Below are 144,179 nucleotides of genomic sequence, written 5' to 3'. Positions count from 1 at the left end.
TCTTCCATTTCTTGTATTCTGTTGGTTATGCTTGTGTCTGTAGTTCCTGATAATTTGCCCAGTTGTTCTATTTCCAGCATTCCTTCAGTTTGTGTTTTCTTTATTGTCTCTATTTCAGTTTTCAAGTCTTGAACTGTTTCCTTCACTTGTTTAATTGTTTTTTCTTGGCTTTCCCGTACTTTAAGAGAGTTGTTCATTTCTTCCAATTTTTTGTTTGCTTCTTTTTCTCTTCCATTTCTTTAAGGGATTTTCTCACATCATCATTGAGGGCTTCTATCATTTTTATGAAGATATTTTTTTAAGTTGTTCTCTTCTGCTTCATCTGCTTTGGGGTTTTCAGGTCTAGTTGGTGTAGAGTCCCTAGATTCTGGTGGTGTTATGCTTGTCTTCTATTGTTAGGTGTTTTCTTGCATTTCAGTTTTCCCATTGCTTCTTCTGGTAGGTGCAGGTGGGGTCTCTCTCTCTCTCTCTCTCTCTCTCTCTCTCTCTCTCTCTCTCTCCTCTCACACACACACACACACACACACACACACACACACACACATTCCCAGTGGGCTTAGGTGGGTCAGAAGTTTGATGTCTGTAGCTCTGAGTTGTTCAAGCTCTCTATGAGGTCTCTCCTCAGGCAGGGACCAAGTGAAAGGGGGTCAAAGATCAGGCTTAGCAGAGGCCCTGTGAAGCCGGTCAAAGATCCAGCAGGCAGGGACTCAGGATGGTCCCTTGGGGATAGGGGGATCTGGCTGGGATGCCAGGGCAGGGCTCCAGCAGAGGACCAGCATTGGGGGTCAGGGATTAGGCAGGTGGGGATTCAGGGCGGTCCCACGTGGATAGGCAGGTCTAGTGTGCTCAGAGCAGCTCCAGGAAGTTCCCTGAAGGTGGCGGGATTGTTGGATCTGCCCTGTACCAGTGCTCAACCAGAGCTGCGGGACAGTAGGCAGGGTAGAGCACAGGGTAGGGGTAGGGCAGGCTCTTTGTGGCAGGGTGTGTATCAGAGTACCAGGAGTGCTCTTGCTGGGGACAGGACACAGGAGGGAGCAATATTTGGGCCAATCCAGGGAGTTCCCAAGGAAGGGTGTGGGGGGTATTCAACCCGAACTGGTCCCAGCGATGGAGGTCAAAGATCCGGCAGGCCTTGGTATTGTCTTTTTTAGACATCGTGACTTTGTTAATCACAAGTTAACCTGGGCCCTTGATAGAGCAAAGTACAATGCAAACCGTGGAACTTACCTAAGCAATGCAAATATGTGAATATCAATTTCAAAAGTGAATGTAAAGAAAATTAGACACTACCACGATGTCACTGAATATGATTGTTTCTACATGTTTTAGTTGATGTGTCAGATTTGCTCACACCTGTCATATCAAAGTTTATACCCCTGGACCGTGGTGCTCAGAGGAAATGTTTTCACTCTGAACTATGAAACTGTGCATTTCTTACTAGGAGAATAGCTGAATATGGGTGTTAGGAATTTCGGATTGGAGCTTGGCATTTGTGCTCCTTTATTTGATAAGGAATCTTGCAAACCTGAAGGAGAGTAAGACAATTGCTCCTGCGGAGAGCTTCCTGATACCCCTTTCAGTCTGTGGTATTCTCTTAAACCCTCTTACCTATAAATCTGTAAACTATAATCTCAGAGTCACACACAGAAGCATTTAAAAGATCGACAAGTTCAAAGAGACATGGTTGAGGCAGCTCTCAACCCTCTTTGTCTATAAGACAAACCTATCCTATCTCTGTGTGCTACTGAGCAGGAAATGAAGAGGAATTGAAAACATGGGATGATGATCTTGAAACATGCAAGGAAAATGTGGGGATAAATATATACACTGAAGCAGTGAGAATATCGACAATCCTGTTTCCGCTCTGTGGAATTTAGAAGATGTGTCATAGGTTTCGTTTCCTGCTACCCTTCCCTGTTGCTATTCTCTTCGATTCTCAGACTGGCAAGTGGAGCTTTTCAAGCATAGATCTCTTCCTTGCTTAGGCAATAAAGTTTGACTGAGGTTCCTTCTAAGCCTAGCTAGCTTTACAAACACTCCAGGATCTTTCAGTGTTTCCGGTATTTTTGAAAAGGATCCAGAAGGGGGCAGCATTTATTCACAATAGGGAAAACTAAGGCTCCCTTAGGAAGCCTTCAAGCTAGACAAAATTGACATTTAAACAATTCCTGTGTTTGTATCTGTCAACAGGAGAAGATGTAGAAATCCTGACACACACTTTGCTCTGTAGGCATTTCACATGGAGCAGATAACTGCATGAAAAGAAATGTAGTTCCTTCTATTGACTCAGGTCTGAATCCTTGCTTCTTGGCTTTTAGTACTTGTTGGCACTCAAAATGTTGACTATTGATAAATACTAAAGGCATACTACATTACCAGGATTCACCCAAGACATACATGGAAATAAGCAAACCTATCTTCAGAACTCTCTTTACCCACTAGTTTTTGTGGCTCTAACTCAATTCTAAATACATGCAGCTCCTACCCTTATGTTTATTTAACAAAGAAGGAACACCTGAAATACAGATTTTTTTTTTTTAAATCAGACAAAATCCACACCAGTTGACTGGATCCTAAAACAAGGGTCATATTGGAATTGAGCTGTACTTTCATATGGACCAAGAGATAGACCTCACGGCAAAAATGAGTCTAATACTAGACATCCCAGGTAGTAAAAAGGACAAGAAGACCTACCTTCCTGTTCAGCTATACTTGAATTCCACCACCTATGTCAACTTCATCCTAGTTAACCTTGCTTGCTCCCCCCAAAAAAACCAAACAAATAGGAGAGGCAATGTAGTTTTGGAAATAGTTTATTCTACCCATCTTATCATGTAGAGATAAGCAAGAGGGAGTTTATGGCTGCCTTTACAATGTGCACTTGTTCAGCTACCCTTGAATGCCACCACCTATGTCACCTTCCTCCTAGTTAACCTTGGTTGCTTTTTTTTTCCAAAACTAAAAACAATAGGAGTAGCGAAGTTGATTTTGAAATAGTTTACCCCACCCATCTTATCATGTAGAGATAAGAAAGATCGAGTTTGTGGCTGCTTTTGTAAAGCACACAGCTGACCATCTCAGATTAGTTCTGCCCAGTCTTCTCCCTAGGGTTTCCTTCTGCCCGCCTTTTGATATCAACCCCATCCAGTCTCTTTTCAGAAACAGTTTTCCTTAAGACTCATTCTCTAAAATTGTTAGAGGCTCATGGCAAAACTAATCTATTAGTTCACTAAGGAATCATATTTGGCATTACATCAACAATTCCATCATCACACCCTGTAGGATAAAACAGAACCCCTTCATCCTATAGATTAAAAGTTTTGCTCTTAGTTCTAAATCCATATTCTGCATAAAAGATATAAGGTCTCTACTTGATATTCTCTCTCTTGTCTCTCTCCAACTCTCCTTCTCTTCCCATCTCTCTCCCCTTTCCCTTTTTCCTTTACTCTCTTTGTGTTAAACTATCAAGAACTTGTTTCAACAACATTTGCCAAGATTAACTTTGCTTGATCTTGTTGACTTTGCCAAAAATTAGTCATGTATTTCCATTTATCTGTTTAAGATCCTTTTCTCCATTTCACCGATCTCTTTGCCTATATTTTCTTTTTTTTTTTTTTTCTTTCTTTTTTGTAAGCCATGAAGTTAGGAGATATCAATGGTTCAGCTATATATTTCTGCTTTTGACTTGTGCTGGTAATTCTTGATCTTTTGGCCTCACAGAAACCACAGAATCATTTATTTTTTCAGTATTCCATGTAATTATTTCTGGTGTTTTATTTGGAATTTCATTGACTCTATTGGTTGAGTTGAGAAGTCCTGCCAATTTCAAGCCTTCTATCTATGAGTATAGAATATCTTCTATTGTTTCCTCTCTATTTGTCTCATCAGAATTTTGTAGGTTTCCTTGAATAGATATACACATTTTGTTATATTTATACCTTTTTCATTTTGGTAGAGACAGTTATAAAGACTGTATTGTGTTTTTCCTTTTAGATTTCAGTTCTTCATTGCTAATATTTAGGAAAGGGATTTACTTTTCTGAACAGATCTTATATCCTGGCACTCTTCTAAATTGTTTATTAGTACCCATGGGCTTATTCTCCCATTTCTTTCAGATTTCCTAGATGGGTAATCATGTCATCTGTGATCAAGGGAAATTTTATTTCTTCTGTCTTGAGCATCTTAGCCCCCTTCCTCATCCTGTTGCATTTTCCTAGGATTTCCTGTGTGATGCTGAAAGGAGAGATGGACAAAGATTGCTTTGTTCCTGACTTAGCAAGAAATCTTCTAAATCACTGACTATAACGTTAGCTATAACGTTGTCTTTGTAGGTACTCTTTTCCAAATTTAGGAAGTGACCTCAGGTTTGCTGGGAGTTTTTAATCAAGACTGGATACTGGATTGCATCATTTATTCATTCTGCTTGTGTTATGATTACGTGATTTCTTCTTTACCTTGTTGTAATGTATCATGTAAACTCACTGAGTTTTCAAATGTTGAATTGGGCTTGGTAAGATGACCCAGTTGGTAAAAGCATTTGCCATAAGCCAGATAACCTATGTTTAACTCCCATGATTTACATAATGGAAAGAAAAAAACTGACTCCCCAAGTTGCCTTCTGACCTCCATACATAAACAATAGCATACACACTATACTACACCACACACACACACACACACACGTGCACACACACTAAAATACATTTTTTTATGTTTGCTTTTGTTTTAAATAAGATTGACTTTGAGGCTAGAGCAATAGCTCAGTTTTAAGAGCACTGACTGTTCTTCCAGAGGAACCATGTTCAATTCCCAGCACCCAGATGGCAGCTCACAACCATCTGTAACTCCAGTTCCATGGGATCCTACACTTTTATACAGACATGAATGCAGGCAAAACACCAATGAACATGAAATAAAAATCAAATAAATTATTAAGATGGAATAAATCTCATTTGGGAGGAAAGGAGACAGAGCAGACAAGGAAGAGAAGAGAAGAGAAGAGAAGAGAAGAGAAGAGAAGAGAAGAGAAGAGAATTGTGATTCCGAGAACAAAAGGCCAAAAAACAGAGGCTGGCTAGAGATTTATGGGAAGTAGAGCCCAGATCTTGCCCAGTTTGTCCGGGAATTTATTTCTGTTCGTGGGTGATTTGTTAACTGCTGTCTGGTCAGCCTTTCCAGAGAGCAATGTTGAACTAATCCTCACATTTAGAGACATAAAAGCCAAGCCAAGATTGTTTTCCAGGAATAGGGTTTTATAGGAAGAGTCTATTTTGTATGTTGTATAGAAATTGGTGAGTATTCTACTTCATATTTAAGACACAATCTCTGTGTGGGAAAAAAAAGTAATATTACAAAAACTTGGATGATACCAGAAGAGGGTATTATCCGATCCCCTGTAGATGGAGTTACAGACAATGTTCAGATGCTCATTGTGTATGCAGGGAACCAAACAGACTCTGGTCCTCTTTGAGAGCAGTACCTGCTCTTAACCGCTGAGCCATCTCTCCAATACAACAAAAGACTACATTTCGTTTAAAGCCCCTTGCTTTTCAGAATGGAAATGGGTCCATGTGGCAGAAGATATTGAAGTGGTCAACTCTGTAAGAGTTTTTATTCATGTTTTCAGATGGCAGTGAGTTGTCCAGTCAGATACATTTCCCATTCTATGGTGAGAGAAGTTGTCTAGGTTAGTCCATTATCAGGAACATCCATTGAAATTCTAGACTAAAGGATGCTTTTTAATAAGAAAATCTGGACCAAAAATCTGCAAATACAATGTGTGATGTAGGAAAACTAGGAAATAACTAATCTTCTATAAGATCAGTATGACCTGCACTTCTGCCTTCCCATCTTTCACGTTCTCTAAGAAATGAAATTTCCCAGTCCAGCCAAGCTTCATGTCTTCTCTAGTTTAGAAGCATCAAAGATCAGTGATGAAATGGCATAAAATTAGGAATGGAAGGAAAAAAACAACAGCATAGGTAGCAAAAGAAAATCTAAAACAGCCCAAGGAGGGGGTCTGTTGTACTAGCAGCAGCAATCTCCATGATCACTTAGCTACCATTGGTTTGTATATTTGCATTTTGTATGTGTAGTTGTGAAGAGAAAAAACAATTGACTACTCTTGCTAGCTTGTTTTTATGTTCATGAATTGTGCTAATTTCAATGATCAGTGTTACAATTTATAGATTATACTTAATTGCTGTCTGTGAAAACAGAATCAGCAATTTCAATGTCCTTGTGGGAAGGATTATCATACGCCCAGCTTTAGTAGGGACGCTTTTCAAATACTGTTTTTATCTGCCACACATTAGTACATCTTTCAGAAAAATGCTTTGAAAACAGTTATTATAACACAAAACTATGATTGTCATCATATTCACCATTTTATCCTGTCCCATGCTGTTTTAATTTGGTGTCATTATTTGAACACCTAATAGTCACTCCATTGATACTTGTAAAATAATCAGACACACTTGCTAATGAGTTTTAAATGATATAATAATTATGATCAAGCACTTCACAATTAAATAGATTGTATTACTTCACTACCTATTCCTTTGAGCAAGTTTTTAAAATTCCATTTGCATTAATCACAGTACTTAATTACCTCTTCCATTCAGTGCCACTAATATGCATTAAATAATTCACGTGTAGCTCTTAGCAAAAAACCATGCACATTGTTCTAAAAACTGTTAGCTATTATCACTTTGAGGCCTCATCATAGACAGATATTATATATGATTATTTAATTTGCTTCTTTGGCTATAGAAATAATATACAAAGTATTTTGTGATAATATTAAACATTTTTTTCAATTTCAAAATGGTACATGTTGGTATTTATCTCTACAACTCAGCAGCAAACATCTAAATTGAAATTACCCAAGAATTCGCTTGTCTTTTTCTTCAGGGTGGATAATGATGAATGCCCATTTAAGTATGGAACTTCATACAATCCCTGAAAAGGTGCAAACTGCTGAGCTACATCTTCCATTATAGCCACATAGAAGAGGAGGCATATAGTCCCTCTTAATTCTGGAAAAAGAAAAAAAGGGGGGAGGGGAAGAGAAGCTTCCCTGTATGCAAAATAGAGCAGGGCAAATTGGGGGTGCAAGGGCAGAGTGGAGGTACAGGGGCAGAGTGTGGGTACTGGAGCAGAGCGGGGGTACTGGGGCAAAATGGGGTTTTGGGGCAGAGATGAGATGCAGGAGCAGAATGGTAGAGTGAAGAGAGTATGGACATTGTAGTACAATAGATCTAAATGTGGTTTCTTTGCTCAGCAACTTACTGCCTGGGCTACTTAGCAATCTGTACCTCTGTGCTGCGTTTGCATTTCCATGATGGCAATAAACATTTTTTAATTATACTGTAGAGTTCTCGTGAGGCCATAGTAAAATAACAGTCTTGGAAACATTCTCAATCTATTTTCTGATCCACATAAGTTATTTACAAAATACCTTTTGCATATTATGTAGGCAAGGGAAGTATTAAAATGCTTGCCAAAACCTGGTCTCACACTTGCTTACTCATTAATTCTGTAAGCATCCTTGGAGACAGAAAAGGATTTGTCTCACGTCATTTTAGCTAAGTTGGAAACTTATTTTCCAGATGTATGTGTCCTTTAGCCAATCAGTTCAAACCCTAAACTGCTCCAGATAGCTTGTTCTGGAACAGAGATGGTAGACACAGCTCAGATCTTTGGTCCTCTGGTAGCCCATGCTGATTGGTGCTTTCTTACTTTTTAGCCTCCAACCCCTCTAGCTGCTGTTGAAACTCCTGCACCAAGTTCTCTGACTCTTGGATCAGGTAACAGTTAGTTCTGTGACAAAGGCTACACGGTCTTCTTGAAAATAAAAGCCATTATTATTAAAAATAGGAATTTGGAGGAGATGATGAAATCACATGGGTTCCAATTCATTTTGTAGGATCCAGCTCCATCCACAGGTTCCGGCTTATCCTTGAATCTTCTCCTCCAAACCATCTCATTTTTCTGTAGATATCAGATTCCATTAGCAACTCAAGAAACTCAAGGTCATATCATCTGTTTCTCATGTTTCCATATTGGATAGGTTCAACCCCTTATAATAAAACCCTACAAGCAAAATGTGTACTTATCTATATGCTTCTATACATTTGTGCTTACATCTGTATTTTTATATAGCATATGGCATTTCAAAGGAATCAAATCATAGAATATGTGAAATTTTGTGTCCTTTTGTCTTACTGGTCTTGTTTTTCAAGGTTCATTCTCTTGGCTTCATGAATCAACATTCATTCCCTACTGTAGTTAGATAACATACAATTTTATGGCTATATCACCTCTTGTTCACTTATTCATTAATGGAATTTGAACAGTTTCTCCTCCTTAGAACTAGACTGAGGTGAAATATACACAACATTGTGAATACACTAAATAAGGCTGATTGTAGACTTTAAGATGGGTGGCTTTGTATTGCATAAACTTCATCTTGATTAAAAAAAATAAGGTTATAACATTACAAAGTTGGTTTCCCTTTGAGGAAAAAAACCACTTCATGTATGTATCATTAATCAGAATGAAACTGAAACAGCATAGTTGAAGTTCATAAATAGCAAACTGGAGTAAAGAACGGCTGTGTGGTCATTAAACTGGACATTCTGTGTGATAAGATCAGGGCTTTCGTATTTGACTAGAATCTGCTCCATATATTATTCTTTGCTCTGCTATTTTGCTACGAGTCTGTCATTGATTGACTTCTTGACATGCTCATAAAATCAATTTACATCCAAGCTCTGAGAATAATTCTCTTAATAGGTTGCCGCTTTCACCATTTAGCCAACCGAGACACATTTCTTTCCACACCACTCCATACTTATTTAGGAAGGCATTTGGTAACACTTATCAGTCTGCACATGCCAGCAATTAGATGTCGATAGAATTTCTATGCTCAGTCTTTTCTATACAAGGACCATGTTAGCCAATTTTCTGAAATCATCTATTGTTTTAGTTCTTTTGTTTTCATTTTGTCTTACCATGTAGTGACTTTAAACACATCAGATAAAGGCCTACTACATCTTACCATCTCTCTATCACTCTTAAAAAGGGCAAGGTATCGAAGTAGAATATCCCCAGCCAGGTTCCTTTTCCAATATTTGTTTAGCTTTTCTCTTACATGTGGCTTTTCTTTCAACTGATAACTCGGCTTTCTTCTTTAGTGTTTTATTTCTTTCTTAGCTCAAAGATCTGCAGGGACTATCCTTATCCTATAGGGATCCCTTCCTCCATTAACAACCACAGTCCCTAGCACTGTAGCCCAGATATAATGGTTTATATTGAGTTTCTCGAATATATATAAATCATCTCTATCTTTGGCTGTTCCTTCCATTTCCCATATTCTTCTTCAACACATCCATGAGATTTCTTCCATTTCATCATTCAGGTCTCAAATGATTTGGTACCTCCTCAGAGCAGGCATCCTTCCCTATAGCATCTTACTCAAACGTCTTTACTATATCACTCAGTAGCCCATGAGATATCATCATACTTGACAAAGGGAATTTTACCTGACTACTTTGTACCTGTTTCTCACTATTTATGGAATAAATAGTGAGGCCTTCCATGGGGAATCATCAAAGTCTGTCACATCATTTGGGGGAGGGCCTAGGCCCTCCTCCATGTATCTGGGCTGAGAGAGTAACCCTCCATGGGGAATGGGCTCCCAAAGTCCATTTGTGCACTAGGGATAAATACTGGTTTCCACTGTCAGGGGCCCAACATTCTTGAACATGCTGCTTGAAAGAGTCTTGGCTACAATAAAATGTCTCTTGTAGCTATAGTATGTTTTAGCACAAACAGCTGTAGTTGTAGTTTCAGCTTCTTCAAAGCATTGGGAAAAGGTTCAAAGTCATCAGCTGCCATGACAGAAGTCTGCTTAGTTGCCCAAGAGAGGATGCTTGGATGCCAGTCCTCTGCTTAAAGCAGGTAGAAGGGCCTCACAATTGAAAATTAGGGATTCTAATCTCCCTGGCTCCAACACGTTAGCTTATTGAAAGGGAAAAAGAGCAGTGAAAGTGGTACTTATAATAAAGGTCTACCAACAGTAACAGTGGGTAGTGAATAATTCTTTAACTGTGTCTAACAGTGATCTACTCAGCCAAATACTCATGGAATGAATTAAGGAATTTTATCTGCCTTAAATCTTCAAATAGTTCTAAACAGGGATTACATAGGAAGGACAAATTATTTGTTCAAAAATAAGAAAAGAAGTAGAGGGAAGAAGAGGAACAGAAGAGGAGGAAGAAGGAAAGGAGAGGATAAATAGGAGAGGGAGAGGGTGCAGGGAAGAGGGGAAAGGGGAGAAGGAGAAGAAAGAGAAAAGGGAAGTGAGTGTGTGTCACATATATGATAGCGACTCCCATTATTACTTGGTATGCCTTATTATATCTGTAAAGAACTGAGTTTATGTCCTAACCTTGAGAGGTTCTCCTTGGAAAGTCTACTTTCTAACTAGCTAGTTCTATCTATTGGTTTCCTCGTTACTATGCTTCCTATAGGAGCCACTTTAATGTATTTAATTATTGCACAAGGGTAAACAGATATATTTACTGTTCAAAATTTTAAGTGAGTCTGAACCTTTCAAGATGTCCGTGCTTACTTCTGCTGTGCAGTTGTTGGATCAGATCAGATATAGTCAATGCAAAACAAGATATTCATGTCTGATTTCAACTCCTTAAGAATGTTGACTCTATTATGGCAAATTATTGTCATTTACTATTTTTCCTTATAATTATTGTGTCCCTATACGTTTATGTATACACTATGTGCAGGTAAGGCGCCCTCAGAAGCCACAAAAGGGCATCGGATCCCCTGAAACTTTCATTGCAAGCCTATGTGAGCCACCCAATGTGGCCCCTAACCTTGGTCCTCTGCAAGAGAACTAAGTGGTCTTAACCACTAAGCTACCAGTCCAGTCTGCCTGTGTTTTATCTGACCATGAGCTCTGGGCACTCCAACCATAGTTAAACACTTCAGAAACAGGAACTTTGTTACTCCCTACTTTAAATGTCCCTTCTATAGACTCTGGATGACAGTTTCCATAGAAGGCAGTTCACTAGAAACTTACCTTTTTCTTAGACTGAGCAACCAAAGAGAACTACCAGCCAGAGCAAATGTCCCAATACCAGTCAACACGGGGCTGTGCATTGAGTACAAAGACAAAAGTGACAAAAGTCTCTGCAGTCCCATATGCAACAATAGGTTTTGTGCTAAAAGACCTTGACTTCCTTCCACTTAGCAAGGAAACATGGTGCTGCACACCTTGTCTCTATGTCTGGTTCTCCTTCCTCCCATGAATTTTGTGACCTCTTGGTGTCTTTGCAAATGAATCTCTTTACACGGTGTGACCAAATAAGAACCTAGGAAGCTTGCTCTGTGGCTGAGCTGGCACTTCCTGGCAAAAATACTTATTACTCCTGGCAGATCTCAGAGAGGAAAATGAAGTTTGTCTTGCCAAAGCCCCAGTGGCCAATGACTATCTTGCCAAGAGTATGCCCCCGGGGGGGGGAACATGGGGGGTGAGAACATCATTGCAATTTAGATCACCATTCCACTTAATAATGGGAAATAGCATGACTTTGTGAGGAATTAAGGTTTCTAAATTATGAAAGCACTGTATAAAGTGTCAGCTGGACTATGTTTATTGGAATGCATCAACATGTTAGACAAATTGAGCCTTGTTGATTTGCCCCTGACAGCTAAACCGACAAATTTCAATTGAGCCTGTTATAAATCTGATGCTGACCTGCTCAAATGTCAGTTTTGAGTCAAGGCTGAACAGGAAGGATCACATATTAAAGTGTGTGTGTGTGTGTGTGTGTGTGTGTGTGGTTTTTGTGTGTGTGTGTGTGTGTGTGTGTGTGTGTGTGTGTTCTTGCCCTTGATGAGAAACAACTGTTTATCCTGTGAGGGCTGAACATCATACTGAGTCCCTTTTAAATGTTAAAGTTTGGAGCCTTAAGTCTGTTATCTGTGTGTGAGGGTAACAACAGTGTAATGCTGGAGGAGTGGAGAGGAAAGCGAGATAGGGAGAACCTCAATAGGAATGATAAGCCAGATTTTAATGACAAAGTCACTTTGCCAACTGTAACTCGGGTGCTAGGTAAGATGATCTGACTTCATTAGTTGATACCCAGCCTCCCGAAGCCATCATCAGCCTGGAAGAAAGCCATATGTGTTGGTCATACAAATGGACATTGATTTTTCAATAAACTGGAACTCAAATCCAACATTACTCCATGATATCTTTTCTCAGGAGAGAGGATTTCTCGCTCATGCCTGGCACTGCATCTCAGCTCTTATATTACAAGAATTACATGGGTGAAGCAAAGTAGAAAACATCAGCTCACTTAACTCATGTGATAAATGAGGCAATTAAGGCAATTAGATACACAGTTACTGAGTTATATCTGTTTTGCTTTGTAAAATATAATTTTAAGCAGGATCATCTGTCTTACCATACTTGACAGCATTAGAATTTTGTGGAGCAGAAGAATTATGGTTCATTATTATGAAAACAGTGCCCACTCTCCTAACAGGATAAAGCAGTCACTGTCTCCAAGTTGGAGGTTGTGGTTCCTTAACCCTTTCTCTGGAAGAAGATATAGCACATCTCACTTTCACCTATGTTGTTTCTAATATATCTGTTTTCTACAAGTACACAGCTGGCCACCCAGTGACTGGAAGATGAATAGTCAGAATTGCATTTTTTTCCCCAACACATGATTTACCAGGTGCATCCATTCAAGGGAAAAGAAAGTGATTCATTAGCAGTTTGGGCTTTCTGTGGAGAGCCATTGGAGTGACTGGAGTGAAGGGATAAACTGTAAGGAGCTTAGTGTTGCCCATCAACAATCACATTTCCTTTATTCTAGAATTTTTGTTGCTCTGGAAGGTGTGTGTACATTGGCAGAGGCAATAAGGAGTCTCTGGGAAATGAACCCAGGAGCCATGTTTGAGGAGAGTCAGCATCCTCAGAGTCTCCAGTGAATAGCAGGAGACCCAAGGTGTATGGCAAGTCAAAACACCAGAAACCATGAGGCAAAACAAATGATGAGTAACAAAATCACTTTGTTACACTGAACAGGTAGAGCCATCTCTCTCAACAAAAGATACATCTAGAAATTGCACATGAACCAGATTGTGTTTCTTTCTGCCCACAAGTTTTGTTTCTTTTGCTGTAAACACACAAGCTCATATCTAAAAGCGAGGGAATTTGGAAATATAAGTAAGAATTCATTTAGACAACACATGTACTCTGCAGTTTGCTGAAAAGCAACTCTAGGGTACACATTCACAGACATCCACACCCCTGATTATTCCTTTTCTGTCACCTTTGGGAGCACAGAAGAATCCTTGAACTATTGCCTGGATGGTTTGGGGGAAACTAAGTCAGTGCTGTCATGGAATGGTGCTAAGACTGAAATCTGATGAAACAGGGTCTTAGGGGTATGGTTGAGAAATGTAAACGGAACAAATGAGGGGAACCTAAGAGTTGCAGCCAAGAAAGCATTCTTGGCTGAGAAGTGGCATCCGAGAGATGGATCTCCTGTTAAGAGCTCTTGATGCTCAATCCCGAGGGCAGAAGTTTGGATCTCAAAAACCAGAAGCCACATCAGGTGTCTGCTTCACAAACTCTTGTACTCAAGCTCCAAAGGCTCTGAAACCCTCTTCTGTTCTCTGTGGTCCTATGTCACACAACTACACACACCCAGACACAGCCACACACTGACACACAAATAAAAGAAGATGTACAAACTATTAGAAAGGGAATAGAATTTAAATTGTGTGTGTATGTGTTTTAAGTTGACAATGTCTTTTGTCCTTTTGGGTTGTTTTTGAATAGTCTCTCTGGATTCTTCAAATCTTCATAACAAGAATTTAGAATCAGATGAGAATAAAATGTATAGCACAATATTGACATTGGCTGGGTATTGACTACCAATCTCTCAAAGCAGAGAACTTCCACTATGCAGAGCAAAAGGATACAGCTTGGTGAAGCCAGATAAGGTTCCTTTTTCCTTCCCATCAAATCTGTCTTCAATACTGACTACAAGGAAGGTAAGATCTCAAGGCAATTACTCAACCAATTCAGAAACCTGGAGTATTTATGCCCCCCCCCCAAACCAACCAACCAACCAAACAAAAAATGTCCTTCTAAAAAGGGTAGCATAGTTTCTAAAGGGAACTATGAAATAAATAAATGATATCCTTAATGGTTTATATTCTCATTATTCCTGTTACTTAATTTTAAATATATCTATGAATGCTTGCTTTTTCAGATGAATTTTAAAAGAAAGAGCTTTCATTAAAATATTTGGGGAATTACATATAATTGATTTGAATTTAATTAACATTGTTATGCTATTGAATTTCCTTAACCAAAACATATTCAAGCTTAATTATAGGCACTTCAGTGGAATTACATAATTTTCCCTATAAAAGTCTCACAAGTGTGTTACACTGATTCATGGATTTTAAAATAATTTTATTGCTATTGAGCTGGATTTTTGTCTCCAAGTTGTCTAATTAGCTCTATTGAGTTTTGTGTAATGGCCTTGTATTGATACTGTTGATTTCTCCTCATGCTACTCTACTTTGAGCAAATATTACGTTTGACTTACTTTTTCGGTGTTTCCAATTTGTTTTCCTTTCTTGTTTTGTTGGATTAATTTGGATTCTTATTCTAGTTGCTATGGCATAAGTAAAGCATTTTTATGTATGAGTTGAAATAAATCTTAATTTAAAAGTTTTATCAAGACTTTGGTGGAAATTCATCTCATGTTTCTCTATTAAATGTACTGTTTACTATATTTTCATATTTAAAGGACATATTCAATTCTAGTTTGAAGTTAATGATGGTATTAATTCAGAAGAAATACCTTTTGTAACAATGAATAACATTCTCTAACTCTTACTTTTTGGAAATTATGTTAATATACTGCCCAATGCAATATCATGTCCTTCTAGAATAAATGTCATTTGGTAATTTGTAATGTTCTGTGAAAAATTACTGATTTTAACTTGTGACTAATCTTTTGTGCTTGTGTTTATAAGTAAGATTTATCTATTTTGTCCCTATTTTGTTTATTTTTCTGGTTTTGTAACAAAATTTTGGAACTTAATTGAGTGAGTTTTGAAGGATCTTAATATTTTGTATTATTTGGAAAGTTTATTTAACATAAATTATGTGCTCCTTAAGAGTCAAATAGAACTCACTCATGTTCTTTTCCATTCCTTTTCTTTTTTAGTCAGGATGGATTATTAATATGGTTATTGATGTATTCAATTTTACCTCTTCTGGAGTCATTTAAATAATTTGAATTTCTCAAAAACAACCTGCAATTTCTTTGGTTTTATGGTGGCTTATATTTTTGTTTTCTTGTTATTATTTACAGTACTCTGAGATTTATGAATTCTATATCCCCGGCTATATCATCATTTCTCATTTTTAAAATATATTTCCTAAGGAAAATAAATTACTAACTTTCTATTTTTTCATACTCTGTCTAATGAGGGTCAATCAGTCTTCTCTTGCCCATAAATTAATATGTTATTTGCACTTTAGTGGAAGCTTTAAGAGCCACACTAGAGCTATCTGGGATTAAGTTAGATTTTGTTATGTTTTGCAAACTTTTAAGCAATCATGGTGATTATATAGGAGGGATGTGTGGGAAGCTTGTGTCTAAACCTTTAGTGACCATTTAGCCTAGATGTATCTATATTCTTGAATTCCATTCTCTTTTTTGTCTCTAAACAATTAGCATAGTGGCATAATCTACTATTTTAGTGGTTTCATCCATCTGTCTATTTTTACATGTTATATAAAATTATTATTAGCCATTTCTAACCTAAAGATATGCTTCATAGTCAATCAGAGAATTACAGGCAAAGCATTTCAACACATAACAAACTGAGTGTTATAACTCCTCTTTAGTTTAAAATGATCCTTCCTTCTTGTCTTTTGGAATTCTCACTATTATAAATCAAATGGGTTTTTCTGATTATAAAACAGAACAAGAGTCTTAGAAAAAAATCAAAAAGGGAAATAAAAGCTATTTATTATTTGTCCACTCATATATAAGAACAATAAATATTTTATAATATCTCTTTATATGTCTATCTACATAGGTATATTCAAAATCGTGTGTGTGTGTGTGTGTGTGTGTGTGTGTGTGTGTGTGTGTGTGTGTTAGAAATTTCTCTCTAAAATCAGAGTTGGTGAGGCTTGAAAGATGGCTCAGAAGTTAAGAGAACTGACTTGATCAGGAGGCCAAAGCTTGGTTCCCCACATTACATCACATGAGTCACAGCCTCGTAAAGTGGGTCACAACCACTGCTAACTCCAGTTCCAAGGGATCCAAAGCTTCTCTGGTTTGTGCTGGCTGCTGCATGCACCTGTGCGTTCTCTCTCTCTCTCTCTCTCTCTCTCTCTCTCTCTCTCTCTCTCTCTCTCTCGCTCTCTCACACACACACACACACACACACACACACACACACACACACAAATATTTTAAAAACAAGAGGTAGTATCCCTAAATGTATTTGAATTAGCAGTAGGAGAAGCTGGGAGAATTTAAGAATGGAGGACTTGTGGCAACACTGTGGGATGCTGTCTTATTTGAACTTCTCATTGTAGTCCTTGAAAATCCAGGCATTTTGTCTTCTGGAGCTTTGTTTCAGGAGGAAAACAGACATCTTTGTAGTGACACTCATCCTTGGAATGTGGACATTCAGTTAGCATATGTATTGGAGTTATTTACAGAGCCATTAAGTGAGCAGGAGTGGCCCAAAGGCAGCTGCTTCTTTGAAAATCCCAGCATAGCATGGCTGAGGACTCCCTGGAATTCACCACACAGTGTACATGCAGCTAACGTGGTGGAAAGTCTATTCTCCCTAGCAAGGACTACTGCTTATATAGCCCGAGGAAAGAGCCTTATGACTTTCTCAACTTTCTGAGCTTTGTGTGTTTCATTCTTCTTAGCTTCCTGAGTCTTATTGTCTTAGTTACTTTTCTATTGGTGTGAAGAGAAAGCATGACCAAGGCTACCTATAAAAAAAAAAATGTGATTAAATGGGGGCTTGCTTACAGTTTCAGAAGGTGAGACCTTGATCATCATGGTTAGGAGCATAGTAGCAGCTTCCAACTAGGCAGCTCCATACTAGAGAAGGAGCTGAGAGCTTTCATCTTATTTGCAGTTGGTGGAAGAGAGGGAGGGAAGGAAGGAGGAAGAGAGGGGGTGGACCAAGCATTCAAATATATTATCCCATGGGGGGACATTCTCATGAAAACCCCATCCTTTCTAACTTTCCTTCTCCCTCTAGGAGGGAATTTTTTAATCCATAGGAAATAGCTGAACAACTAAGTAGACTCTGCTTATGGAGAGAAAGACAGCATTAAAATATAGCTTCATAATTACAATTTGCATGTGACCATGATCAAAATCTGCAGGTTTCTCAAAACTATAGTAAAATTGGGTCAGGGATACAGAGCAGGGTGCTCTAAAAACAGTAAAATGCTAAGCCCTGGCTTCCAGTGGTTCATCAGAACTCATGTTTGTGACTATTCCTGAAGGTGAAAGTCTTATTGCAAATGACCCAGGCTGATCCAACCTCATGGCTCCAAAGCTAATTAGCCAGACAGTCACTTGGCCCAAGTGAAAATAAAATGCTGGTCAGTACAGAAAGATGAATATTGTGGCAAAATCACTAAGTTAAAGTAGCTGTCATTACTTGTCAATACCCCTCTTGCCACGACGTAATGGTGGAAAAATGGCTACAGTTTGATATATTTCTGGAAAAAAGACATCCACTCATTCAGATTGCTCATGATTCATTTGTTTTGGAAAAGGTCAGAATACCAAGACTGTTTAAAAATTCAGTTCAGCCCAAACTCAATTTTTCACATTAAATTTAAGATCTTATATTTTCAAATATTTTAAACTATTTAATTCTAATTTAATTCTAATTCACTGTTATACATAATGCATTTTACATGTTAATTCACTATGTGGAAACAAAGCCTTTTAAAAGACTATTAATGTTTTTACGGTCACGGTTATTATTTACATACTGTTTCATTTCTGCAAACATAGATTTGAATGTTTGGAATTACTGATAGAAAAAGGCTAGATTCTGTTCCCTTGTTACACTAGGACATATATGACCATGCCAGAAATCATCTTCCAGAAACTGGGTTTGAACCACAAATTTTGTTTAAATACAACTTTTAACTTTAGTGTGGGAAAATGAGATATAGAGTTTATGATGACTTATTTCACAGCTGAGGAATGAACTATAAGTGCCAATGACTGGAAACAATTAGTCACCCTTTGAATAATGCTTTGATTTACTTTTGGGGGTTTGTGTCCATAGTAAATACTATGCTGAAATTTCCCCTCAATGTGTATAACTTTCCTTGTCAAACACATTAATATTTTCTGGTTCTTTTGTTTAGATATTTAGTAACTGCTTTGGGCCAGGAAATGGCAACAGTGAGAATAATATTTTCATTCAGTCATTTCATAAATAATACTGAGGTACCCAGTATGTGTCTATAATATTGGCAAATATCAGTTAAAAATTCATGACATTCTAGCCTTGAAAGTGTTTACATTACATTTAGCAGAACAAGGGAGAATTAAACAGAAGATAAATATTATACATTCTTTTAAAAAAGAGAAATGTGTTACTTGAAAAAAAGGGGGGAGGTAGGATTTCTGTGTATGATGGCAGATTAAGAGCTACCTTCACATAACCTAGTGAAGGACAAGAATCAGAAAGTAAGAACAACCTTTATCCCAAACAGAGAAAATGAGCAACAGTTTCAGAAACTCACAAAGGAAGTTATAGGAACCCAAAAATTGGAAAGACAGTTGCAGGACAGACAATTCACATAGAAAAGAATCCGTACTCACCACAGCTACTTATGTAGCTCCCTAGTCAGGGAGAAGCAAAAGACTCCTACAAAAGGTAAACCAGATGGCCCTGGTATAAAGAGATGTTGTCCTACCTACAGATTTCATAGCCCTCAAAAACAACTGTGTGTTTTGGTGAGATAGTGATTTTCCCAACTAGAAGAGAAGCAGAATAATTCCTGTCACTCTACGATTCTGTTGCTTTGGCCAGGTGCTATCTTAGAGTGAACTTATTGTTTGTGGGGGAAAGAAAACCACCATTCTGGGAGGCCAAGAAAGGGGAACAGTCACAAGAAAAAGAGCCTGAATTTACTCTGTCCTCTATCCATGCTGAGAGAGAGCCCTGAAAAGCAATTATTGTGGGGGAGGGTGATGCTGATAAGATTGAAAATGTAGTAGGTAGGACGCTTCTCTTAGACAGTAAAGTTCATAAAAGCAGGTATCTATGTCCTACATCTCTTAGAGCAGATCTCACCAACTGAGGGTAACCCTAAATTTGATTGCCCTAAGCCCAACTTGGAGAGTACATCAACTTCAGGAGCTTTACATTTGCTGCCCACTGGTACAGAACACCAAAACTCAGAAGTTGTAGTTGTATAGTTGCTACACACAGGTGCATTCCTCTAGCAGGTCAATAACTAGTTCTTAAAATTACAGATACATGTGGGCTCAGACAAAACCCAATGATGTAAAAATGCTACTATAGGGGTGACAAAAAGAAAGTTGGTAGAAACACAGTGTCAGTTTTTTTTCTGTGTCCCCACTTTTTTATCCTTATACCCATTTATACATTCATCTAATTTTATTAATATATTTTACTTGTTATTGAGCAATATTTCCCCCTTAAGTCCTTTCTTTATTCTACATTTCTTTTATTCTTATGTGGTTGTGGTCCCCTCCCTCTTTTATCTCTCTAGTATATTCTTAATGACATTTATTGCTTCTATTATTTAAAAAGAAACCCATGAGTTTAATTTTGTCCCCTATTTTGTAACTATATGATTTTGCTTGGAGCCTTCCCATTATTGGAAAATATTTTTTTTCTAAACTATAACTTCTTTTTCTTTCCTCCATAACATTTTCTATTCTTTTTGTTTTGTTTCCATCCTTTATTTCCCCATTCCCATTCTTCCATTACCTCATTTATTTACAATTTCTTTATTCTAAAAAACTTTAATTTCAGAGAGTATTCTGCGTTAATTTTCACATTATCTGGTTAATGACCAGTGATGATGAGTTAGTAGGCTTTAAATTACTTTAAGCATAGTTGTGTTTTGTACATTTTGATAGTTTACATAAAAGTTTGTTTTCTAAGCAGTGTGAAGTCGAACACTGAATCCTCTGTAATAGGCTGATCGATAAGAATGTCCCCAATAATGCTGAGTTATCTAACCCATTAGATAGGCAAATTCCAACACAGAAAAACATAAGAAATATGAAAAAAGCAAGTCAAAATCACTTCTCTGAACAATGATGACTCTTCAACTACTAAAATCAAAGATACATAAAATAGGTAAAATGGGGAATGATAATTTCAGAAGTTTACTACTAAAATTGATCTATGAATTTTCAAAGGCGCAAATAATCAAAAAAGAGATTATCAGTGATGAAAGACAAGTCCGACAAAATTCTGCCTTTAGACATCACCAAAGGATATAGTGAGTATCCTGGAACAGTGAAATCAAGAGACTACACCTGAGAAATCACAAGACATACAAAATGAAAGATAAAGAGGATCTACTCAATTCAATAAATATATGAGAAAATATTCCACATCTAAAGAAAAAAGTAGACATTCAAATGCTATAGGCATTTAGAACCTCAAGCAAACATAACCAGAGAAGTACTTATCTTTGATATATTGTAGTCAACATGTAAGAATTACAAAGCAAAGAAACAATATCAAAAGCTCAAAGGGAAAATGTTAAACACAAAATGATAATATTAGCATTCACATCAGTAACTGTGACAACCAAGAAGACACAAAATGATATGTTTCAAGCAGTGAAAATCATAACTCACAACCAGATATAACCAACAAAATTATCTTTGAAAACTATTACATAAATAAAGCCATTTCAAAATAAACACAAACTAACATAGTTCATAACAACTTAGTCAGCAATGCAGTATATATGTAAGGAATGCTGTGTACAGAGGAGAAAAAGTCTCATTCATAGAACAATGAAAAAATAAATTTTATTAGAGAAACAGATGAAAAAAGATACTCAGTCAGAATCTGTTATGTCTAACACAGTAAACCAGCAAACCCCAACACCAAAAGGAATATATATATATATATATATATATATATATATATATATACACATACATACATACATATATATATGTATATATATGTGTGTGTATATATATATATATATATATATATATATATATATATATAAAAGCCAATCAGAAAATAAGCCAATATAATCAAAGGTATTAGTGAACAACTTGCAACAATAACCTTAAATATAAATGCCTTAACTCACCAATAAAGAAATGGAGACAGGTGGACTGGTTGAAAAAAAAGGCGGGGGGGGATCCTGGAGCTGACTCAATAGCTATGGCCCATGATGCTTAGAGTCTTGAATCTGATTCCAATAAAAAATAAAACAAATCAAAAGACAGGAAAAAAAAACCTAACTAATGACAACAAAAGCCCACAAAACTAGATACAACTAACTACCTTTTGTCTCCATGAAAGACAAACTCTCTGGTAAAGATACTCACAGATTCAGAGTCAAGGCTGGAACTCCACCTGTCATTCAAACAAAAGCTTAAAATAAAGCCAGGCAGTGGTGATCCCAGCACTTAAGAGGCAGAGGCAGGCAGACTCTGTGAGTTCAAGGCCAGCCTGATCTACACAGCAAGTTCCAGGACAGGCTCCAAAACAATAAATAAATAAATAGATAAATAAATAAATAAATAAATAAGATGTGATCGCTCTCTGCTTTCTGCCGAAGTAGATGTCAAAACAAAACTAGTCAGAAGAGATAAAGAATGTCACAGTATATTAATAAAGAAAAAAATTAATTTTAGAGTTCCTAATTTCAAAATACAAATAGGCATAAAAATCATCATCCAACCCAGCCACAAAACATTTGACCTACAATTTGTTCTGCCTATAGAATGTGCTGGGGAAACGGTGGACAGAATTTGTGGGAATGGCCAACCAATGACTAGTCCAACTAGAGTCCCATGCCATGAGATGAAGCTCATCTATGACACTGACTGAATGGCCAGGAACCAGAGTGTGGATAGCCAAGAAACCTAGGCTAGACCCAAAAGAAGTCAATGAAATGATTACTAATGATACTCTGCTATATTTGTAGACTGGAGCCTTTCATAAGCATCACCAGAGAGGCTTCATTCAGCAACTGATGGGAGCAGATGTGGAGACCCACACCAAACATTAGGTAGAGCTCAAGAATACTGCAGAAGAGAGTGAGGAAAGGTTGTAGGAGCCAGAGAGGTCAAGGAAACACAAGAAAATGGCCTACATAATCAAGTAACAAGGGTTCATAGACACAGAGACCGAAGTGGCAATCAGGGAGCCTGTATGGGTCTGACCTACATCTTCTGCACATATGTCATTGTTGGGTAGCTTGGTGTTCTTGTGGGTCTCCTAACAGTGGGAGTGGGGCTGTTTCTGATTCTTTTACATGCTTTTGGGACCCCTTCCCTCCTACAGAGTTCCCTCATCCATCTTTAATATGTTTACTTTTATTATAACTTGAAATGCCATGTTTAGTAGATTTCCCTGTGAGCCAGCCCTTTCTTAAGGCAAATTAGAAGAAATGGATCTGGGAAAGAAGGGAGCTGGAACATGGAGGCTGAGAGAAGAGAAGGGAGTGGAAACCCCAGTAGGGATGCAATATATGAGAGAATAGTTTTTTAATTAGAAGAAAAAAAACAATAGCAGTGGGTGCATTTAATATGCAACTCCTGTCTTTAGATAATTCACCTAACTGGAAAATAAACAGAGAAACCCCAGACTTAAAATACATTATCAATTAAATCTAACTAATGGATACCCACAGATTCCATCTAACAGAAATGGGGTATACATTCATCTCAGCAGCCCATGGAACCATCTATAAAATAGACCATTTCCTGAATTAAAACAAATCCTAGAAAACAGTACAATCAAACTATTTTTTGTATGTTAGCAGATCATACTAAATAAACCTAAAACTAAAAGTTAGTCCAACTCTGGAAGTTGCCCCAGGACTGAAAACAACACACTCTGGATCAATGAATCACTGAAGAACTCAGGAGCAAAATTTTATATTCTTTCTTTCTTTCTTTCTTTCTTTCTCTCTTTCTTTCTTTCTTTCTTTCTTTCTTTCTTTCTTTCTTTCTTATTTTGTTTTCAAGACAGGGTTTCTCTGTACGGTTTTGGAGCCTACCCTGCAAATCACTATAGAACAGGCTGGCCTCAAGCTCACAAAGATCCACCTACCTCTACCTCCCCAGTGCTGGGATATTAAATGCATTCATCACCACTGCCTAGCTCAAAACTTAAAATTCAATGAAATTGAAAATACAACTTACCAGACTTTTAGGGTATAGATAAAGCACTTCTAATCAAGATGTCTATACATATGAGTGCTTACTTTAAAACAACATAGAACTCCCCTAAAAGAATTACACTGATTAAGTTTTTAAGATTTATTTTATTTTTAAATTATGTGCCTGATTCTGTATCTGTGGATACAAATGCACATGAATGCATGTTCCAACAAAAGCTATTTGATGGCATTGCATCCCCAGGAGTTGTAGTTACAGGTAATTGTGAGCCCCCTGATGTGGGTTACAGCCCTTCATCAGGAACAGTATGCACTGTTAACTTCTGAGCCTTGCCTCCAGTAGCTTTAGTGATTAATTAACTGTTAACTTTTCTAAATCTATAATCACAAGGGAAGAAATTTTTGGTGTGGAATTATCTAGAACAGTTTGATCTGTGCCATGTTTGTGGGGGGTTGCCTTGATGGTAAACTCATGTGGAAAGACTCAGCCCACTGTGGGTGACATTATTCCCTAGGTAGTGGTTCCTGAACTGTGAGGTTGGAATAAGTTTGTTGAGAACAAGCAGACTTGTAGTGTGGATGCACTTTTTTCTCTCTGCTGTTGACTGAGGATGCTATGTTAGTAGCTCCTTGTGCTTCTGCCTTGGCTAATCTGAAATGATATACTGTGACCTGGATTTGCAAGCTAAAGTAAATTCTTCCAGCAAAGTATTAAATTTCACCTTTCAACATTTTACATTCAATATTGTTCTACGATGTATGTAAGTCTTACAACTCTTTTTAGCTCCTTCTTAAGGGCTAGCTGATGTTTATTTCTCTGTTTTCTTCATATGGTTTTCTTTTTTAATTATCATCTTACTACAAAATTATTATGGATGATATTATCCCAGTTTCACAATTCCCCATACTGTATTATATCAATATAAATTCTCATCAACTTCCAAACAAATGACATTTTCTGGAATGGGAATCTTTTAGCAAGTGTAGGCAGCATGGGCTGAGGTCCATGTCCCACCCTAGTGCATTTTAAGCTGTGTGTTACATTCTTTGGATTGCTATGTCTTTTTTTTTTTTTTCTAAATATATAATTTTTTTTTGCCATGGAGCTCCATGAAAGGATAATATAATTTTTTGAATTTTATTTCCATATGCTCTGGCAAATGGAATAATGCTGTAGCCAGAATTATTTTACAGAGCTTACAACAGAAGCTCCATTCTGCTGAACACCTGGTGGTGACTCATTAGGTTTCACTAACTGTGATTTTAAAATGTTAATTCAAGTACCATATACAGTAGCTGAGAGTTTCCTTGGTAGGATTGCAGGAAAGCTCACTGCATTGTGGTGCTATATAAAACCACTATTCCACCCAGACTGATAGCTGGGAAATCAGCATTCTAGTGACTCAGAGGGTCTCAGTTAGAAAGCCTGGGCAATCTAAGGGACCTCTGACAGTGGAACCACGATGTATCCCTGGTGTACGAAAGGACTTTGGGAACACATTCCCCATGGAGGGATACTTCCCTAACCTAAAGGCAGGAGGGAGAGCCTAAACCCTACTTCAAGTGACTTGACAGATTTTGGTGATCCCTCCTGGAAGGCATTACCCTCTCTATGGAGTGGGGGGAATGGGATGGGAGGAGGGGTTGGGGGAAATGGAAGGGAGGGAGAGGAAACTGGGATTGACATGATATATATATATATATATATATATATATATATATATATATATATATCATATATTTAAAGACCACTATTCCAATCTGAATAAACAAGAAGTGTTTCCTTTTCCAGAGGAACCATAGTGACAGCCATAGTCTAGAAATTTCTATGTAAACCTGGGTTATAGCCTGCTTTAGTTTTAAGTCTCCAAGAAGAACCTGAGGTAAGGATTAAAGGTCAAATGATTTGCCAGGTATAGGCAATGGTGGAGGAAAGTGCATAGGAGCAATAGTAGGAGGAGAATGAAGGAGGAGGAGGTAAGGATGTACTGTTGTGCCACCCAGAATAGGATACTCCTGCCTGAAAACTTGGCATGTGTATAAAATAGCTATCCCAATCCAGAGGAAAGGGAGCTGGAGTGCATTTCTACCAACCTCCAGATTCATTTACGAACTTTTGCTTTCCCTTGGGGATGAGAATGATTAATTCTGCTCTGCTTATGAACTGCCACTTTTCACAGTTGGTGGGAAAGGATTAATCCCTGGTTTCACCCCCTGTGGAGAGTTGGGTATAGTCACATGAACAACACACAGTAATATCAAGTCTTCATGAAATTCATGCATTTGATATGTAGAAAATGGTGGTACAAGGTAGAGTTCCTGGCTGCACCTTAGTTCCAGCAATAAATCTTGAAAAGACTAGTGATTATTTAAGTTTTCTCCTATAGGCATTAATATTTAACTGTGAGAGTCAAGTTGAGTCACCTAGTTTGACTATCCATGCCTAACAAAAAACACTGGAAAGTGTTATTACACCATCTACCACAGTGACAACTGGAATGAATTCCCAATCGGAATTCTGGTATTTGTTTAAAAACACATGCCTCAGAAAAATCCCAACCAAGGGGATGTTTAATTTAGTATTTTGTGAAAGCAGGAGGAAAATTTGAAAATATTTTAACCTACACACTGACTTTATAATACACACACACACTTATACACACATGTGCATAGGCAAGCACAACAATAATTATAGAAGAAGAGGTCTTGGACTTGAGAGGGTTAAGGGTTGGGCACTGGAGGAATTGAAGTATGAAGAAGTATGGAAATCAAGCAAATACAGTGTACATGTATACAAAATTCCAAAATAAAGAATATGTAATTCTTTAGACCTAAACTTAAATTGTGATACTACTTACAAGTAAAATAATCCTTAGTATAGTTCTGAGAGCTATACTTATCTTAAAAGATTGACCAGCACTGTGGCCATGTATGTTTTCATCACAAATAGATTTGATGACTTTCCACATTTCCAAGAATGTTTTCTCTCTGCTCTACACAAAGTGATCTCATATTGTGTGGTTCTTAGAGCTTGTTTTCAATCTATTTGAAGTGTATCACTTAACTACTTTAGAGTTTTGCTTTGCATTAATGCTCCTTTAAAAATGCCTGCCTCACATTGTTCCTGCTCAGCTGACTTCTCTCTGGCTGCATTCTCTCTATCATACTACGAGTCATCATGAGGGATGACTATATTCATCTCTGGGCATTCTAAAGAACTGTTTAAGATTGGGGCTTGTATCCAAAGTAAGCTTTCTCATTTCAGTGTCAAGATGCTTCCACCATAGGCTGTTACACAGCTCTGTATTTTTAAGCTGTATGTAAGCAGAAAGTATATTTCTAGTAGCTACTGAACATTTCATTTAGTTACTTATTGTACCAGGTAAGAACAGAATATAACATTAATGTCTTTCCTAAAATGAATTTCCTACTGAATGTGAAAATAATAAAATTATTTAATAGAATTGTTAGATTAACTAGGTGATTCTCAAAGCAGCATGCCTTGTGTTAGTTTCAACACATTTCTTGTATGTATTAACCTTTTATGGTATAAGGTAAGTCTCATGAGCTCAGTGTCAGAGTACTTCTCTAGCACAGGAATGCCACAACTTCCCACAATGCACAGCTATTGTTCCCACAGTTATACTTTTCATCCAAAGATTTAATCATAACAAATACATATAAAGAGTATATCTTTATAATTAGCCCTGCGCTAGTGTTAGAATTTTCTTCCTGTTTCTCTACAGGCTGAGAATTTATGTTTCTAAAGCCACTGTTAAGCTTTCCGGAGACCATGTTGCTGTCCATTGTCACTGCTGGCACTGGAGGCCATGGTGAGATTTTTGGAGATCATATCACCATGGTCCATTATGTTGCCAGAAACCTTGTGGAAGTCCATGGCATGTGTTGTTGCTGATTGATGTGAGCAAGGAATATTCTGTTGCAGTGGTATTGATGATGCCAGACTCTAACTGAAAATGAAAGACACTGATGGTGTCTTGAGACATCTTTTCCTCTGCCACTTACTCTAGAAACAGTCAAAAAAGAAAACTATTGAAGAGAGTCCTTAGAGATTGTAATAAAGATGCTGAAGTGTAGCTCTTCAGTTTTTGGCGGGGGAAGGGGGGTGGCAAAGTACTAAGTTTTCTTTGAGGAGATGGCCACTGGGAGTTTGACCATACTCACATGAGTATATGGGCAACACGAATTGGACTTTGTCTATTTATTTATTTATTTACTTGTTTGTTTGTTTGTTTGTTTTGGTGGGGAGATCACAAGGGTGTGAGGGTGGACCTGGGAGGAGTGGGAAGCAATTGTGATCAGGTCCATTTATGAAATTTCCAGATATCAATAAAAACGTTATGTTGGTAGGAAAAAGGCTAAAAGAGCAAATGGATGAAAAAAATGACATAGGACCATCATCCCTATGCAAGTTTCACACAGAACAGTTCCTCAGAGGCTGAAGAGTGCCCCTGGCTGCAGGATGGCAATCCCAGAAAGCAGCTCTACTCATGTGGCCTACACCCATGGCACACCTTTCACAGAAACTTTTACCAGTTAGCCAGAACAAGCCAGCAAGTTTTGACACTGCCCCCAAAAGAAAAGAGAATGTCAATTGTTGTGAAATGTCATAGACTTGAATGCAATAGGTCATATTTCTGGAAAGATCTGAACAACTAAATACATTTTCCTGTAGCTTTATCTCAATATTTGGTAATGTTTAAACATAGCCTACGGTCCTTAAGTGAAGCCATTCCCTACCATTAGGAACACTAGTTTTTTTTTTTTTTTTTCTTCCATCCCAACCCAAATGGGCTCACAGTTCTGTATTTAGCCCCATAGAAAGACTCATGTGCTCATACTGCCTTCACTTGGCTCGGCTTCAGTTACCCAAACCAACCGCACTTCATTGGATGGCAGCTGCTGTAGCAATGTGCCTGCCCTATCCAAATTCATGAGTGCAGATTTTCCACCCACAGTGTCAGGTACAGAAACCCAAAGAAGGATCAAACTCCTCAGGGCAAAGAAGGGAGAATTCCAATGTCATAGTCCTGCTCCTAAGGTAAAGCTGTCTGAACTATTCCCACAGACAGTATGATAGTTACAAGCTGCCAAGTTTTTAATTGATTAATCTCACTGATCCTAACTCCATGCTAATTTCCTTGCATAAATTATTTCTTAAACACTTTGCTTTTTAAGGTAATCAATATGAAAATTGCCTATAAAGTAATTGACCAAACTCTTAGCTGCTCAAATGCATCCCTATCTTCTATTTTAAGATAGGAATGGTTTTAATTCCGTTGAGCTGTCGCTCTCCTCCTGTTTGTGGTCTGTGTGGACTGTCAGCTGCAGTGTGACACCAGTTACATACTTGTGGCCCGCTAATCTCTCCCTACCCTGCCAGTTTCCCTGCTCCTAACCACAGAGTGACAACACCAGCTCTGTCATGCCACGGAAAACAGGACTCAACATTTCAGGCAAGCCAGCCCATCGAAGAGATTCCTGGGTTGTACAATCCTCTTAAACACTTTCATATTACACTCGTCTCAGATTCACCTGCTTCTCTTTGGGTCGTGGGGGTCACTGATCATGTGAAAATTCTCGGTGCCACCACAAACAAAAATAGGATGATGCCTTTGGCACCAGAGACTACCTTAAAGCTGCAACAGATCTGTCGGTGTATAAGGGTGGAGTAGAATCCTGGTTTTATGATACCCTAAAAGCCAAGGTATTCTAGGACCTTGAGCTTGTAGTGAACCTTTGTTTCTGCTCAGAGACCAGGTTCAGTGTCTGTTGAAGCCATTTGGAAAGTACCAGTCACATATAGAAGAAACTACTTTCAAGAGTGAGCTCCTGACCATCACACCTTTCTGCTGGTCCAGCCTAGGTTGTTCCCTGGTTCAAACATCAGTGCTTTGGCAGGACCAATGACACTTTTTAAATCTGACTTACCCAGCTGTCTGCTGCCTGCAGTTCCTCACCCACTAAGCATGACTATGTTACTGTATCTGAACTTTTTCTCTTGGGAGCTTCTTTACCAACATGATCTCTGGGACTCTGAACCAGCCTGGCTAGAGATTTTTATTTTTATATTGTGCAAACATGCAATTTTTATTGATTGATTTTGTTTCATTTTGTTTGAATTGTGGTCCTGTGTAGCCTAGGTGGGCCTGGGACTCAACATAAGCAAGGGAGACCTTTGGACTGTTCCTCTAGACATTTGACTCTACCTCTAGAATGCTGTGACTACAGGTCTGTGTCAACATGCCTGCCTCAGGGATTGACATGGGAAGGTTAAATTGGCCCAGAATTTTCTTGGATAAACCTCTTTTGGTGATGATGTATCATCCTTTTTATATTCTTCTGGATTCAATTTGCTAGTATTTTCATAAATTGGTTCTATTTTTATTTGTCTGTGTTCATGAAGGGTGTTGGTCTGCAATTTTCCTATGCTTTTACTGCTAGCATCCCAAGAGTCTTATGCCAGTAGCATCATTTGGCCTTAAGTATTAACAAAATTCACCACTAACACGATTTGGGCTAGGAATCATATTAGTTTGGAGTTTCATTATAGAAGATGGGTAGCCTACATATAAGGCTATTCAGATTTTGTACAACTTCATCTTGAATCAATGTTAATATATTGTCTTTTTTTTTTTAGGTTTAAACCCATTCATCCATTTAAAAAATAGAACAAAATAAAACATAAGATAAAACAAAAGCCTATCACATTGAAGTCTAACAAAACAGACAAACAGCAGGAAAGGATCCCAAAAGAAGGCATAAGAATCAGAGACCCAGTTGTTCACATGCTCATGGAGCCCATAAAAACACCAAACTCAATCCATTATGTAAGTGCAGACACATGCAGGCCCTATGCATTCTGCTTTAGTCTCTGTGAGCTCAAAAGAATTGGGGGGCCTTGTTAACCTGGTTTCTTCCATCCTCTCTGTCTCTAACACTCTTTCTGCCTCCTCTTCAGTTGGGGTTTCCTGTGCTCTGAGGGGAGAGGTTTGTTAGTGACATCCCATGTAAAGCTGACTGTTCCAAGGCCTCTTGTTCTCTGTGTAATGTCTGATGGTGCGTGTCAGTATTTGATCTTGTCTGCTATAGGAGGAAGCTTCTATGATGATGGTTGCACAAGGCACTGATCTGCGAGTATAGGAAAATATAATTAGGAATCATTTTATCATAAATTTGTATTCTACTTTCTTTCTTACTTACTTTTTTCTTCTTCTTTTTTTTTTTTTTTTTTTTTTTTTTTTTTTTTTTTAGAACAGTAGTGTTTGGTTTTTCCCTATGCCCCAGGGCTATCTAGTCTCAAATTCTTAGCAACCAAAGAAGTATCAGATATAAGTTCCATCTTGAGGAATGGGCCTTAAATCAGATTAGTTATTGGTTGCATAGTCCTACAAAATTTGTGCCACTATTGTCCTGGCATATCTTGTAGATAGTACACCATTGTTATTAAAAGAGTTTGTGGCTGGCTTGGTTTAAATGTTTCTGTTTTGAGGCCTGCAGAGTGCCTTCCTGTAACAAAGACACTGGAACATAGTGGTGAAGGCTCTATGTAGGCATCTGATCAACATCTCCATGTTCAGTAAGTCGTGTAGGTATTGTCTTCAGCAATGGGACCTTGCTGTCAGTTTATGGAGAGCATCCTATTATCTTGTCGACAGCCTGAGTTGTTTGGAGATTCCCATGGTAACTCTTTGACCAACATTATTCAATTATATATAACCCAGACCCATTACTGGATGTTTTTTTCAGTGACAAGAGATAACTAGTTGGGTTTCTGTCTCTCCCCATTATGTATTTGGAGAATTCATTTAGATTGCCTTCATGTGTGTATATATTTTAGGAGTTTTCTACGATATTAGGAACCCATGCTACCTCTCAAGTAGCCCTTAAGTTTATGAATCTCTCTCCATATTCCCTCCCACTACTTGCATCTCTTTCCCATCCCCACTTAGTCTAGACCCATCTACCCACCCATAAGTATTTATTCATTTCCCTTTCCTAGTGAAATCTATCTGTTCCCTCAGTACCTTATTCTATACCTAACCATTAAGACATCTCTCTGGCCTCTCTAAATATAGATTTGATTTCCAATAGTCATTTTTAATCAATAGTTTGATTATGTCTGCTTTGAGACAAGACTTTACTCTTTATCTAAGTCTGTCCTCTTATCAGTTTGAACTCCCTGAGTGCTAACATTATGGAGCCATACCACCATGCCCATCTGAAATTGCTAGGTCTCAATGTTAGAATAACCATGGATGAAAAAGGAAGTTCACTGGAGGCATCTTCTAAATCACTAAATCTACCCACCTTCATAAATATTTTTGAATATAGACCACCAACAAAAGTATAAACAGTGATACTTCACTGTTTTGATATAATTGGATTCAAGTCTCCTTAAAATATTGAACTAACGTCATTTAAGTTCTTTTGATAAGTTGAAAAGGTGAGTAAGAGAATAGAAGCTAAATCTCAAAACAAATCACTACTATTCTTATTTGTTTTTAAAACAGAGAAGAGTTATCATGGGGTGCATTGGGGTTTAGTCACAGCTAAATGGCTCTGCAGATTACATACACTCAGAATCCAAATCTGTCCCAAAGCTCTCAAGCACTGCCTATGCAATGTATACCACTAGTTCAAATTGAAATAGTCTGTTCTATATAACACATTGCAGGTTGTAGCACTTCCTAAATAAAGGATGCTTCTGAATCAATGCAGATTGGAGTGCTCCTATCAAAGCTAACAAAGCAGGGAATTGACTATATTTTTTGATTCTTCACAGCAGAGCTAGACTAGATGGAAGTAATCCATACTGCTTATCGTGGAGCAAAGAATGGACTTCTGACAATAAATCAAATAATTTATCTCTGTTCAGCATAAACATTAATATACATCATTTTCCTGAGTATAAGAAAAATGTATGTGAAGAAGGCAAATTATATTACTCACATTTTTGGAAAAGTACATCATTTAAAAATTTATACTTATTGTTTGTGTGTGTGTGCATATGTTCAGAGGTTTGCAAACATGCCCAAGGCAGGCATGTGGGTATTAGACAATTTTGGGGAATTAATTTAAGATTCCATTCTCTCTTTCAACTGTGGGCTCTGGGGTCATCGTGCTTACTTGGCCTGCACTTCTACCTGCTGAGCCATCTAACAACCATGAAAGCTCTGTTCTTTCATTTTAGAGAAAAGTGTTGCTTTCATCTGATTTGGAGCTGTCATTGTTGGGCTGACAATAGAAAAGCATGCAAATATATGTTAATTCCTCCTAGTGTATTTTCCTCTAATATGAGAGAATAAAATTTAAACTTTGTTGAAGTTAGAAAACAACCCTTACCATTGAGGTCCTAAGACAGAATCTGATCTAAATAATTACCAGTTTTTCCACTTACTACCAAAAGCTGGAGGACAGATAGTTTACTTCTTAGGCAAAATGGAAATATCAACAACCACATTTCTTCTGTATTTCAGCTCAAATGAGAAAGGGAATGCTTTGGAACTTGGTAACTTTTTCAAATATTAAAATGCCAATGATGATTACTTTTCTCTAGTAATGTGTCTGACAGGATAATTTGGGTGTGTCTTCCTTATATTCACTTTGTCTCACTCAGAAGGCAAACCTTTTGTTAAAAAAACAAAAACAAAAACATCCTACAGACTTTAGGAAAATGAGAACCAGAAAGAGAGAAAATGATAGTTGAGGTTCAGGAATTCTGAGTTGACCAACAACAACAATAACAACAACAACAGCAACAACAAAAAGATGCCTTTGATTATCTGAAACAAAGCCTGAAATAGAAGGAAATAAATCTGTAAATCCTCTCATAAATGGCTCTGTGTCCTATGCCACGGCCATAGATACCAAGAATTCTAGAAAGAATTTTATAGGTTGTGTAAGGAGTCAGGACCCTGGTTTCATAGATCATCAAATCTTATGTGCCCAAGGATAGCACATAACTAGCAGACCTGAGATTACTGTGTAAATTAGATTAATGTAACTGCAGAGATCAGCAACTAAAAGAGATTGCCCAGTGTATTAGACCAAGTAGGATCACAAAACTTTTGTGGACTGAGAAAATTCATCAAACTGACTAAGAATGTCAGGATTTATCCCTCAAATATTTTAAAATATTGCTTACTGAATTTGTTCTCTGACATTTTATACATGTATGCAATGCACTATGATTACTGTCACATAACCTGCAATAGTCTCCCTCCCATGCCACCCCACCACCCCTCCCCCTTATTACAATTCCTTTTCATACATTTGTATCTTTTTTTGTTTTTAAAGTGGAAATTTTATACAAGTACACATATTTATTTTGCTTTGATGAGAAGCAAACTTTGTGTGTGTGTGTGTGTGTGTGTGTGTGTATGATGTTTGGTGTAACTAAATAATACACAAATATGTATATCTGAAAAATCTCTTGTCTTCTCCTGTATACAATATGTGTCTTTTGACAATGAATAACCCATCGAAGTGTTTGCCCTCAGTTTCAGTTACCTAAACATTATAATGGCAATAATCACTGCCATCAGCATGTCTCATACAGCCAGTTGCTTGAGAATTGCCAATAATAGTAATAGAGCTAGAAATCTGAATTAATCCTGTTACTGCTTCCATCTTTTGCTTTTTCTGAGATATATCTTGAATGACTATTACTTAGGCAACAACTAACAGATACAGTTTCTCAAGGTGGGAAATGTAAATGTTACAAATAACTCAAACATATTTTATATATTTATATGTGGATATATATATATATATATATACATACATAGAGAGAGAGAAAGGTATATTTAGCAATGTTTAGAAATAAGTATAGATATTTCATGTCGATAAAGAGTACAGTAATATAAATACAAGTGACATTACAGAGACTGAGCAGGCTGTACTTGAGTTTTTAGGAATGTACATATACATACGTGAATGGAAGAAAAACTGATGACAAAATAAGCCATGAGTTTGAAAAAGAACAAGAACATGAGAAGATATAGAGGGAGTAAATGAAAGTGAAAATTATACAATTACAGTCTCAAAAATAACTTGTTAAAGAGTATTGTAACAAAGCGAAGAAAGCAGAGTGGTAAAACCATCACGAAACTAAGACGGTGCCTGACTCAGTTTCAGTAATTTGAATAATATTCAAACATTGAAAGTTGTTTTTTTAAATGTTATAGCAATAGCCAAAATATCATGGCACACTGGTTTGAAATAGAGCATGGTATTTAACCAAGTAATATTTTTTGCTTTAAGTCAGGGAAAGAAGAGCTTCAGGACCAGGAAATGTGGAGAGAGTGGAAAATATTTAATCAACAGTTATCCCTCCAAAGGAAAACCACTAGTGTCATAAAATGAATCAGACACTAGTCTCTGTATTATGGGGAGGGGTACTGGATGTGCAATTTCTTTCAATTTAAAGAAGAGAAGTATAAAACTGTAATGGGTTGGGTAGGAAGAGGTGTGGACTCTGCAATACTCATTCCAAGAATGAATAAGAACCAGGAGAACTATTTTTATGAATTATGTACACTAAGGGGAAATGAATTAAACATTGACATACCTAAAGGATTTGAATTTCACTCATTGAAGTCATTTCTATAGCAATCTAGTAAGGATAAAGGGAATACTGTCCTTTGAAAAATTATAGAGCAGTGAAATTCAAATCCCTTAGAAGTGTCAGGGATTTCACCACTGTGAAACTGATAAACAATCTCCTATCTCAACAATAATTGTGAAACCTGTTTTAACACAGCAATCAAGTATTTCAATAATCTTCTGCTCCACAAAAACACTAAGTGATGGATAGTGCACATGTAGCAGGATGTCCAAAGATCCCATAGAGACAAGGTGAGGAGCAAGGAGTAGATAATTCACCATCGTGGGTCCTCTCATCAAAGGGAGGAAAATGTTACTAGAGACCTATCTAGAGAGCCCTTGTCTCTGCCCATCAAAGTATCTGAAACCATTGATGTTTTCCCAAGAAAATCCCTCAAGGATGATCTTTGGAAGGTCATACCTCTACAAAATCAGACACACACTGGCCAGAGGATGAGTTTCAAGGCCAGGGTACCTTTAGTTCTTTTTTTTTTTTTTTTTTCACTTGCTACAATAAAGAGAAGACTGTTTAAATAAAAATATATATTCTTTAGAGGAATATGAGCAATAACAGGACAGTATTTACATATTACACATCCTTCTAAAATCTAGCCACTGTGGCAATGACCACTTTGGGAGATACACGGACTCTATTCTTATGTGCACATATGCCTGAACACACACACACATACACAATCAGTCAGCCAATTAGACTTTTCTCTGCAGCTGTTAAATTGAAAAACAGGCATTGGCCCTTTGAGGACAGAATGAAACTTGCTATTTTATGCAAATGATGTAAGAAATCCATTACAGATGAACCAAATGTATAGTAGAAAATAAGTAAGAAAAAAATCATCAGAGTTAATGGTGCAAAATAACTTGAGTTCATCATTTTCACTGAGAAGTGCCACCAGGGCTGAGTTATTTGTGATGCCATGTTCTCTCCTGGTAAACAAGTGTGGTATTTGAATTGGATTCTGTTTAGTTGGTTGGTTGGTTTTAAGCTATCAAACCTTGAAAACCCCAATGCTCTTAAATTTATGCAAAGAAATGGGAAGTAACCACAACATTTATTATAAAGACTGCTAATGTACTTATGTTTTGCAATCCCCTGTCTCTCGAAGCTGAGATAATAAACAATAGAAGTTGCCATAGTAACATGTTAGCACAATTCTAAGCAATAAAATAGATGAGGACCTTCCTTTAATTCTAAAACTGTGGTCCCATTTAAAACCTAAAGGGGATCTTGGCTAGGAAGATAAAGATGGCTCAGTGAGAGCAATATCCAGTATCTAGAAAAATCATCTGTTCCTTCACAATCAAGTTAGATTTATACTGTTTTAGAGAATGTGTTACTGACAATAAACATGCTCAAGCTCATAACTCCAACATGGTGAACTGGCTAATAAGTAAATAATGTTTATTGAGTTAATATTAATGGAACTGTATATTGCCTCAGATTATTTAGTAACATATAGAATCCATGTTTAAGGTGTCTCAATAGAATTTTTAAGTGACAGATCCATTTAATCTAAACAAGTAATGTCTGAAAAGACTGGATGCTCTAGAGTTTGAATACTCTACAATGTGGTGAGGTTTTACTTTTCTCTGCATTGTCCCGTCTTTAACACTGGGGTAATAAGGGCACATGTGCTTAGTTGTGTCTTCATTTATCATTTTGCAAATGAAAATGTTTACTTATTTCATACACTTATCCTAATAGCATTAGATATATGCTGAGATTTACCCAGCTATTTCATGCTCTGGTGGATATTATACTTACTTGTGTAATGCAAGAACATTCTTTTGAATCAGACATTTCTTAATAGTTTCTCTAGAGCTATTTGCTTCTGTATTAGCCCACAAATTAGAAAATAGTATGACTACAAATTCATTGGAGGTACTAAGCCTTTGCTCTTTAGAGGCTGCCACCATGCTCTCTCTTTAAATCTTGGTATCGGTGCACACACCTAGATCACCACTGTGGTCTCTAGACCATTTCTCACTTTACGCATGATTTAAAGTGCCTCCATTTACCATTCTTTGAGATGACAGTATAATCTTTCTATGAGTTGGGCTATTATTTTCTTGGTGCATATTTAATATGAGTTTCTATATTATTAGTGCTAATATAGTAGTCTTTGAGATCAAGACCTTCCTTTCATGGATTTAGTTCCTATAGTCCTCTTATCCCAGAGTATGTCACTGTTGGGGATGGTGGGATGCTGTCACCCCTCTCTGCTTATTTGCATATCCAGAATTTCAGAGTGCCACTTGTTCTCATTTGAATATTATCTCCCTAGTTGATACAAACATTGCCCCATTGGGAAGTACAATGCTGTGACTGTCAGCTTACTCATGGTGTGTGACTAAGGATTAAGTCATTCACTTACATATATTACTTGTGCAATGCAATTGTTCTCACATGCAAATGTCCCTGTGTCTGCCATAGAACATGTTTATCATTATGGAAGAACGCAGTTTTGGGTTCTAGAACACCACAACCTGGCCTTTCCCACTGTAACTTGTTATCTCTAGACATGTATGCCCAAAAGATGGGGAAAAGTAGGGATGTCAAGTTGTTTAATGATTGAAAAGAGAGATATCATGACGTTTATCATAAAAATTATGCTTTCTAGTTGGGTCCAGTTGTCTGTGTGCACTTTTCTCTAGAAGTGCATATCTTTTTCAGAAGTGGAGCTTTCTTTCATAGGTATTTACATGCAGGCATGTCTTCTGTCTCTTCTAACCACTCCCTTTTCACTTTCTCTACCATAACCTCTGTCTTTTTTCTCCTTCTTCCTCTACCCAGACTATCAAGGCTCTGTCTCTCAAACCCTCCCCATGGGTCTATCCACCTTTTAAAATATATTTTGCAATCATCAGCTTCTTTCATTGTATGCCACCATATTTTACCTCACTCAGAAAAATGAGTTAATCACTTGACTCTAGAGAACCCAAAAAATCAGAGTGTGAAGATCACAAATGCTTGTAATGGAATAATTTATTCAACCAATATTGACTTTTGCTTTGCCTCTCTCTCTCTCTCTCTCTCTCTCTCTCTCTCACACACACACACACACACACACACACACACACACACACATGTCTCATAAGGAACATAGAATCCCTTAGCTTCACAACGCCCTGCCTCCTCAGAAGGCCCTTTCTATCATCCACACTGTAGCACCACCTCTGCCTCTCTGCTGATTCATTACCCTTGCTCTTCTAAGGCCTGGTATCACCCAGCCAGAAAGGAGACCACTATCCTCAGTGTAGAGTCAGATTGGGATTGGTGCTTTTGAAGTTCCCCTTGCCCGTCCTTGCAACACTTGTCACAGTCATTAGGACTCACTGGTGTCTCCCTTCAGACACAACTTCTTAGAAAGGTGGAAACATGGGGACTTCCTGTGATGGCTCACGACTAGTACTCCACAAATATCTCCATAAATATTTGTTGAGTAGAGTTGAAATTCTAAGCAATAAGCAGTGATCTGCGCCAATGCCACCTTTCTTTTAGATGCTCCAACATTAAACTTACAACAAAAAAGCCAGTGTGCAATTACCTATAAGCCCATATGTTTTCCAAATGACCTCAGCAAAGAGAAAAGACAAGAGATACAACGGAGAGAAGAAAAAGACCAGGTTCTGTGGCAGATTTGCAAACTTGTTGTGCAATCCTAAACTGAAAGCATCTTGACCACAGACATTCACTATTGAGTGAGTGGAAATCCTATAATTAAAAAGGACTCTTTGTATAAGGGAAGCAGTAACTTTGGCCAACAATTCTCTTGCCACTGATTTGAGAATCTTAGACTAGGTGATTCCAAGACAGCGATGCTTAAAGTAAACAAAAGTATATCCAAATCATAATTAAAAGAAAATGTTACAGAGGTGATAGTTGAGTGGAATATTTTTTCAGGGCCCCAAATTTAACCACACAGGCTTCTTTTCTAACTATCCTCCTGGTCAATCTCTGGGAAAAAGGATTTTAGTTTAATACCAAACCACACTTCATCACAAAGATGGACCCCAAATTTGTTTTAGTTATTCCTTGACCACAGTTGTCTGTGCTCCATACACGGGAAGTTGGAAAGATGGAGGTAACTTTTTTCAATCCCAGAAAACTGGAGCTACAAATGTAAGGAATAGGTAATGGATACAGTCTGTTCTTTTATTCCCACTGACCTGAACTAAATTGTTTCAATGGGGATATCACAGCTAACTTTTCCACAATGAAGCATAAGTAAAGGACCATAAGGGAGCAACTTTATGAGCTACGCATGATGTCTTTAAGTCATTTGATAAACAAGCACTCCATAAGCCACAAGTACTGACCTATAGGTTCAAATGAGAACATCACTAGGCATTGATGAAATCTTATGTTTCCTTGGTATTACTCATTTATTAAGTATCCAAACATTTGCTGTCTCTCTTATGTCAGATGGCATGACGTTTCCAATGTAATATTGCACTGTCAGTTTTGTTTGGAAGTTGCAGACCAAGATGAGTAAAATTTGACCTCTAAATGTTTGTTGAATAAAATTAAATTCTAAGCAATGAGCAGTGATCTGAATGACTGTCTCTTCTCTTTCAGGAGCATAGTTTAGAGGAGAGAGATTTGTAAGTCTGTAGTCCAGTGAGGATGAGAACAATGGCCCTTCTTGATCTGCTAGATGAGTAAGGGAAATCGTAACTTTCAAGTTTCCTGAGATGATTACCAGAGATGTGCAAGGTAACCTAGAACATTTTAAACAAGATGAGAACAGTTGAGAAAGTACCTGAGAAGCTGGAGAAAGAATTGTCAGGTTGTTAACAGGTAGATGAAAGGGTAAGGAAGATACGACATGTGGATTTCTGGTTTGAAACACAACTGATTGCTGGTAGGTTGTAACTGCTTTCTGTAAGCAGATACTGAAACACAAACTTGCCAGTTTGATATCCATTGGAGATTAGAGTCAGTAGAAGGGAGGTTTGGAAGCAGGGTCACACAGAAGAAGACGAACCAACAACAACTTGGTCAACTTCACAAGCTCTGGAGTGAAGAGATTCCGGAAGAGTTGCCCTGAAGAAGGCCACAATGAATGGATTGTAGTATTGTCATTATACTTACTGCTTACTGGCTGGTTGGAATCCAGCTCAGGGAAGTCAGAATCTAACTTGAGATGCTTCTTGAAAGGTGAAACATGTTCTAACCATTGAGAAGACTGTTGTTGCTCTCTTCAGCAGCTGGCAGCAAATGCTACCATATGGAGATCTGGGTATGGTGAGTCAGATAAGGAAGTGCTTTGAGAGGGACCATGAGTTCCGTCTTGGTTGGTGATAGCCATAGTTTGGATGTTGATTGTTCCCTTACTAAATGAACCTGAATTCAAGGATTTGTCCCCTATTGCTATGGAGAGGTGCTATGGGGGGGTGGTGGAACTTCTCAGAGTTTGGAGGTTCTTACATCATTAGAGAAACATCTTTGAAGAAGATATCAAAGCTATGGCTCCTTCCTCTTCATCCCATTTTCTTTCTGACTTGTGAGGAGAGATGATTCTTCTCTGCTGCTTGTTTCCTGCTGCATAGGATACCTTGCCACATCCCCAAAGCAACAAGGCTATCCAACCTTGGACCAGAACCTGCAAAACCAAGGATCAAGAAGAATAGCCCCCCTTCTCTCTCACCCTCTCTCTCAACAGACTTACTAGCTGGCTGTGGCTGACCTGGAATTGATTTAGAAAGGGTTAGTCTTGGATGTATGAATGTTTTCTCTGTATGAGTTAGTTAATTATCTCATGTGGTATGGTGGTATACACTGGTAATCACAACACAAAAGGATATAGCCAGGAAGGTAATATTCAGGGTTGTGTTTATTTCTTTCTCATGATCCTTGTTCTGGGATGCATTTAATATATCAACTTTCCCTCCACAACTGTTGCTGTAGAACTAGCACCTTTAAAATATGGAAATGATATTCCAGTTTTACATTCTTCATTTCTAATGTGTCCAGAAGATATGGCTTTACCCTCTGATCTAGAGACAAGATTTTGACATGAAAACAGCAAATACAGTAAGTCCAAGTGTGTATGGATATATTTATTCTTCTTTTAGGACACCCTTTTTACATCAGCCTGCTGCTTCTGGGAGAATCCGCATGCTCCAAACTTCACAGATAAGACTTTTGAGAATAGTAACTAACTTACATGATTTTGTAGAATCTGTCTTTTCTTTGAACCTTGGTGAGCTGGTGTTAGCTGGTATCTCCCTGACTCAGACATTACACTCTCAATTACACGACAAGTAGCCACCAGAAATGGGTCACCAGCTGGGCAACCTGCTCTTTGCACTGGCTATGAATCTTCTCATTTTCTTTCATCTTATTCTTATTCTATACCTGGTCCTAGTGACTACCAGACTACTGGTCCCTGGAGTTTTAATTTATGGTAGTTAAAATACACATCCTAAAACAACAGATCTTGGAATTCTCCAAGGTCATTTGTGTTATATTTTGGGTTTTACTTACCATGTAATTTGGCCCATTCCTGGATACGTTATAATATTTGCTAGCCCAAACTCCAGAATTATGAAAGTTCCAGTCCATTTGGCTAATACCTGGGCAAGCTAACCCCATGCATCAGAAGAATAGTGCACAATTAATTAAACTCACATCTTTCTCCCCAGTTTAAGTAGAGATTATAGAGACATGGATATTGATTATGATTAGATTGGATATCTCCTGATTTTAATGCCATGCTTCATGCTTGGTAGTTAGTAAATCTTTACAAAATGAAGCTGGCTAGACCTTAGAGTTTTAGTTTTTAACTGTGCCAGACATTCTCTCCTTCTAAACTCTAATGACTCAACATTTCCCTTACATGTAAATCAGTGATGCTGATTGGAATTGTCTATAAAACAGTGTAACATTTACTAGACCCAAGTGAATACTATAAGATGCATTTTATGTAGTCATAAAAGCCCAAAGGGGAAAAAAAGTTTTTCATTTGTTATGGATTCTGAGCCTAATTCCATTTTTAAAATAATTATTTCTTTAAAAAGTCTAGAGTATGGAGAGAATTGATTTTCATTCAGACTTAATCTGTGAAAATTTAAAAACAGTAGACTTTCAGATTTTTCTATATAAGATTTGATTTTCCAAAGAAGAAATCAGGATTTCCCTTTCTACATGTCTCTAGTCTTAATTTCATATTCTTAGGTAGTTGCATGTCCTTTACATAGATACACATCTATGTAACCACAGAAATTCTAGCTGAATCATTCACTCTGCATTTGATGTGGTGAATATTATCACAGGGGGCTATACAGGTGTCTCTACAGGACAATCCAATAATGCTAAGAGTGGCTATATATTTCCTTAAGGGAATCACAGAAACTTGCAAGCATAGGGAGCTCAGCACGTTTGTAAAATGGTATTTTTCACTAGTGTATAGAATTATGAATAGAAGTTGCTTCTAGTGTTTTAGGTAAAAAAAAAAAACCTAGTCTAGGAGAACCTACAGACTAGGCTTGGCACTAGATATCAATTAAGGAGAAAAGAAATGATGGCAACATAGAAAAGAGATGCAATGAAGGTGGATCATTTGAAAGGTGAGCAAACAAAGGGGTCTAGTGGCCCCATATCCATCTTTGGGTTACTGATGTGAACCTTAGGTTTATTTAGAGGGAAAGTTGGATAAGGTGAGAAAGCCATGTACAATAAGTCATTCTGTGTCCACATGTGATCTATTGGCTCATTATCACAGTTCTAGTTCCATGGGGTGGTAAGAATAAATTATTGTGTGGTCATGGCCTAAGAGATATGGCCTTGTTCCTATAAGATAATGACTCCTGCTCCAAAGTGCAGCCTCCTCATACTATGCAATTGTATTCATTCAGTTACGGGGGTTGTCCCATGATGAATTCCTGTTCCTGGAATACAGGATAACTGCAGATTTAGGACAAAGGCTCTTATCTTTGGACTTTGAAAGAGAATGAGGTAGGTTATGCATCATCAGTTTACAGATGGAATTTCATTAAGGGATTAACACACCTATGATGAGTTAAGCAGAAGAAACACGAGTAGACAGACATCAAGCATTCCTTCTGCTTTTAGTTGTCCCAGGGCCCAGTGACTCCAGGCTCTTCAGCAAAAGCAGTTTCTAAGCATATGTTGCAAAATGACTTTGGGGAAGGCAGCATTAGCATTTGAGGAAACTATTAAGTGGCTAGTTAGTTTCACCTCTTTAATCCTAAACTAACTCTGAAACACAACAGAGCAATCAATGTAAATGGAGATCAGAAGAGGCAACTGGAGAAGTGTGGAGACAGACTTCCTGATTCAGAACCTTAGAAGGAAGCAAAGGCACTCACCCACTCAGTCTATGGGGAAAAGGCAATCCAATGCCTTCTCCAGAAAGTTTCCACATGGTCTACCAGAGCAGGCAGGCAGGCAGGCAGGCAGACAACTAACTGGGAGTGGGAAGAATCACACTTGCCAGGTTTCCCTGGAAAACGTGCCAGTCTTTCAGTCACTCTGCTTCTCCAGGGAAGCAAGAGCTGAGAGTCAGAAAGGAAAATTCCAAGGAAAAGAAAAGAGCAGTAGGAAATAAAAGCATTTCCCCGCCTCTCTCAGAGACACCAGCTGACACAGAATCAGCCCACCCCTCAAGCGGTCTGTCTGCTCTACAGACTAGTATTTAGGGACCGGTGAAGAAAAAGAAAAAAAAAAATTCCATGCAGGTGAGTTTTCAGAACTGTGCTTCATTTTTTCCCCCAACAATGGTTTTCTCTTTGTAAAGACACTTGTGAAGTAAGGGTTTCTTTCTAAACAAATAAAATAAGATAAACAAATTACACCATTACTGAGCACCAGAAAAAAACCAAACTCATTTAAAATAAAAATCCGTTCTTGTGGTAGAGGTTAGACAATGACCAAAAGAAGTGGATATTTATTTAACACTTCAGATGGGGCTAAGCACTAAAGAGAAAGCTAAAAGAAACAAAATCTGCATAGTAGCCAATGGTATCAAGCAACTTTGAATAATGAGATCAGACAGACTCAAAGAGGCCAAAATATTTCAGACTGAAGTAGGCAAAGGACAAGACAGAAAAATATGGATAATTTCTGGGTTTTTGTCTAAAGTCTGGGTTTGGTCCAAAGTCAAACAAGGTCAGTGTATTAAAGTCCTGATCTGAAGGACAGAGAGATGGTGGTAAGCCAACAGTCACAGGAAGTGCAACATTAGCTTTATGAGAAGACAATGCAAGTGTGGGGCGGAGGATATGATCTGATTTATATTTTTGACCGAAAGATTCTAGATACTGTCTTGGGAATAGATTATAGAGTTACACTGGAAGAGAGGGGTTAACCCAAGAGTACTAAAATAATTCCAGCCAGAAATATGAGTTGACTTGGCTAGCAAGGATGACTACAAAATTTGAAATCTAAAAAGATGAAGTTGATGCTAGCTGATAGGGGAAAATATGAAATGTCTTTGAGTGACAGGACCTTCTTGGTACTAGAGTTGGATTTAACTCAGGAGCTGGGATTCCAGACACAGTTGTACAAGACTTCAAGAGTCAGTGCCCTTCAGGGTTCTTATCTCATGAATTCAAAGAATGAAATTTACAGACCATACAGGGTAAAATTTAGAAGGAAATGTATTATAAAGTCATAGGTGGGAGTTTATGAAAAACAGAGAATGCTCATGTGTAATAGGCTCCCAGGAAATAGGGTATCAGTGAGATGCTAGTTTGGGGACTTTTGAAAGGACTTGGGGCAGAAGCTGGGGTTAATCCTGGGAAAGAGGATGAGCTGGTCCATCCAGTTGGCATAGCTGGAGATCCCAAGTGTCTGCTCTGTCCACATTCTCACAGAGCTTCAGGGCAAGGGTAAGAGATAACAAGGGTTCAGGAAGGAGAACTCTCTGTAGCCGTTGCTGGCATCCAGCACAAATATTTTCAGAACTGCTGCTTTGGCATTCCTGCACTCCTGAGCAGGGTTTGTTTGCTTGTTTGTTTTATCTCATGTTCTCGTCATTCTCATCAATAGTACAGAAAATCTTGATCAGGAAAGTTGAGATATTTGTATATGTAGATGAATATAGTTGTTTGTTTTGGAAAGTTAATTTTTTAATCCAAGTTCATAAAATATTTTGAATATATATTTCCCCATATCTTACTAAACTCATCTTCTCACCCTTCTCATGGATCCTCCCTGGTTGTGCTTGTTTTCATGTCACTAGTGTATACACGCTATTATGCATTTATAATGTCTACGGCCCTCAAGTGAGAGGAAATTTGCAATATGCATGTAAGTAACAATTCACTTCATATTATGTTTTCCAATTGAAGGTTAAGAAACCAATTGCATATACAGTAGAGGTGTAGCAGGTAATAACAACGGTAGAGACATTTAGTATGAAGTACTGAAGTATGAGTGGAGGAATCCAAGGGAAGTATAGTATGCAGAGATAGTATGCAGCTTGTAGATACCGACCGACTTTCCATAGACAGAAAAGGATGGATGCTGCCATGTACACTTTCATGCTCTAGGATAGGAAAATTTTGCATCCCAGTGATCCCTATTTTCTTGTCAATGTTGAAGTTATATCCCAACAGAAAAAGTTTAAAGCTTTTAGCCATCATAAAATAGAAAGATTATCAGGCACTACCAAGAGCCTTACTAGCCCTGCAGATTCTAAATGCTACTTCTAGTTTGTGAATGAAAACAAAGTCTTAATTTTATCAGGTTTAATACCTTAGGTTATAAGCATATTCCAAATCTCCATGTTAGAAATTTATTGTAGTAGTGTAGAAAAAGGAAAGGGTAGTAGAAATTAAGTGTTCCAGTGAGGGTATTATAGAAGTGATAGGTCTAGAATCCAAACTGAACAAAACTTATCCAGCAGGGGTAGTAAACACTAATATATTATAGGAAATTGATATACTATATTAGTAGAACTCAAATGAACTACATATTATGCAAGAGAAATTATGACTTACAGCAACAAGATCTTTATTCACACTAGTCAAAATGTTTATATAATATGTAGAATGCACAATACATAGGGGATTCAAATAAGGGCAACATTCAAAGTGAAATGAATATGTTCCATAGTTGTGACATTTAGTTTACCACTCTGACAAACTATCTTTGCTTTTTTACATTCCACACTGGTTTCATTTGACTCAAGCCAAAATCCCATGTGACTCTGTCTGTTGTTCCCTGGAATTTTTCAGCAGACACAGGCAGGATAAAATAATTGAGGTTGGTCAAGTCTCTTAACAAAGGATTGAATGTCCTCTCATGACATTCCAAAGAGATGAGTTAGCCTTAGCAGAGGAAAACACAAAAGAAGCTGTAGCCAGGGCCCATGGAGCATCTCCATAAGCAAACCTGCCTTACGTGGATTCATTTCAAAGGAATAATAATCATTAATGAGATTCTCTATTACCAGTCTGCAAGACATAAAAAGAACTTAAGAAAGTAAAGCTTGAACATATCTATCTTATAGCACTTCTGAAATATCAAGGTGTAAATAAGTGTGTAGTAAGGAATTTTATGCTGCAACCACAGAGCTGACAACCTAGCAGTAGGAGAAGCCAGACCAGACTAGCTTGGGGAGAACGGGTAGTGTATTGAAAGTATACCAAAGGATACTGCATTCCTGTTCTGGAGAATTGTTACCATGCTTCATGTCCATCTCATTCTCGGCTCTACATCTCTTTGTTCACAACTTCAAATTGTTGACACAATTAAACAGTCTAGATTAGATGTCTACCCTGGAACACTGGACAAGGTGTGCATAGTAAGAGTGTCATGTGTGTGTGTGTGTGTGTGTGTGTGTGTGTGGTTTTAAATGATCATTCTTGTAGTGAGGACAATTTCCAGAAAAGAGGGACACTTAAATAAAACAGAGACAAGAAAATTCTATTACTTGGACTTTCAAAGGTGAGGAATAAGAAATGAAAGATGTTAAAAAAAATTACTGTGGTGGTTTGAATGAAAATGGTCCCCATAGGCTCATATGTTTGAATGCTTCATCCTCACTGGAACTATTTGGGAAGAAGTGTGGCCTTTTTAGAGGCGATATGGCCTCATTGGAAGAGTTGTGTCATTACTGGCAGATGTTGAGATTTCAATGGCCCATGTCAGTCTCAGTCTTACTTTTTTCTGCTTGCTGCCTGCAGATCAGGATGTAAGCTCTCAGTACCATACCTGTCTGCCTGTCTGCGATCACGCCATGATAACCATGGACTAATCTTCTGAAATGAAAGCAAACCCCAAAATACATTTTCCATTTTCATAAGTTGCCTGGGTCCCCAACCCAGCAATAAAACCTTTGACCTACAATTTCCCCTGCTTACAAGATGTGTTGGGGTAAAGGTAGGGCAGAAATCATGGGAGTAGTCAACCATCTTCAAACTCATAGCATGAGGAGGAGCCACCCTTGACACTGCCTGGAGGGCCATGACCCAGAGGCTGGATAGCCCAGAGACTTAGGATAGAACCAAATATGATTGACATTAAATTAAAAAAAAAAAAACAAACTGTCAATGAACGGTATTCTGCTATACTCATAGATTGGTGCCTAACCTGGTTATCATGAGAGAGGCTTCATCCATCAACTGATAGAAACAGATGGCAAGACCCATAGTCAAACATTAGGCACAGCTTGGGGAATCCTGTGGATGAGATGGAGGAAGGATGGTGGGAGCCAGGGGAACGAAAATTCACAGAATCGACCTACTTGGGCTCATAGAGGCGCACAGAGATGGAAGTGACAACCAGAGATCTTGCATGGGACTGACCTAGGCCCTCTGCACGTGTTACTCTTGCATAGCTTGGTCTTCTTGTGGGGCTCCTAACAGTGAGGGTAGGAGCTATCTCTGATTCTGTTGCCTGCTTTGGAGACCCTTTCCTCCTACCAGGTTGCTTCTTTCAGCCTTAATAAGAGAGGAGGTGCCTAGTCTTACTGCAACTTGATATGCTATGATTGACTGATGTACTTGGGAGGCCTGCCCTTTTCTGAAGGAAAAGGAGGAGGAGAGAATGGGGGGTCAGGGCCAGTGAAGGTTGGAGGGAAGGGAAACTGTGATCAGGCTGGGAAAAAAAATACATTTAATTTAAAAGAACGAAAGAAAGTATAGATTCTGAAATGTGGTGATTTGAGTAACATGCTCAGGACAGGCAATCTAAGTAAAGAACTATGCTCTCATCAGAAGCAGAAGCAAGCTACATCTGTTTTGTGGGGTCTTTGCCATTGCTATACAAGTATCTGTAGTCAGTCTGCATTAGAAAAGTATAGAGAAAACCTTAATTTATAATTTCAGATGTAGAGTTCTCATAAGAGTCCACAAGAATTTGAAAACTTTGTAAACAATGTATTCCCTCCACTGTGTGTGTGTATGTGTGTGTGTTATACATATGCCACACTACATGTGTAAGGTTAGAGAATAACTTGAAGGATTGAAGGAGTTGGTTCTCTCTATGTAGGTCCCAAGGTTCAACTGAATTCCATGTTACTTTACATTTCTATTTTAAATTTACAGAGAGATGTGTCAGATAGGTGTTTGTGCATATGAAACCACCTGAATATGTAAAGAACTAACCTCAAAATCATCCCCAATAATAAAAACCTGCTTATCATTATAGTATGTGTTTCCTGTGGACAGCCTGATTGGTTCTGCCAGCCTGTGCCAGCATAGTTATTATACACTGGTTTCTGACATGTTGCTGTGGTCACTTGGCCAGTTGTCTGGCAGCTTGGTGATCTTGCATGGTATATTAGTTTCATATTGCTGCTATAATTTATTACCACAAACTTACTGGCTTAAAACCACACAAATTTATTACCTTACAGTGGTGGAAGTCCTAAGTCTAATGGAAACTAAAGAAGTCAGAGAGAGGGTTGACGAGATTCTACACTGATAACTGAGCCTGATCCTCCCATGTCCTTGTAAGTATAATAAACTAACTAAGATAGCTCAAGTTGATCTCAATTCTAAATCTTTAATTTAGAACGTGCTTAGAGTAATATGTACAGGTTCTGAGATTAGAATCTAGATATCTTTGTGGGGATGGGGAGTTAATTTTGCCTTTCAAAGGGACTGTTTTCTTTTTTGTTTTACATGTCGATCCCAATTGCCTCTCCCTCCCTCTGTCCTACCCTCTCTGCCCCCCCCCCGATCACCCTCCCCTCCCATCCCCTCACCCCAATTCCACATGTAGGGCAATGCCATCCAGGTGGGGTCATGTAGATCTGTCAAGTCATTTGAAGTAGAGATTAGGATTTCTCTCCTGTTTTTTAAAGTTTTTTTTTTTTTAATTGCATTGTGCATTCCAACCACAGTTCTGCCTCCCACCCCTCCTCCTGATCCCCCATCTTTAAACCCACCAGCCCACCCCCATCTGGTTTCTCCACAGGCACTTTTTTTAAAAAAATGTGTTTGATAGTTCTTTCAGGTTGGACAACAATTAAGAAACAGGGGTTCAAGGACCTGAGAACTACAAGAGGGCAGGCGGCAATATACAAACATTTATCTGTTCTTATTCATTCTCTTTGATCAAAGCAAGTCTCACTGCCAAGCCAGATTCAGAAGAAACAGATATCCATTCCTTCTCTTTATAGGACAATATAATGACATCACATTGTTAGTTAGGGTTGGTGTTGCTGTGACTAAGTACTCAAGAAGAGTAACTTAAAGGAGGAAGGATTTATCTAGGCTCATATGTTCATAGATGTTGGCATTTCATGGCAGGGACTACATAGAACAGAAAAGCTACTTACATAACCTCAGCCAGGAAGCAGAGAAGAGACAGGTGAAAAGTCGCCTCCCAAAGAAACACCCTCAGCAACTTACTCCTCCAACCAAACTACTCTCACCATTTGCCACTTTGCAGGAATATCATCACAGAAGAAATCCAACAAGGGATGACTCCTCTGAATAGCTCTTACCTCTGGAGACCTAATTGTCTCTGGAAATGCCCTCAGTGACACACCTCCACATTCTTTTACCAATCTCAGTCCCGTCAAGTTGGCAATCAGGACTAACCCTGACTAATGAGCTACCTTTATTCCTTTTAGCATAATATATGACTGAGGCCTTTAAGAAAGTCCAGATATGACTGAGATTGTTGACATTTTGGAACTGCTGTTTCCTCAATGCAAGATACTCAAATTGCACCTTTCTCTTCCTGAATAAATTATTTATCTCCTTACGTTAACTCAGATGTGCCCTCTTTCAGGAATCTTCTTCTAGCCACAAACACTGTAATAGTCCTGAGGCTTGATGTTTTCCTCCTTATTTTCAGTGCTTATCTGTAATAAAGTGCTCAACAAACCGCTGAATCCCCCTATTTATCTCTAAGCCTTTAAACTCTAATTGTTAGCTTCTATGACAATGGTTCCTAATTGTCCTGCTTTCTCTATGATGTAACAACAAATCCTCCCTGTCTAACCATAATAAATATGTTGGCAAACATTTTATAAACTTCCTAATTACTATTGATGTTTTCCTACTTAATGAATCTTCATTGTTACACCTATTTGTTTTTCCACATTGGGACCCACATTTCATTGATAAAAGAAAAGAGGTAACAAAATAAAATAGTCACCCTAAATATTGGACACAGAAATGTTTTTTTGTTGAATAAAAAATTGCAATTTTGGAAGCTGTATGTGACAAGTTGATTGTGTGAAGTTTAAGGTATCTACAAACTGTTGTCAAGAACTCAAACAGCAGATCTCTATGTTAGTACTCAATTAGGTTACCAGTCAAAGCTAGGAACCCAAGGCTAACTTGCCTGTCATTTTTTCAAACTAAAATCCAAATAAAAGCTGTGATATTTTGGAATGTCTCCAAGAAGGCCTTTGGGGGCTGCATGATTAGAGCTAATACACACAGCAAAGATGTCTAAAATTAGGTGATCAGGACTGAAAACTAAAATTGAAATATACCATGAGTAAGCAGGGCATTCTAAATTGCTAGTGGAATTAAAGAATCAAAAGCGGATGGTAAGTTACAAGAAACAGAACTTGTTTTGGGGAAGTACACTCTGTGTGTTGTAACTAAGAAATTCAGCTATAATCCTAGCTAAACTGAGATGTGCATATGTTTAAGACACCCCTGTGTTTTTGTCAAGGGATACTCTGTGGTTCACACACTGAACAAGGGAGAGTGTGTGCTGTGATTTCTTTTAGGTCATATAAAGCTATTTTTATAACCTGAGTCATGAAGGACAAAATTGAATAAAGACAGCATCAAATCCCATGAGCAGTGTAGTTAGCCAATGTGTAAACATCATGAGAGTATCTCTACTTGAAACTGTCACTCACAATGTACTGAATATTGCACAGAATATGAGTTAGTTACTCCTAAGATCACAATTTTACAAGGTCCAAAATTTAAGGGTTCTTTTTAAACTTCAAGCCTCCTAGGAGAATATGCCATATTAAGACACATTCTTGTCTATTGGAAACTCAGTCTTGTGATATATACCCACCCAAACTGGCTAAAGCTCATATGTTGTCATTGATGATGGATGCTGGTGCTTACAAACTCTGGAACAACTTGTTAAATCTTCACAATAGGCCCAGAATGTAGGAATAAATGATATGCTCATTTTCCAAATGTAAAACTCAGTAAATAATGTTTAATCATTTGATTAGGGTCATATATTGATGGTATGCCATTCTCTAATCTAAGTAGGTCGTTTCTAAATCTGTTCCACCAACCAGAGCATTGCACTGTGACTTTACTAGTACACTATGTCTCTAATCCTAAAGAAAGTATTTAGCTCACATGTATTTAGATGATATGACACTGTCCTAATGACCATTTCAACTTAATAAGAACCGGAATACACTAGCCAAGTGCACTACCACTGACATGCCAACCCTAACAAATATCCCTTGTATTTAAAGTTTGAAATCCTTTTTTTTTACATTTATTTATTCGTTTATTTAGTGTGTGCTCATCTCCTCGTGTGCTTGTGTACATATGTGCAAGCCACAGTGTTGGTGTGGTTAGAGGATAACAATTAGAAGTTAGTTGCCTCTGCCACAAGGGTTTGGGGGCTGGACTCCAATGGTCAAACTTTGCAGCAAGTGCTTGTGCCCACTCGGTCATCTTATCAGCCCCTGAAGGTTTTTATTAGACTTATTCCTCATAACTCTTGGCAAATGTATGAAGTGGTTCTTCACAGTTTTAAATTTTTCCTATAATTTATAGTTTTCATTAACTAAGAAAAGTATAAATCTGAGTCCAAAAATGTAGCTAAATAGAAAGTAACATTTATTCATTATAAATATTATTTAAATTCATATTCCTGCCTCCCTTCCATTAAGCTGGCATGAAATGCTTTTTGTTATTTGGACCGTTCTTACCAGAATATTGAAAGTGTCTATGTCATCCATCTATTTCTTAGTACATAGGATCTCTGAATTTTCATTTAATTTCTCCATCTTTGATGGTCCCTGCAAGTCTGACTGCTCAATTTCATGGTGCCCATGTGTTTGTTGGGAATGTGACTAGCATGCTTCAGAGGTCCCTTGATTAGGGCCATCCTCTTTTGTGGCTCCTCTTTTTGAAATATCAGCTTATCTCTAGGAAATTATTTTATCAAAATCAAACAAACCATATAATAAGAAACTTTTAGTTATCAACTACATATATTTCTAGGTTAACCAAATTTCCTCTTCCTACTAAACTACAAACCTATCTTCTCTCCCTTGGGACAAACTATTTAAGATGCAATGTTAAGTATTTATGGAAGATCCCTACGTTTAAAGATTTGTCCTACCCTTTGCAAAATCTTGTGCCCCAAATTGTTAAAGATCAAACTCTTTCCTTAAAAAAAAGAAAAAAGAAATATAGGTACATAAGTTATTAATACCTAATCCTGCCTCCTAATAATTATAATAACAAGGTTTACCCCAGCCTGACCAATGGCTTGCCTGATTTGAAGACAAAGTTTCTCAAAGTGTAATCCTGGATAATCTTAAAGTTTTAAAATACAAATTTCCAGACCCCATTCTGGATCTACTTAATCCAAACTTTTGAGATAGGTCTACCTATCTTTGTTTTTAAAAGTCTTCTTTTAAACGTGGATTGCAATGTCCACTGAGTCTAATAACTATTGGTTTAGTGTTACATATTTTTGTACAATAGCATGTAATGTGAACTTGTAAGCTTTCCATCACAGTGATGAGATGCCAGAGACCATTTTAAAGGAGGAAGGGTTCGCTTCAGCTTATTGATGTCAATGTTCTAATTCAAAAATCAGCGGATACCATCCATCACGCTTAAGAGAAAGCAGACCACCATGGGGGCTGCACCATGTAGTACAGAGGCTTCTCACCCCACACAGCCAGGAAACAGAGGGAGAGAAAGAGCCCAGAGGAAAAATGCAGCCTTCATGGCTATAAGCCACTTGTAAGCCACTTCTTCTGTCTATACCCGTACATCTACAAACCCAACATGGTAACCCATTGGTTGAGTCCAGTGCATTTATGACCCTATCCTCTTTCCACAGCAATGTCATCTCTCAACCTACCTTTCAACATATGAGTCTATGAGGACTCAAACTATAATAGCCTGTGTGTTCTCAATCTTAACTAATTTCTTATCTTCTCCATGAAACAGATTTCTATAAGAAAGAATGTCTTTCGTGTTACATTCTGGTTACTTAATATTAGAAATAGAGATGGTGACAGGTGAATAGAAAACAACCATGAATATTTGCTGAGTATATCAATAAATGAACTAAGACATGTTTTGTCTTCAAGATTGTCCAGCTTTAAGAGGTCATCATTCAGATTAGAGTATGGAAATTGTCATAATTTCTACAATGAATTAAAAAACTCTTTATGATATAATAGCCCCTTGAGCCCAAAATCTTTCTTAGGGGAACTAAGAGCAAGTGCATCATGCGGTATTCTCCAAGACAACTGTGTGAAGTTATGGGTTTATTTATTCACTAAATATTTATTGAAAGCCTACCTACTTTTAGGTTTTCTGCTATGTGTTTTGGAAGCCTGTTAGTTAAATAAGTAAAGTGCATTTGTATCTCAAAGGAATGCATATTTTATTATTTTAATTAAATTAATACTAAATCATTACACAAATATGTTGTACATAAGAAATTATTGGGAAATGAGCAGACATACTCTGATATGTCTTCTGACTCAGGATAAAAGTTAAAAGTCCCTTGGAATTCTCCAGCTTTACTGAGGACTCTAAAGTGTGGCTTAAGCTATTAATGATAGACTATTTATCATGTAAGCAATTAAATACATGGATTTTTCTCAATATATTTTGCATTTATAATTATACACATTCATTTGGGTGATACATGAGTCTTTCAGTTTTCAATCACAAGTTATTGTTTGCAATAAAATAATAAAACTAACATTCTTGTGATTCTTTTTTTTTTTTTTAAACTAGACCAGACAGTACAAAGATATGTCATCACATCCAGTTAACATTATTCCCTGAGGACAATTTGATCTTCCATCAAAGACACAGAGGCATAGTAAAGTTTAGATAATTCATTGCCATCAGAACTCCTTTAAAATGGGTTTAATGACAAAGCTTTGTTAAGAAGAAATATTATTGGCCAGGGCTACAGATTCACAGGTTTAGAGCTGTTGTAACTGTCCTGCTCCATGTCTTTCCCTTTAGTTATCAAAATATTGAAACAATGGATCCCATTAAATTTGAGTTCACACAGTAATCATTGCCAGGAGAAAAAAGGACTGATGCCCTAGAGGCAGCAAGAACAGGAACTTGCAGCCAGAGGAAGAACCTTTCTACCGAGAAATCTTTACAACTTCTCAAGTGACTATGGAGAGACATAGAGCATAGACAATGATAATCAGTTAGACACCTTGACCAATTTTTTTAATTGCCTCCTATTTAAACCTTACCCTCACATCAGGACCCTAAAGATGGCCGTGGCTGGTACTGGATCTCAGTGCCCTTCTTCTCATTGTGTCTACACTGAACAAATTTTCTTTCTGCTTTTCACTGTTAATTTGGCTCTTTTAAATGTCAAGGATCAGTGCCAAACCTGACTTGTTGGGACATAGTTGGTGACCTGTGTTCAGTCACATTTGTTACTTCCTGACTGACTAGGTAGATTGCTGTGGTACCAGATCCTCTCACTTTGAAAGAATGGTCACTGGAATTCAAAGGCCTTGAGGCATGATATAAACAATAAAACACAAAGAATAATAGGTATCCACCTAAAATTTTAACTTCTACCTCATAGTAGGCAAGAGGTAGTTAGTTACCAAAGATGAGTGGCCAAGGCCCAGAAACACAGATTCTGTTTACCCCCAATCCCACACTTTCCAATGTGATAACAATTGTATGAAGTGTTAGAGCAACAGCAAGGGAAAATATAAATCAATACATTTTAAAACACCATGGGAGAAAAAAAAAAGTGAGGAAATCTCAATTACAGGCCACAGATACTATCAGATGGTATTCTGAGCTTCTTGGTTGGTGAGAACTAAAGATTCTGTTTGTGCATCCCAAAGATTAACCAAATCCTCACAAAGATGTTAGATCACATTTATTCTCGTGTGCCAAAGCATATCATGGGTGTCTTAGTCACTGTTCTACATCTATGAAGAGACACTATGACCGGAACAACTTATAAAGGAAAACATTTAATTTTGAGCCTACTTACACTTTCAGATGCTTAGATCATGACCACTATGCCTGGAAACATAGTGGCAGATAGGCAGTCATGGTGTTGGAACAGTAGCTGAGAGCTTACATGTGATCTACATGTTGTAGACAAAGACAGATAGAACTGATTGGGCCTGGCCAGGTTACAAAACCCCAAAGCCCACACTCAGTGACTTACCTCCTTCAACAAGACACCACCAACTAATGTTTCCCAAATAAACAGTTCTACCAACTGGACACCTACCTAACATTTAAATATAGGAGCCTATGGAAGCCATTCACAATCAAGCCTCCATGCATTCACATGGGGAGGGGGAGTGACCACTTAAAGTTATGTCAGCAATTTAAATACCCTGCTTCACAGGAAAGTGTGTCAGATAGGCTGGGTCTGTAGGCCAAAGATGGATGCCCCAACTTTGGGTGACTGTCCAGGCAGCCAGACATTTCTGTCCTTTCTTACTTTTTTGGAAGTTACTTGCTTGTTCTTCCTACTTACTCAGGTAATCTTATTTTCCTGCTCAGGTCTCTGATGGAGTTGAAGACAAGGCAGTTACAATGACAGTTCTTCCAAATCTTGACAAAAAACATATTAGGTACAACACTTTGGACTCTTCAGGAGAGGACAGCTATTAGAGTAATCTCTATAATTTTGTCAATTACTTATTGACTGGATATTTAGAATGTATTTCTTTAAGATTTTATTTTTTATTTAAATTAGAAACAATCTTATTTGACATATCAATCCCAATTCCCTCTCCCTCCAATCCCCTCATCCTCCCAATATCCCCCCAATCACACTCCCCATCCACACTCTTCAGGGAGAGTGAGGCCTTCCATGAGGGATCATCAAAGTCTGTCACATCATTTGGGGGCAGGGCCTAAGCCCTCCCCTGTATTTTTAGGCTAAGAGAGTATCCCTCCATGGGGATTGGGCTTCCAAAGTCCATTTGTGCACTAGGAATTAATACTGGTCCACTGCCATAGGCCCCCAAACTGTCCAGACCTCCTAACTGACACCCACATTCAGGAGGCCTGGTTCTGTCCTATGCTGGTATACCAGCTATCAGACTGGGGTCCATGAGCTCCCACTTGCTCAGGTCAACTGTTTCTGTGGGTTTCGCCAGCCTGGTCTTGACCCCTTTGCCCATCATTCCTCCCTCTCTATTACTGGATTCCAGAATGTATTTCATACCTAATAATTTTTCTTTTTATATGCAGTTTCATTTTTGTTAAGGTTATTACTTTTCCTGTCTGACTGGACAATTCTTGATAATAATTCTTGTTGTACATAGTTTTATAATGTTAGGGTTAGAATCTTTCCTTCTTAATTAGGCAAAAGGGGGTGAATGTTATGGAATTTATGTCACCAGTCTGCTGTCCAATAGAGAGCAGTGTTTTGGTCCAAGGGATGGAGTTTCCATGGGGATGGACATGACTGAAAAGGGTGGAGCTGGGAGATGCACTACCCTTTTCAGACCTGGAAAAAGCAGCTGGTGATCTGATTCAGATTCCCCATTCTTCCTTGTCATATCTGTGCTTTGATTTTACTTGAAAATAAATGGTAACACAGTTCTTTGACTCCCCATTTCAGAAAAAAAAAAAAAAAAACAGTACAGTCTGGAAAACAGCATTGGTCAGGATCAAGCAGAGCAGAATTTACACAGTGGCAACAGTATGTGGTTCCTGGAAGTGATCAATAATATATATCCTGAGAAGATAAAATAAAATGGACTATTATTAAGGCAGACATTCGATCTATAGATTTTTCCTTTTTAAAAATAATTTGGTGCTTCCACCAAAGTCCTCTCTAATGAATATGTATTGCTCTTATAATCATCAAACATGTGGTTTGTGTTTAGGGCAGTACTCATATTTCCAGGCAATCAACTCACCTGCCAACTTCAAAAGAATAAATAGTTTAACTTCTTTATTATATCTTAAGCCATGTGGTTTTCAAAATCATTCTGTCTGGAATATAAAATTGAGAGAAATAGAATTGTAACACTGAGTATAGCTCTGTGATCCTACTTAATGATCATAATTTGGTTTTTCTTAATTTGAGAGTAAAGTGTTATTAGAAAAAATTGGGCAAAGAGACAGAGCTGAAGGAAAATCCATTTTCTATCTTACTTGTGATAATTAAAACATGATATACAAATAGCTAACATGATTATGTCATTCTTGACCAAACATGGACTGAAAAGAACCATCACAAATAGCTTATCTGGAAGCCAATCAAAACTGCTTGCTTGAAACATGATTATTAATCCCATTGTTTAATAAGATGTATCTTTTATCTCTGAAGCCAATTGAAGAAAGTGAGAGGTTATTAGGCCAAAATGACAATTCTATTCTGAGTGCAAGACTCTAAGTACATTTCTCATGGATTAATTATATGAATGATTTTGCCATGTTTTTATTTTTCCTAAAAGTGTGTTCATCTCATATATAATCATTTCTTAGATTCACATAACTAAATATACAAAATTCTTCAACAATGCAGGCTTTAAAAAATAGAGTATTTGTAAGCTGTAAAAAGGTTGAAATAATGGTCTGAAACCATACAATGATAACTAAACTATAGTAGCCAAAGATGCATATTTGATTGCTGGATTTGTAATGGAAGTTCAACAAGTGATTAGTAACAGAAGTTGGTACAGTAGCTACTTCTGAGGAGGATGCAAAGGGATGTAATGGACAGAGAAGTATCAGTGCTAGATGTCAAAGTACTACTATTTTACCTGGTTTCAGGGATGTTTGGTATAATAATTTGTTAAGCCATACAATTAATTTTAAATTAATGCATAAATACCCACAAAACATGCACACGGCACAGAATGTGATATTTTGTTAAGTTCCAACAGGGTTCTTAACTGGAAGTGCTATCCTTTCTCATCATCCCTTATGTAAGAAGATTTGGAAATATGGAGTGATGCAAAGTCCCCAACCTTCAGTACCAAAATGACTATGAGAATTTTTAATGATTATTATAACAAGAAAAACACATGGATAGTTTTAGTTATTTAAAAACATGATCTGTAAGCATCCTAGAGCATGAGAGACACTCCTAATGCTCAATTTTCTACCCTCATGAATGTCTCTAACACACATACACACACACAAATATTACATATATCTCATATATGTCAAACAAGCACATTGATTTATACATTCAACTATTTAGTTCACCTTGCCAAATTATAGTTTTATCACATATGAGTAAGTTCATGGATGCTATAGACTAATAGTCTAACAAAGGAGTGGCATTATCAATCTTTCTAAAATTCAGTTCATATATGAAATAAAAATAGTATCATCAACTCATGATACCAATTAACTACTGGCAAATTATCAACTACCTTAAAAATTAGTCTTTTAAGCAACAGCCATTTGTCAGAGCTTACAATCTAGCACAAGTTTATTTCAGTCAGAGCTCACCCTGGCTTCTGCAGTCACCCAAAAGGGAAGCTCGGATGAAGACATTGTGGCTTTCCTCTACATGTGTCCAGCGTTTCTCCCTAAGATTAACCCAAGCCTGTTCACTGGTATTGTTGGAGGCCCCAGAGGTAAGACAGACATATACAAACTTTTATTTCAAGCCCCACTAGTCAGAGAGAATCACGTGGTCAAGCCATAACCCAGCCTTGAAAGAAATTATTAAAGCATGAAGACCAGAGGACTGTGTGAAAAGTTGGGGTGATAAATACTATCTATCTGTTATAACCGATTACAGCATGGTTTAAGAATCACCATTGTAATTGAAATTTTCCTTTCTGGGAGTGGAGAGGCCTCAGAAAACTAATGGAGCTAATAAAACATAGAAGATTCAAGATGTTCAGGAAACATGAAATTTGAAGGGTTCTTCTCAAGAGTCTAAAAGCAGAAATAAATTGCTGGTAGAGAAGAGACCACATAGTGGAGCTGCTTGAAGGCTGTGCATAGAGCTCCAGGCATTAAACATTATGAGCTGAGATTTCTGTGATGCAGATGCCTTTGAGTCACATAGACTCCTAACCCATCCCTGATCTTGGAAGTAAACCCAATAAACTCATTAGTCCAATAAGCAAGAGTTGGGTGGAATTGTTTCTTTGGTCTATCACCTGTGTCCTATCATGGGTAAATACACAGTAGTTCATGCCTCTGCAGGAAAAGTCATATAACCATCATAAATACATTTATATGTAAAATATTTAGGGCAATATAGTCAGTAATTGCTTGTGACTAAGAGAAGTAATAGAAATCTAAAAATAACATGTCAGACTTTCCATCCAGTATAATTGAGCACAGTAAGTTATAATTTGTAGTAATATTTATATTTAAGTCTATTTGTAAAGAGGTTTTCTCAATGGTAGAGACTTGAAATCTCATCATATTACTTAGATATAGTTAGATATACTTAGATATGGGTTGAGTTACTTTGACCCTTTTGAAAAACTGCAAAACGATGATGAAAATATCATGAATAAAATGGGTTTTTCTAGAATCTGTTAATAATGGTAGATAGTTGGTAGAAATAATGCACATAAAATGTTTCGAGTGAAAAGTGTTTATTTTCTTCAATGAAGTCTAACAGACAACCTTGAGTACACTGAACTTGAACTCCAAGTAGAAGGAAAATTCATATACCTTTTTAAGTAAAATTCTTCACAGGGTCACCATGCAAATCTCATTCTTGATAAGTAATTACACACTGACATAGTATTACTGGACCTTGAAATAGCTTGAAAAGGCTTTTCAAAAACAAAGGTTTTCACTGACCCTTCAGAGTGTTCACTGGCCCTACCCACAGTTCTACTTTCATGCTCAAACATGGCATGTGTGGACTCAGGGTACAGGCTGCAGTAATAGCATGTGTGCTAAGAGAAAGGATGGAGAGCCCTGGGAACTAGGAATACATACAGAGCCCATCAGATAGGAACTGCTTAATCATTTCCTTTCAATCAATGACTCCACAGTGTTTGTATTCTGCTTATAAATCCATGGGCAGATATAGAATATAGACTTGATTTTGTTAAAGGTGTTCACAAAATCTTTCCCTTCCTGTTTAGACTACGTTCTGTTCTCTACATCAAAATGAAAGCCCAGTGGTTTTGATCGGGTTGCCAAACCTTTGTTCATAGCTATTTCTTCATTATATGTAAAGTTTGCTTCCTGTTAAAGTTCTATTTCAAGCATCCTTTCCAAACTGCAGATTCCATCCCTTTCTGTTGTTCTCACAGGATTTGCCTTTAGTAATGGAGTCTTTCACTTCCCTGTGTGTCCTCTCCGTTAATTGCTTTTCAACCTGGTATTTATATCACAATTGCTGCTGAGCTATATTGGCACACATCTGGTAGCTTTAAACAACATAGGTATTGTATTCTGTATTTCTGGAAATCAAAAGTCCCAAAGTAAAGGTGTTGATAGACTCTGAGAAATCATTTCCATGAATTTTGTTGTTGTTGTTGTTGTTGTTGTTGTTGTTGGTGGTGGTGGTGGTGGTGGTGGGCATGCATCCTATTGTACACATATAGATGCCAGAGGACAACCTTGAGGAGTTATCTCTCTCTCCTTGTATTTTTATATTGGTTCCAGGGGTCAAATCCAGGACACTGTGCTTGTAGGGCAAAAGACCTTACCCATTAAAGAATGTGATCAGTTCAACTTTCCAGCTTCTTGATATCTCTACATTGTTGGCACAAACCCCTTCCTCTCCTGTGTGTTCTTTCTTTCTTCTTTTTGTTTTTAAGAGTAGAAGAGGAGAGTGAAGTTCATCAAAATATTATACACATATATCAATATTTGATAAAATATTTTAACAAAGAGATCAACTGAAATTGAAGGTTGTATAACTCCATCAAAATTTTTGGTCTATGGGAGACCAGAGAGCATAATCAAAAATGGTCCTGAGCTGAGATTGCACAGGATCCAGATAAACTACAATATTCTATAAACTTAGAAGTGAGGAGAGATAGCAAAGCTAAAAATAAGTCCACTTTTGGTGAAGTGTGTGAGGTCTTGTCTCAACTAGAGATGTGTCTAAAGAGTGAACAGGCAATGAGGATTGATACATTTGAGGAAGGTTTCTGTGACACTTTCAAAGTCATCTACAGTAGCAGGTTCTATGTGTTTCCTCCGGCTTCCATAAAAAAGAAAGCCAAGGGAGATGCCTTGAAAGGAGCATAGCTTTGATGCACAAGAATAACAGAACTCAGCAATTAACCCCCCCCCCGGTGGCAGTAGCAGAGAAAAATGAATGGAGACCATTTGCTCGCTCAAGACCAAAAGTGTGGATTATATTGAATTAATAATGAAAAGGGATGTAGAAAATGTTGACGGAAGCACCAAAGATGACTTGTATAATAGGCACAGGAGATGTCAAAAGTGAGAACAGCTTTGTGGGGAAGGGAAAGAACTTGGTATGGAAATCTAGGAGTACACAGTTAGGTTACAGTATGTTTTAGATCATGAAGAGGCAGAGTGTGTTTAGTAATATGAAACTGTAGAGGCATAGAAAGAAAGATAAGTATGGATAAAAAGCCATATCTTGAGGAAGAATAACAAGTACAGCAGCCTTCTAAATAGCCTTCCTTGCCGGACTGAGAGAACAGGTGAGGGCTGACCCCTGGGAGATCATCACATCCATTACTCAAACTGTGATGCTGAACTCTTCACTCTAAAGCACCATTCCACTGGAGACCTCAGACTCTGTGAATCCAGGCCATGAAGATGCACAGATTACTCTGTCCAGAGCCCTTGGTAGATATACAGGTCAGCCATAATGCCAGATTGAGGAAACTTACCCCCAATTAGGAGCTATAGTCTCTTTTATTTTGTTTTGTAATTAATCAATAATCAACTGAAAATTCAGTCATGCTGCTAAAATATAGGATAAAGACAGAAAATTGCTATATGCAAAGAGCTAGGCTTGGAAATTCTTCAACTTTGAGCTGGTATTGAATGAATATCTCAGGAAGTTCAGGCAGGATTACATGATTGTTGTTTCTTTCCAAGGTTAACAGATCTTATATTCATGGATAACATTGGAATAAGAGTTGATTTATACAGGGAAAATGCAATAATATTTGCTTAAAGGGGAATTAAGTCGTACCAGTGAAAGCCCAGTATCACCATGAATGCCAAAACTTTACTTTCTCTTATTGTTTTCATGGTGTTGCATTAGTCATCAATGTTGCTATGGGGAAACAGAGGATAATTTATTATTGCAGCTATAGTTATTTTGTTTGTGTACTAATTTTTCCAGATTGTTAACTCATATGGCCAAGAATACTCTAGGTGACTGTTCTCTGCCCTTTGCCTATTTGCTCAACTGTCATGAAACATCAATGAGACCTTAACTTGCAAATAACTTATGCCAACTTTACTTGGTAAATTTCTACTAGGCTTTGACTTACATTTATTCCTCATAGGGAAATATACTTTGTCTTACACAGTAATTCTCCCATTAAAACTGGTGAGGCCTAGAGAGATATCTCTGTGGAGAAATCATTTGGCAGACAAAAGTGAAGACCTGAATTTGGATATCCAGACCATACATAAAACCAGACATGGTAGTGTTTATCTGTATTCCCAGCATTCCTATGTTGACATAAGAGAACCCTAGGAAGCTTGCAGGACAGCTAGCCTGGAATACACAGTAGTGAACAAAAGACTGCCAAACAAAGTGGAAGATGAGGAATGATGTCTGAGGTTGTCCTCTGACTTCATACTCATAAATACACATCTCTCTCTCTCTCTCTCTCTCTCTCTCTCTCTCTCTCTCTCTCTCTCTCACACACACACACACACACACACACACACACATGCACTCACGCGCGCGCGCACGCGCACACACACACATGCACACAGAGAGAAAGAGAGAGGGAGAGAGGGAGAGAGAATGAGGGGGGAAACAGAAACAGAGATACATACACACATAAGGAAACAGAGAACAACAATTGAAATAAAGCATTATAATTTGCTTCATGGAACTTTCTTTTTAAAATGCATACTACAGCTTATGCCATGCAGTATGGCACAAAAATAAGTTTAATTGCAACAAGCTTTTACCTGAGGATGCTTGCCAATGAAATAGGGTGATGGTGGCCAGACTACCAGAAAGCAAGAAGTTGTTTAGAAATCAACACTATTACCTTAATCATGCTAACTGGAGAGTCAACTTAGTCTTCTACAGAGAGTGAAGCAAAGTGTATAAAATAAGAACCAAATAAATGACTAATACCTGGGATTCAGCCACAGCTCTGTCACTTAATAATAGGAGGTCTTGCAAATCAGAGCCACAGATTAGCCTTGCCCATAAAAGGAGAAGGTAGTATCTTCACTACAGATGCTGAGAAAGAATGCAATAAATTATTTTCTTGGTTCATCAGTTTTCAGCCTGATGAATGTCATTCATTTGCAACCAGCTGACCTAAATGAAAAGACAGGCTAAGGTGCAGGTAAAGAAAGAAAGGAGGGACACGCAGCATGACCTGAGAAGGAAAGCAGATCCTACATAGAAATGAACTGAAGAAATGTCTCCAAGGACTGCCATACCTCTCTCATCCAACACTCAATGTTTTCACAATTGAGCCATAATGGTCAGAAAGAAAGCAATAAAGTGTTGTTTCTTGAGGAAAGAACAAACAAAACAGTGTTTAAAAGGATATGACTATTGAAGTAACTCTCTGAGAGGAAACAACACATTTCATAGAGAGATGACAGATGCTTTACAGGAACACCAGTGCTCAAAGACTTTATGTCTTATAAGTTACAGACATGAAGTTTCTTACTTTGGGAAAAGAGAATTGCTGACTAAGGAAGCATTATTTGAAACACCCTCCTCCCTAGAATAGAAGACAGATTTACTTATATTCTTAGCCTGGGGTGTTCTAAGTTTGAACAGAGTGGGACTAGGTGGAGACAAAGGAAAGAAACCATCCAAGATTCTACCCACACAAGCACAAAGAGCGTGCTCTTCTTAATAGATCACCACCACTTATAACTGCAGTTCCAGGGAATTCAACTCTTGCCTTAGATTATAGAAAGCATAAGATCGAATCATTCACATTCTAGCATGGAGCTCTAGCTTCCAGAAGCACCCACACAGGAATAGATATATGCACATATCTATTAGTAAAATAGTTTTTTAAAAAGCTGTTGTCTCTAATAATATAGCATTCTGAAGTAGGATTTCAATATACAGATGCAAAGGACAAAATGTTACCTGTAACAGAATCCAAGGTTCAAAAAGCTGCTAGGATGATAAGAAAATGTCTCTTCAACCTGTTTAATACAATAATTATACATTAAATTCTACTTGCTGGAATTTTTTATATACTATAGTTTTACTACCATCCTCAACGTGCTGTAACTTCCTAAAGATAGAACTGCTAATAATTTAACTCAAAGAAAAATCGGTATCTTTAGATGAGCTTCCTAATACAAAATTAACAGAACCTCCAGGTGTTAACAAAGAAGAATCTAATTTACTAACCATTTACAAAGACCTTGTAAATGTGCCAAGTGCTTTGTACTCATTATCTGATTTTGTCCAAGATAGCTATCAGGCAGATCTTATTTTACCTCATTTACAACTGGAGAAATTAGAGTTAAGGCTAAGAGACTTTTTTTTCATAAGTTTACTGGTATTAGGAGTGTTTTAATTGGAGATTTAGCACAGTGGTAGAGCACTTGTCTAGCAAGTGTCAGGCCCTGGGTTCGGCCCTCAGCTCTGGAAATAAAAAAGTGTTTTAACTGATTTAAATCTGGGAAGTTGGGTTTCATATGGAGTAAGGCTGTATAACATTCACAAAATGTAGCTACTGTGTCTGTTCTTTGATGCCCTGGTTAAGGGGGTAAATGATCCAGAAGAGGAAGTTTTAAGCCATAAATGGTGATATCAGCGAAGTTAATGTGTTTCCCAGGAACCACGATCCTCAGACACCAGCCACAAGGGTCCTCAGCTGTCATGAGGTCTCACCTTTCCCCAGCCTTCAAGTAGTGAGAGCTAAAAGCAACTTATTTAGTGGACACTATGTAGTGATCAGTTAAGAGTTCATCAGTGGTTTCCTGATCAAATTTTGAAGCGAAAACATTTTTAACACATTAAAGATAAGCATAAAAGCAACTCTCTCTCTACAGTGGGGAATGCACTTACAACTCGACCACGCCTGTTGTGCCCAAAGCAATGTATGAGGAAAATATCAACCTAGTGTAGAATACAATGGTTCATGTTTCACCCTACTGTTTTAATTTTTTTTTTGGAAATAATAATACACAAGAGTAGTGATAGAATTCAGCAGGTGTAGTAGCATTTGTCTAGATCAGTCAAGTCTCTAGGTTCTACACCAATACTATATGAAATACATAAATAAGAAATTATAATAAACATGTCTCATAGAGACAAATTGGCTGTGACTGAAAACGTCAGAGATCTTGTTCTCTGAAACTCCTTTTTTTTGTAATTTTTAAATTTTATTCTTATCTCATATGTTACATCCTGATCACAGTTTTCCTTTTCAACCCTCCTCCCACTTCCTCAACCCCCAACCTCCCCTACCCCGCCCCCCGCCCCATTTATGTTTCCCTGTAGAAAAGGAAAGGCCTTCCAAACATGGCATATCAAGTTGCAATAAGACTAGACACCTTCCTTCACATTATAGCTGGACAAGGCAACACAGTAGGAGAAAAAGGTCTCCCCTCCTTTCCCATTTATCTTTTATTGTGACAAAATATGTAAACATCACATGCATATTTTTTACCATTATAAGCATTTTATACCATTTTATACCATTGACCAACACAAGTGTTTTTGAATTATGCTATAACTGTCATTACCATCCATTTACAGGATATTTTATCATCCTTACCCAAATTTTTCATGCTTCACTGTGTTTTTTTTTTCTCCAATGTACTCTAAATGGCAACCACTATGCTTCAATATATACTGTTTCTATGCAACTCGACTACTCTTGGTATCTAAACCATCTACACTCTCTATCACCCTCTTAAAATACAACTAGGAAATATGTTTAGCTAATTTCTGTAAACCATTCTAATTACTGAAACTAAGTAAGGGGTTGTGGGCTCTTCCGATTTCTAGTTAAGTCAGACCGAATGTGTTACAATTTAAGAAAAGCAGTGTGCAAGAGAAAGATGCCATAAGACAGGGTTCAAGCAGAGGGTTTTTTTTAGGGGGAAGGGATCAAAAACAAGGCAAAGGGAAGAGGAAAGACTGGCCTCCAGGGACAGGAAAGGAGGGAAGAAGAAAAAAGAGAGAGGGAAGGATGGGAGGTGGGCAGGGCCCTTTTAAAAGGGAACATAGTGAATGTGCACAGATAATGTTTAGTGGCTGCAACTGAGGGCATCAGAACCCAAGGACAGGACAAGACAGATGCCTGAATACTAACAGAAGGTATGAATATTCTAGAGACCCATAGTTTTCAAGTGATATCAGAAGCATGGTGGATTGTCTAGCAAAAGGAGTCCACCCCAACTTCAAATATATAGTAAATAACTAAATGTTTAAGTTATTGATTAAATTATAAGGCACAACATTGCCATCTACCAAGTATTGGAAGATTCATTTTTGTAGGAACATTCTGTCCATTTGTTCACAAAACTATTTTTGTTGAGTGTGAGTATACAGAATGCTTAATTCCATCTATAAATTCAGAAAAGGTGAGAGATTCAGCCCATAGTCTCTAAACGGAAGTGGTAAAACTTTGGTCAACTATGTTTGACCAACTTATGCCAAAACATAATAAATGAAGATAGTGGCATAATTCAGGAAGCAGGAGTCAGAGTGTTCTAAAGGGTCTGTCTGAGCTGGGCAGTGGTGGCGCACACCTTTAATCCCAGTACCAGGGAGGCAGAGGCAGACAGATCTCAGTGAGATCAAGACCAGCTTGGTCTACAAGAGCTCATTCCAGGACATCCTCCAAAGCCACAGAGAAACACCCCCCACACACACACCAAAAAAAGAGTCTGATTGTTTAGTTTCTTATGGCTGCTAGTAAGCCTCAATGAACTGTGCAGGGTTCCACTCTGTAGATCTCAGTGGAAGCACTGATCTCTCACCATGATAATTTGTCCTTAAGTATTTTTGTATTCTCTTAGTGATCATACTTTGTAAAAGGTCCCTTTCTTCAGAGTGTAAGGAATCTTTCTCAGTCTGCTTCCTTTGGTACAGTAGCCAGATAAAAATAATGAATAGTATGTTCGGAGTTTTTACTATATAAGGAACACTGTACTGGGAACTTGTTATGTCCTGTATACTCTATCATAGTCATATGAAGCCATTATTGTCCTGTATTGCTACTTTACAAACGATTTCCTCAACACACTCGATCGGAACACCATGAAATAAAATTTTGAATTACATCTTTATTGTTCTGAATACGTTTCTAATGTATAACATCCCACATAGATATGAATTACTTTAATGTACGCAAGTAACCACAGGAACTAAAACCTGCCCCAAATGCACGATTCCTTAGCTGATTTATTCAAAGGTCCAGCCATAAGTGTGGGGTAGCAAAAGTCATCAGAATGATTCCTCTTTCTCTTCTGTATACTGGATTAGCTTGCAAATAGTGAGGATGGTATTTGTATATTCATCCTATTGGCTTAATTGAGTGGTCAACATATTGAATTCTTTTTATATATTTATAGGAGAAATAATATTATTATCAAGAGAGAATATAATTTATATATTAAAATATTTTTAAAGTCTTTCTACAGTGACTTCCAGCCAGTCCAAGATTGCTTAATACTAATTAGTAATAACCGTTAAGAAATCATTTATGGATTTTTGTGAGTGTTCAGAGATACTAATGGGTCTTAGAATTGCTTGGGACTCTTCCTGAGGTCAAAGGAGGAAAATAAAGTATGAAGTGATAACAAAATACATGAGGTGACTAATGGATAGGTTGTATATAGAGAGAGATTCCAGAAGAAAAACACTGAATTTTTACAGCATACATATAAACAAATAGGAATCTCACTGCCATCACCTCTTGTCTTCACTTAAGTGCAAGGAAGTGTGATAACATTGTATATAGTCATCTTCCATATCAGATTGTTAATGATTTTCAGCCAATGTGTCACTAGTCCAGACAAGTCACCTTTAGCTTGACAAGTCTTATGAAAAGTAATTAGAAGACAATGCCACTTCTGATAAGGCATTAATTGATTATTCAATTTTATATAGCACAAATAAATAATCTATATATGGGTTTGTATGGTAAATATAACACTTAAAATAGCTCACTTAATGGCCAGGTGATTCTTTAAGCATTTATTACACATTTTAGCCAACAATATGATAATAAAATGAAATGAGAAGATGTATGATTCCACATGATCTAATATTTTGACTTGTAACAGGGTAATTGAAAGTATAATTAAATTTGAGGATTTTGTTTTAAATTGTGCAGTGGCACTCAAAATTATCTCCTCCATATGTAAATGAAGTAACATTATATAGATTATGAATATGAAACAATAAAGTAATGTACATAACACACAAAAGGGGTATAATTGAAATAATAGCTGATTTGTTAAGTTTTTAATTGAGTCATCAATGAAGACAATGAAAGAACTTAAATGAGATCTTGAATTGCTTAACTGATTCTGGCTCTCAGAAAATCAAGTCTAAATATCTACAGTCATCAAATCAATTGACTATATTATTAACTAACCCTGTTATATACTGATTATTATTCTTGTGTGGCTTAGAGTACATAGGTTTATTATGAAGCATGTTTGGCTTACCATGTAACTCTTACATAATGTTCTTATATTTGAGGAATGCATTTGTTTTAAATAAGATATAATTGATATTTTCCACATATAAAAAAAATCTCCTTTTTAGGTATATCAGGATCCATCCCTGTAGTAAAATTAAGTTTTCTTCTAGGTTCATATTAAGTAGAGAGTCATAAAAGTCAGTACTCTTTTCTCAAGAGCAAAATAATTCAACAAGAATTATATTTGCATAATGGCCAATCAAGGAAGCACATTGGGGCTATTATATGGTGCGTATTTGATAAAGTATATTCTGCAAACATTTTGACTTCAATATCTTATCTCTAAACTCTAAATTACGATCTTACTCTTAATCTCAAGAATTCACATCTGCAATATATAATTTTGTATTTTGTTTGGAAAAGAACATTTGAGAGGTCCAAAAGAAGTTTTAGTGGTGAGAAGGGAGGAGTAAAACTACTTGTGAACTGGAAAGCAATAGATTAAAACACTTTCAAGGAGATATGGAAAAAAAATATGTTAGTGTTTAAGTGTGATCTCATCTCGTAACTGTAGAGAATGTTTACCTCATCGTATTTTAATTTGTCCTCTGTAGTGTGAATATAGTTTTAGAAAAACAAATATGGAATTGCAAAACCCAGTGCCTTGCTTTCATGTTCACCATTGCCCTTTCACATGTGTTGTTTGTGTTTAGTTAACAGTTTAAAATCTGTTAGCTCTCTCTTCCACTTGATTAGCAAATATGTGAGATAAGCTCTTAGGGTCCAGGTCAAAGTCTCTTACCATTTGCTGTTCTGTGAGAAACACACATCCGAATTCTTATCTTTCCTCACCTCTCACCTTCCTTCTCTCTCCCTCCAGAGATTTTAATACATGAAAGAACTTTCTGTGGGAAAAATATGTAGAAAATCTAAAGGTTTAAAAATATGCTAAACAGGTTAGTTCAAGCTAGGGTGGTTCCCTGTCTTTCTATATATCAGTACTCCCTCATTGTCTGAAGCAGCTGGCTCTCTGTATCTATGGCTTCAGCCAATTATAGATAATAAATTTTCAAAAAATGTCATGTCACTGAGCAGGTATAGTCTTTCTTGTCATTGTTACCCAAACATACAATATAACAGCTATTTACTTGTGTTTGTGTGTCCAGTAACTTTGAGATGATTTAAGGCATTTCAGAGGATGCATATAGGTAATATGCAAACACTTTAGCTTAAGATCTTCAACATACACACTAATTTTGGTATTCACAGAAGCCTTGAAATATTTCCCTGGCAATACCAAAAATGGCTATATTGTAAAACATAGTAAAAATGCCTTAAAAAGTCATTTATTACAAGTCTAAGAAATATAGAGGAATAATGGATAATTTCATCATGTTATAGACACACAAATTCCTATATAGACAGGAATGATAAAACCTTACATTCCTTCATTTCCACTATGGTAGTCAATGAGACCAGGAAAAAAGAAATCTTACAATTAGCCTGTAATTAACACAGTGCTAAGTTTCTGCTAAGCATGTATTTAGTAGACAGATGTCTTAAGAAAATAAAATATATACAATAGACTGACCACCTTTCTTTTAAAATGTTTAACTGAAGACACTACATGAGTTTTAAACAATATATGTATATTTATAGGTGCATATGATTATTCTCTTTTTCAAAAATGACAAAACAAAGTCATAGGCAACTTAAAATTCCTTCAAGGAAATACAACATTCATTCTTGGGGCTAGTCTACAAAAGACTGGGTCTTAAATCATAAACAGAATTTTTAATGCTTTTTTGGTATATGTTAATTACAACAATGAGTTTCACTATGACATTTACATATGCACACATAATATTTTTCAGTCATCCCTCCCCCCCCCCGCTATATATTATCCTGTTTTGTTACTCTGCCTATGTTCCTGTTGATCCACTTCCCCTTCGAGGCTAACTCCTTTCTATTTCCATATCCTTTTGTTCCCTTTGGTGACCCAGCGAATTTTCTTGGGTTGTTCACTGGAGCATAGATGAGGGTTCATTTACAGGCACATGAGCCCTTGAGCAGTAGCTACAGAACTGAAGAAAATGACTCTCCCCCATCGATCATTAAATATACATACATACTCAGGGAAGAATTGGGGAGGACATGAGCGTTTCTGCTTTAGGTGACAGGGTGCTGACAGAAATGGATTAAATGGTAACGAAGACATGAATGATTTGGGAGAAGTTCTCACTAACACATGAGAAAAGGTATGGGTGCTACACACTGATCAAATTTTAGACCTTTAACAGGCAAAAGTTTCATTCCCTTTTCTACTACTTTTCAACCTGCCTGATTTTTTTTTTTAGACACCTTAAACCATGATAAGAGGATGGTGCTGTTCCCATCTACACACAATGTTTAAAATAAGAGCAACAGACCTTACAAAATGAGTGAAACTAAATCAAAACCATAATTTTGTTTCAGTGTGGGACACTAAGGTTCACTGGACAGTGAACTAAGATATATTTGTGAAATTATGTCTTCGGTCACCAGGAAATGGCAGGCTATTGTGGCCAAATTATGTGTAAAGAATGCAACGATAGTTCCCAATGCATCCAGATAAGCACACAGTTATGAATGTGGAGTTTCTAAAAGTTGGTCATAGGGTCATATAGCTGTTTGTTGTAGGGGTTATGCTGCATATCAAGAGTATATCAAGCAGCATTCTTGAGCAGCTAAAACTCCTATATACAAGAAATGCTCTGTGAATGAGCATACATCCTTATGATATAGGACCAAAACTAACTTAAAACATTTACAGTGAGCTCTAAATATGAAATCAATGGTGAGTAAATGTGTGAGCTGGTTATCATCTTTTTCCTCTGAAAGTAGAGAATGGGTTATTTTTCAAGAGACACTAACAGAACAGGAATTCATCACCATGATTTCTCTGTCACTATTTCTGAGTCACAGATTATTACCCAATATGGACGTAGATGCCATGTTACTTTGATCTTTTTATCCCCTACCCATAAAACCATGTAAAGTATATAATACAGACTTATAGAGGATCACAAAGTATAACAGCATGAAGGGGGGCAGTTTCAATTAGAAAATAAGATATATAAAGCACAAATTGATTAAGAGATTGAAATTTTGAACCACTACTTTAGTATTTTTATTCATATAGATTCCCAGCTTCTTGTTTTAAAACTTATATGCTTTAAATGATTATATCTACATATCCCTGAACTGTAAAGTACTAAGATAGTTTTGCAGAACTCTCAAAACAGCATCACTGGATATAGACCTTTATTCTCCTTTTATAGAAAGTCTATTCAGTAAAGTACTTGGAGAAAGTAAGAAGTTGAGTGATACCCAAAGTCACAAACAGCAGAATAAGGCTCAACACAAGTTTTGGTTCTGTAGCCACTCTGGGCATACAATATCTAAACTGCCAGCAATAGAGGAAAACATTTACCTCGCTGCAGCTTTTTCTTTTTTAATTGCATAAGGTAGTTTAAAAAAAAGAAAGGAAGGAGGAAAGAGAGAGAGAAGGAAGGAAAGAAAGAAGGAAGGAAGGAAGGAAGGAAGGAAGGAAGGAAGGAAGGAAGGAAGGAAGGAAGAAAGAAGGAAACTCCCGGACCCACAAATTAAAAGTTTGGGCACCTTATCTTGGGTATGTTATTTCAACTCATTGGATCTATCTTTTAATCTGAATACTGAATGATATCTAGCCCACATATGAAATACAAATACCAAACAAGACACTACCTAGGCACTGTACACCTTCCCCACTAGTGATCATTATTATTGCCTTTTATAGCAGATTGCAGATTGGGGTAGATTGTGTTGCTTCTGAGAACACCTCGATGGGTGATTGTTTCTGGTAAGGGGGTCTTAAATGAGGAATTTCAGATCTGGTTGGCCTGTGGGCATAGCTGTGGAGGACTGTCTTGCTTGTGAATTGATGGAGAAAGGGTCCAGTCCACTGTGGGTAGCACAGTGAGTGGATCTGTGAATGAACCAACAAATTTCCACTTGAGTTCCTGCCTCGATTTCTCTCACTGTGACATGGGAGTTCAAGCTGTATAAATGTCTTCTTCTGGGTTGCTTTTGTTCAGAGTGTTTTCTCAGGCAACAGAAAGTATATGTTAACACTGTAAACCAGGCATACATATGCAAGGAATCTACAGAATGATGCTGATGCCAGCTGGACACTTCTGCACTCAGAACAAATTCCCGAATAGAAGAAGCTATGGATACCCCCGTGCAAAGCCCCTTGGTTTTCCCCTTCATTTAAATCTACAGGAGAAGTCACAGTAAGTGACCGTCTTTTTTCATCTGGGCCTTTCTGAATCTTGCCTGGAGGCTTTTTCTGGACCTTTGGAAGCACAGGACATGAAAGACATGCTTAACCTAGAAGTGCCTGTGCATCACAATAACTTGGCACAATCTTCAATCAACTAAGAACACTTAAAAAGATTCCCAGTTTTACCACAGTGAGGTTATGGCATTTGGGTCTTTGATCCTAGTAAATGTCCTTTGACTCCTTTTTGGAAATTGATCTTTTGCCATCTCTGGAGCTTCTGCTTCTCTGGGCTGTCCAATGTCTCTTATGATTCTATAGGATACAAAAAGGTGGGTCACAAGGAGTTATCTGGTTAATTCACTACTGTGCTTGTCTTTTTCAAAAGTTGGTAATGTAAGAGTAACCAATTCCATATATTTTGTCATCACTGAGATGTGTTTAAGATACTGATGTCTCCATATAGTGAGCTATTGTCTCCTCTATTATTCTACCTCAGTTTGCATGCAATAGTTTATGTCTACAAACATTCTACTAATATGAATCTATACATTTCATTTGGCATATACACATGAATTCAATTATATTTTACTGCTGTTATCAATTTGTTTATAACATAGTTTACTTGTTCATTCATTCACTTACTGACTCATTCATAATCCTGTGAAATAAGTACATCATTCAGTTCCTCCCCCACTGGCCTTCACACCAAAACAGTGCCCACTGAAGCCACTGATATTTTTGATTCACACGAGTCTCCATAAGGATACAGCTTATTTACAATCAGCACCCTAGTGGCTTCTGTTAAACTTTGGCACCTATTTTGTTAGCATTCAGATGGTAAATTTCATTCCTTCTCCCTGTAACAGGAATTTTCACAGATCATATTAATCTTTCTTTCTAGTACCTCTGCATCTATGCAACATTCTACTCATTCACCTCTCTCTCTTGATGATTATGTTCCTAGAAATTCCTCATTCACTCTCTCATCATTATTAGTGCATGGCCTGGAAGGAATTGTCCACAAATTCAAACTAAAATAGCATCAACTGCACATAGTATATGCTCAGGGTTACTAGAATCACTCAAAATACTAATTTGTGTTTACAGAAAATGGGGAGAAACATTAGTTTAACTTTAGTTTAAGTTAAAACATGAAAGGAAAAAATGAAAGAAAAGATGGTAACACTGTTAAATGTTGTTGTGCAGAAATTTCTTTAGAGTAATAATACTCATTGAAGATATTTTAAGGTATTTTGGTGATTGTATGCATGTATGGAAGTGTTTTAATGGAACCCTCATTTTGGGTAATTAATAAACACTGACAGATATTTAATATGACTTTTGGAGATTTTATTTTACATGTACAAGTGTTTTGTCTGTAAGTGTATCTATGTGCCACATGTATACTGTAATACCAGAGGCCAGAAGAGGGTATCTAAACTCTTTGGACTGGAGTTATAGACAGTTGTAGGCTGCCATGTTATGTAAATTGTACCTAATTCCTCTGCAAAAGCAACTGAGCCATCTCTCCAGCCACTTATGTGATGACTACTGAGCCATCTCTAGTTCATCTGGAGTCTGCCAACATCCTGGTCCAGCCTCCAACCACAGGAGGATTCCCACCCACGTAGCAATACTTATATCTAACAAATTAGACTTTAAATTAAAATCAATCAAAAGAGACAAAGGAGGTCATTTCTTATTTATCACAAGAGAAATCCATCAAGATGAAGTCTCAATTCTGAACATCTATGCCCCAAATACAAAGGCGCCCACACTGGTAAAAAGAAACATTTCTAAAATTCAAATCTCATATAAAATCTTACACATTTATAGTGTGAGATTTCAACACTGCACTATCAACACGACAGGTCCACTAGAAAGAAACAAAGGAACTAACAGAAGTTATGACCCAATTGGGTTTAACAGACATTTATAGAATATTTCATCCAAACATAAAAGAATATACCTTCTTCTCAGCAGCACATGGAACCTTCTCTAAAATGACCACATACTTGGCAATATTGTAAACCTCAATAGGTACAAAATATTGGAATAGTCCCCTTTATCTTATCAGACCCCCATTCTTTAAAGTAAGAATTCAAAAATAACACAAATTGCAGAAAATTTACAAACTCGCAGAAGTTGAACAATGCACAATTAAACTATTTCTGGATCAAGGAAGAAATAAAGAAAGAAATTAAAAACTTCTTGGAATTCAATAAGAATGAAGACACAACATATCCAAACTTAAAGGACACTTTGAAAGCAGTGCTAAGAGGAAAGTTTATAGTCCCACATGAAGAAACTGGAGAATAGTCACACTAGAGAATTAACAGAACAATTGAAAGCTCTGGGAAAAAAAAAAAGGATAGAAACAAACAAACTCACCCCGAGGACCCGAGGAGTTAGATGCCAGGAAATAATCAATTTGAGGGCTGAAATCAATCAGGTAGAAACTAGGAAAACAATACAAAGAATCAATGAAACAAAGAGTTGGTTCTTCAGAAAAAAGAAAAAAAAAAAGATAGGCAAACTTTTATCCAAACTAACCAAAAGACACAGAAAGAACATGAAAATTAACAAAATCAGAAATGAAAACAGAGACATAACAATAGACACAGAGGAAATACTGAGAATTTTCAGGTCACACTTTGAAAACATGTACTCCACAAAATTTGAAAATTTGACTGAAATGGAAAATTTTCTGGATAAATAAAATACACCAAATAAGCAATTTAAATAGAGACCTAATAGCCCTATAACCTCTAATGAAATAGAAGCAGTCATCAAAAGTCTCCCCACCAAAAAAAAAGCCCACAGCCAGATGGTTTCAGTGCAGGATTCTCTCAGAAATTCAAAGAACACCTAATACCAATACAAAGTGTTCCATAAAATAGAAGCAGAACCGTCTTTGCCAAACACTTTTTATGAGGCTAAAATTATTTTGGTACCCAAGCCACACAAAGACACAACTACGAAAGAGAACTACAGACCAATATCCCTCATGAACATTGATGCAAAAATATTCAATAAAATACTGGCAAATTGAATTCAAGAACACATCAGAGAAACCATCCACCATGACCAAGTAGGCTTCATCCCAGGGATGCAGGGATGGCTCAATATACGAAAATTGATCAATGTAATCCACCATATAAACAAACTGAAAAAGAAAAACCGCATAATCACCTCACTAGATGCTGAAAAAGCCTTTGAAAACATCCAACACCCCTTCACGACAAAGGTCTTGGAGAGATTAGGGATAACAGGAACATACCTAAACAAATTAAAGGAATATATAGCAAACCATCAGCCAACATCAAACTAAATGGAGAGAAATTCAATGAGATTTCTCTAAAGTCAGGAACAAGACAAGGCTGCCCACTCTCTCCATATCTCTTCAATGTTGTACTTGAAGTACTAGATAGAGCAGTAAGACAACAAAAGGAGATCAAGTGGATACAAATTGGAAAGGAAGAAGTCAAACTTTCACTATTTGCAGATGATATGATAGTTTACATAAGTGGCCTAAAAAAACTCTACCAGGGAACTCCTACAGCTGATACACACCTTCAGCAAAGTGGCAGAATACAAGATTAACTCAAAAAAAAAAAAAAATCAGTAGCCCTACTATATACAGACGATAAATGGGCTGAGAAAGTCATCAGAGAACCATCACCCTTTACAATAGCCACAAACAACATAAAATATCTTGGGGTAACACTAACCAAACAAGCGAAAGACCTCTATAATAAGAACTTTGAGTCTTTAAAGAAAGAAATTAAAGAAGATACCAGAAAATGGAAAGATCTCCTATTCTCTTAGATAGGTAGGATCAACATAGTAAAAATGGAAATCTTGCCAGAAACAATTTACAGATTCAATGCAATCTCCATTAAAATCCCAGCAGAATTCTTCACAGACTTGAAAGAACAATCCTCAACATTATGTGGAAAAACAAAAGAACCAGGATAGCCAAAACAACCCTGTACAATAAAGGAATTTCTTGGGGCATCACCATCCCTGACTTCAAGCTCTACTATAGGGCTATAGTCCTGAAAACAGCTTGGTATTGTCACAAAAACAGACAGGTAGATGAATGGAATAAATTTGAAAATCCTGATATTAACCCATACCCCTATAAACACCTGATTTTTGACAAAACACGTAAAATTATACAATGGAAAGAGAAAAGCATCTTCAACAAATGGTGCTGACATTACTGGATGCTGGTATTGCCATGCACAAAACTTAAGTCCAAATGTATCAAAGACCTCAACATAAATCCAGCCAAACTGAACCTCTTAGAAGGCAGGTACCCTTGAACAAATTGGTACAGGATTCTGCTTTCTGAACATAACACCAGTAGTAAAGACACTGAGATTGGCATTTAATAAATGGGACCTCCTGAAACTGAGAAACTTCTGTAAGGCAAAGAATATAGTTGGCAAGAGAAATCAGCAGGCCACAGAGTCCAGAAAGATCTTTACCAGCCCCATATCTGATAGGGCTGATCTTCAAAATATAGAAAGAATTCAAGAAGCTTGTCACCAAAACACCAAATAATCTAATTGAAAATTGGGGTACAGAACTGGATAGAGAATTCTCAATAGAGGAATCCAAAATGGCTGAAAGACACTTTAGAAAGTGCTCAACATCCTTAGTCATCAAGGAAATTCAAATCAAGGCTACTCTGAGATTTCATCTTTTTCCTGTCAGAATGGCTAAAGTAAAAAAACACAAATGACAGTTTATCCTGGAGAAGATGTGGTGTGACGGGAACATTCCTCCATTGCTGGTGGGAATGCAAACTTGTACAGCCTTTTTGGAGATCCGTATGGCAGTTCCTCAGGAGAATGGCAATTAGTCTACCACAGGAACTAGCAATTCCCCTCTTAGGCATATACCCAAAAGATGTACATCAATGAAACAAAGACATCTGTTCAACTATGTTCATAGCAGCATTATTTGTAATAGCTAGAATCTGGAAACAACCTAGATGCCCCTCAACTGAAGAATGGATGGAGAAAATGTGGCACATTTACACAATGGAGTACTACTCAGAGGAAAGGAACAATGGAATCTTGACTTCACAGGCAAATGGATGAAACTTGAAGAAACCATCCTGAGTGAGGTAACACTGTCACAAAAAGAGAAACATTGTATGTACTCACTCATATATGGATTTTATACATAGAGCAAAGGATCGCCAGCCTACAATTCACACCGCCAGAAAAGCTAAGAAATAAGGAGGACCCTAAGAGAGACATACATGGTCCCCTGGAGAAGAGGAAAGGGACAAGATCTCCTGAGCATTTTGGGAGTGTTGGGGGCATTGAGCAGAGTGGGAGTTAGGAGAAAGAGAATGGAGAACAGGATGGGAGTGGAGAGGAGAACATGAGGGAGCAGAAAGACTGAGTCAGGGGAGGAATAGAGGGAGCCATTGTAGTTTGAAGAGAAATCTGGCACTAGGGAAATGTCCAGAGATCTACAAGGATGACCCTAGCAATCTGAGCAATAGTGGAGAGGCTGCCTTAAATGCCCTTCCCCAATAATGAGATTGGTGACTACCTTGTATGCCACCCTAGAACCTTCATCCAGTAACTGATGGAAGCAGAAGCTGATGGAAGCAGAAGCAGACACCCAAGCTAACCACTGAAACACATATCCAGTTTCAGACAAGGAGAAGTGATGAGTAAAGAGGTCAAGAACTCACAGAAACAGCTCTCCTGAACAAGGGGGAGCTCATGCACCTCAGTCTGATAACTGAGAAACCAGCATAGGACTGACCCAGACCCCCTGAATGTGGGGCTCCGTATGGAGACATAGGCAGTCTATGGGACATCTGACAGTGAAACCAGGTTGTATTCTTGTTACAAAAAAGGACTTCTGGAGCACGTTCCCCATGGAGGGATACTCCCTTACCCTAGAGTCACGAGGGATGGGAGGGCCTAGGTCCTACCCCAAATGACTTAGCAGATTTTGATGCTCCCTCCTAGAAGGCCTCTACCTCCCTGGGGATTGGATAGGAAATGTGATGCAGGGGACTGTAGGGGTCATAGGAAGATGGGAAGGAGAGGGGACTGGGATCTATATGTAAAATAAAGAAAAAATATAAACTAAAATAAAAAAGAAAGTAAAGACTATAACATCACACATTTAGGTATTTAGGCTAATATATATATGTACATATATCATTATATATATTATTATGTATACATATATATAAATGTATGGATATATATCATTATTCTCCATTAATATTAAAGTACAAGTAAACCTCACCGAAAGGAAATTGCTCCAAAATTCTTATAAACTGTTTTCTGTTCCTGTACGGGACATACATACACTGTCTCTGGGAAATTCTCACTCTTATTGTCACGTTAAAGTAAACTGAAGCTAATGATGACAAAGCCCTTTGTTCAAAGTTTATGTCAAGACGTTTGAATCCAGCTAATTACCGCACTTTATAATTTTCATTGTGACATGATACTGTCCCATTTGATGTAAGGGCTGGAACTCTGGGGAATGTGTCTAGCCAAGATTAGAAGCCAATCAGAGTTTGTGGGTTTGGTCTTGCAAAACAAGCTTAGACTTCTTGGCATTTGTCCTTCTTTGTGGCGGACAAAATACGAATGCCTATTTGAAAAGGGGGAAAGAAAGTAGTATAAATGACTTCAATGTTTCTGGACATCAAACAATTCTTACCAAAGAACAGCACACTCACTGAAGTGTGTCCAAATAAAAGAATATATGGATTGGACAGCAAGCTGATTCACAAAATACGCAGAACCATTTTGTGGTTATCTTAGTTCCAAGGAAAATACAAAAGACTGCTTGGTGTTCTTAGCCTCCACTAACAGACTCCTGGTTGGGTACCCTGATCTTCCACAGGCATAACAGCAGACACACTTGAGCGCCTGCATCTTTCAGGAAATGATACTGGCAAGGCCAACAGGTCTGGCTGGGTGGGTGGCTTGAGGACAGCCCTGGCTCGGGCTGACTCTCCCTCTATGGGCCAAGTCAACAGCAGAAAAACTGTAGGCACTTTCAGTCTGGAAATTTCACAATGGATAAATTTTTTCCCATCCTTCAAAGTCTATAGATGAAGGGATTGGTAAATAATTTGTGCCTACGTCTCAGTAGTGTGGGTAGCTGAGATCAAAGTAAGGGAAATTGTACAAATTGTCCACTTGACGACTAAAGGAGCAAAGGAAGCCGGGCCAACTCAACCAAATATTGCTTCCTTCTCTTTGAATTCTTTATTTTTCTAATCCACAAGTTTATATTCTAAATGTTTGGTTGGCCAATAGCAAAAGTGGCTCACTGTCAGGATTTGATTGCTACTTGAAAACTAAGACTTAGACTTTTAGTTTAAATCTTGAAGATAAGATGACATTAAACAGCTATAGGCTCTAATGGTGTATGGAACAGTGCTGAATTAGAATGTAGTATCAGCTTGTTGAAGGAGCTAACAAAGAGTGGAGTGCATACCAAACATGGAAGCCCCACATAACACATTTCTTATCTCGAAGTAGAAGTGAGCTATCTGCTCCTCAGCTCCTTACCAATGGAATATGGCATGTCCTGACAGGCCACTTCATTGTAAGTCTAAGAGCTTTGGATAATGAATAAGAACATCAACCAATCCCCAAACCATTTCTGTAAAAGCCCTGATCTTTTAGAATATTCCAGATTTAACACAGAGCCTGAGTTAAACTGGACTTTATCCCAATCTAACAATGCTACATGCAATTGCCAAACCAAATAGACTCATTTATTCATCAAGAAAATCAGACTAATTCTTTTGCTGATGACATTTGTTTAAAAAAATAGTCATTGGTTCATCTTATGATGTCATATAATGAAGTTAACATCATTTTAATTATTTCAGTAGTTTGTGAATCAGAATAATATGTGTCCAAGTGTCCAAGGAAATTTGGCCAACCTTTGATACTACCTAATTTAACAGGAAATAGCATGAACTCAGAGGGTATAATGATGAGTGCTTTTTTTTAAAAGTACTTATCAATCATGAACAGATATTTGAAGATAAACCTTTCTGATGCCAGTTCACTGACAGAAAAACAATCATATTGTTTGATATACCTACTAGTCAGAAGGGAGATGGAAACATAGATGCTAAGGAGACAGAAAACAGCATGTGTCCTCCCAACACAAATATAGTTCTGTGAGTGCTATAGAGTGCATCATCACTAAATCACTATTTTAATATTCACTTCTTTATGACGGAAATAGTCTGGGCAAGTTTCACCTGTCTCAAATCCCTATAATGTCCCCTATTGCCTCTTACTCAAAGTGGAAACTAACGCCTGTAATGTTTTAAACAATGTCCCCTGGTTGGCCTTTCCTAAATGTCCCCTGCTCTGCTCTTAGCAGTACCATTCATATTCATACATTACTTCAAATACTTCCAGCAGTCATGTCCTCAGCCTTGATGCTTCTTTGGGACTATCCCAGTGGTCCTCCATCCTTCCTTCCAGTCTTCAAGGACTTTCATCACAGCTCTTTGCAGAATTTCACTCCTTCCCTGGTTACCTACTTGACATTCTGATATACAAACCATTTCCTTTTTCTTTTTGTTGGATGTATCCTTCACGGAAACGTGATCATTTTAGATTATACTTGGAGCTTTACTGTGTTTTGAATGAACAGACATCTATCTGGAAATCCATAATTACAATCTAAAATAGCATCCATGCAAATGGTGCGGAAGGAACAGTCACTGCCCCTGTCTCCTCAAGACTTGGGGATGTATGTCCTGCTGGCTCTTTGTCCCAACATCAGCTTCAGTAAGTTTTCCCTTTTGATGTCTGTCTACATAGAAATTCCTCTTCTTCAAGCTTCTTGAGTGCCAGGATTGTAGGGAGTCATCACCCAATCTTTCTTTTCCTTCTGACTTTATAAAAAGGATTTAGGTGTGTGTGTGTGTGTGCAGAGAACTAACTCCTCCCTTCAAGTTTTTCTCTCTCTCTTCCTCCCTACCTCTCTCTCTCTCTCTCTCTCTCTCTCTCTCTCTCTCTCTCTCTCTCACACACACACACACACACACACACACTGTAAAAATGATAGAGAACCCCACAAAAACAACTGACTCAAGCTAGTGGGAGTTCACTAACTCCAGACTGACAGCTGGAGAACCTGCCTAAGACCAAACTAGGCCTTCTGAATGTGGGTGACAGCTGTGTGGCTGGGCCACTGGCAGTGGGACCAGGATTTATCCCTAGTGCACCAACTGGCTTTTTGGAGCCCATTCCCTATGAAGGGATACCTTGCTCAACCAAGATACAGGGGTGAGAGCCTTAGTCCTGCCTCAAATGATAAGACAGACTTTGTTTACTCCCCATGGGAGGCCTCATCCTCTCTGAGAACTGGAGGGGGTGTTGTGGTGGGGGAGGGTGGGGAGAGCAGAAGGGCGGGAGGGAAACTGGGATTGGTATGTAATATAATAAAAAAAAAAGAAGTTAGTAGGTAGGAAATTTAATTAAAAAGTTAAAAGTTAAAAAAATTGAAGATTCTTGGGCCATGGTTCAGGTCAAACTCTTCGACCTGGAAGAAGACATTTTCACTTTACTTTTTAAACTTTTACTTCAAATACTTATGTAATGCAAAGTATAGGAACCACTTACAGTCTATTTTATGGCCCATTACATTTTAAAATGTCTTTCTATTACTGGCTGGATCTCTATGTTGGGCCGTGCATACCTATTATTTTTCTAACCACTGCAAAATATATCCTTGATTCTCCTTAATGTTCTGGTCTGGCAGTGTAACTAGTGACCAATTATTTGATATATTTGAAAGACAAGAATAAGAAAAGTAACAGCTATCACAATGGATTTATTTTTACTTTCATATACTTTCTTTTAAAAAGTACAAGTTGTGCATTTAATTGCTTTCAACATTTTTGTTTTCATGTATATGTTATAGTCAAGCTTTTCGCTATTTTAGAATGATTTTAAAAGAATGAATCAACTATCTTATGAAAGAATAATTTCAGATGATTGTTACAGATAATGTTCTGAAATGAAATAAGCATATACATTTGTCTTATCTCACTCAATCCTTTGCTGAGTCATTGAGAAACATCAATGTTGCTTGTGCATGCACGAAGAGAGCATTTTTTTATGTATTGCTTTTGGGAGACAAAGAATGGAACCAATAGCTTCTCCAGACACTTTATAAATCCTGGCTTTAAAGTGATCTGAGGTTTAATACAGTGTCTGGGGGTTTACAAAAGGAGGATGAAATGTGTTTGTATTTTTATTTGTTTGTTTATCCAACCAGAAAAACAGATATTTCAAACCACTTTGGGATTGTCATCAACCAAAGCGCTTCTGGCCAAGCACTTTCCCCTTAATTTTTATAACCAAAGAAATCATAAAGAGAAATTTAATCCACATGTTTCTGATTCAGATCCTGTAACATTTCAGTGTTCTGATTCCCAGGCCTTTGAAAAACATTCTTTATCTGAAACTCTGCTGGCCACAGGTGAATGGAATTAAAGAGGTGCTCTGGGCACAACAAGAATCCCCTAATATTCAGGGGGCCAAACAATCCTAGGCACTGGAGAATTTCTTTGCAGTTCTTGCAAGTTGAAGTGTCATTTGGCTTCTCTGTCTCAGCATGTCCAGAAACATATTGGTTTACCAGGAAGACTATTTCTATTTACTTAGAAACTTCACTTCAGGAAGATAGGATTCATCCATGATGAATCAAGTCAGTCAACATCCATCACATGCATTGAACATGCCAAGTATGGCTGCTATTTTCCATGAGGAAATAAAAAGATAATTATAGTAGTGATTCTAAGAACATCCAAATTAGTAGGTGGGAATGAGTGAGAACATGTGGATAATCCTACTTTCAAATGTTAAAATAATTTTATTATTTTATTATTCCTAATTTTGTACCTGCACACAGAATTTTAATTATAATATTACATTTAAAAATCATGATCTTTTCTATTTGATTTTAAAATGTGTACTTAATCTTAAATAATATACTAAGCATCATAAGGTAGTTACTCCTATAAATGGATTTTAATAATTACGTGAACCCATGAATAATATTTAATTTATTTTATTTTCTAGTTTGTTGTATAGGTTAATTTGCATAATGTAAACATATACTCTGAGATGGCACTGATATCTGAGAGTAGAGAGCTTTAAACTAGAAAAGTCATGAGCAACTTTTTCAATAAAACAGACTTGAAACCAAATTCTATGCCAACCGCTGAGGTGACAATGTAATGGCTAATGTGATCACTACATTTGGTATAAGAACTCTACAGTAAACTAGTATACTCTACCTCATCAAAAAATGGTCTTCTTCCATAACATCAATAGCACACTATTCCATAGGCATCTAATATGCCATAAACCGTAATTTAATTGTGAAGATCCTCTTAACAAAGTATTGCCTACAAAACTTGTTGATGTTGTTCATTCACTGGTTATTCTACAAATGACATTATTTAAGACATTCTAATATTTGATTCTTCAGTTTATATGTGGCAATTTTTATTCAACTGCACTGTTTTTCTTTTCACTGTATTTTTTATTTAAAATTATTTTTAAATTTAAGTATTTTTAACCATATTCTTCTCTCCCCCCAAGTTCTTTCATCTCCTCTCCTACCCTCCCAACATTAAGTTCTTCCTCAAAAAAAAAAAAAAAACTCAATAAAGCAACAGCGCCCCCCAAAAAAACCAATAAAACAAAATAAAAGCACATGCGCACACATGCGTGCACACACACACACACACACACACACACACACACACACACAACGTATCCACATAAAAGCACACACACACAAAAAAAAAAAAAAACTGTGGAGCTTCTTATATGTTGGTCAACTACTCCTGAACATGAGGCATGTTCTAAGTGGTTGATATATTGATATACCTACTGTCACTCCCAGCAGGAATAAATGGCAATTATTAACTTTTATGCTAGAGGCTAGGTTTTCATCCATCCATCCATCTGTTCTTCAAAATTATAACAAATATAAAATTTTTAAAATTCTTTTAATCTCCATTAAATTGAAAGCAAAACCACAGAATTTGTAGATTAGATCAGATTGTATTTTCAGAAATGACCTCTGCAGCTCATGTGTTACATATTGCCTTTGTCCTTTTCTCTTCAAGGACTGGAATATGTTCTAATTTGATCTGAGTCTTGTGACTGCTTTGATGAACAGAGTAATAGGGCTCAAGAGTGAATATTGCAAAATAAGGGATTCCCCCCAAGATGACCATTATAGAAGTCCAAGACACATGAAAGGGCCCTTGGTGATGCCAAGAAATAGTAAGGCTTTTCACAGCCTAAAACCAGAGATGACAACACCATGTCAGATGAGAGACACACCACTGAGGTGTTCTGGAGATTTTCTGCATCTTAGACCATGTATAAAATAATTGTCTAACCCTTGACTTTGGGATGGACTTGTTCAAAATCCATAGATTATTAAAAAACAGATTAGTGGAAAAATTTCTGTTTTCTACCCAAATATGTGTTAATATATGATAGGGAACCTCTTAAGGATCTAGAAAGCATGTGTGCTCTGTGCAGCTTAAGAAAGTTGCAACCCAGTGAGAGGCAGAATTATTGTTATAGAAGGAGCCCAAAAAAAGAACAATTCAGGAACTGCGAATCCCCAAGTGTTAATGTTCTAAAAGGATTACAGTAGCCAGACAAGGCTTCTCCTAGGAAACTTTCATCTTTAGACAATAAGGTGGTAGGAATATCAATAAAAAATAAAATGAGATTAAGACAAATTGTCAGATAATGGATTCATCTGAATTAAAGGGCCAATGGGAATTGGGAAGGTCTCTATTCTGAGGCAAGTTTCACTGTAGCTATGGTCAAGAAATGAATGCAAATACCTAAACACACAGTGAGTCTTCACCCAGGGAACTGAAAAACCATACAGAGCCCTATCATGAACTTCAGACGTCACAACACTCATTTAGATATGGGTTTGATTTCAGAAGACGGAAAGTATAAAATAAATATATAAATAGATGTCACACTCAATTTTACCCAACCACATTTGCGTATATCACCACTAATGGATTCAATGAAGCCAAATGTCATCATCTAGTATACATTCTAGAAGACTTTGTGCAACTTCACAAAATTACTAGTTCTGGCTACCCAGCAATCTAAGAAGTAGATTAACATATTTGAGATGCTTTTTGGTTGTATATACTCTCAAATGACGCTTCAGTCATCTGTGTTGCTGACACTGGGGACTTGGCAGACGTGGGGAGTGTCACAAGATATATTTAGTTTCACAATGTCCATAAGGATTAATTTTGTGCTACTGTCTTCTTAAAAATGTAAACCATGCTATTCAAATCTTGCCTTCACAGGATCATAATCATGAACTGAATGCAGACATCTATCAGACAGTATAACCCATCTCAAGGGAAACCCTGAGCTTCACCTTGAGAAGGCCTTCAATATTGCTAGTGAGTACCATAGGACAGTAAAAGGAACAATAAAGGATTTCAAAGACTTGAGACATTAAGGGAATACATTTCTTTCTCTAATTGCTACCACTTTCTTCTAAAAAATAATTTATTTGGTCATCCATGAGTAAGACAATATTCTCATAGCTTGATATATGTAAGTGGACAAAACTGATAATCATCAATACCCTTACAGAGTTTTCATAACTATAACAAGAAATTAGTAACTGATATGATCTGATATCCATATAGAAAGATTAACCTAGCTACCAAATTGAAAACTACTTCCAAAGAGCAAAGAGACTCTTGTTAGTGGTCATTGTTACCCAGTGATAAAGGTGGGCTGGGCCATGATGGTATTGGAAAAAGTGCAGAAATGTAAAATTCCACAAGTGTGCCTAAGGAAGTTGCTGATGGAATGAATACAATGAGTGAAGAGATAAGTTAAAGAGACTCCAAAATTGAGCACCTCTGCAACTGAAAAGGTGAGGTATCAAACTGGATAAACAAGACCCTTGATTGAAGACGCATGGTGGGTTCATATTCCACTTCTGACACCAGATTTTTTGGTTTAATAAGGATCGGGAAAAACACATAGGCTGAATAGATGTTTCTAAAGGGAGAAATAACTTACAACATAGACAGATGAACACTAGCAGGTTCCTGGTCCCAGGAATGCCTCTGGATGCTCTTCTCTTCCTGTGCTGCAAGCAAAAGAACACTCCAGGGCCCCTTCCCCAGACCTAGTTTGCCCATATAATGTCCAACCCTGTCCCCATCCCCAATGGGTGTGGTCAGTGCTACAGGTATGGACAAAGTAAATATCTCACTACAGTTATATATAGACACTTTAAAACCAAAGGTGTCACTAATATGACCTAGTAAAGATGTCGGGGGGGGGGGGATTTGGTTATACTTTCTAGGGTTTGTCTTAGCTACAGGTATTAATATATTGACTATAGCATGTACACAACTGAATCTGTTTGCTTTTGTAATTGCATCATGTAAGAATTAGAATAAATAATTTCATTAAGAGAAAATTTTATAAAGAGTAAAAACTACTTGATTTTGCCCCATTCTAGACACACAAAAAAAAGCTGTTTGAAAAAAATGAAAGAATTTCATCAGTTGACTTGATGTAATAATCGCTGTATGGATCTTTTAGTTTCACGTTTGATGAAAGATAATAACAACGTAACTTTGAATAGCTAAAACTTGTTATAGAAGGAAGACTACATATTATATTATTGAAATATTGATTCAAAATGGATTTCAAATTAATTATTTGGAGTTGGTTCTGATGTCAGTTTCTTTTAAAAAATAATGTATGTGTGTGTGATATCATATCCCCTGGAACTGGTGTTATAGACAGTTGTGATCTACCATGTGGGTGCTGGGAATTGAACTAGGATCCTCTGGAAAAGCAGCCAGTGTTCTTAATTGCTGAGCCATCTCTCCAGCTCCCTGATGCCAGTTTCTTATTCTTCTTTACCAAAATTTGAAAAGGTTTTATCCAGTCTTGCTTTAAAAGTGAGTGTGTAATTTGTGTTTCTCGTGGTGTTCCCTGACTTCTACAAGGCTGCTTCTTTCTCTCCTGACACACACTTGGAACTGTCATTGTATAGTTTTTACAAGTTTGGCTTTTTATTCCGTCTTATACTGAAAGCCATAGGATTACTGAGTTATTTTTTTAGAGTAGCCTGCAAACTGCTGAGTGCTTCTCTGCCTTGTTCAGCATTTCAATGATGTTAACACTCTGCTCTTCATTGACTTCTGCTTTCCATGAATAATTTGATTTTGACCAACTATTTAACAACTTCCTTTTTTATTTCCTGCTTTCTCCCACAAATGTTGTAATGGTGGTTTCAATGTCTATACGGTTGACAGGATATTATACCAATGTGTATTATAAAACAGAATATTCCAGATGCCCTGCTCCACAGACACTTTCAAGGTATAGGAAATTAAGGCACTTATAAAAGATGACTGTGAGGGCAGCTTTATCATGTAAAGGGTTAAGGTTCATAGATGAGACTCTCCTTGTGCCTTTCTAAATCACCTGTGACACCATAGAGTTCCTCCCTCGGGAAACAGCTAACAGCACCCAGAAGACAAAATTGCCTGTAAGAACACAGATTTTGGCCTTTACATTCTCTAACATAATGAAGAAACACATTTCCACTTCTTTAATCTGTCTCATATATTGTATTACAGAAGTCCAGATTAAGTGTTTCATGCAAAGACAAACTATCTTCTTGCTCCTGAGCTGATAGGGGCTTAGCACAGTAACAGCTTAATAAGCATTGCTATAAGAGAAAAAGATCTGGGAATCTAGTGTATAACATGGTGTCAGAGTTAATAGACTACTGTTTACCTGAAATTTGCTTAGACAGTGGACCATGAAAGTACAAACACATTGTAACTCTATGGGATGAAGGTATTAACTGATTGTCATGATCTTTATACTGTATGTAATTATCACATTATAAACTGCACATGCAAATACACATTTTTTTGTCAATTATATGTTAGTAAATTGGAAGAAAAGAATTAGGAAAAAGGAGACAGGGATAGAAAGAAGAAAAGAAGGAGGGTAAAATCATAAAAGTTGTAAAATAAAAATACTTCATTATCAGACTGACACGATGGCTCAGCAAGTAGAGACACATGCTACAATGCCTGAGGGCCTGGGTTCCACTCATGGAACTCATATAATAGAAGGAATTTGTCTTCTGACCTTCAGAGGTATGCCATAGCATGCCCATGCCTTCAACCCAAATATATAAGAAATGTAATAAAGAATACAATATGATGTCTTTCGTACTTCTTAATTGGAGCAACCACCAGTTTTCCAAGAAAACTGACAATCATTTCTCTAGCCTTGTCCTTTACATAGTGAATAAAGTCTTCAATACTGTGACCCCAGTAGATACACTGACAAATTTTTAATTACTATCTTCCCATATCTTTAAATCTCAGATTATGGCATGATGCCAGAAGACTATTCAAGAAGATTAGCTTTTTGGTGACTCTAGACATAGTGTTAGTGCCCTACTTTGTCAGTGTTGCTTGCTTTAAGGGAAAATGTAGAAGGATCTCACAGATGAGTTCTTTTGTGATTTTCCATAATTATTATCACAAATGGGACAGTTTTTAATAAATATAACAATAGTCATCAAAGAGTTCAGAGAACTGAACTAGTATGCAGCTCAGAGGTACAGAATGTGCCAGTCGTGGGAAGGGTTCTGGATCCAGTCCATAGGATATTCCCTGGGGAAATTTTTCAGTGGGGATATCTGTGATTACATATTTAACAACCAACTATGCAGAAAGTAAGGTTAACATTTTCATATGAAAAATCTAATCAAGGCACACATCTTAGCAAAGGGCCACTTGTCTCCAACGACCAAAAAATTGCTGATACGCAGTGCCAATATTTGCCTGATAACAAGCCTCGTTTCCATCCAAGAGAGACAAATTGCAAATAAAAGCCTGAAGCTACTACATTTTTATGTGACCTGTTAAAAGAATTTTAGCTGAGCAGTTTTTAAGTAAGGAACTGCCAATCACCTCCCAGAACACCAGAAAGCCAACTGTGACTTATGATGTAGAGAATGTCTAATTTTGGAATATATAGTATATGCATGTACATTTGGCAGTAAATAAATGATTTGTATTACCATATCAAATTATTGTGTAAAAAGTAATTGAATATGCATGCAACAACAATTGATGAAGAGAATAAAGGAGGTCATGAGTTTGAAGAATGGGGAGGGATATATATGGGAGGGTTCAAAGGGAGGAAAGGAGAGGGAGAACTGTAATTAAAATATAATAATATCAAAAAACAGTGCTTGAATATCACTTGATGTCTTGGAGAATTGACAAACTGGATATCATAATGCTAATCAGAATGTAATCGTTTTTGACAAGAACATAAAACAAGATCAACTAAGTACAAAGTTTCATTCTGGAGTATGGCAATAAAAGTTTATCATCCATACAAACATTACCTCATGATTTCAGAGGGGTTCGAGTCCATGAGAGTGGAGAACGCTTCAGGGAGAAGCATTCCCACACCACAACAGGTCAGAAAGTGGAGACCAAGGCACGAATCCAGGGATGATGTAACCTTCCGGGGTCCACCTCTGGTGATGCTCTACTGTTGTCAGAGTGTCCTGAAATGCCAGTACCAGATGTGGACTAAATCTTCAAAATGAACTTGTGGGGGACATTTCAGATTGAAATTCTATCAGTGATTAATTAAAGTAACTAGTACTGTTGAATGTTTGCACTGTGTAAACTATGTACTAATTGCTTTCTATCCAGTAACTCCTTCAATCCTCACAACACTTTGGGATAATAAGTAGAATAATAAATAGAAAATCAGACACTAGAAGTTTGCTCTACTTGCTTGAGATCATTAATACACTGAAGGTTTACTTTTGAAGTCTAATAACTCGAGACATACCTCTTCACATTTTCTAAGATTTATCGTGTCACTAATGCATTCTTCCAAAGCAGAGCAAGTAAAACACATACTAAAAATATTAGCATCATTTTTGCCTTGACTGTAGACTAATTTCATGTTTTCCGGAAACTATGATGCTTTTATACTTTTCATTCTTACTTTTGTGAAGAAACACCACTTCTTGACTGAAGCTTAGCAGTCTATTTAGTCTTCTTCCTAGGAAGGCAGCAATACTATGCTAAGGCATCCATACATAGCTCTGTTAGACTTACTGCAGAATTTCAAATGAATGAAAAAAAAAAGATTTTATTCAAAATTATGAAAAAAGAAGATTTGTGAAAAAATTATAGTTTCCACAATAAAATAAATTTTGAAAAAAATAAAATTTAGTAAATCAGAAGATCCTTCTCACATTTGAGTGAAAAACATACAATAATAATCTTTGACTTGCTTGTTGCAAGTGAACTGTTGATCTTTTTAATATTTACATTTAAAATTAAATCAGTTCAGCTTAAATTATTACTTAACAAGGTAGCCTATGAAAGGTGTTGAGGGATTCTGTACCCTTGTTTCCATTCTTTCTAGCACAAACATGAAAATAGTTGAGGTAAAAGAGAAAACACTGTCAACACACACACACAGACACAATTTCCCCCTGATAGTTAAAAGAAAAATGTTTTGCTTGTGTGAAAACTTCTTCCTAATACTAATGGAAGAATTCTGTTACAAGACAGACATAGTTTATGAGATCACTTAGAGCAAAGAATTGATAGATTTTCCTTAATCAGACTCCTGTTAGTCATATTTTCTTTTCCTTTCAGATGCCAATTTCTGGATCTTCATGTTTCTGGTACATTTTTATTCTATTCTGAGAGAGAGATGAGCTCTGTAGGTAACTCTCATACAAAAAAAAAAAAAAAAAAAAAAAAAAAAAAAGATTGGCTAAATTATGCCAGGCTTTGGTGGCACACGCCTTTAATCCCAGCACTCTGGAGGCAGAATCTAGAATCTCTGTGAGTTCCAGGCCAGCCTGGTCTACAGAGCTAGTTCCAGGGCAGGCTCCAAAGCAATACAGAGAAAACCAAATAAATAAATAAATAAATAAATAAATAAATAAATAAATATCATTATAGAAGTTGATTTCCAGTTGTTAGGGTAGTGTATTTTAAATAGCAATAGTTTTATTTATAGGACAGTGGCCAATTAACAAATTCACAAATTGAGAAATCTATTAGTTTCCCATTGAACAAAGTTAGTTGAACACTTTCTTGTTCCAGGCATTTTATTACAGATAGCATAAAATAATTCATAAAAATCAGGCTCTTCCCTCAAGCTTCTCACAATGCAGAGAGGAAATACACTAAAAATAAAGAGAGGATCTTAGTTGAACAACTATGACCTTGATTGTGGAAAGCTTTAATTCCCAGCTCAGTAGTGGAAAACTGTTTTTCCTGAGGACCTTCTGGATGTAAACTAAGTTTTTGTTTTGTTTTGTTTTTTATTGTCAGCACATCAGTCAACTCTGGAATCTTGGTCTCCACTGGATGGGGAACTACAACAGAAAAAACTCAAGAGAACTTAATGCAGTTTCATTTGTGAAAGCAGAAGGTAAAAGATGTGGCAGATTCTGGTCTGACTCATGAGCAACAGGGTTAGGCTTTGCAAAGTGAATTATATATCCCCAATTCCTATATGTACATAATGAGGAAAGAGAGAGAAAAAAAAACAACCAGAAAGAGCCAGCTGGACAGATTTTAAGATACCAACACGGCAATTAAATAGGGATGATGCATCAACTATGCCAAGAAGAGAGAGAGAGAGAGAGAGAGAGAGAGAGAGAGAGAGAGAGAGAGAGAACTGCAGCAAATAGACAATCTCTTGACTCTGAACCTGTGAGTGAGTATAATTTGAAATACCTAGCAAATCTAGGGGTGTGTCAGCTTGCATTAGCAATGATACAGTAAGATTATTCCACCCTTAGCTCCTCTCCACATGCTCAGTCTTCCCCAGTATGTTAGCATGGGTGTTTCAACATAGCTGAAGATACGTGTAACTTGCAAAAATCTCACCACTGAAAATGACAGGAAGAGCAAGATCCTGGCTATCCTAGTACATTTGACTTAATTATTCTTCATTTTATCCAACTAAAATATCACACAATTACATAAATGTTTACAAGTATAATTTTTTCAATTAATGCTATGATTAACATAACATACCATAAAGAAAATCTGTTGAAAAATCTTTTAAAATGTATTGATTTAGTCTAGGTTGAAACATAAAAGAGAGAGGCCGTTTTACCCTGTACCAGGTCCTACTTGTCTTAGTTTCTGAGATCTGTAATTTCAGCCTCTATTTCCCCCAATAAGCACACAAAATAAAGAAATATAAGGTCAAGGCATGGGGTACACGGGGGTGGTAGGAGTAGGAATCATCTTTTGTGTGTTCATGGTTAAAACATCACACCCCCTGCAATTTGAAAGGTACAAGGCATATATATATATATATATATATATATATATACACACACACACACACACACACACACACACACACACACATACAACCACAAGACACATTTTACTTTAAAAAAAATCAAAGTATTCTGTTTCCATTTAAGATGGGGGAAGCATTTTTTCATTCTTTTTCTCTCATCAAATGGCAAGGCGAAAAACAAAACATCAAAACAACACAAAAACAAGCAAAAAAAAAAAAAACCGACAAAACCAATGGGAATAAAATAGTGATGAGTTATGGTGGCCTTACCGCTGCTGTCACCTAGCCAGAACACAGTCTAAAGCTGGGAAGGACATTGGCTCTGAGATTGAGAGCTGGAAGAAAAGCCTTGAGTTCTAAAGGCAGAGAAGAATTCTGTAACATCCGAGTAGGGAAAATTCCCCCAACACACAGAAGTCACAGCTTTTCTCATCACTCCCATTGAGCTCCACCCTGAAAGTCCTTGATATTGTAGTAAGACAAAATAAAGACACAAAGCTTTGCCACACACATGAAAATGTTTGTTACACTGTTAATTCAAACAGGAAAGTGAGAGGACTAGGGAAATTGTGGGGAAATTTCATATTCACTCTCTTTACTTTCTGGTAATAGACAATAACTTGCCAATAACTTCTAGCCAGACTGGATTAACCTCCCAGACACACATTAAAGTGTCTAGCCGAGATGTGTTTCTTAATAATGTGAGCATACTCCTAAAGGTGTACTCCAAGAATTACAGAAGAACTTCCAAAAAGCTTGCCAGATTGAGAACTGCCAAGACACAAAGAAAGAGAAGAAAAGAGGAAAGAAACCAGCGAAAGACACTAAAGGAAGTCAGGCTGTTATTCTTGGGAAACCTACTTGTCAATCCATACTCTGTCAATTATGTGATAAGGTGTGGGATTGGAACAATTTTCTTTTTTACCAGGGGGAGGGGGAGTGTTTACCTAGTGCTCATTTTAACACATCAAACTCAAATGCTATTTTCCTTGAGAAATAAAGTTGCTCAATTCTAATTTTAAAGTTAACTTTTCTGTTAGCAAGACTGAAAAAATGGGCAGGATTTTTTTTTATTATTATTGTTAAGAAAGTTCAGGAAAAAATATATTCTTTGATCTTATATGGGAGTTAGAATTGTGTGCATGTATATCATGCATTTACTACAATATCACATAAACTGTCAACTCAAATGTATCTGTTTTTTCTTAAACTATAACCTGAGGGAAATATGTTATCTCCCTGAAAAATAAAGTAAAACAATATTGGGGTTAGTTTATGATAATATACACAATAACAGAACAAATACAATAAAATAATATAAATAGTAAAATTACTTTTTAACAGAAAAGTGGTAAGCAACCGCAGAAATAGCAGCAATCACAGGTCCATGGGTAGAGGACCTTCCCAGCTGATACAGGTATTTCTGGTAATGTATTATATAATCTCATTTCAGTGACTGTTAACAGTTCAGGGCTATCGCCTAAAGCCACTAGAACAAGCCATCTGTCAGCGTATTCCTCTGCTTTACTTATACAGACAGAGCCAAGGTGACAAGGAAGACTAATAAGTAGGTCACAGCATGACAGAACACTTGCAGGGCCTTGACATGGCATTTATACTGAGCAGGTATTTGGGTGCATATTTGAAGCTCCATCTTAAAGACTACTGATACACTTAACGTGCTGTTCTGCTTAGGTAGCTTGGAATACAGACAAGTACTACTAAATGTAAAGAGTCCAGCTGTGAAGACTATTCTTGCTTGTCAACTTGACTATATTTGCGATGAACTCCAATCCAGAAATGGAGGGCAGACCTGCCAGAGATTTTCTGCTTAGTTTCAAGTAGACAAATCCACTTCTATTCTGGACACTGGAGGTAGTTTGATCCAAATCTTAAGGCTGCAAGACATGTGCCTTTAATTCAGATCTTGAGGCATGGAGACATATCTTTAATATACCTTTTGCTGGAAGTCTACATAAGGATATAGAAGAAGGAAGCTTTTTCTCTTTGCCTTTCTACCCTTGCCTTTCTAGCACAGCCATTCCTTCACTGGCATTGGAGCCTATGTCTGGATTCCAGCATATACAGAAGACCAGATGAGACATCAAGCCTTATGGGACTAAGAAATTACTACATTCTTCAACTTTCCATTTTCAGCTAGCCATTGTTGAGTTAGCTGGACTGAAGCCTGTAAGTCATTCCAATAAATCATATATATGTATATATACATATACATATATACATATACATATATACATATATATGATAGATAGATAGATACATAGACAGACAGACAGACAGATAGATATATGAGAGGAGATTCATTCTATAAGTTCTGTGACTCTAGAGAACCATGACTAATACAAAGGTAAGGTATGGGTCCCAGAATCCAACATGTTACCACTTAACTGGAAGTGAGATCACACCACTGGTGTAAAATAATCACTTGTATATTCATTAATATGAGCAGAAGATGCTGTCAATGGATAGGATTCTTGCTCTCTCCCTTTGCAGGAGCCCCAGCACTTGAATGGCTATTGACACTCTAAAGAAGAGGAAAATAATTAAGTTACAAATCTTATCCCTCTTGATATCTAATTTATTCACACATTTTTAAATAAACAAGGAAATTAGATGATTAAAAAATTATAGAAAACTCACTGGTCCTCCTGCTCTTACAATTTTCCTTCCCCTTCATCCACAATGTTCCTTGAACCTTGGGTGGAGTGTCTTGTGGATGTGTCCACTGGGACTGGGCTCCACACATTTGCATTTTGATTGGTTGTGGTTTTCTGTAATGATCTCCATCTGTTGCAAAAAGAATTTTTCTTGATGAGGGGTGAGCACTACACTTAGCTATGGGTACAAGGATGAATGCTTAGATTTTTATTATAGAGATGTACATGCATACATACACACACACACACACACACACACACACACATATATATATATATATACATGTAATAACAATTAAAGAAAAAAGAGGTCATGAATTTGGAAGAAAGCAAAGAGGAGTATATGGAAGGAAAGGAACAGAAAAAAGAAAAAGCATGCCATTATTATGTCCTGAAATTTCATAGTAGTTAATGAACTGCAGAATTAATAACAACTAGCCCAATCTGTGTCTAAACTACACTTCTCTAAGTGCCGTGTCTTATAAAGCTGCAGGTGGAAGCTATGAAAGGGTCTTTCCTTTTACCTTTCATGATTTCTTGTCTCCTCAGTAGTCTCAGGCCAACCTTTCCATGCAGACTTTTAATATGCCCTGCATACTTAAACCAATCTACATACAAAACACCCTGGCTTTTACTCAAGGTTTTTGTTTTTTGTTTTTTTGTTTTTTTAAATCCTGAAAACAGTCTCTGAAGCAGAGTTCTTACTGACCCTCTTCCACAGATAAATAGGTGGAGTCTTATTAGGACATTGTGACTGAACAGTGTGTCTGACCCCGCCCCCCCCAGGAGCCTGGTGGGGATTTTGGCCAAGGGCTGAGAAGACCATGCAACCTGAGCTTCTGTGGATTCCTGTCAAAAATGTCACTTTATGTCCTGGTTTGCCCTGCACAGTCTGTCTATAGCCCATTGAATCTGGCATTTTCCCTTGTTGCTTTTTACTTACAAAAACTGCCCATGGTTAGGTAGCTGTTTTTGAGACTTTAGGGATATAGTTTCCCATTCCTATAGATATATTCTCACAGCAAATCCCCAGTTTCTGTGACTCTTACAATGTTTCCACCTCCTCTTCATTAAGTGTGAAGGCCTCATTCTTACACAAAGAACTATAGGCAATTAAGGAATGCTAAATGTAGGAGAAATATTCCTCCCCAGGGAAGATGACTTCAATTAGTTATCCAATACCAAATAACCAACTGATCAGCCATGAAAACATACATACAACTTGGATGTCAGTTAGAAGGCCTGGGCAGTCTATGCGGCCTCTAGTGGTGGATCAATATTTATCCCTGGAACGTAAATGGACTCTGGGAACCCATTCCACATAGAGGGATACTCTCTCAGCCTAGACACACAGGGGAGGACCTAGGCCCTGCTTCAAATGATATGACAGACTTTGAAGATCCCCATGGAAGGCCTCACCCTCCCTGGGGAGCAAAAAGGGAATGGGCTAGTGGGTTGGTAGGAGGACAAGGGAGGAGGGAAGAGAGAGGGAACTGGGATTGGCATGTAAAAGAAGCTTGTTTCTAATTTAAATAAAAAATATTTTAAAAGATGCTTAATTTAACAACATATAACAGAATGGTCCTGACTTTGAAACATTGTCTGATGTCACAAAGGAATAATATGTGTGTTTTCCTGTATTCCACCTCTCTCCACAACTTTGTTTTTGACCTATTTTCCTTCTCACATATGACCTACAGCTTCAGTAGTAATTTGAATACGAAATATTTCCCATAAATTGAGACGTTTGAACACTTGGTTCTCAACTGATGGTGCTGTTTGAAGAGGTTATGGCATCTGTAGGAAGTACAGCCTTGCTCAAGGAAGTATGTCACCAGGGCTGGCTTGTAATTTGCTCTCTTCGCTTTGTGTTTAGGGTTGAAGATGTGATCTCTCAGCTTCTTGCTCTCACAGCCAAGGCGGACTCAATCCATGGAAGCCAAGGTTAACTTCCTTCTGTAAGTTGCTTTCCATCTTGGTGTTTTAGCACAGCAACAACAATGTAGCTATTTCCCTGAGAATTTTCCTCTACACTGAGATCATATTATAGAACTGAGGCATGCCTGTCCAAGGGACTCTTCTATATGAGTGTTGTTGCTAAATGTGGGGAAGAAAGAGACAGTTAAGCTTCTAATGTAATAGTCTCACTGGTTTCTGCCTTTTTGTATATTAAGATTGAGGTGGTAGGTAGGATTCAGGGTGATAAGTTTGCAGGTACCCAAGGAAGTCAGAAGGGGACATCTCATGCCCTGGTGATGAAGTTAGAGGTGGCTGAAAGCTGACTTATGTGGGTAAAGGGAACTGAAGCAGGATCCTCTGGAGATAAGCAAGCACTCAACCTCTATGTCATCAACCCAATCCCTGTTGGTTTTTAACAAGAATTAGGAATTGAACTAACATCTACTAGATTCCTGTAATCTGACCAGTACTAGGTCTACATTTTCATGTGAACATATTAATATATTTTTCATTTTATTGATAAGAAAATTCTGATTGAAAATCATTAAGTACCTTTTCTGTGCCTCAGTAAGAATCCTGACCTTTGGGGTTCTGGCCATGTGCTTTACTTCTCTAGAACACCTCTTGTCTCTTATTTAAGTGTTAAAAAGGAAAGAAATAACACTATCATACATTAAAATAAAAGTGTTACTGGGTGTACTAAATAAGGTTCACCTATTCTATGTTTCTGAGGAATTTGTGTTTTCACTATAGTATTTTTTTTAACCTATATGATAGGCTTGGGATATTCAGGCTTGTACTTTTATTATTACTATTATTATTATTTTCTAATTTTACATATAGATCCAAGTCCCCTCTCCCTCCCTCCCTATATTCCTCCCTTCCTCCCATGTCCCCCAACCATCCTCCCATCCCACCCATCCCCCACTCCTCCTTCTAGGAGGGATCAACAAAATCTGTCAAGTCATTAGGAGTAGGGACTAGGCCCTCCCTCCTGCCTGTAGGCTACAGGAGTTTTTCTCCATGGGGAATGTGCTCCCAAAGCCCTTTCGTGCACCAGGGATACATCCTGGTATTTTTTTCTTTGTTTCTTACACAGGGATACCAGCAATGTGCATGTATTTGTGATCACCCTCTATCTTTTGTTTTTGCTTTTTTCTGTTACCTTTGAATTGGCACTAAAGCAGAAAAGGGTCTATTCATACTTGTGCCCATATGTCTACATTATTAGAAACCAAAAGCTAAATAAAACAATACAAGTACCTACTTAACACCAACTGCTGAGTTAACCTATAATCAAAGGTTGCATTATTAAAAGGCCAGTTCTTCCAAGATTTCTTTCAGGTATACTTTCTACCTAGAGGGCCTGTGTATTGACAAGCTTTCAGTTTGTTGCATTTACTGAGAGCCTGCAAAAGGCACTTAGCTGACAATAGAAGTATATGCCTGGGGGATCATAGATAAGAAAGCATATTTTAAAAGACTGCAGATGTCTTCGTCATAAAACATCAAAGTACATGAGTACTTTGTCTGTTCATTTGACTTTGCCATCCGACAATACATTGATACACTTAAATATCATGCTACAATAAATATGTACAATTTTTTGTTTTTCAATTAAAAATTATGGCCAAACCAGAAGATCATATGTCTGTCGATTATTCAAATTGCTCAGGGTCACTCCACATGCAGGCTACACTGCCCTTCTCCAGTTTACTGTCACCAGCCTTGAAACTGAGTATTACTTCCTATCAAAATCAAAGGGCATTGTTGTCCTCTTCTACTATGCATGTGAACCCAGCTCTCATGTAAATAATGGTGGCAGCCTTCAGAACTACCCCCTCCAATCTTCCCAGCACTCAATATATACAAAGTTTCTGCTTCATGGTCCCTGTGGCACTTTTGTGAATCTGAGGACACTCCAAGTGAGTGACTCAGAATATTTTTAGCAGCCAAAACCAAGATGCTGAGCAAGTCTGGTCCAACCTCTAAAAGAGCCAGTAATTAGCCAGGTTCCCTTGGAATCTATTCTTTGGCCTCAAGAGTGGGTGAAAAGGAAGAATATAAAGATTCCTGTTAAGACTGAGAACAGGGGTTCTGTAAAGTTGATAGAATCTCTCTCTCTCTCTCTGTCTCTCTCTGTCTCTCTCTGTCTCTCTCTCTCTCTCTCTCTCTCTCTCTCTCTCTCTCTCTCTCTCTCTCTCTCTCTCTCTCTGAACCTCTGCCCAAGATTGATCTCAGGCTGGAACTAGAACCTCAATAAGAATGCGCTACTACAGAACACTAGTCAAGAAACTCAGCTTTGGTTTTAGTTTTACCAACAACTCGGTCCATGACCTTGGTAGAGAGAATACTCTCAGATACTGAATAGAGAAGACAGAGAGGTACAGTGAGGACAGCAAAAGAGAGAAAGAACGGCACTCCCTGATTTGCTTATATTTCAACATGGAAGCACTCTTCTTTCTAACAATACAATTGACAAGAGATGCTGTTTGCTGTATACTAGCCCTTCTCCTACTACCTACAAATGAGTACATAAATTAGTTAATCTGTTAATGAGAAAACTTAATGAAGGAAACAATCATTTTTCCCGGTCACTAAAAAATCTTCTGTCCAATTTAGGTATCATTGCCTGCCTTCTGACAGTTCATGTACCAGATTCCACAAATTAAACATACTTCTCTACAATTAAATATCACAGCTTCATTGCTCCGATAACAAAAATGAAATATTTTCCACCATCATAATATCCTGAGTAGATAATGTCATTGGATTAGAATGATCTTACCACATGTTAATAGGCTCTGGAGGCCAAAGTCAAGTTCACTGTTTGTTTTCAAAACAGATCATTACATCGACTTTTTTCCATTACCAAGTGATGGATGCAGACTTAAAGGTGACCAATGAAGAAAACTCCTTTTAGAAAAAATTATCTAACATTAGGGTCATAGGCTAAATGATTCAAACATCAAGGGAGATACTGCAAATAGAAACACAGAATCTACTTAAAAATTAACGTGTGTCTGCCTTCAACTGCAATTTGCTCTGAAAAACAAGAGCAGAAGTCAGAAGCCCTGAAGTGCTTCGGAACACAATAAGAGCTTGTGTGGACACAATCCATTCCCTGATAACTATGGAATTCTGGATTAGGACACCCTCCAACAAAGATCTGCGGTGTGCTGGTAGCAGACACGAGCCAAGAAGCCCGAGAAAGGGCGGTGCTGCAGTTACCAGGAGCTACAAACAAACACTTAGCACAGCAAAATCCCTTCCCACAGCCCAAAAGCCTGTAAGTCCACTACGCTCTCCAGTACGTAGAGATACACCCCTATCAGGGAGGTTATCTTCAAATACAAGTAGCTAACAATGAGTACCTTTCTCTTCAGCTGGAAGAACCCACAAAAGGCCTTTCAGTAGGAACTCGGCTTGGTACAAATGGCCGTGTTATCACATTTCCTCCAGGCAGGCAAAGGAGGCAAGCTTCCACAGTCTGGGGTCTCGACTTGGGCTATAGTTGGTTTATGAAATCAAGTGTGACAAAACATACAAAGCCCTATACCCTTCTTATTACAGCAAACATTTAAAGTGTAAGGTATTCTGCTAAGGGATGCTGGGAACTGGAAAACCAAACCCAATCAAAGAGTCCACGTTAATCGAACTGACTGCTCGCTGTTATTTATTTTCTCTGCATGAAGTCAAATCATTTGGGCTGGGAGAGCCCCAGTTTAGAGCACTTTGTACAGTCAATGCTTGCTCCTTGCATGACATGGGTGCCAGGGACAATATTTTTGATGATGATGTTAATTGGCATTGAATGTGACTTATTTATAATTCTCAAGAATTGTACATGTGTTACCATGTTGAGGCTCCAAGAACCTGAGTTGCATGTTAAAGATTTAAAAAGACATATTTCACAGCTGTCTGATATGCCGACATTAACTGATTATTTTCAAATATTGTAGTCATGGAATTAGAGAGGAAGTGCTAATAAAAGATATTTTTAAAAAGATTATAAATAATTAGTGAGAGAAAGAACCTTAGTATGTGAAACATAGTCCAAAGGGACCTTCCTCTGTGTCACATATTCCCATTGGAAAAATCTTGCCCATCAAGGGCTGACCTAGAGAAATCCATCCTTAACTGATGCTGGAACAACACAAAATCCATGATGATGTCCCTGTGTTAATCCTGCCCTCCAGCAAAGTCCCCATCCAACAGAGGAACCACTTGACAATAAAGTTCCAGATTCTGGACATGCTTGCTCAGCTTTTGAGTTGTCTATAACAAACTTTCTGGGTTCTTGTTCCTAAATCTTTGTGTTATTATATTTACTATTGGTTTTGTATGTGTGTGTGTATGTGTACATGTGATATATTCATGTTTTCACAAATATAGGTTAACATGAAGTGACATGAACATGCAGGTCTGTGTGTGTGTGTGAGTGTACATGTTTCACAGAGTCTGTGTGTGTCTGTGTGTTTGTGTATATTTAAGAGTATATGTGTGTATATGAGTGTTTGTGTATGAGAGGGTGTGTGTGTGTTTGAGTGTGTGTATGTATGTTTGCATGTGTGTATGTGATATATTCATGTTTTCACATATGTAGGTACACAAGAGGTGAGATGAACATGCAGGTTTGTGTGTGTGTGTGTGTGTGTTTGAGAGTATGCAGGTAGGATTTTGAGTGTGTATATATTTGAGAATGTTTGTTGTGTTTTTGTATTTGAGAATGTGTGTGTGTGTGTGTGTCTGTTTAAGAATGCATGTGTGTTTGAGAGTATTGTGAGAGCATATGTATTTGAGAGAGTCTGTATAGTGTGTGTGTGTGTGTGTGTGTGTGTGTGTGTGTGTGTGTGTTCATATGGAGAGCCAAGACTGATGCCCAGGATTTTCCTTGATTTTTCCCCGTCATATTCATTGAGGCAAGTTTTTTAATTGATCCCAGAGCTTGCAGATTAGGGTAGTCTAGCTATACAGTTTGTTCTTAGGATCCCTTGTTTCTACTTTCTAAGTTTTATTGTTACAGGTGGCTGCTATGCCTTCTATGTTAGCACTTGAGACTCAAATTCTGGTTCTCACACTTGCATGACAAATGTTTTTCCTGCCGAAACATCTCCCCAGCCATTTGTGTTATTCTTTTAGTACCAAGTCAGTCGTTCTCTTTGCTGGCACTATTTCCATTTGTTATTGGTTTCATGTCACTGTTTGCTCATTATACAATATGTTACTTGATCTGGCAGTTAATATCTGGACTAGTTTTCGAAGCTCATACCATGCATAAATGGAGTTAGCAAATGTGTCCGGTTTTGTTACTGTCTTTTCATACTTGAAGATAATGCTTTTGTTTTCAGACCTTAAATACATTTCTAGGCACTTTCAAAGTTCACTGTCCCTCAGCATTATTCATGTAATGAAAAAGGCATAAAATGGCCCCACCAAAAAAAAGTGTACATTCTTCATTCTAATAAACTTATCAAAAATTTTGGCCTAGCATTAGCCAACCTCTTAACACAGAAAACCTGAACCAAATAAGAAATGGCTGTTATCGGTGGCACACATGACCTTCTCCTGGGTTAGTGAAATTCCTATAATATGCTGATTTCCTTGTCATTGTTCGGCACTGTGGTTTTAAAAAGGCTTAGACTTCGAATCCCTGATTTTCTCAGGCTCATCCCTTCACCTAGGAAACCAACAATCAGACACCATTTGCCAAATGCATATTTCTTGAGGCTCCTGGGTTTATTTAGAACTCTGCTGGTGGTACAGCTGGGGGAAATGCAGAAAAGAGTTTCTATTGCTTCATGGGAAAAAAAATGGTTATTTCCTAACCAGTGTTTATGATGACTAGACCAAGGGACTCTCATAAGTGACTTCTTTGCAAACACGGTGGAGATCTTCACACTAGCACAACTCATCCAACTTCCTGAGCATTGACATGAGTGACTCCTGCAAGGAAGCATGCTTGTTTTTTTTTTGTTTGTTTTGTTTTATTTTTCATAAATTTGATGAATGGTTTATGGTGATTTGAATGAGAATGGCCCCCACAGGCTCATATGTTTGAATCCTTGGTCTCAAGTTGATGAAACTATTTGCCAAGGATTAGGAGGTGTGGTCTTGGTAAAGGAGGTATGTCACTAGGAGTGGCCTTTGGAACCTCAAAAGCCCATGGTATTTCTATAAGCTCTATCTACTTTTTGTTTGTGGATCATGATGTAAGCTCTCAGCTCCTTCCTAGTACCATGGTTGCCTACCTTCTACTATGCTGCCTACTGTGATGCTCACAGACTCTTGACACTCTGGAATCATGAGCCCCACATTAAATACTTTATTTTATAAGTTGCCTTTGTAACAATATTTTATTGTGGCAATTGGAAAGTAACTAAGACATTTTATATTTTTAAAAATCCTAGAAATGAAAAAGTAGACAAGTAGGTGCCAGAACCTAATTGAAATCCCTTAGGTGCTCATTAAAGCAAGCTTCCAGTAGACTCAGTAAAGGTCTTGTCTCTTGCTTAATATAGAGCCCAGTGCAAGCTTTCTACTGGTAAGCAGACAGGCATGCAAGGACAAGCACACCAAACCAACTACAGCTGAATTTGAGTCCCAAAATAGACACTTCTGGTTATCATATTATTTCCTTCAAATTGCTTATGCATCTCTGAGTGTATTACTAAATAATACATTTTACAGATACTGGGAATGGGAAAACCTCATTAGATCATGCAGTTATTTCTCTTTCCCTTTCTTTTCATGTGACTACACGATTTCTCTGGTCCCCTATGATTAGTGGGATTTGGTTATGACCAAACTGTCAACTGTTTGAAAGCAGTTACTTAATCATATTACTAAAGGACAGGTAAGATGTGCCATTACTAAGTCTATAATTGTCCTTCTTGGAGATTTATTTCTATCCACTGTGTTAGAAATAAAGGTGACTCCATGCTATTTCAATAAATACTGTGATGTTAAGGTTTTTTTTTCCTAGGGGCTGGAGAGGTTGCTCAACAGTTAAGAGCACTGGCTACTTTTCCAGAGGGCACAGGTTCAATTCCCAGCACCCACATGGTGGCTCACAACTGTTGGTAACTACAGATCTAGGGGATCCAACATCCTCACACTGACATGAAAGTAGAAAAAACACCAATGAACATAAAATGAAATTAAATTAAAAAACAACAACACCAAAATCCATTTTTAAAAAAGGGTTTTTTTCTAACCTATTTGAGTCTGCAAGATATTATTATTTGACCACTCTTGCTTATTTTAAATCATAATGAAGTTCCTTTCCCATTCTTCCATGAAGCCACCTACTATTCACAAATCAGCAAATGTGAATGAATTATGCACCAAAGTTCCTTTTGACCAAACACACTTGATTTCCATGTAGCTAAGTGCCATGAATACTCAATGGGAATAATTTGTTTAAACTTCTATCCCACACTCCACCCAAAGCAGAGGATAATATCATCCCACCTGCAACAATGTATATTAAAGTCCTAGATTTACTGTTTACTATTGGTGAAATATTAAGAATTTTACCTATTCTTGTTTAGCTTTGTATCTTCATTTGGGAAACTGTGTTGATGACCTTGAGTGTCCTTGTAAAAAATGGAAGAATTAAAGCAGTCAGATGACACAGAACAAGTGCTCAAAATCTGAATGTATTGATTAATTTGGCCATGGAAAAAATGGGTGTTTTTAGGGGAATGTTTTGAAAAAAAAATAGCATCTAAATAATAGACTGAGTTACACATATTGAAACTCCTCTGGTGTGAGAGAGAATTTTTGTTGAATGACTGCCTTCAAACTGGGACATTGGTTTTTCTGGTCTCGAGCCTGCCAAGCTTTCAATAGAACTATCCTATCCGGTTTCCTAGTTCTCAGGCTAGAAGTAAACCATCACCTGTCCTGGGTCCCCAGCTTGATGACTCACTATGCAAACCTTAGGCATTGCTCTCCTTAGTAATCATGAGCCAATTGCTTTTAATGAATCTGGAAGCAGGAGGGCAGGTATGCATGCATGGTGAGAATGGAAGATCTCATATTCAATCCAGACCTATGACATCAAAATCCATTATCCAAAATCCTCTCACTAGCTTCTGGGTCTACAATCACCATCTTTATTAAAGTAATATTATTTTTCTTTCTAGCCACAGCTACTCGAGAGTCTGCTTTGAGGTTACAAAGATTCTTGCTCTACTCCCCTTTCAAATATCTCTCTGCAAAACTTTAGCATTCCTCAAAAATAATTTAGAACACACTTCAGGGATGAGGGGCACCTGATATATGTGTAAACACATATATCACAAGAGTTGCTATAAGTTGAATTCTGCCCACCCCACAAAAAGATAGATGTTGTATCCTTAAGCCCTGGCAGCAATTAATGTGATTTTGTTGGGAGACAGGGTCTTTAAAAATAGAAAACTTCAAAGAAGCTCATTCTGAATTTGGATGGGCTGTAACAGTATGGCTGGAACTTAAATAAGAAGAGGGAAGTTTAGACATAGGCACACAAAAAGACACATTAGAGGGAACATCACATGAGGAGCGATGTAGATGCCAGAGTGATGTATTATAAGGAAAGGAGGTCCTCTTGGACAACTGACATCTCCAAAAGCTGAAAGAGGTGCCTGGCTAGGTCTCCACAGTCTCCAGGTGTCAATCTGCTGACGCTTGGGTGTCATATTTCCAGCCTCCAGAACTAGTAGAAAATGTATTCTGTGACTTTCAGTCCCACTGTTTGAGGAACTTTGTAAGCACTGCCCTAAGAATTTAACACAGTCACATTTCCTTCAGCCATCCAGCTGCTAAAGAACTTGTTACAACAAGAAAGTTATGGAAGGGAGGCTGTCCTCTGTTGGTAGTGAGAAGAACTGAAAAGGAACAAGGAAAGACTTGCTCTTTCCTCTGATGAAAACTCTCCAATTAGAGACACTCACCTTCTAGATGTTCTGCAGTTCTTCTAGGGGTCTTCTTCTACAATAATGGAATTTTAAATTTTTATTATTTCTCTTTTTTTCTTGTTCCAATTCTTTGTGCTGCTTGGACGAATTACAATTTCACTGACACCACATCAAAACCATTCACCATGGAGGTAGAGGAGCAAGAAGGTGCACAACCCACTGGATAGAGAGGACCAGAGCAAAACAGTGACTTCTGAAGGTGGCTGGAGTGCTGCGTTCTTGAACTCATAGAAGATGCAGTTGTCCATACGAAATCAAGTCAGAGAACATTCTATTATGGATTAGGAAGGGGCTCATGAGACTCCACCCATGCGGGAGAAGCTACCTATGGACAGGTAATGGCTTCTAGGAAAGGGAAATTCAGATTTCTTTAAAGAGGGAGCTCCTGTTAGGACAAGTACAATTCTGTGAGTGGCTCCTCACACAAGACTTACACGAACAGCAAAAATTCAAGCTAGTGGGTTATTAATTTTAAAAAGAAAGAGTACATAAGGTTTTGAGGGTTAGAAGATGAAGTAGATTAAGAGGGGGCAGTTTAGATCAATATGATCAATATGAAGTTCTCAAGAATATTATTTCTATAAGAGAACCTCAAACTATCTAGTCTAATGATCTGAGGAGCTAGTTCCTTGAATTATCCTTCCTTCCTGTGAGCTCATTTTCGAACAGTACACTGCCTGGGAACCTAAACAGTGCCATTACTCTGACTACTATAAGTCACCCTAAATCCTAATAGGTTAAGGCACTTCACAAATGTGAAATAAAATATAGATACACTGCAACTACACTTGAAAGAAAAAAACAAAACAGGCAGTATATTGTATAAATTAATGAAGCTGAAAGCCACTTCTAAATCTAGGAAGCCACATGATTTCTAAATAATCAGTAGTTAAATGGATTAATAAGACTAATGACATTTTAATTAAAGTTTTGGGGGCCTGGGATGTAACACTGTTGGTGGAATCTTGTCTTGCATTCACAAGCTTCAGTTTAATCCCCAGCACTAGAAGCCTCTTCCCTCTACAGTTATCATTGTCTCCTTTTGAGTAATGGTGGTTTTTCATAGTAATATTTCAATGTTATAATTATAGTTAAATAAACAAGTGAAAGAATCCAGATACTTATTCAAAAGATATGTCATAACATTGTTTTATATTTTTAAATTTTATAGTTGCATTCAATGAATTCCTGTGGAATTCTGTCAGTTTATTTCCTTTTGGTTTTAATTAAGAAACCCTACTGGAATTGTGGCCTAGCTTTATAGGCTACAGAAATGATCTTGTTTTCATCTGATTATATTTGATGCTAGTGATTTTTTTATTTAATAAAGTCTCAGTGATGTTATGGTGTCAATTGAAATGTTTTTTAAGAATGGAGGAAATGAAACCAAATATTTACTCAAAGTCATTTTGAATGTTGCAAAAGCATGTGTTTATTGAGAAAGCTGAATTTTCTCAAAGGGAAAAAAAGACCTCCAATTTCTGTTTTCACTGCCTATCAATGTGAGATTAAGGCCTTATGAAACTCCAAGTAAACAAAATAAGTATTCAGAAAAAAACATTCTTTTAATTGTGGTGGTGAGCAGAGGCAAGACAGAGAAGGATGCTCTTGGGACACATGCACTATTCAAGGAGACTTAATAGGGGCCACTAAGAATTCTCTTTGGCTTTTCCAAGCATAAGATTATTGGTGGGGAGGAGTCAGTCTGTCTGCTCATCTTTTATCCCCAAACCTGAGAAACAAAGCAAACAACATTAGGAGCAAGGCAGCAATAGTGGCCATCCCAGGATCCCCACACAAACTTTATTCAAACTATATCAGAGTTTTGCAGTGATGGTAACTCTCCTTATGGATATTTATCACCAGAAATAACAGACTGAACCTTTTATCCTTCTTCTTCATGCCAACGCCCACAACAAATGTTCTTTTCTTGAGTTTTCATATTTTTGTCCTGCCCGACTGCCCAATCCTTCTGCTTATCATCTTTAACTCTTACTTTTCTGTCCCATCAAGGCCACCACACATCTTACCACACTGGCTTTCCCTTTCTCTTTTCATTTCATTGCTCTAACAGAAACCTTTGATTCTTAGATTCTGGAACTTAGGAATTTTTACAGACCTTACTCTCTTCTTTGTAAACCTCTCAGGGTCTATCAGGGCAGGGGGGGGGGTTGTCAGGAACATCATAGGAAAACCAAGATAAAGGCCTAGCCTGGCTTATGGGAATTCATGCATCTGAACCAACAACCAGGGAGCCTTCATGGGACTAATCTAGGCTGTCTACATATATGAGGCAGTAGTGTAGCTTGGTCTGTACCGGGACTCTAGGGCTGTCCCTGGTACTGTGCTGGCTCTTGGGAACCTATTCCTCATGCTGAACTGCCATGCCCAGCCTGAATACAGGGGGACATGCTGGTCTTGTGTCAGTTTGATAGGCCATGACTTGTTGATATCCCAAAGTTTATTGTCTTGGTAATGATATCTTGACTCCACACTAGTATGATTATACTTTATTTCACTGGTTGACTGTAAAGATGAATTGATGGGTTTCTAGATACATGCCTTTATCCTCACATCATTAGCGATGATGTACTTTTTTGTTTACAATCATAACTAATATTTAGGAAGCATGTTGGCATTAAGCTGACACATCCCAACACCGTCCTAAGGTGTATAGATCAATATGGATCTAAATGCACTTTGTCAACAGTCTTTGTTTTCTGAAAATAAAACAATCACAGATGGTGGGTTCTGGTCTGATGTAGACTGGGGATGGCTTGTCACTTCTTTATTTCTCTATTTTTTTTTCCCCGGCAAGATCATCATCTGCAATGATTTTGTACTGCAGGGGAATTGAACTTAGAGTCTTGCCTACTCTACCAAGAAGCTTTGTCTCAGCCAGTAATTCCCAATCCTTGTTTGCCAATTTTGCTTCTTCTTCAAACTTGATTGCAAGTGTATTTATTTGGTTTTTGTTTGTTTTGATTTTTGTTTTCTGTAAAGTATTGATCAGATAAAATTTAGGAAGTATAAAGAAAACCAATGCCCTGTTTCCAACAGGAAATTCTAAGAAATTTAAAATGTCTAGATTTATGTTATGAGGTAAGTTAGCCACCACCCACTAGATCCGGTAACAAGAAATCCTAGGTGATGTAATAAGCTTTAAAAATAGGATGACTATCCAGAGGTTATTTTTGTGTGTTTGCAGTTTTAAGTAAGGAACAAATTTTATTTTCCTGCTTAGAATAAGCCAATGTTATTCTGAGATTGCTGCCTGGAACAGTGGTTAGGCTTACAGACATTGAACTAAACTGACTGGGTTAGAAGTCCTGCTTGGGAATCTTCAAGCTATTTAATGTTTCTGTGAACATTTCTGAGTTGTATCACTTGTAAGATGATATTAAACACCTTCTTGTGGTTGTTATGAGATCAGTCCAATATACATTTCAACTAAAGCAATGCTGAGCTGTAGTAAATACATTGTTTTTATTTTTACTTTTTGACATACTAACCCCAGTCTCCCCTTTCTACCCTCCTCCTGCTCCCCCACCTTCCCCTCACTCCCATTTTGTACCTCAGAGACGGTAAGGCATCTCATGGGGAGTCAACTAAATCTGTCCCATCACCACATTGAGGCCAAGATCTATCCCTAATGTAAATAGATTGGTTTTATTACATGTCAAATGTACTCTCTAAGTGAACCTTATGAAATATTTAGCTAATCTATCCTTGGGAATTCCCCTTACTTTTGATTTTGGAAATAACTATTTTATTCTAATAACCTACTAGTCTGTTTTGTGTTAGAACAATTTAGGATGTATTTGTGACAGGTTTTGTATCTTAAGGATTATCTCTTGTATTGTTACTTTTCCAAATTGTTCTTTGCTATTGATGTATACCGGATATTTTTATTTGAATTGCATTCATTTGTAGGTTAGAGAAAAAAAATCTGTTTCCTGTCTTTTTTTTCTTACAATTTTTTTATTTAAATTTGAAACAAGCTTGTTTTACATGTCAATTTTAGTTCCCCTATCCTCTTGTCCTCCCCTGTTCCCACTACCAACCCCCATCCCATCCCCTTTCTTTTTCCCAGGGAGGGTGAGGCCTTCCATGAGGGATCTTCAAAGTCTGTCATATCATTTGGAGCAGGGCCCAGGCCCTCCCCCATGTGTCTAAGCTGAAAAATCTGCTTTCTATCACTGTGATGAGATACCATGACCAAAGTAACTCATAAAAGTAGCATTTAATTTGGTGCCCAAAGTTTCAGAGGGTTAGTATCCATGATCATCTTGGCAGGAAGCATGCAGGAGGCAGGCAAATGTGGTGCTGGAGTTAATAACTGAGAGCTTCCCTCTGATCGACAGACCTAACACAGAAAGAGTGTGTGCTAAGAAGGAATGGCTTGGGCTTTTGGAAACTCAAAATCTACCCCTTGTGACACACCTCCTCTAATAAGATTACCCCTGCTAGTCTTTCCCAAATAGTTCTTCCATCCGGGAGACAAGTATTCAGACACATCAGCATGTGGGGGTCATTCTAATTCAAACCATCACAGCATATCAAAATGTTTAGCTGTTTAATCTTATTGTGTTTGTGTTATACATTCTCTCTAGCGATAACTACTAAAAGTAAATGTTATTGCTTCATAGGCTGTAATGTATTACTACTTTGTGTTTAAATGAATGTTTGTGGGGCTCTGTTATATTTTCATTCCTTAGTGATGAATGTAGTAAGTAGTTTTACTTTATTCACTGATATAATCATAATTATTTCCCTTCATTTATTGAATAAGTTGATTTCCTATTGCTATGACAAAACACTTATGGCCAAGCAAGTTGTAGAAAAGGGAGTTTATTTGGCTTTCCAGTTTCTGAAAGGCAAGAGTACATGACACTGGAAATTATGGCAGCAGCAGCTAACCTGCTAGGTCATATCTTACACAGTAAGCTAGCAGCAATGAGAGCAAACTGGGAATAGTGTAAATCTCTGAAATCTCAAAGCCCTCTCCCATGACATACTTTCTCTAACTAGGCCAAACCACCTCTACTTCCCAAAACAGTGCCACCAGCAGGAAACCAAGAGTCCAAATGCCAAAGCCTATGGAGGGCATGCTCAATCAAACCACCGCATTGAGTTCATGTGATAAATTAGATTGTTTTAATGTTTAAATATGCCTTTGCCATTTATTTATATCCAGTTATATTTCTGTATTTTTATGCCTAATAATTTCTTGATGATTTTTAAATAATATATAGAAGGACTTATCTAGATACCATGACTTGAACTGGAACTTACTATGAAGACTAGGTTGGTCTCAAACTTCAACTTCTATTCTAATATTCATATTTATTCATCACCTTTTCTTTATTTCATATTATCACCTAAAAATTAAAATCTATTAAAAATTTAAAACATGGAAAATCACGTTCACGAAGGATAAGGGTGGTAGGTTTGCTTGTATCTAATGATCGATTCTAGAGACAATATCTACATCTAGCAAGGTCTATGTAGATCATTGTATCTCCTGAAAAACTGTAAGTAAGAGAAGATGGAAACTCCGATAGTAAGACTGGCAGAGGTAAAGAGAAAAAGCCCAAGTGCCTGACAGATAAATGAATCATCTTCATGTTATTAGCAATCACAAACATGTTAGAGTCAAACAACAGTAAGATAGTACTTCATTCCCACAATTTTAATGAAAGTAAGATGTTAACAGTATCAAGTTGGAGCTAAAATATAAGGAATTCAGGGTTTCTATGCAGCTGGCTGTGCTATTGCAGCCAATTTCCCAAACTGACTTGGAAATAGTTACAAAACTCAACCACATGTTTTGAACTTAGAGATTATAAAGTTACATATGCCATCACAAACAAAAGAAACACTTGCTATACTAAAACACATATTTAAAATATATGTATTTTGTGTAGTATTGTGGTAGTTAGAAGAAAGTAAGGATTAATAAATAAGAGAAAGATATGAAATTTATAGGAATTTGGAGGAATGTACTGGTTCCATATTTATTGATATAGATAACAATGTTGAAAATGATGTTGAGTGAATGAAGAGGTAATAATACTGTGTATATATATTAAATTCATAAACCAAAAGCATTACTATGGCAATATATTTATCAATAAATTTGCAAAAGATTATTTTGAAAAGTTCAGAAAATGCAGAAAAAAAAGATGCTTATGCTGGAGGAATGGATTTTGAGATGAGTAATATAGAGAATAAAATAACATAAATAGTTTAACACAAAAGCAATCATGGTATAAAGTGAAAATTGCAGCCTACTAAGTTCCATGAGAACAAAACAAAACAAACAAAAACAGGAAAAAAAGAAGGAAAAGAAAGGGAGGCAAAGAAGGAAAAAGAGAAAAAATGAATAGCTAAATGAATGAGGTAGAACAACTCCAAAAAAGTAAGAAGAGGGAAAAGAAAGGTAGAGACACGCAAATGAGGAGGGGCAGGGAAGAGAAGAGAGAGCAGAAGTGGGATGGAGAGAGATAAAGTTGGCTCTAGCTGCCAACCAGACTATGGGTTCTATGAAATAAAGTTAACATATCTAACCAAACTATCCTCAGCAATTGTAAACGAAAAACTAGAAGGAAATTTAAATCACGCAACTCTAAGGTGGGACTTACTTTGACTAATCATTCTCTTTATGACCCATGGAGCCATCTTACCAACCCTGAACACATGGGGTTTTTTGTTTGTTTGTTTGTTTTTGCTTTTTGCGTTTTTGTTTGTTTTCTTGTTTTGTTTTGTTTTGTTTTGTTTTTAATGCTTGAGGAAAACTTCTGAGGCTCTCTCAACTGGCTTTATAAGTAGGTAAATGATACATGTAATGCTATATTATAGGCAATGATTCAAGTTTGATGACTCATGGGGATTTTCTAATTCTGGTCATCAGTAGCCTTATTTAATGGAATTTGTACTAATGTAACTGAGGTTTTTCCAAGGAGAATGTTGTCTCATCCCACAGATACTTTCCTTAATCCTCTATACTTCCCCAAAGAAAATCCATCACGCTGAGTTAACTTATTTCCCTAGAGTCAGCTTAGGTGCATCATAGGAAAAATATCTATGTGAGTATGATTAAAGTTCTGGAAAACACACATATGTGCAATGGCAAAAAAGGACAAGTGGGTGAAATTAGCTTTGGCTGAAAATGCATAGAAAGAAGATGGGATGGTACACGGGGTCAGAAGGAAAAAAAATCAAGGTTACAGAATATCACCATGCAGTGTGCTTTGGTTCTGACATGCCAACTGTCCTGTGGATTTAAACAGAGCTGATAATGGACTGAAAAACAAAGGCTCTATGTTTTAAGAAAGTCTCCCAAGCTAGCTATCTATTAAGTTTGTATTATTTCAATGAGTACTTGGTATCACAATAACACTGTGGTGCATATAAATTATCACTGGTGTCTCATTTTAACAGAGGAAAAACCAATGTTCAGAAAAGAAATGCTATGCTCAGGATTCCAAGGCAAGAAGCCAGCCCAGCACCTCCACCTTCCATCTTCCTCATCATACCTCCTTTCCCAGAAGATCCTCTGGAGCAGCACACACAAAGCAAATACACTACCTAGCAGCAGAAAACTGCTGTATATGTTCCTTTCACTCACCATTGGCTCCTCCATTCTCAGTGGACCCTGAATAAAACAAATGTTCACCAGGCAGCAGTAGCCCCTACTGACTCTTTGCTTACCAATACATAAAGATTGTTAGCCGCCACCCCCCCACCCCCGCCAAGGTGTCTAAAATTGTCTACATCTGACCCATTTCATGAAATTTCCTTCTCAAAGGCAGCTCCCTTTCCCACTGGTAACTGGGATTTCACAAGCTTTGTAGCCTTTCAGTTCAAGTCAACAAAGTGTGGCTGGATCATCAACTAAATCCCGCCTTGCTCTATGGCCAACTAGAATAGCTATCTTCTAACTTTACCCATGAGAAAATATTCCCCAAACTTCCTAAATTTTTTTACTCTAGTTCATGGTTTCTGAAGTGGTTCAACTATGGACTCTTTATAATAGGAGTCTTCTTAAAAGGTAGACTTTCTGGGAATAATAACAAGGCTCTCAGTTATTCGAACTTAAGTGTGAATTAGTTCAGCCAATAGGCTATGCACTTGTAAAGTCTATTGGTAACTACTCCAAGAGGAAAGTAGAGACAGAATAACCAAAGTAAAAAAGATGATAGCTAGAAATATTGGGAGGGCATGAGTCATCATAAGGGAGATTTTATGTATAGAGAGAGCACTTTAAAATAACAACACTCTAGAATTTCAGTGATGAAAAATTTGTGTGGCAAATAGGCAGATGGGGAGGTGCAAACGGAGAAGTATGTTTCATGTTCATGCCCACTCTGTGGGTCATTTCCTTCATCTTCATGGTAAAAGACCCTGCAGGTTTAAGTTAAGTAAAGATATACACTGGCTCACAGATTCAGAAGACATCAACACATCATGTGGGAAAGACACAGCAGCAGGAGCGTAGGCTGCTTGTAAAGGACACATCCCATGGATGTCGCAGACAAGAAGATGCAATCACCCTGGAAAGAATCGAAGATGGATATCACATCCTCCAGTTATTATCCACATCTGAAAGAGCCCATAATCTCTCAAAACAGTATCATCAGTTGGGGACCAGGTGTTTAAACAAAGTAGCCTGGGGGGGGGGGGGGCATTCCTCACACAAGCCATAACACATACTCTGCCTCTCAGCATGCCACAAGACTCACTGAGGAGGTTCTCTGTGAAACTGCTATCCTGATTCTCAGGGCTTAGCACTTTGTAGAGCTACTGTCTGCAAAGCAGAACTCAAGTCTTCATGTACTCTTTGACACTCACATTCCCCAAAACCTCTGTTTCTGGAGGCTGCTATTCTTCTACATCTGATGTCAAAACAGGACTGAACCCCAGCATATCTTAAGTAGATTAGATGCAGGAAGTGTTTGATTACTGATCCCACCATGCTCACATTGAGACCTTTCTATTTTTGTGTTGCTACATGAAAAGATCTCTGCTGCATGCAATTTAAAGGAAACATATTGTGGGTCATTTATATGGTTATTGATTCAGGTGGGTTTTTAGTTGTTAGTCATGTGAGAGGGAGAAAGGAGGGAGAGAGCTAGATCAACAGAGGCAAAAAGGACAGAGGGAAAAACAGAAAGGAGAGACAGAGAAAGGGAGAGATTAACAACTCCTTGACATTCCCTTGGGCAATATTCTTGTTCTAGTAAGGAAAAATGGGTTGTTCTTCACTTGCAAATCCTTCCTGAGCCCATGGACTTGGGTAACAGTTTAGCTCTTTTTCATTTCTCTTCCTTTTGGTTAAGGGTGTAACATAGATATCAGTGTTGAGTGTTGGTGGAAAGACAATGCAGGGGTGTGTTCACCCGCACTCCAATACACAGTTTGTGGGGAGTGATACCTTGCCTGCCTTGCAGTTCCTGGCTTTTTCCCAGAAGTGTGCTAAGACTCCTTAAAATGCATTAGACTCCAAAGGGCCTGTGCATTTTTAACCCTAATGACCTTGTTGGCACAAAGAAAAAAAAATAACTCAGAATGTTTTGTTGGGAGTAGGAGTGCTGTTCTTTTCTTTTTTTTTTTTTTTTTTTTTTTTTTTTTTTTGTTGGTGTCTTGTTGGTTTGTTTGTTTGTTTGTTTGTTTGTTTGTTTTAGGCAATGCTTATCCCCTGAACAGATTTCAAAGTGCTTTGTGTAGGATGATATCCGTGAAAACAATATCCTTTGAGTTGGCCACAGTGGTACAAGCCTATCATATCGGAATGTGAGAAAATGAGTATGAACGATTACAAATTCCAGGCCAGCCCAGGCTGTATAGCAAGATCAAGTCCAGCCTGAACAACATGAGCAGTCTACTTCAAATGTAAACCACTTTAATCACCTAAAATATTGCATTTATTTACATATGGGTGTGTGTGTGTGTGTGTGTGTATGTGTGTGTGTGAGAGAGAGAGAGAGAGAGAGAGAGAGAAGAGAGAAGAGAGAGAAAGAGAGACAGGGCACACACACACACACACACACACACAGAGAGAGAGAGAGACTTGCAGGAGTCAATTCTCTTCTTCCACATGGGATTGAACTTGGATTGTCAGGCTTGGCAGCAAGTATTTTACCTATTGAGCCATCTTGCTGGACCCCATTTAATTCCTTTTTCCAGGTTGCAGAAACACATAGAAACAGCTGACCTGAACAAGGAAGAGCTAACGGGGCCCCAGACTGATAGCTAGGAATCCAGCATGGGACTGACTCAGGCCCCCCTCAATATGGGTCTCAGCTAGAAGGACTCAGCAGTCTAAGGGACCTCAGACAGTGGAACCAGGTTGTATTCCTGGTGCACAAAAGGACCTTGCAGACGCATCACCCATGGAGGGATACTGCCTTAACCTAGAGACAGGAGAGAAGTCTTAGTCCCTACTTCAAATAACTTGACAGATTTACACGACCCCACCTGGATGGCATTGCCTGACATGTGAAATTGGGGTGGGGGGATGGAAGGGGAGGGTGTCAGGGTGCATATGAAGGGGCAGAGAGGGTAAGAGAGAGGGAGCGAAGGAGGAAGGGAGGGAGGGAGAGGAAACTGGGATGGACATGTAAAATAAGAAATAAATAATTAAAAATTTAAAAAATGTGGGTTTTTTTCTCAAACTTTAATACATAAGGTTATTTTAGAGGTATAGACAAAGTATTTCCAAATAAAATACAATAAAATTCAAACATCAACTTGTGATAGCCAGAGAACAACATAACCACAAACTTTCATACAAAAAGGAAATGGAATACTGCGCCTATTATGTGCAGAGACCCAAGAGCAGTGGGATTTTACTGCAGAAGGATTGGTCCAGACTGTCTGATCACATGTCTGCAACAATTCAGGAAGAAAATGCCTTCTTGTAGAGACATGGTCCACATCCTCTTTGGCATCGGGTACTTCTTGCATCTTCTGGAAAATTAGAGCTCTGTCATTGGTTCTTGCTGTGTCTTCTGCCTACGTTTTCAGTCATCTATGCAAGGAACAGCACTAGTTTGAAGGGTCTGACAATTAACAGGATGCAGATAATTGGTGGTAGAGGCCACTGAAATAATCCCTCTGGATGAAATAAAGGAACATCTCGAAGACCGTGCTTCTGATAGAATTGTGTAGTGTGTAGAATTGTAAACCATAGGAGAAAGAATAAAACCTCAGGATGCTCTGTCTTAAAGGCTAAAAATCTCTTCCAGGGTAACTTTTCTTGCTTCACTGTAATGGTTTTCTTGGCCCCACTGACATCTCTGCCTTGCCCACTGTTGAGGAAACCATGCTCATCATATGATTATGAAAGTTACTGAATTGTAGAGCCCCATGAGAGGGAAATGCTTCCAATGCATACCAAATTCCAGGGAGCTGAAAAATAATTGTGACTCCCATAAAAGAACTCAGAAGGGGGTGGAGATTGAGTTAATTATAGAAAACAGACTGGAGGACTACTCATAGCCCTCTAGTTGACTTTAACAAACTCAATAATCATAGACTGAGCCTGCCCTGCTAGAATTAATGAAGTAAAGCAGAGTTTCTACTCTCTGTTTCAAGAGGAAAATAACAGCAGAGTAACAGTTGCAGTCACACTAATTCCAGATTTCTATGAAACCTTTAACCATGTTACAGAAGCTTAGCTAGACATGATGGGATAAAAATGTTGCAAGTTCTCCCTCAAAGGGTATATGGAAAATGCCATGGATACTATAAAGGGGAAAATCAACATTGAAATTTTTTTCCAGTAAAGGAATGGAACTGAGCTGAGCCTTTAAGGAAAAACAGAGAGGAACCTGAGTTATCATGAAGGGGAAAAGGCCAGGGCTGACAAACCTGAAGTGAATCCAGTTATTCAGAAACTGAGTGCCTTAGCCACAGCACTGTGGAACTATGGAGCAGGAGATAACAGGTTTTATAATGAAAAGATTTCATTATTTTGAAGATGTTACACATGGATGCTGTATTGACATTATTGCCATCCCTCTCTTCCTTTCAATTCCTTGTTTTTTCCGTTCCTTCAATTCATGAACTTATCTTCTTTAAATAATGCAAACATACTGTATATCTATTACTGAGTTCATTTGGTGTGGCTTTTAGGAACACATTTTTGGAGTTGATCACCTAGGACTGAATAACTTATCAGGGGATGCATCCCTGGAGAAAATGGATTCTTCCTCTATCAGCAACCATTGATTGCTTGAAGGTCTTCATCTACGAGTGAGGCCCTTCCACTGTGATAAACACTTCGCAATTTAAAAAGAGGTATGGGCCTTGGTTTCGGTGCCTGAGGTAGCTTACCTTTGGTAAGGCAGAATGCCAGGGCACAGGGGTGTGACAAATCAGTGTTGCTCATCTCATGGTGTACAGAAAGCAGCAAAAATAGAAAGAATCAGAAACATTACCTTTTAAGAATGCCTTCCCTATGATCTGATGTTTCTATCCAGCCCTACCCCTCCAATATCTGCTAATAATGCCACCAAATTACACATTCATCAATGGAATAATCCATCAATGAAATTGGATTCCTAATGTCCTAATCACTTTTCAGTGATTGGATACACCAGTTGAGGGTCAAGCTATCAGACATTAGCCTTCTTGAGAACATTTCAAGCCATAGCACATGCTCATTAATCCAATGTTATACAAATTTGTCAGAAGAACTTAAAGCTTAAAGTACTCTTGAATAACTATACCATTAAGCCCAGGCTCATTTAACTTTGCTTTCTGTTCATTCATTTTGGTAAATATTACAAAAATAGAAAAAGAAAACAAAGAGAGCTGGAATGATAATGACCAGACTCAATATCAAAGAATAGAAAATTAATCAATGCTATGAAAGTTAACTCCATCTAGGACAATGGTTTCAAAGTAGGAAAAAAATTAACATCCTACTATTGTAATAGGTAGCTAAATGGAAAGTTACTAAATTTTCTAGATAATATCTGCTGTGAGCAAGGAAAGGGAAAATGATTCAGGAGAAGTTAGAATTTTTTAACAGTTCTCAGTAACAAAAACTGAGAGTTCATTCATGTATTTCCCAGTTTCTATAAATGTCTGGATAGGATTAAACTTAGTAAACATAATTTAAATATTTAAATTTCATATTATTATTTATATACTACATTTTGAAACTTTAAAAGCCAGTAACCCTAAACTTCTTAAGTTGAATTGCATGCAAGGTAGAATGCAATTCAACTTTTTTTGGAAAGAGTTCTTGTTGAATCACATGAATTGCTTTGTTGATTATTTTTAATGTCATTGTAGTAACTAATATTTTACTAAAATACTAGAAGATAATACTAAGCATTTTAATTAATACAATTAGTGCTCATAGTAATGCTATGAAATAAAACTATTATCCTTGTTTTGTGATAGCATAAATGAAATACAAGATAAAACAAACAATGGGGTCAACATAAATAATGAAGTGATGATTGACATTTGTGAGAATGGCAGCAGAGGGAAACCTCATTGCCTCTGTCCTTTCCTGCCCCTGAAGACGTCCACATGGCAACACTCAGAAAATTCAGCATAGACTGGTTATTACAAATCCTCATCAATATAGGTAACAGAATGTTATCATTTTTTCGCAATCCCAAACTAGATTTCTAAATAACATCCTCATTTTTCATTCAAAACAAATCCCCTTTCAACTTCAGGAACTGGCAGAGTTCTTTACCTCTTATGTTTGCTAGTTAGGAAGAAGAACTCTTTCCTGTAAGACACATTTTTTTCCTAATTTTTCATTCTTTTGTTACCACTTATGCCCAATGAATTTGTTCTCTTGCTATTGAAATGCCAAAGCATTTTGATTTTGTGCTTTTTCTACAATCAGGAAGATTTCTTGATATAACAGTAATGCAGACATTGTGTTAGAAATATTAAGAATAATAATATATTGATACATTTATATATACTGAAGTTCTGGATGTTGAACTCAGTGCCTCATCCACTCTTTGCACATAGTCTACAACTCCACTTTACCCTCAGCCTTGGGAAATCCCATTTTTAATAATAAAAAGAAAAGCCTGTTTTAGACTAAGGACAATTTTACCCCAGCCAGGATTTGTCATGAGCAGCTCTGCAGTTTACCTTTTCTCCTCAGCAGTTTTAACTTATCACCTTTTGAAATCTACTGTCTCAGGAGTCAAGAACACAAACTGCATTTCATATCCCTCACACCTCTGCTCTTTATCTCCTCCATTTGGATGATGTAATATTCTGACAGAATCACAGGGCTTAAATGTATTCAGCAGCTTGGGTTCAAGTAGCTCATTTTCTCTAAGGCTTTTTGTGTTTTTTTCACATCAGAGACATCAGCAGGACATTATTATATAAACATAAACTGTTGAAGAGTGTTTTCAGATTTCAGTGACATCATTTCTATTCACCACTTAGGAAGCACTGTTTATTTTTTAAAATAATTTTACTCTTATTCTGATAGCCAGTCACATGGTTTTAAGTAACCAGTTCAGAGTCTAAAATGGACAGCAACTATTAAATACATTGTTATGTAAAACTAGATCTTTAAAGAGTTTAACTGTGAGATGGAATATTCCTGTTCTTACCTTGGGGAGATAAAGAGAATATTGTAAGAAATCCTACCTTTTATTTAATGTGATTTCCATAGGCCTCCCAGAAATATCAAAATGTGATATTTGCATTATTAATCCATTGTCAAAGATATAGAGTTTTAAAATATAAATAAATTTGCAAGTGAAACCACTGCAGGACTTTTCACTAGTAAAATTCGATATTCTATTAAACTAGCTTTGTTTAGGGCTAGTTTTGATATTTCACCTTCAACATCAAGTCATGACACTAGAGACCAGAACTATTAGATATACTATTCCTTTTTTTTTCTTGTTCCTTTATATTTGCAACTCCCATTTTACGATCCTTAATCCACAGTTTATTCCAAATCTCTTATCCTGCCAAGAATTCCCTCAGTACATGGTGCTGACCAAGACAACTGTTCCCGGAATTTGATTAAGTGTTGTGTACAATTCCTTGATTCAAATGAAAATAATATAAGCTTTTAACAAAATTATTATTTTTTTCCCTCAAACTCATTCCAAATAATTTAGAAACTAAAGAGAAACAGCTCATTGGATTTTATGCAACTTAGTTATAACAAGACAAAGCCTCATGATTCGTCTCTTTTTTTTCTTCCAATGCCTGTTCTTCAGATGCATGTGCATTCATGACAAGTGGTAGAAGATTGGGTTGAACCAACTTTCTATTTTCTAGTCGGTTACTTGCAATGTGAATATCAGGAACCTGGAGAGTCCCTGGTATATGAAGGCACTTGGAAAAGTAACTCTATACAATGTCTTATAACCTTATAGGCTTAGCTACATATGTAGCTTAGGTTACATATGTAGATGTTATCCTAAACATCAAAAAATTGTGAGAAAACTACTCACACTAGACATTGGATTATATATATATATGTATATATATGTATACATATATATATATATTATACATATATATACATATATATTAGGTACATCTAACTAGAGTGTAATACTTGAAAATGGGACTGACATTCATCCCTAGTGTATGAATGGGTTTGAGAGCCCATTTCCCATGGAGGAATACTCTCTCAGCCTAGATATACTGGGGAGGGCCTAGGTCCTGCCCCAAATGATGTGACAGACTTTGATGATCCCTCATGAAAGGCCTCACCCTCCCTGGGGAGTGGATGGGTAGTGGGATGGTTGGATCAATGGAGGGCATAGGAGAACAGGAGAGAGAGAGAACTAGAATTGGTATGTCAATTGTTTTTAATTGAAATAAAAATTTATTTAAAAAAAAAAGAAATGAGATTGACATTGAAACCACATATCTGTATGTAACTTGTATCCCAAATGGGTAACTGGTCTGTTAAAGAAAAAGAATTTCAACATTCTCATTAGGATATAAACAAAACTCAGAGCCTCAAATGAACACCGAAAATATCTAGATATAATCTAAGATTACTTAGCATATAAATTAACTAGGAACTCTTAACCTGTGCTAGACAAATTATCTGGTAAATACTTTATAGAAATTATAATAAGATGTTCTGAGAAATCACTATAGAATAAGAGAAAACATGTTTAAAATCTCATCTTTTTTTCACAAAACAAAAAAAGTGAATGGAAAATTCATAATTGCAAAATTAATAATGAAAATTTAAAAGTTTCTTGAAGTCTAGGTGATATAAGACTATGACCTCATAATTCAATGAAATCTTTCCAAATTGGACATGAAGAAAGATATGGAAAAATATAACAGAATGTCAAGGAGTTATAATAGTGTATATAAATATCTAATATTTATTTCATTAGTGTCTCCAAAATCCAGTTTGTTAAAAAAAAAAAAAACTCACACAAATGCATATCAGAAACAAAACCATTGATAAAATTTTTAAAACTTACAAAATATGATAAAATATATAAACCTACAGAATTAAGAAACACACATACCATATCAAATAATACATATATGCAATAATAAAGATTTTAAATATATTTTCCAAAAAATAAGAGAAGTTAGAAGAATGTATACTATTAGCATAACTGATAATACTTTTCTAATAAAAGGAGAAATGAGAGCAGAAGGAATAGAAAAGGGAATATATATGATACATATTTATAAAATCTATAAACTATTTTCTTTACATGTGTTATTCTTCTTCAGTTCTTTAAATCACTTGAATGATATTTATACAACAGGCATGTGTGAAATTTCAAGGAACTCTTTACCAAGAAGTCATCATCTTGTGCACTAATTTATAGAATACAAATTTTAAAAAATACATAAAGTATTATGTGTCTCAAAATGTTACAAGAAAGAAAAATTTGAAGAATACTCAAAACATGGTAGAATCATTGGAAAAATCACTGGAAAACATTCTAATGATTTTCACAAACTAACCCAGTGCTTTTAGTCACTAGTTCTGATTTTGTTAAGAAGTATAATTTTTATGTTGTCCTTTGTATCAGGAATCTCTTCTCTCTCTACATTCTTTAAGTTGAGCATTCATCTCCATTACTCCTAGAGGAAAAGGAAAAAAATCCACCAAAAATACAAAGAAGGATAAACTCTTATCTTGAGAACATCAAGGACTCATAATCTGACAAAGAATAGTAGTAGCTAAGAACTAAGGTAACCTGGCTTTTTATCTTACCCAACAGCAGTACCCACTACCAACATATTACATCTCTGTTTTCTTTCTCTTACCATGTAAGGATCCCTCTGCAAAAGCCTGCAACCTGTCTACATTTCAATTACCAATCTCTGGGTGAAAGAATAGAGCTACCTTTTAAATAGTCAACAACTGTACACTATGTCTCTGCAGATCATTTGGGTCTTCTCAAATAAAACGACAAATTATCTCCTTAGTAGGAAAGCCCATCACTTTCTATTGCTGTGTTTATCTCTTCATGGTCACATAAATCATGTCTTTATGGAGACTTTGGCTTTTGGAAGACAACATGGTACGTGAACAGTTTGGATTAAGAAATCACACAGATGGAGACTAAAATACTGCTCTGCCTGTGTGTGTGTGTGTGTGTGTGTGTGTGTGTGTGTGTGTGTGATTTCACTCTCAACTTCTGTGTTTAAAAAAAAATCTTAAGGTTTCTCTTCAAAATTTGAAGAGTTCTTCCGGGAAAACATTCCTACACAATGGCATGCAGAAGTGTCCAGTGAATGTTTCATTTTTTTATGTTTTCCTATTTCATACCTGGATGGATAATATAAAGCTAAAACCCCAGGATCATTTGCAAATTTCTTCATAGCTTAAATTTGCCTCGAAGACATTTGGAAGTATGTGCTGAATGGAAATTTTGTTTGGGTTTGTTCTTTTATGCCAAGCATTTCTATGTGCTCAGCTTCATAATTACTATTTGTCATATAACCACTACAACTTCTCTGTCACATTTTGCAAATATAAATGACCAGAACTTGAATGCTGAAAAGAAGCCAACTGACTGCAGAGCCTGTAACTTTATCCACAAGTTTCTGACATTTTTGTGAGAGGATTCAGTCCAGAAATGGCAGAAAAAATAGATAGACTTTCATAATGTCAGGGACCTATAGAAGACTACTTCATTTTTTAAAATGCTGTGTACAGGGAGTTTGACCATATGAACTCACTTACATTAAGAAATTTCACTTCACTGTATTATACAGAAATTCTAAGTTTAGAAGTCTAAGAGGTATTGCATATTTCTTTGATAATATAAGAAACTTTTATTGGATTACAGCATTTAATATCTCTTTTTGATTGCATTAAATACCAATAACTTAATGATAATTCATACAATGTTAAAAATAGAATTTTGGCAAGATTTTTAATTACAGTGCTTATGAGATCATGAATTGTTTGGGGACCTGATTTTGACAACACCTACGTACGAAAGTATGCAAACCCCTACCTTTGACAATACTAACTAGGCATCTATACATGTTATCTCTGAATGGAAAATTTGAAACCCAGAGACTATTTACCGCATACTGAGACTAAGCAGAAAAGTTATACAATATGATAGCTACTAAGTATTTTTCTACATTGCTGACAGAAAAGAAAAAATGAAATCCATCACAAAAGAGAATCCAAAGAAAAGCACTTGTCTGTCGGATAGTACACAAAGAAACCAGTAAGAAGTACGAGAGGTATTCTAGCTCATAAATCCGACTACATTTCATAATACTTTTAACAGTTTTGACTTGCCAAATGAAGATTTGAAATTTTAAAAGGCATCAGTGTAGATAGTTGATTATTTAGAAGCAGAGTATTAAGGTGGGAGGGATGAAAGACAAAATTGGGAGAAGTAAATTTGATCAAAGTACTTTCTGTAACTGGCGCTGGACAGATGGCTCAGCAGTTAAGAACACCTGCTGCTCTACAGAGGACTTCGGGTTTGTTCCCTGCACCCACTTGGTGGCTCAAGAATATCAGATAGTTGCAATTTAAGGTGATACAATGTTGTCTTCTGGCGTCTATGAATACCAGGCACATCTTACATAGGTGGAGCCAAACACTCATATACATAAATGAGAAGAAATTGTTGCAACGAAGCTCATTTTTCACAGTGAATACACATTAATTAAAAAAGAAAAGAAAATTGAGCATTTTCTTTTGTTAAATGTGACTGTTGAGCAGTTAGCATCTCCAAAAGAAAGATGTCAATATAGCAATGTAAAAACTCTTTTTTAATACTCTCCAGTGAATACTTACAGAAATAAAATGTTAAGTGTGTCAAGTGGTGAACAGAATGAATGACTTAAGAAAAAGGAAATTTTCATTTGTAAATACTACACAGAGTACTGTACTGCCACAGTGGTTAACTATATGCCTTAATCTTACATGCTATTTTACCTTCCATGACATATATCAATGAAAATAAAATTGGGAGAGAAGAGAAGAGAGAGAAGGGGGGCAGATAGAGAGGGAGGCAACTCAGAACTAACTGTAATGGTATACAATTATAAATCCAAATTTTAAAAGGTAAGGCAGAAGATCAAAAACTCAAAAGCAGCCTGGGAAACATAGCAAATATCTCAAAACAAGCAAATAGAAAATTAACCATTATGAAAAACAAGGTACCTAGCTTTGTTTTTTTTTTTTTTTTGTTTTGTTTTGTTTTGTTTTTGTTTTGTTTTTGTTTTGTTTTGTTTTTTGTTGGTTGGTTGGTTGGTTGGTTGGTTGGTTGGTTTGGTTCTTGCTAATTATACTTTAGTTCTTGTGAAAGTTGGTAAGTATCCTTTAAACATAGTAATGTTTTATGTAAAAGTATCTTAGCTACAGTAACTTTGGACAATGGTTCTCCTGGCTGACACATCTTAATTTCCCTCTAAACATATCATGTGTCAGTTGAAATATTGATTATATACTTAAGTATCCTTAATAGGCTTGCATGTTGCTGATTATATAGTGATGGGCAGTGGAGTAGAAATCCGGTGACAGAGGGTTAAGGATTTTTTAAGAGGGCAGGATTTTGTTTTTAAACTATCTTTGTTGTTTATAGTTTCAAGTTAGTATACAATTTTCAGACCCCCACAGACACTCCAGGTAGCCTCTTAAAGATAATAGCTAATAAAGAAATCAGAACCTCCGTTATACAAACACATGGGAATAAATTCTGACAATTTGAACTTAGAAAAGGACCAATATCCAGAGATTAATGTAACCAGTTGATACTTTGATTATAACCTTGCAGAGCTAAGGAAACTGTGGCCAAGACTCCTGACCCACAGAACAAAGAGATAAGTGTATTGCCTTTTATGACATGAAATCTATAATAATTTATTGTATTGCAAGTATTTAAAGGTTCTGTGGGGGTCTGAATAAAAAGGTCCCCAAAGGCCATAGGGAGCAGCACTCCTTGTTGGAGGAAATGTGTCACAGGAGTTGGGTTTTAAGGTTTCAGATGTTCAAACCAGGCCTTCTGTGCCTTGTGGTTCACTGTCTCTTCCTGGTGTCTGAGGATCCAGATGTAGAACTCTCAGCCCCTTCCAGCACCGCATTTGCCTGCACACTACCATGCTTTATGTTATGAAGATAATAGACTAAACCTGTGAGCTGTAAGCCAGCCCCCAAACGATGCTTTCTTTTTCAAGAGTTGCCATAGTCATAGTATCTCTTCACAACAATAAAACCCTAACTAAGGCAGATTCCATTCACCATACCTCTTCAAGTGTGCACCAGAGGCATTGCTTTACCTCTGACTTGAAAATACCACCTCCCAGTAGAGTCTAATGGATCGCTGAGAGTGGTCTATAAAGTTGCAATGTACTTAGTAAACTAAGTACACAGATTCTGTATCTTATCATCTCATTGCACAAATGGAGAAAATTAATTATGGACATAGCAACTGATCACGGAGATAACAAGTGGAAGGTACAAACATGGAGCTCCTGGGGTTCAGGATAACATTTTTTTTTCAATATTATAGATTCCCAACCATCTCATTGCTGAGATATGTTCTACAGAACAACAGAAGAGATTGAGGCATGCCATAAAGATAAGTAAAGAACACTTCTGAGTGTGTCTGTGAGGGCATGACCTGAGATAAATAGTCAACGAAGCCCTACACTGAAGGGGAGGTTATTGCTCCCTCCCATCCGCCCTCTTCTCTAACTCACATCTCTCTTTTTCCCTTCCTCTGTTTCCTGTTCTCCACTGCATGCCCTGCCATAATGAAACAAAACCTCTTAAAACTTATGATTCCCCAATAAATATTTGTTTTGTATAAGTTGCTTTGCTTGTATAGTTTGTTAGTGGGGGAAAAAAAGCTAGTTGATTCATGGCTCAATAAATGTCAGCAATCACAATTAGCATTAATTAGGCTCTAGAACAGTTCACATCCCATTTTATATTTCAATTAAGTATTTTTCAATAAAACTCATATCGTCTTTTCACATCTCTATGTTTATAAAGAGGTCCATGCCACATATATGTTTGCCTGAAGTTAGTGAATGCCTGTCAGAAAAGCCATATCTACGAAGTGAACCACTCCCAAGATTTTCACTTAAGAAGTTGGGAAATTTTTTTCATCAGTCAGCTGCCATTGTGCCTGTCTGCAGAAGAATGCAAGCTTTCCTTGGTGTGTTTAAGATTCAGGCAGTATGATAATATGAAAGTCTGGACATTTGTAAGATATTCCATTAGCATTAGTGTATTTCTTGAAATGGAGGATGTAGTTTCCACTAGTCAGAAATTTTGCTAAACTGTGATCTCTTTCAGGGACATAACATGAATGTGTTTTCAATATCATATTCGGTGACTTTTCCCTTGAAAACAATTTTCTTTTGTAATGATTTATTATTTCTTAGCTCTAACTGCTCATCTTTCATTACTTCAATAATTTCAGGTTAAAGGATACAAGCAAAAATTTCATTTGGCTGGGTTTAAATTTATCGACACCTCGGCACCACCACACAAAGAAAAGCAGCAACTTGAAGATTCTTAATCATTGATTAAGAGTTTACATAACTTAGAGGTAGAAATCTGAGGCCTGTTTCACATTAGATGAGGGCAGAAATCAGTGTGGAAGCAGTTACTTTTAAACTAGAATTCTTCTGATTGCACTATTTATCAGGTCGTGTTTCAGATAATTAAATAGAACTATGACCAACATGAAAGATTATAGCTATGTTTCATTTTTGCATGGGTCTGTTGAAATTTAGAAATTACATGCAGGGAGAACTGGATCATTTCCAGTATGGCCCATGCTGAATTTGGCAGCAGCTGGTGAAGAAGGGACTACCCTGACAGCTGGAGGAAAGTGATATGTGGTTCTTGCTTCATGTCACAATAAAAATTAGCTGTAAAATAATTATTAGTTCATGTGGAATTTACTGTCTTGATTTCAAAGTTTAAATAGTCTTTCTTGGAGCCATTTTAAGGCCATTGTAGAGTTATTTAATCTCTGCTCAGGCCAGCAGGTGTGCCTTAAAACCTAAAACAAAAAAAAAAAAAAAAAAAAAAAAAAAAAAAAAGAGAGAGAGAGAAAAAGAAAAGAAATAAAAAGAAAAAGAAAAGAAATAAAAAAATAAAAATAAAGTGGATGTGACTTAAAATCATTTCCACGAGTTTCAAATACTTCCACATGTTTTGAAAAATAGTAATTTCAATTTTGTTTGAAACTCGGGAAAGGTCATGGGGAGAGGAAGCTGTGAAAAGCTTAATCCCGCAAATCTTATGACACATGGCATGAAGCAATGATGCAATGAGGTTCCGAGCCAGAGGGCTTGAGTTCAAGCCTCAGCTCTGCTAATTACTAACTAGAAGAATGAGGTTAGAATTTACATTCCTTCCCAAGCTTAGTTTTCTTAACCAACTTGAAAGTCATAGTACCTAGCTTCCAGATAACACTAAGCAAGTGACTTACATGCAGCCCCTTGATAGCAACACTGTTCTCAAATGATTCTCGAACATGCATCTGAGTACCCACAGAAGCACACTTAGGGCAGTATTGTGTGAGATTATAAAATATTAGGAAACACTCTGATACTTCAGACCCATCTGCCACTGTGTGAACTGCTAGCTCAAGGTAATGTACCAATTCAACATTAGCTCATACTTCATTCCTTTTGGAAATGTCATATCATTTCCACATTGGGTTTTGGTGGTTGTGGAATAAAAAGCAAGTGAGTGTTGAAAATCAAAGTAGAACAGGAAATGAGGGTGCTGGCATCCAACCTTACTCCAGTGTCTGAGAAGTACATAAGTCCCCAGAGGTCCACATATTTCACTAGCAAGTAACTATGGTTAAGACTAAAATAGAAACATTTTTCTTTCACCATATGTGCATTATTGTTTTTTAGACAACTACAAAACGGTTAGAATATAAATACATGTTAAATTTCTTTCCTCTCACCACTTAGGCTTTTTGTACCATTAACAATATATTTAGCTCAGGAGTCTGCGCAAAATAATACTGAATTATTATAGATGCCATGAACCATGGGACTCGCCTCAAGTTGTAATATCAGGGTTCACCTAGTTCTTCCCTGGTGTCCAATTCAGTCTTTCTGTCTAGCCCATCTCCATTCCCTTGGGACTCCTTGCCAATCTACAGAACCTCTCTCTAGTAGAGATCTACAGTTGCCTTACTTGTCTGGGAGTAAGCCTAACTTTATCCCTTTTTCCTTCTCCATTTTAGTCTTAGACCTGATGCTGCCTGATCATCTGAGTCCCTCCTCCCAGCTCACTTTGATCCCCTTTGGACTTGGCCTCATGGACCCAGAGTCCTCCCCCTAGTTCTTCTCTGTTAGACCTTTCAGAGTTTTCTTCTAGCCCATCTCAATTCTGTTGTGAATCCCTTCCAAACTGCCAAACAACTATCTATTAGGGACACACATCTGGATCACAGCCTTTTCTTGTAGCCTATCTCCATTTCCGAGTTACTCCCTGTGGGCCCTTAGGACGACTCTCTCCCAGGGACTCAACATCTGCCACTCTTAGATGGGACTGAACCCAGATCAACAACAACCAAAGACTGGAACACCTTAACAGCAAGACCAAATATCTACACCAAGAGACACTTGAAATGTCTTAATTCCAGATGCCTATTAAACACACACACACACCACACCACACACACACACACACACACACACACACACACACACACACACACACACACAAGACAATGTGCCTCCTCCCATATCCAGAACCAGCTGGCAAAAGTCCCTGACAAAAGCAATTTAGCCAAAGCCCAAGATAACAACAATTATGAATATGTTCAAGGACCTTAAAGATGACATAAATAAATTCCTTAATGAAGACCATGAAAACACAAATAAATAGTTAAGTGAAATTATGAAAGTAACTTAATACATGAAAGTAGAATTCAGCGAAGAACTAGAACTTGAGATGAAAATTTCAGGAAATCAAACAAAAACATCAGTCATATGCCTCACCAACAAATTAAAAGACATGGAAGAGAGAATTTCAGGGCTTGAAGATAAGATTAGAAGAAGTACATAGTTCACACAAAGAAAATGTTAAATTGTTAAATATTTTTTAAAAATCCACGCATAAAACTTCCACGAAATATGTGATACTGTGTATATTGACTGATTGTGTGTCAATTTGACACAAGCTATAATCATCAAAGAGGAAAAAGCCTCAATTCAGAAAAGGCCTCCATAAGATACAGCTCTAAGGCATTTTCTTAATTAGTGATCAATGCAGGAGGGCACAGTTTATGGTGGGTGGTGCCATTCGTGCACTGGTGATCCTGGGTTCTATAAGAAAGCAAGGTAAGCAAGCCATGTGGAGCAAGACAATAAGCAACACTGCTCCATGGCCTCTGTATCAGCTCCTACCTCCAAATTCCAGTCCTGCCTGAGTTCCTACCCTGATGTCCTCCACTGGAGAATTATGACCTAGAGAGGTAAGCCAAATAAACAGTTTCTTCTCCAATTTGTTTCTAGTCATGGTGTTTTGTCACAGAAATAGAAATTCTATGAAGCTGAAAATATCAAACCTATGAATATCAGGAAGGAAAAGAAATCCAAGTAAAAGGCACAGAAAATATTTTTTTAAAAAATCATAGGAGAAAAATTTCACAATCTAAAGAATGCCATGCTTATCAAAGTACAAGAACACACAGAATAGAAAAATATATTGAATTAAAAAAAAACTCTTTACAATTGATAATCAAAACACTAAATATATGTAACCAAGAAATGGCATTCAACCTGTAAGAGAATAAGGCCAAGTCATATATAAAGGCAGGGCAACTAAGATAACACTTGACTTTTTAATGGAGATTCTGAAAAGACATATGGGCCTACACAGATGTACTATAAGCTCCTAAAGAGCACAGATGCCCTTGCAGACCGATTCACCTAGCAAAACTGTCAATCACAATCATCGAAGAAAGAGAAATATTTGATGATTAAAAGTAAATGCCAGCAATTTCTGTCCTCAAATCTAGTTCTTCAAAGGGTATTGGAAGAAATTTTTTAGTCTAAAGAGATGGCTAACTACTCCCAAGAGAGCATGGGGTGAAAATATTCCCAAAAGTTGTGTGGCAGGGAAGGGGAGGTATCACCAGAAGAAAGAAACAGGAATTAATAAATCATCAACAGCAGAAAGAATACAAATTCAGAGAAACTGAACATCTCACTACTCAATGAGAATTGAGTCAAAACATAAATCCAGAAGGAAACTGAAAATATTTCACATTGAACAAAAATGGAAAGACAACATAGTCAAACTTATGGGACATCATAAATGTAGTTCTAACAGACAAGTTCAACATCAAGTGCATACATTTTAAGAAAAGTGGAAAAAATCTCAGATTAATAAATTGATTACTTACTGTAAATTTCTAGAAATAATATTCTAAGTGGAAAGAAATAATGAAAGCCAGGGATGAAATGAATGAAATAGAAACAAACAAATTAAAAGTTACCAAGAATCAATTAAACAAAGAGTTTTTTAATAAGCAAGTTTGAAAACCCTTGAGTCAAATTAATCAAAATACACACAGAGAGGATATGAATGAATAAAATTAGAGATGAAAGGAGACATTAAAACAGACACATAGAGTATTCAGAGCATCGTAAGAACATTCTTTAAAAATCCTATATTCCATCAAATTGGAAAACCTAAAAGAAATGGATGAATTTCTTCATGTTACAACCTACCAAAGTAAATGCAGACAAACTAAAAAATTTAAACAGACCTGTAATCCCTAGTGAAGTAGAAACAAACAGTAATAAAACAAAACAAAAAAAAAACAAAACAAACAAAAAAAACAGCAAAAAGGAGCCAGGGACAGATGGATTCAGAACAGAATTCTTCCAGGTTTTGGAAGAGGTAACAACAATGCTCTCTTACTCCTTAAATTATTCTACAAGATAGAAACTGAAGGAACATTTGCTAACTATTTTTATGAAGCCTCTGTTCACCATGACACCAAAACCACACAAAGATGCAACAAAAAAGAAAATTATAGACCAATGTATCTTAGGAATACAGATGCAAAAATTCTCAATAAAATACTTGCAAACCAAATTCCAGAATATATCAAAAAGATTACCCACTATAATCAAGTTGGCTTCATCCCAGAAGTACAGGAATGGCTCAATAAACATAAATCAATAAGCAAGCATAATTTACCACATAAACAAACTAAAGAACAAAACCACACAATCATCTCATTAGATGTAGAAAAGGCCTTGGACAAAGTCTAAGATCTGAAGGCTTGAACAAAAAAATCCCTGGAGAAACTAGGGATATAAGGCACATATCTCAATTATAACAAAGACAATTTACAAAAAGCCAACATCATCCAACATGGAAAGAAACCCAAAACATATCTACTAAAATAAGGAAAAGGACAAAGATGCCCCCTCTCTTCATATCTATTTAACACAGCAGTACTTGAAATCTTAGCTAAAGAGGAAAGGCAACTGAAGAAGTTCAAGGGATTATAAATAGAGACAGACATATGATTTATACATAAAAGACTCTAAGGTTTCCATCAGGAATCTTCTACAGTGATTACCACTTTCATCAATGTAGCATCTGAAGAAAGAAATGAAAGAAGACACCAGAAAGTGGAAAGTTGTTCCATTTTCATTGATTGATAAGAACAATATAGTGAAAATGGCTATACCACCAAAAGCAATCCTCACATTCAATGAAATGTGGGATACTTTGCTCAGTCTTGATACAGGGGGAAGAGGCTTAGTCCTGCCTCAACTTGGTATACCAGACTTTGTTGACTACCCAAAGAAGGCACTGTCTTCTCTGAGTAGTAGATGGGGCATAGGAAGTGAGGGAGGTAGATGGGAGTGAGGGGAAAATGGGGTTGGTATGTAAAATTTTTAAAAAATTAACTAAAAAAGAAAAATTACAATAAAAATAGAAGAACCTACAAATAGTTCCAATACAAGTCTTTGAAGAAATTGAGAAGACAATCTTCAGCTTCATAGAGAAGCCTATATCCTCCAAAACAGGATAGCTAAAACATTCTTGAATAATAACAGAACTTCTAGTTGTTTTGCAGAGCTATAATAATGAAATCAGCATGATATGGGCATGAAAGCAGACACAATGATCAGGGGAATCAAATTAAAGACACCGGCATAATCTCACATACCTATGGACACATGGTTATTGATAGAGTGCTGGTCAAACTGAACAGCTACATGTAAAGAAGGAAAACAGAGCTGTATCTATCTATCACTCTGTAAAAAACTCAAATCCAGATGGATCAAGGACTCAGTATAAGACCAGACACCCTGGATCTGGTTGAAGAGAAAGTATGGGATAGAACTGAGCTCACTGGCATAGCAAAGGACTTTCTGAACACTGCTAGCACAGGCATCAGGAGCAACAACTAATACATGCAACCTCATACAGCTAAAAAGCTTCTGCCCAGCAAACACACCATCAGTCAAGCAAAGCAGCAGGCTATGGAATGAGCAAAATCTTTACCACTGATACATCTGACAGGTTTAATATCTAGAATATCCAAAGGGGTGTGTAAAACTCAACATCAAGGAAAAAAGCAACCCAGTTTAAAAAGAGGTATAAGACAAGACAGCAGTCTCAAAAGATGAACAAATGGCTGACACTTTTTTTTAAATGTTTACAACCCTTAGCCATCACACAAGTGTAAATTAAAACTACTGTGAGATCTTTACCCAGTCAGAATGTCCAAGATTTTTTTTTAAGTGATATCACATGCTGGCGAAGACAAGAAGAGAAACACTTATTCAATATAATGGGAGCACAAACTTGTACACTGCTATGGAAATTGGTAGCAGTTTAAAACAAACTAGAAATAGATCTACCTACCAAAAGATCTAGCTGTATCAATTATGGACATAAGTCAAGGACTTTTCATCTTAGTTCAGAGATGCTCATTGTCCCTCTATTTATAATAGCCATAAATTGAAAACACCCTAGTTGACCATCAAAAGATGAATGGATAATGAAAATATGTTTACACAATGGCATAGTATTCTGCTGTTAAGAAAAATTAAATGAAGAAAATGGAAAAAAATGGATGGAGCTATAAAAAAACAACCTTGGCAATGTAACCCATACCATACTTCCATAGCTAATAAAGGAACATGGAGGGTGGCAGAGGTTATTTTCTTCCATGGAAGGATAAATAGAATATGCTGTTAGAGAGATAGAACAGGAAAGAAGAGAAGGAATAAGGGTGGAGGGACATGGTATAGGAAGGAATGTCCTGGGGTTGGGGGGTGGGGTGGGACTAACACTAAATCCTTTTTCAAAAAGCTATATAGAAACCTATTACTGTAGAAGCTTCCTAACATACATAGGCATACAAAAGACATTTAAATGATGTTCCCATGTAATAGAGGAGAGCATTCCCTAACTAGACATTTTAAACCATGAAGTAAAGCCCCCACTACCAGGAATGGATTACATCCTGTGAAAGGATTGGTCATAGAGTTCCATAAGTCCTCCCTGCTAAAAATCACAGGCTGTTACTGACAAAGCTATGGGTACTGTGGTAATAAGAATGATAGGGCCTCCATATATTTAATATTTGGTCCCCAACTGGAAGAACTATTTGGGAAGTATCAGCATATAAGGCCTTGTTAGAGGAGGTATATCACTAAGAGTGTGTCACTGGGAGAGGGCTGTAAGATTTCAAAAGCCCAGATCATTCCCAGTTAGTTCTCTCTGCATCATGGTTTTGTCTGAAGATGTAAGCTACCAGCTACTGGTGCAACACCATGCCTGTGTGCCTGCTGCCAAACTGGCCTTCCTGATGGCCATGAACTATAACCCTCTGAAATCATACACCCCGAATTAAATACACTCTTTTGTAGGTTGCATTGCTCACAGCATTTTATCCCAGAAATAAAAACTATTTGAGACAATTGGCCACTACAACCTGGCCTTACTGCCCTATTGCTGAAGACACCACCTGCTTATATCATTGAACAAAAGTTCTTATAGGAATTAGGGAAGTTAGAACAGAAGGAGGATGGTAATAAAAAATACAGACATGCTTTGAAAAGAAATAATTTTGTAAGTTTTAAACAATTTAGAAATAAATATTTGGTTAAAAAGAAACCAGAAAAAAGCAGAATTACATTCATTATTTCATCAATGTTTGTTGAATAGCTAAGTGTGCATTTTGAAATGATACCAGGTACTGGTATATAGATCTTGTTGGGATTATAAGATTTACTATATGCCATCAAAAGTGAAAATCTGAGCACCTAGGCTCACTCCATGATGTCATTAGGGTCACCTTATGGAGTGTTTTTTTTTCTTCTCTTGTGCAGCAATATAAGGACTGCACCCACCCCCACGGAGGGCACAGATACAGGTGTGACAAAGGACATCGGTTTAAGCATAGAAAGGGCACACATTAAATCTGAAACACAAAAAGAGATTCTTACACAAGTTTTCAAGCCCAGTATAGAGTGTTAAGGCTATTTATCTTTTGGTAAGGAAACGTTCCCAGCCAAGTTCCATTCTTACTTAGTAAGAAGGAGTTGAAAACTGTACATATGGGATTTTCTTTCTCAACAAAACAGCTGTCCCTTGGTATCCACAGAAGACTAGTTCAGAAACCCTCTTTTACTATCCCTTCTGCAGATATTAAAATCCAAACATACTCAAATCCCTTATATTAACAATGGCAGAATATCTACATAAAACCAACACACATTCTCATATTCTTTAAATAATCTCTAGATTACTTATAACACCTAATGCAGTATATGCTTTATGTAGGTAGGTTTGATGCATTATTCAAGAAATAGTGGTAAGAAAAATCCTATAGGTTTTCAGTATATAAATTTTTTTCTGAATATTTTCAACCCATAATTGATTGAATCTATAAATGCCAAACCTACAGAGCTGAAAGGTGTATGTCTGACTCTAAAGAGTGAATTTTGCTGCAGAAACAAATTTTAAAGATATGTTTACAGCACAGTTTGTCAATTACTACAAAGTAAGTCTTTTGACAACCATACTCTTTTATTTACTTTATTATTTTACATCCCAGTTCCCTCCTTGCCTCCCTCCCTCCCTCAGTTTTACCCACTCTGACCTCTCATATGCACCCTAACCACCCTCCCCTCCCATCCCCCCACCCCAATTCCATATGTAGGGGAATGTCATCCAGTTGGGGTCATGTAGCTCTGACAGGTCATGTGAAGTAGGGACTAGGGCTTCTCTCCTGTCTCTAGGTTAAGGCAGTTATCCCTCCATGGGGAATGTGTTCGCAAGGTTCTTTTGTGCACCAGAGATACATCCTGGCTCCACTGTCTGAGGTCCCTTAGACTGCTCAGTCATTCTGTCTGAGACCCATATTCAGGGGGGCCTGAGTCAGTCCCATGCTGGCTTCCCAGCTATCAGTCTGGGGGGCCCATTAGCTCCTCTTTGTTCAGGTCAGCTGTCTCTATGTGTTTCTGCAGCCTGGTCTTGTCCTCTCCCTCTGCATCTGGGTTCTAGTTGGACTCAGTGTTTATGTATGGGTGTTTGCTCCTGTTTCCAACAGGCATTAGATGAGGGCTCCATGGATAATTTAGTTGTTGATCTCCCTATCCGGGAAGGGCATTTATGGTAGCCTTTCCATGGATGCTCAAATTGTTAGTTGGCAGCAGTCTTGTAGTTCTCTAGACCTTTCTTTGTGTTCAATTTTATCTTCAAACCAATATTGGCTCCCTATTTTTGCTCTCTCTCTCTCTCTCTCTCTCTCTCTCTCTCTCTCTCTCTCTCTCTCTCTCTCTCTCCTGTCTTCTATTCCTAACCGGACTCAATCTTCCTAGTCACATGTGTTTTCTTCTCCTCCCCCTCACTTTCTCCTACTTCTCTCTCCATTCACTGCATGCCCACCCCCAATTCCCCCGTGCTCTGGGAGACTTGTCCCTTCCCGCTTGTGTGAGGGACTTTATATGAATCTCTTAGAATACACCTTGTATCCTAGTTCCTCTGGTGGTGCGAATTATAGGCTGATGATCCTTTGCTCTAGGTCTAAAATCCATATATGAGTGAGTACATACTATGTTCCTCTTTTTGTGACTGGGTTACCTCACTCAGGATGGTTTCTTCAAGTGCCATCCACTTGCCTACGAATTTCAAGATACCATTATTTTTTTCTGCAGAGTAGTATTCCATTGTGTAGATGTGCCACATCTTCATTATCCATTCTTCAATTGAGAGGCATCTAGGTGGCTTCCAGGTTCTTGCTATTACAAATAGTGCTGCTATGAACATAGGTGAACAGATGTCTTTGTTGCACGGATGTGGATCATTTGGGTATATGCCTAAGAGGGGGATTTCTGGGTCCTGTGATAAACTAATTCCCAATTTCCTGAGGAACTGCCATACTGATCTCCAATATGGCTGTACGAATTTGCACTCCCACCAGCAGTGAAGGAGTTAGGGTTAGGGTTAGGGTTGTGCATGGCGACAGACATGGGTCTATCTGCAGTCTTCTACACACCCTCGTCCAATTGTGCCAGCACCATTTGACAACCATACTCTTAATAGTTCTTCCCAGAAATGATATCTTTATCAAAGAGTAAACATTTAATCTTCATCTTAGAAAACAAACATCAAGAACTGTGAAGGTTTGAAATTCCACCCTACTAGTTAGCTTACAAAGTAGTTTACAATAGGTTCATGAACACTGACAGAAAACATGAAATTTTTAAATGAGGGAGAAATATTTTTATTAACCAAAACCACAGAAGTAACAGCATTGTTATACTCAGGTCCCAAGAGTGATGAGGCAAGGATCAAATGACACGTGACACTTAATGCATATATGGTTGCATAGATAATCACAGAAAGTTCAAGTTTTTATAGCAGGTAATAAATATGTTTGTCTTTCTTTCAAGAGAAAGACATTATCTCCATAGAGGCTGTTCATCATATAAAAATTCTGGAAATGACAATCCAGAACAGAAAATCGGCAACAGAATTCTTCAACACAGAAAAATATAAGAGATTAATGAAGAATTATCTCCTAACAAATGAGAGTCACATGACACAAATGCTTAAGGAAAACAAATAGGTAAAGACTAAATGTGAAAGAGAAAAGGGCTTCTTGCAGGGTGATAAAATCAAGAAGCTCTGTGAAGATAAATGCAACTTAAGCAAGGAGAGGTTTTACGTCCATTCTTGGTTTGAAGTTTTAGTCTTTCATGGCTTGAAGGCTTGGGGGCAGGACAATGGATACAATGTAATACATTACATCAGAGAGCAGAGAGACAATGTTGGTACTCAGCTCACTTTATCCTTATCATTCACTCTGGAACTTCAGTCCATGGGATGGTGCCACCCACGCCTATAGCCAAGGAAGGATTTTTCCCCCTTACTTAAACATCTGGAGACACTTTCAGAGATGGTCCCAATGGTGCTTCCACAGTGATTATAAATTGAGTCTTTTCACAAGTATCATTTGAGGTAGTAGTAGTAGTAGTAGTAGTAGTAGTAGTAATAATAATAATAATAATAATAATAATAATAATAATAATAATAATAATATAACAAACATGCTACCTGAATTTTTTATTTGCTTTTCAAATTCTATCTTCTAAATTCATTCACCTTCAGTCTGACTTAAGATACAGAAAAAAGGCTGGAGAGGCCACTCAGAGGTGAAAGCTCTTGCTGCTTTTGCAGGGTTCAGTTTCCCAACAACACAAGCACTATGGCTCACAAAGTCTATAACTCCAGTTCCAGGAGACTGAACTTTCCTGGACACATGGCACACCTGTGGTATACATACATACAAATATACAAGCAGTTATACTCATAAAATTATCTTTAAAAAAATCTTGAAAGGTTTTTGATCGTCTTATAAATCCAGCAGAAGGGTGAAAAAATTGCTGCTATTGGGGCTACTATAAAATGGCAGGTCCTTGTAGGCACTTTCAATCGTTAGCCAAATACAGAATTATTCTACAGAAGACTTAAAGCAAGCAAGGTATCAGAGCACACATTTGTAATCCCGAGGCATGGAAGGCTGATGAGAAAGGATCATGAGTTCAAGGCCAGACACTGATCCTTGGTGACTTGGTAAGAACTCCTGCCCCCAAAAATTAAATAAACAAGAAGTTTACTTTTAAGTTATTTCATTTCAAAAAATACATATCTATTTATGCAACTAATTCATTTATTTTTATTTTCAGAATTATAAAACAGCTTCATTCTACTATAAACCTAAAATTGCTTTAAAATAAAATTGCAAGCTCACATGTTTGAATGCTTGCTCCTCAGTTAGGAGGTGTGGCCTTGTTAGAGGTAGTGGATTGGCTGAGGACTTGTTAGAGGTAGTGTGTCACTGACAGTGGGCTTTGACGCCTCAAAAGCTCATGCCAGGCTAAGTAGTCTGTTTGTCTGTCTTTAGGCCTGTCTCTCCCTCTCTGTCTGCTGCTGCCTCTAGATCAGGATGAAAAGCTCTTAGCTACTACTCCAGCACCATGTCTGACTGCTTCCTGCCATGTTGATAGATGAAACCTCTGTGAGAAAGTCCCCAATTAATTTTTTTTTAATGAGCTGGCTTAACCATGGTGTTTCTTCACAGAAATGTAGCCGTAACTAACACAAAATTCAGCTTTAAATTTATAATTCATGAAGCCATGGAATGAGCTTTTACATGGTTAACAAATGTACATGTTGAGAAGATGGATCAATAGATGACTGAATAGATAAATTTTATCTATTTTTTTTCATGTTACTACTGGATCGAATCCGACAACTCTATTACCTAGTTCTGAAGATAAAATGGCCTAGACATCTAAACTTAACAAGTCCTTTCCCATTCCAGAAGCAGTCAGTGCTAACAAACTTGGGAAGAGGAGAATGTCACCGCAGCTTATAACACATACAGAGCTCCCTGGGTATCAGCCATGGGCCCAAAGGAATTTGAATAATTGCCACATTCAACACTGTAATACACATTGAGATTTATGGAATCCAATTACTCCCTCAGCCAGCAAGTCAAGCTCTAGGAAGTGGTCCCAGTGAAATTGCATTGGTGTGGGCAGAGATGTGTTGACGGTGTTAGTCCATATAGCAGTATCCACTGAAATACTGAACATTTCAATAAACTAATATTCCCCATTGTTGAAATGTAAATTGGTGAAATAATGCTCGATGAGGAAGCATGAGGTTCTAGCACAGCATGTATGTGCACATGCATGTGTATGTGTGTTTGTGTGTGAAATTAAAATCAATGATACTTATAATATTGAAAAGTCAAATAGTGAATACTATGTGAGCTTTGCGAAATACAAACAACTGTGTAGTGGGATATTCACTTTGTCTCCTTCTGTGGCACTGACCACGCCCATTGGGGTGGAGCCAGGGGCAGAAGTGACCAGTGGAAGGAGGTCTGAGGAGGAGCCAGGGAAAGCTCTCTGGCTGATGGGTCACGGAGAGGAGAGCATCCGGTAGAACTTGCTGGTATTATCTGTCTAGGTTGTTAAGTTATTTCTCCCTGAATAAACATCTATTCAGCCTATTTGTTTATCCTGATCTCTGTTTAACCGCAGTACAGCTGCAGACATAAATAAGTAGAAATATGAATAGAAAAAAAAGTATTTGAAGTACCTCATATTCAAAAACATCACTTGTCCTGCTTATTGAAATAACCCTCTATTTGGTCTTTATTTCTGCTGGCTTCTAAACATTCTCTATTCTGGGAAGTCACACTTTCCAATTAAAAATACTGGAGTTTTTCTTCCAGATTAAGGATAAAGAGACATTACCTTCCAGCTTCCCATGCTGGTTCTCTCTCTCCCTGTCTCCCTGTCTGACTCCATGTCTACCTCTCTCCCTTCTCCATCTCTTCATTTCATTTCATTCTGTTTCAGACCCTCTTCTTACCTCATTGCTTGCTTTCCTAATTATTGCACCCCAAAATTCAACTCAAGTAGACACAAGTTCATTGTGTTGACTGTCCCTAAGTGTACAGTACAAATTGATCAGGAAATCCATAGGTAAAAGACAATTTACATATCCTATCACACTCCAGTAAGGAAGCAAAAGTCTTTTCAATGATCCTTGAAACAAGGACTTAGCTAGAGAATGAACAATACAAAGGCAGTTGGCCTTTATCTGCAGTGTGTCTATAGTTAGATGTATGGTTCTCCAGAACAAGGTTGAGATTTTCCCTTTCTATGCCACCATTTGGTCATAGCAAGTGGATGGTCTAGTGGTTTCTGCATGAGTGAATCATAGTAAGAAAGACTATGGATGCATTACTACCAAGCATACCCTGTGTTCTTCACATCTAGCTTTCATACCAACTCTATGATAGCCCTTTGACTTCTCAGTGTCCAGGTTTTTATTGCAGTAAAACAGAAATTCACTTAATATGCCTGCTTCAAAATTTAATCCTCACAAGTGCACTTTTTCTATGACGTCGTTCTGCTGTATTCCTTAATTTGATGCTAGCTGAGTACAGATTAGAGATAAATGGCATACCAGCACTTGTCCTATTCCCATAAATAACTCCTAATGGAAATGAGAAAAAATGACAGACAAGAATAATTGGTACTATTACTCAGTTTCCTTTTATCTATTTCAACCCTCGCTATCTCTAGTTCATATTATTCTACATTTGGGTTGAATATTTTTAGTGCCCACATATGAGAAAGAATATGTGGCATTTATTTGATAACTTCCCCACTGTTATGTAAATTAGAAGATTGTGGTCTGTATGACTAAATAATATTAATATATATTATACATGCATCAAGGCAGTGGTGG

This window comes from Phodopus roborovskii, unplaced genomic scaffold (assembly GCF_943737965.1).
Source record: "Phodopus roborovskii unplaced genomic scaffold, PHOROB, whole genome shotgun sequence".
In the NCBI taxonomy this organism is placed as follows: domain Eukaryota; kingdom Metazoa; phylum Chordata; class Mammalia; order Rodentia; family Cricetidae; genus Phodopus; species Phodopus roborovskii.
The sequence above is the reverse complement of the archived record's forward strand: the minus strand, read 5'-3'. Positions refer to the sequence as shown.